This window comes from Arvicanthis niloticus, chromosome 6 (genome assembly GCF_011762505.2).
Source record: "Arvicanthis niloticus isolate mArvNil1 chromosome 6, mArvNil1.pat.X, whole genome shotgun sequence".
Taxonomy (NCBI): Eukaryota; Metazoa; Chordata; class Mammalia; order Rodentia; family Muridae; genus Arvicanthis; species Arvicanthis niloticus.
The window spans coordinates 37128573-37269788 of record NC_047663.1 but is presented as its reverse complement, the minus strand read 5'-3'; the positions used below and the strand labels follow the sequence as shown (position 1 = coordinate 37269788).

General features: G+C 45.5%; 6 protein-coding genes and 1 long non-coding RNA gene across 27 annotated transcripts; 2 read left to right on the top strand and 5 right to left on the bottom strand.

The window, feature by feature from the left end:
* Window positions 1-30499: 30499 nt before the first annotated feature.
* Window positions 30500-37280, bottom strand: Mrm1 (mitochondrial rRNA methyltransferase 1). The gene is made up of 5 exons (XM_034504522.2): window positions 36165-37280; window positions 35928-36021; window positions 32288-32420; window positions 32072-32191; window positions 30500-31930 (listed from the first exon to the last, which is right to left on the bottom strand). The coding sequence occupies exons 1-5, from the start codon at window positions 36698-36700 to the stop codon at window positions 31854-31856; spliced, it is 960 nt and encodes a 319-aa protein (XP_034360413.2). The 5' UTR covers window positions 36701-37280; the 3' UTR covers window positions 30500-31853.
* Window positions 37281-38072: 792 nt separating this feature from the next.
* Window positions 38073-46095, bottom strand: Dhrs11 (dehydrogenase/reductase 11). The gene is made up of 7 exons (XM_034507721.2): window positions 45704-46095; window positions 42613-42822; window positions 40462-40556; window positions 39721-39850; window positions 39044-39136; window positions 38784-38849; window positions 38073-38672 (listed from the first exon to the last, which is right to left on the bottom strand). The coding sequence occupies exons 1-7, from the start codon at window positions 46058-46060 to the stop codon at window positions 38631-38633; spliced, it is 993 nt and encodes a 330-aa protein (XP_034363612.1). The 5' UTR covers window positions 46061-46095; the 3' UTR covers window positions 38073-38630.
* A 3483-nt stretch (window positions 46096-49578) lies between these two features.
* Window positions 49579-79253, bottom strand: Ggnbp2 (gametogenetin binding protein 2). 6 transcript variants are annotated; one of them, XM_034505397.2, is made up of 15 exons: window positions 79147-79253; window positions 78680-78875; window positions 70784-70864; window positions 69258-69511; window positions 67371-67469; window positions 63553-63678; window positions 63352-63465; window positions 57435-57638; window positions 56247-56421; window positions 55963-56157; window positions 53943-54090; window positions 52899-53024; window positions 52669-52817; window positions 51338-51586; window positions 49579-50211 (listed from the first exon to the last, which is right to left on the bottom strand). In XM_034505397.2, exons 1-15 carry the CDS (start codon window positions 79224-79226, stop codon window positions 50008-50010), a joined length of 2400 nt encoding a protein of 799 aa, XP_034361288.1. In that variant the 5' UTR covers window positions 79227-79253; the 3' UTR covers window positions 49579-50007. The 6 variants fall into 6 exon arrangements, with proteins under 6 accessions (XP_034361288.1, XP_034361287.1, XP_034361289.1 ...); XM_034505396.2 differs by having other exon boundaries at window positions 57429-57638; window positions 79147-79244; XM_034505398.2 differs by lacking the exon at window positions 63553-63678 and having other exon boundaries at window positions 57429-57638.
* On the top strand, window positions 78762-80504 carry LOC143442718 (uncharacterized). Its single transcript, XR_013111126.1, has 2 exons — window positions 78762-78899; window positions 79962-80504. It is a non-coding gene; the product is annotated as an uncharacterized LOC143442718 (long non-coding RNA).
* Window positions 80505-84195: 3691 nt separating this feature from the next.
* Pigw (phosphatidylinositol glycan anchor biosynthesis class W) lies at window positions 84196-103400 on the bottom strand. 7 transcript variants are annotated; one of them, XM_076936116.1, is made up of 2 exons: window positions 102993-103400; window positions 84196-86903 (listed from the first exon to the last, which is right to left on the bottom strand). In XM_076936116.1, exons 1-2 carry the CDS (start codon window positions 103052-103054, stop codon window positions 85382-85384), a joined length of 1584 nt encoding a protein of 527 aa, XP_076792231.1. In that variant the 5' UTR covers window positions 103055-103400; the 3' UTR covers window positions 84196-85381. The 7 variants fall into 7 exon arrangements, with proteins under 7 accessions (XP_076792231.1, XP_034361278.1, XP_034361281.1 ...); XM_034505387.2 differs by lacking the exon at window positions 102993-103400 and adding an exon at window positions 88809-88926; XM_034505390.2 differs by lacking the exon at window positions 102993-103400 and adding an exon at window positions 88834-88904.
* Window positions 88920-119392, top strand: Myo19 (myosin XIX). 9 transcript variants are annotated; one of them, XM_076936111.1, is made up of 27 exons: window positions 88970-89121; window positions 89763-89857; window positions 90882-91011; window positions 91204-91345; window positions 93505-93643; window positions 93978-94126; window positions 96423-96536; window positions 99788-99920; window positions 101076-101145; window positions 101969-102071; window positions 102679-102775; window positions 102890-102966; window positions 104550-104640; window positions 104971-105142; window positions 106967-107040; window positions 107805-107926; window positions 108073-108186; window positions 108432-108608; window positions 108933-109085; window positions 110006-110113; window positions 110964-111034; window positions 113442-113545; window positions 115201-115367; window positions 115471-115600; window positions 116391-116476; window positions 117465-117764; window positions 118647-119392. In XM_076936111.1, exons 4-27 carry the CDS (start codon window positions 91334-91336, stop codon window positions 118773-118775), a joined length of 2892 nt encoding a protein of 963 aa, XP_076792226.1. In that variant the 5' UTR covers window positions 88970-89121; window positions 89763-89857; window positions 90882-91011; window positions 91204-91333; the 3' UTR covers window positions 118776-119392. The 9 variants fall into 9 exon arrangements, 8 of the variants coding, with proteins under 8 accessions (XP_034361274.1, XP_076792228.1, XP_076792229.1 ...); XM_034505383.2 differs by lacking the exon at window positions 90882-91011 and having other exon boundaries at window positions 88920-89121; window positions 102893-102966; XM_034505380.2 differs by lacking the exon at window positions 90882-91011 and having other exon boundaries at window positions 88982-89121.
* On the bottom strand, window positions 119215-127639 carry Znhit3 (zinc finger HIT-type containing 3). Of its 2 annotated transcripts, none has more exons than XM_076936120.1 (5): window positions 127518-127639; window positions 127350-127381; window positions 125816-125988; window positions 124782-124862; window positions 119215-119902 (listed from the first exon to the last, which is right to left on the bottom strand). In XM_076936120.1, the coding sequence occupies exons 3-5, from the start codon at window positions 125934-125936 to the stop codon at window positions 119721-119723; spliced, it is 384 nt and encodes a 127-aa protein (XP_076792235.1). In that variant the 5' UTR covers window positions 125937-125988; window positions 127350-127381; window positions 127518-127639; the 3' UTR covers window positions 119215-119720. The 2 variants fall into 2 exon arrangements, with proteins under 2 accessions (XP_076792235.1, XP_034361282.1); XM_034505391.2 differs by having other exon boundaries at window positions 125816-125890; window positions 127518-127633.
* Between the last annotated feature and the right edge of the window lie 13577 nt (window positions 127640-141216).

The following is a 141216-nucleotide window of genomic DNA, read 5'->3' as shown; positions in this document are numbered from 1 at the left end:
CACCCCCCAAGAGAAGAACTCAGATGGTTGTACAGTGGTTCTCACCTCAGGTTGCAGCAATCAGCCTTGCCCCACCCCAAGCTGTGACCCATCTGATGACTCAAAAGATCTTTCGGGTTGTCTGAGGTATCTGTCCATAGACCAAGGCTGGAGGCGCCCTGGGCGCGGCTACCCTCCCAGAACCTGGCCAGGAAGCCAGGAGTGCTCTGGGATGCTGGCAGGAGGCTGGATCCTGGGTCCAAGGGCAGAACAGCGGGTGTAAGCAGGCTCCAGGCTAAGAAGGCAAGCAAGCGTGGCCACAGGAGAAGGCAGACGCTGGGTTTCTGAAGGTAGAGAGATTCAGGAGTCATGCTGGGGAGACAGGCTCTCCAGAAGGGCAGCTTCTGATTTCATCCATTTTTACCAACTCAGCAACAGGAATCTAGAGCTGTCCTACTCCAGCGAGTGGCTTAGAACTGGGTGTGCCACCAAAGCCCTGGAGGCCTGCATGCTTTATCTGGTGGCTGTTAGAGGGGGAGACCCCCACTGAGCCCAAGTGGTCTCTGAATGTAAATTGGGCATAGGAAGCTCCACTCTTCCTGGAGACCGTGTGAAGAGTCTCTCTGCCGTGTGATTTGACCTGGAGCACACAGTATGCCCTTCTACCCTTCTAAGCATGATGACCTTAGTTCACTCCTGCCAAACCCACATAGTAGGAGAGAACTGACTCCCAAAAGTTGTTCTCTAACCTCCACATGTCTTGAATGTGCAAATGCACACTGCCAGCGCGGGTGAGTGTGCATACACACACACACACACACACACACACTAAATAAATAAATAAATAAATAAATAAATAAATAAATAAATGTTATGAAAATAGTTTAGCTGGGCAGTAGTGGTATTCGCCTTTAATCCCAGCACTTGGGAGGCAGAGGCAATTGAATTTCTGAGTTCAAGGCCAACCTAGTCTACAAAGTGAGTTCCAGGACAGCCAGGGTTACACAGAGAAACACTGTCTCAAAAAAAAAAAAAAAAAAAAAAAAAGACAAAATATTTTAAGTTAATCATGGCGGATCCCTACAGTGGAATACTATACAGCAATGCAAAGAACCCAGCAATTGATGCATCATGCACATGAATAAACCTTGAACATTGCTGAGTGCAGAAGCCAGTTTCAAGAGGATACATAAGATACGATTTAGTTTTTAATGTGTTGCATAAGCAACACATTAGGCAACTCTTCAGAGATAGAAGGTACATTAGTGTCTCCCAGGGTTAGAGAGACAGAGAATTTAGAAATGACAGGGAAGCAGGGCTTTGGGAAGAGGTAATGAAACATTCTCAAATTCGGTACTGATGGCGGTCTCACACCTGTGACTATACTAAAAGCCGCTGAATTGTGCATTTCACGCTGATGAATTGCATAGCATGCAGATGCTATCTCAATAAAGCAGGCAGCAAAACTAAACATAGAGCTAAATAAAGGATCTGATCCAAAAGACTGTCCATAAAAGGCAGATATAGAGAGGTAGTTGGTTAGTGACCTATTAGCTCACGGGTAGAGAGGATTAACCACCACAAAGAGGCAGGGGGAACTTACTGAGACCAGAGCAACGTCCTGCAGCTAGTGATGGCTGCGCACCTCAAAACACTCACCAGAAACCACTGAACACTATGCTTTAATCAGGTGAATTCTATAAGTGTGTGAACTGTATCTCAGCAAATTCTGTTTTCGAGAGGGCCTCCAAACTTGCTGTGTAACCAAGGATGACTTAGAACCTCCGGGTGCTGGGATCAGAACCTAGGGCTCCATACCTGCCAGACAAGCACTCTACCCACCGAGCTCCAGCCCCAGCCCATAAAATAGGTTTCTTTTTAAAAACATATGGTTTACCAGGCAAGCAGTGCAAACGTTTAATCCTGCCACTTGGGAGACTGAGGCAGGGGGATCATGAGATCACCAACCAACCCCAGATTGATGTGCCTTATTCTCAGATTTTCTGATTTTGTAGGTAGCTAGAGAATCTGAATTTCCTAATAAGTCCCTTGCTGCTGCTGCTGCTGCTGCTGCTGCTGCTGCTGCTGCTATAGTGATTCTCAACCTGTGGGTCATGACCCCTTTGGGGACATGAAAGGATTGCCTATTAGACATGGCACATATCACATATTTACATGATGGCTCATAACAGTTAGCAACATCACAGTTATAAGGTTGTAACAAAAATAATTTTATGGTTGTAGGTCACCACAACATGAGGCACTGTGTTAAAGAGATGCAGTGCTGGGAAGGCTGTGGGCCACTGCTCGACAAGATGGAAGACTAGAACCATGAAGAAAACAGGGGCCTGTACCAGCTCTCTGTGTCCAGGCTCCACCCATTCCTCCAGGGAGACGCAGGTAGACAGCTATGCCACGGAGGGCAGGAACCACTTACTCTCCAGTCCAGGGTTTTCCTCAGCTTCAGAGAGCAGCATAGTTAATTTCCCAGCAGCCTCTCCACCATCAACTGAAATTGGCAGGGTAAATAGGAAACGCTGTTTATTTACCACTAACCTCTGTCTTGCTCTGCTTAAATACTGAGGGAAAACCATAGCCATTAGGGTCAGGAGAAAATTACCAACATGCAGTGTCTCTGTGGGTGGGTGAAAATGATATTGGAGATGGGGGGAGCAAAAAAAAAAAAAAAAAAAGCAAATAGAGGTGAGGAGGGAGGGTGGAGAGGAGGGAAAATGCCTCCTACTAACAGAGCATGAAACACAATAAAATTAAATAAAGATCTAATGGATGGGTGGGAAACCTCAGACCCAGGAAATGAGGGTGGAGGTGGGGAGGGGAGCGTTCTGTAGGCTTTTTAAAAAATGTTCATTACATTTATTTATTTATGTGGGTGTGGGAGTACACACAATTCTTGATGTGTGCAGAGGCCAGAGGACAATTTATAGAAGTTGGTTCTCTCCTTCCGCCATATGGGTTCTGGGTATTGAACTCAGGTTGTCAAGCCTGGTGGCAATCACCTTCACCCTCTGAGCCATCTTGCCAACCCCAGAGAGTCAGCTTTAATTCTGGATCGTGTAGAACTTTCATTCTTGTTCCAGTTTTCTGAGCTGAGGGACCTGTGAAACTGCTTCTCTTTCTTTCACCAGGAAACTGCGCCAGAGAAAGTCTCAAGGGTAAAACCCACCTTCACCCCCACTTTGGGGGTATCATTCACAGCTCTGTGGTCTTGGAGTCTTGGACTGCCCCTTCCCCTGGGGGTTTGCCCCAGAGCATCCCACTTCCCCGCTGGTCCCCACCCTGGCAGGATTAATTGGAGGCAAGAGAAACGCGTTTACTGCCTCCCTCCCGCTCCACACTAAATCTTGCGGTGGTGCTTCTAAAAGTCAATAAAACGAGAAGGGAGACGCGATAAAATTAAGGTGGAAGTGTGATGAGGAGAGGAAATGGGAATCTTCTTTTTAATTTAGCTTTAATTTTAATTTTTTTGTCACCTCTCCAAGCAGCCTGCATGCTGTAGTGGTGCAGGGGGTCACCGAAGCGGGGCGTTAACCTGGCTTTTTAAGGACTAGAAGAAAAACGTCACGCTGGGCCTAGTCTTGGGGAAGACATCACTGGGAGCAGGCTTGGGGTAGGGAGCATGCCTGCCAAAATGTTGCCCATCAAGGGCCTGAGAGAGATGGAAGGGATCTCATTCTCCGTGCCCCAGCCTTGTGGTCGGCCTGAGGACTGACTGGGTCTGGTGGGACACTCTGAGCAGGAACTGAGTTTTAGTGTCTCTTTGTCCACAGAGCCTGGCTCATGGCTCAATGGCAGTGGTTACAACAGCTAATGTTCCTGAGTGTGCACCATGTTCGAGGAGATCCAGCATCCTCCAGCTCCTCTCATTCTGTTCTTCCTAAGAACACTTCCTAACACTAAGACGTAGACACCACTGCAGAGAGAAGAGGGGAATGCCAGCTGTCACTGAGCAGGTGGGTGCGACTGGTAATCATGAAGTTCACAGTGGGGGTGTCCTGTTTGGTTTCCATGTTTGGGTTTGTTTTGTTTTGAGCCTTGGTGTCCAAGCTGAGATATATGTATGTATGTATGTATGTATGTATGTATGTATAATTTTTTTTAAAACAATGTGTCTTTCTGTGATTATATATATGTGAATGTGAATGCAGGTGTCTGAGGAACCCAGAAGCACCAGATACCCCTGGATACAGGGTTATAGGTAATTGTGAGCCACCATGTAGGTGCTAAGAACCAAACTCAGGTCCTCTGCAAGAGCAGGATGCACTCTTCACCACCGAGCCATCTCTCCAGCCTCCAGTCAAGAGCTGCTGCTCCTCCTGAGTGCTGGAATTACAGTGTACACCGTCATGCCCTACTTTGATAATGGATAACTCTTATAGTGAGGAGATGAATAAATGAATGAAGGAAACTTTTTTTTTTTTTTTTTTTTTTTTTTGGGTTTCTCTGTGTAGTCCTGGCTGTCCTGGAACTCACTCTGTAGACCAGGCTGGCCTCGAACTCAGAAATCCACCTGCCTCTGCCTCCCAAGTGCTGGGATTAAAGGCATGCGCCACCACCGCCCGGCTCTGAATGAAGGAAACTTAAATACAAAATCCTAATAAAGGAAGCTGGGCATGGAGGTAAATGCCTACAATCCCAGCCCTAGGGACTATGAAGCAGGAGGAAACTACCTTTGAAAACAGTCTAGCCGGGCGGTGGTGGCGCACACCTTTAATCCCAGCACTTGGGAGGCAGAGGCAGGCGGATTTCTGAGTTCGAGAAACCCTGTCTCTAAAAACCAAAAAAAAAAAAAGAAAAAAAAAGAAAGAAAGAAAGAAAGAAAAGAAAAGAAAACAGTCTAGACTATAAATCAAGAATGCCTCAAAAAAATATCAAACAAAAACTAATAAAATGACAAGATGACAAGGACTGGGTGGGAAATGTAGCTCAGTAGTAGAATTCATGCCTGGCCAAGAGGCCCTAGGTCCAGTCTCGTGTGTGTGTGTGTGTGTGTGTGTGTGTGTGTGTGTGTGTGTGTGTCTGCCTGCCTGCCTGTCTGTTTGTACATATATATGTATATATGTGATATGTATATGTGTACATATGCATTCATATACACATGCATATATAATGCACATATAGACATATACACACATGTGTATACATATAATACACGCACATATATGTATATATACATATATGTACGTGTATATATGTGCATATGTGTGTATATGTGTATGCACACATATATAGTCTATTTTTCCAAAATTGTTCACTATGAATATATGTCTTCTGTATATGTATAAGAAATGACACACATATTTTTAGCTGCTGCTTTATTGGCCTGAAACTGTTAGAGGAAGAAAAACAGTGAAACTTCAAGACATCTGTGTAGGCAAGGACCTTCCAAATGGGATACAAGTGGCTCGGGAAATGGGGCCAATAACCAGCAAATTAAAAGGATTGTTTCTGGACAAGAAAGGAAATGGTTGCTGAGAGCAGAGACAGCTTATAGAATGGGAGAAAAAAATTACAGTTATATTTGACAGGAGGATTGATATATAGAATACACAAAGAACTAAAAAAACCAAACAAACCACAAATTAAACCCAATCAATAAACAGGTTAATGAAATGAACCGATAGTTCAGAAAGGAAGAAACACAAGAAGCAAGATGACTCAGCAGGTGAAGGCTCTTGTCACCAACCTTGACTAGCTGAACTCAATCCCCAGGACCCACGATGATGAAAGGAGCTGTCCTTTGACTCTACATGCAAGCTGGGACTTGTGTATGCACGCACATACATGCACACACACACACACACACAACCAGATCAATAAATTAAAAGTAAATAAATAACTTACACTTATTCTAAAAACGATGAAATTCAATGACCAAAACTTTATTTTAAAAATGTTTAATTTCATCAGAGAAAGGTCCATCCCTTCTTACCCAAGTCATATGTCAGCCACTACAAAACCAACAAGGGGAACTAGCAGGATGGCTCAGCAGTTAGCACTGGATTCTCTTCCAAATGACTAAGGTTCATTCCCAGCACCCACGTGGCAAACTGTAACCATTTGTAAGTCCAGTTCACCTTTTTCTCCCCTCTGAGGATATTGTATGTGCATGGCTCACAAATATTCATGCAGGTAAAACACCCACATACAGAAAAAAAAAGAATAAAATAAAATTGAAAATAACAACGAAAATGGACGGACAGAAAGAAACCCTTCTAAACTGCTGCTGAAATGCAAGCTAGGCCAGCCACTATGGAAGTCAGCAGGGAGGGGTCTCATGAGAACTGAAAATGGGTCCTATGCATGACCCACTCACTCCATTTCCAGGTGGTTGACAGAGGGCTCCAGCCAGCATGTCAGAGAGACACTTGCATATCAGTGTCCACTGAAGCACTGGAACCCATCTAAACGCCCATAAACAAAAGAATGGGAAAAGAAACTGTGACACACACAGAGAGACAGAGAGAGAGAGAGAGAGAGAGAGATTTTTCAGGCATAGAGAAGAATGAAATTATGCCTTATGTGGGAAAATAGGAACAGCAGAGATGATGATATTGTGAAGTAAGCCAGTCTCAGAAAGACAAATAGATGGTTTTTTCCCTCATTTGTGTTTCTCAGATTTTACATAGCTACATAAAATCACCATGTAAATATAAAATGGAAGTATGAGTAGAGAGGTCTGTGGGAAATGAAGGAGACAAATAAGAATGGAAGAAAGAGGAAGGAACGGAGGTGAAGGGAGTGTGCTCAATATATAACATACGCTTGTTGATTTTTAAAAAAAAAAAATTCTGCCTTGTTAAAAAGAGGGGAAAAGAAAGGAAGAAATTCTGTTTTATTAGGTTTTCATTTTTAAAATACCAATCCTTCAGCCAGACATGCCCGTTATCTCAGCAGTCAAGAGGCAGATGCAGGAGCATTACCACAAGTTTGAGGTCAACCTCGTTTATATAACAAATTCTAAGCTAGCCACAGCTACAGAGTAAGACATTGACTTGAAAAGAAAAAAGAGAGGAAAAAGAAATGTTTTCATGGTGTGCTTGCTTTGTAATCTCATAAATAACAGCCAAGAACAATTCATTTGAGAGTATACGTGTTTGTGTGCACCTGTGTTTGCATGTGTGTGCGGACATGTTTGTCCACATATGTGGTGTGTGTGTGTGTGTGTGTGTGTGTGTGTGTGTGTGTGTGTGTGTGTCTATGTTTGGGCTTCCAATTCCCCCACCCTCTTTCAGTGACTGCTGTTCATCATAACCAGGACAATTAACCATCCCCTTATTATTCACACGTCATGATTACTAATCACCCTTATTAATATCCATGCTTTGCAAAACCAGGCAGCAGTTTGGCTCAGATGTTCTGAGCTCCACAGGAATCCAATCCCCACCTCAGGCGTGTTCTTTCCACTTTGGTGCCTTCCACTCTCCTGGATCAGGAAAATCTGCCCTTTCCTACCCTCCCACAGTGGCCCACTCGCCATGGATGCCCGGCTTTGTTTATTCATAGTGGCCTCACACCCCTGGAGGGCCAGCTAAGATCCCAACTCCATCCAGCACCTGAATCACAAACCTCCCTTTGCCAGAACGGAAACAAAGGCTTCTTCCTGCAGCTGATTCCTTTTCTCAAACCACCCACTGTGCTAAGTAAGTTTTCCACCAGACAGAGCCACAAACCAGAACTTCATGGCTACACCATTCATCCATGCTCTGTCTCTGACCATGTTATTTTAGGGTGTGGGGCACACTAACAGTTCCATGTTCCGTCAATGAAAGTTAACCCTGGCTGTTTGGCTGTAATTCCCTGGCCGATGGTGTTCAGTGCAGGTGTGCACCGTAGCTCACTCTGCCCCTCCGTTTTGTGGGTGTGGCTCTAGGAAATGTCGAAGGGAGCGATGTGTCAGGCAAGCAAGAGCACACTGCCAAATATGTACACCCCGAATTTATAGTGCATCAGCATGCCAATTAGAGGAGCACTGTAACCTCTTCTGGCTGCAGGAGAGTCCAAATCTGTCACCAGAGGTGGTCCCTTCCATCTCTGCTTTGGGTCTGGAGAACAGGTACAGACCATTGCCCAGCTCTCCTCAGAGGCAGAGGCTCTGTTCCATCCTGGACCTGCTCATGAGACAGACTAGGGTGAAATGATAAAAGATATTTGAAGAAAACACACAAGGACCAAGCATGTGTTATAACAAGGAAGTAGATATGTTTCTTGTGCCTGACAACAAAGGAGTGACCAAACACTGACCCATCACCATGATGGAATGCCGTGTGACCATTCAAAGGATAAGAGAGTGGCTCCAGCACCTGAGGATGTCTGCATGAGTCTGAATCAGCTTAAAGTCAGACAGAGGAAGGAAGGAGGCACAGCGGAGAGGTATAGCCCAGGGAAAGCTGGGTTCCAATCTAAGCCCAGCCATAAACCAGCCATGACTATTCCATTTGTAAACAGGGACCCTGGTGTCAGAACTGACCAAAATGTGTTTAGAAATAAACTTCTTTGGATTTTTTTTTGGGGGGGGGGAGGGAATTAATCCATATGAGAAAAATCAGGCTTACACTATGAACACTCCCATTTTAAAAAGAAAGAGAAAGCCATGGAGCACACTCCTTCATCCCAGCACTTAGAAGGCAAAGGCAGTGATTTCTGTGAGTTTGAGACCAGCCTGGTATACATTCTAAGGCCCCCATCTCAAAAAAAATTAGGGGGGGGAGGAGAGGGAGGAGAGAGGGAGGAGACAGTGTTACTGAGTGTGTTTTTGAGAGAGGGAGAGAGAGACTGTTGTTGAAATGGAAGGACTGTCTAGCAGCAGGTAATACCCCCACCCCCATAGTCCATGTCCAGTGTCCAGAGCCTGTGACTTCACTGTGTTACAGGCTAAGGGGGGGGGGGTGGGTGGTGGTAAAGGCCACATACAGAAGGCTGCTCCCAGATGGCAGTAAAATAGGGGATGACACAGGGCCAGATGGGTGTGTCCAGTGCAGTCAGGAAGGTCCCTCAAAGATGAAGAGGGAGGCGGAAGAGCCAGAGGGCATGCTGGGATATGAGAAGGGCTCTATGCTGTGGCTGTCCTTGAAGACAGAGGACAGAGGACAGAGGCTCAGGACCACTAGCAGCCTTGAAAAAGCAAGGAACCAATATGGAGTTTGTGCCACATGCCTCTATCCCAGCATTTAAGAGCAGAGGCAGGAGAGTTTCCATCCAATTCAAGGATGGCCTGATCTATAAGTTCTAGGACAGCCAGGACAGTAAGACCTTGTCTCACACAGAAAGGAACAAGTAGAACAGATCCACAGTGCAGCACTAGAGAAAGGAAGGCAGGAGGACCAGAAGTTCCAGGGCATGGGACTAGAGAGATGTCTCTGTGGTTAAGAGCATTTGCTGCTCTGATAGAGGACCCAGGTTCAGCTCACAGCATCTACATGGTGGCTCACAACCATCTATAACTCCAGCTCTAGGGGATCTGATGTCCTCTCCTGGCCTCTGCAAGTACCAGGCATGCATGTGGTGCACAGACACATGCAGGCAAAACACCCACACTGAAGAGACTGATTCCTCCCTCAACTGCCATCACTTTCACTGTAACCCAGAGAGATCTACCCAGGCAAAGAACAACAGCTTGTATAAGCCATGGAATCTGTATTGATGTGTGGCCAAGATGTTAGCAAATGAGTTTGAAGCTACCAGAAATTGTTAAGGGGTATTCAGTCCAGGAAGTGGGCATCAGGAGAGGAATTCTTGGAGTCCAGTAAGACTCCTATCCTTTGGCATGGACCGATTTTTTTTTTCCTTTTTCGAGACAATGTCTCACCTTATAGCCCTGGCATACATCACCACACCCAGCTTTTTTTAAAAAAGCTATTTATATGTGAATTTTCATAATAAAGGTTTAAAAAATATAAAATGAACAGGAGATGTAACTGGTAGAATGTTTGCTTAGCATGAGTGGAGCCCTTGATTTGGTCCACAGCACTGCATAAACTGGGCACAGTGCTGAACTCCTTCTAGCCCTTGGGACATGAAGGCAGGGCAATCAGAGTTCAAACTGTCCACTACACAGTGAGTTTGAGAGCTATGTGAGACCCTGGGTGGAGATGGAGGGAGGGAGGGAGAGAGAGGAAGGGGGAAAGAGAGAGAGGGAGAGAGACAGAGACAGAAAAAGACACACAGAGAGAGAGACAGAGACAGACAGACAAAGACAAAAAAAAATATGAATTTATCCTCCTTCTTGCTTTTTAGCATCTGCTTCCTGGAAAGGAAGCTGGCTTAGTGAGCTTCCTCTTCTTCAGTTTTCTTGCCTGCCCCCCTCCCCCCATGGAAATCCTTTTCTTCTTTGGTTCTCCTGGGAAAGAAGCACATCTAGAGCACATCTAGAGATCTAATATAAACATGAGAGATGCAGGCAACAAGTTGTCCTCTCTCTCTCTCTCTCTCTCTCTCTCTCTCTCTCTCTCTCTCTCTCTCTGTGTGTGTGTGTGTGTGTGTGTGTGTGTGTGTGCACTCGAGTGCATGCTGCTCGCGTGTAGGCTGGCCTCAAACTTGAGCTCCCACTGCCTCGACACCACCATGCCCAGCTAAAACTGCATTAGGAAGCCGGTTTCCAGCTGTTCTTTCCCTCACTACTGAGGGTGAGGGTGAGCTATTCAGAGACAGAGCTGCTCCTCTGCCTGCCCTGCAGAACCACTTTCTTGTTGATGTACTAACATCAGGTTGTACACCTGAAGGTTACACGATGTTTTCTGCCTCCTGGTGGGACAGAGCCCAGCTGCATAACTGCTCCCTAGGTTCTTCCATAGCTCACCAGCAGGGAGTAAGATTGGCAAGGAGGAGTGGGTGGGGAAGAATGCACCCCAAAGGGGAAGAATCCCCCTATGTCTGTTAACAGTCCCAGCCAGGTCCAGCACTGAGTTGAGTAGCTGGAGGGGGGGGGGATTCTGTCTTCATCTGGAGATTTATTTCCTGACTTTCCTCATTCCTTTGGGGAGCAGTGATAATTCTCAGCTGAACCCAGCATTCCTCTCCATAGCTCTACCGGCATCTCATCCCAAGGCTCTGGCTTGCCAGGGCACCACGTGTGCACCAGCTGGTTCACCAGAACCCAGGAGGCTTGCAGGAAATATGGAGCACAAGTCTACGAGATGGCTCAGTGGGCAAAGGCACTTGCCACCAAGGCTGATGACCTGAGTTCGATCTCAGGGACCTACATGGTGGGAGCAGAGAACCAGTTCCTGCAGGTTGTCCTCTGACTTCCTCAAGCACCTCATGTCATGAATGTGTGCCGATAAAATATAATTTAATAAAAAGATGGGGCGTAGATACAGAGGCTTGATGCCAACGTGCTCCAGTCTAAAGTGGCTCATTCCCTCTGTGTAGTTTACAAAGGCCTCGTCGTGATCTGGTAGAGAGGGTAGCACAGATGTTCTGAATCCATCGGTCGAGAGGAGGAACACTAGGTTCAAGCAAGGTTAAGATCTGCTCCAGGTCACACCCTCCAGAGTTAGTGGCTACATGCTGACTAAGCTGGAAGCAGGTTCTGTTAACTGAATGCCTGGCCCTGAGCCCAGTGCCTTCTAGGAATACCATTCATGATGGTCCTATCCCAGAGACAGTATTATCCACATTTCCCAGATGGACTGGGAACTTGAAGATGGTCGAAGTTGGGGGAGTCACTTTCCCATAGCCTGACAGCATGAGACTCTCGCAGCTGGTGGGGAGACCTTGTCTATCTGGTTGCTTCACCCCCAGCTCGCATAACCACATAGGCTGAGTGTGAAGGATACTCATGAGTCTGCTCCCACAGAGACCTTGTGTTACCCCTCTAGACCCCCTCCTACTTGTCTCTCTCCTAACTGCTGGCACCTCTCCAGCCAGCCTATGAGGGCATATTCCCTGGGAGTTCAGGATAACAGTCCCTGAAGCATCTGAGAGGCTGGGGAGGTTAATCCACCACTTCATTTATTCCACGTTCTCAATCTTTAGGGTTTGTGTTTTGTCCCTGTGTGTGTGACCCTTTGTCACCATAAACAATACCCAGGAGAGTTAACACATGAAAAGGAAAGGTTGATTTTGGCTTGGGGATTTAGAGGTTCCAGTGCATAAAGCTGGTCTTAGGCTACTCCTGGAGGTGACCATGGCTAGGAACATGTGGCAGAGTAAAACTGTTCACCTCAAAGCCAGGCAAGTAAAAGAGGAAGGTGAGGGGCCAGTGTCTCTTCAAGGGAACATCCAAAGACCTCCCCTAGGCCCACCTCCCAAAGGTTTCCTGATAGTGCCAATCTAAAGGGGGAAGGCCTCCGTAAGCCATTTGAGGTCTAAATGACAGCAGTGCCCAGGGTCTCCCCTGCCTCTGTTTCTTTACTTGTACCAGATATGGGGTAGACTTCTGGAAAGAGGCCCTTGGCAAGCTTACCTTCTGCTTCCTCTCCCAAGTTGTTGCTAGGGTTCAGGTTCCCTCTGGGTCCACTGAGCCTTGAAGGACACAGGGAGACCTACAAGAGTGAAGAGCTGGCACTGTGTGGCTAGACATGGCTGCAGGCCCTTCATTTCTGTCCTTCCTTGCTGCTAGGATGAAACATTCTGACCCAAAGCAACTTGGGGAAGGAGGGATTTATTTGGTTTATACGCCAGGTCAGGAACTCAGGGCGGGAACTCAGGGCAGGAGCCTGGAGGCAGGAACTGAAACAGAGGCCATGGATGAATGCTGTTTACTGGCTTCTTCATCTTACTTTCTTACATAACCTGGGATCATCTTCCAGGGGTGACACCACACACAGTGGTGGGCCGGGACCCCCCCATCAATTATTACCCACCACCAAATGCCTCTGAAGACTCTCCCACCAGCCAGTCTGAGGGAGGTGATTTTTGTATGTGAAGTTCCCTCTTTTCAGGTGACTACAGTCTGGGCCAAGTTGACAAAAAATAAACCAGCACGATTTCTAAGCAGGGAAATGCTAAATTCTAAGGCAAAATGTTCTAGAAGATTGGACCCCACAGTGTGAGCATGCTTCGGAGGTTGCCGAGCGCCATGGAAGCTTCCACAACCTCCATCCCCAAATCCCAATTCTGAGTTACTCGGTTAACAACAGTGTTTCTGGGGACCTGCAGGCAGGAAGGGATGAAAATAAAGAACAGGGTCACAGTCTACTGAGGGTGGCTTTGTGTGACTAATCCTGTTAAAGTCTCCTCCAAACTCAGCAGCCAACTGTTATGATCCCCAAACACCAAAGACCAAAATGTCTAAATGACTCGTCCAAGGTCACGTGTCTGGGACAGCTAAATAGGACAAAACCTGCCAGACCTCCGGTGCCTACGTCTGTGTCTTGCCCCTGGAGCAAGGTTGGACCCTCTCCGGCCCATCCCCTCAGACTTCCTCAGGCACAGCCCAAGGCTCTCAGGACAAGACCAGTAAGACACCATGGGCTCACGGCAATCAGCGAGAGAATAACATCTCCACACCAGATGAGCTGCGTAGCCTGGCCCCACAAGTGTACCCCCTCTTCAGTCCTCTCCCTCTTCTCCCTCCTCCCCTTTCTCTTCCATCCTTTTCCCTCTCCCCTCCCCTCCTGCAGACTTCTGTGTCCTTCCCACTGCTGTTGCTTAAGACCTAGAAACACTGGGACTCCACAAGTCATGGATGACTGAGGCTCAGACCCCAGTCCCCAGCCTGGCATCTATGTCCAGGTACCCTTAGCACAGCTCTAGCCCTGGGTTTCAGGCCCAGTGAGACAGACCTGCCATCGTCCTAAGCTGTGCCCACCCTGCCCACTGACCACGGCGCAATCTGAGCATTGGCCAGTATCGGAGCGCCACCTAGTGCACCTGGTAGGCATCTCCAGCTCAGAACTCAGCCGGCACATTGTCTATTCAACGGGTAAGGGTGGAAGAAGAAGGGCTCCTAGATTGGGACACATCTTTACAAAGGACCAAAATGTAGGCCTGTGGCATGACATTGAGATGACAGTGCTCCTTCAGTCACGGAGCCCCCACGATCCAGTGAGCAACCCTTTCCGTTGAAAAGCTTTGTTCTGAAGTGGGTGAAATGGCTCCATAGGGAAATACACTTGTCACCAAGCCTGGTGATCTGAGTTTGATTCCTGGAACCGAGATGTCACCGACTTGCAGGAGTTGTCTTCTGACCTCCACACACAAATAAATAAATGCAATTTTTTAAATAAATAAATTGCTTTTCTCGCTTCTCTCAGCCACAATGTATCCCTGACAAAGCCCCAACTTTATCACTAAATGAAGCTTAAGATGAATTTTCTGATCTCTGATCAACAATGTGGTTTTTTGTTTATTGGTGGAAAAGTACATCTCCAAGTGGCCCTAAATTTGGCAGCCCCTTTTGGCAAGTCTTTATCTTAACAAGAGATTCAAATAACAAACACTCCAGTTGTCTCTCAGTCACTCTGACAATGTCTACTGAGCACTGAGACTAGACAGTAAGGCCAAACAAATCTGGGTTTGAAGCCTGACTCCATGTCCAGTGTGTGACTTTCAAAAACTCACTCAGTGCTTGTGAGCCTCATCATCCTCATCTGTAAAATGGGGCTGTAATGAGAGTCTTGGAAGATAAAGGATGTTGTATATTCCACCACTCAGCTTTAATATGTCAGCTACTTGTCAGAACACCAGTAATTGCCAGTCTGATCCTTCTTTATCCCTGGGGAATCTCCTTACCCAGTTGCCCCCACCTCTCCTACATTAGTGGCCACCAATGTCTAGCTATCAGAGTTCCTGCGGCAGTTTGTTTTCAGTCTCTATCTTTTGCAGGTATTTAATTCCCTCCTCCTTCCCCACCCCTGACCTCTGTAGCCCCCCCCCTTTCCCCTCTGGAAACCCTGACCAGCATCTAGGCCATGGTAGGATCTGTTTCTCTTAGAAATGGAGCGCCCTATACAGAGGGCCCAGGTTTCAAGCTCCATCAAGGAACCTTGTCACTTGGCTTTGAGTGCTGTTTGCCTGTAATCTCAGCATTTGGGAAGCCATAGAAAGAGAGTCTCGAGTTTGAGGCCATCCCCAGCTACACAGCAAGACTGTCTCTAAAGAAAAAAAGGCATGGCTGGAAACAGTTCCATTGGTAGATTGCCTAGTACACAAAACATCCTGGGCTTTATCCCCAGCACCACATAAAACAGATGCCCTGCAAGATGGACTACCAGGTACCCAGGCCTAGCACATCTTAACTAGTTATGGTGGTACATTCCTGTTATCCAGCTCTCCAAAGGCAGACGTGGGAAGATCAGATGTTCAAGGCCGTCCTCGGCTATGTAACATGTTCAAAGCTAGCCTCAGCTAATAAGACTCTGTCTCAAGGGGCAAAAATAAAGCTGTAAGGTCATATAATTCCCATATTTAATTTAGTCCACATAATGTGTCCTATTTATTGTTTGGGGCTAGGGATGTAGCTCAGTTAATAGAATGTTTACTTAGCATCCATCCTTAGCCATATGGAAAGTTTGGGGCTATCCTGGGCTACATGAAACCTGTTTTAAAGAAAAAGGAGAACTGGTGAGATGATTGAGCAGGTGGCAGAGTTTGCCACTAGAGCCCAGTGATGTGAGTTCCATCTCCAGGGTCCATGTGGTAGAAGAGAGAACTGACTCCCAAGACTGTTCCTTCCACATGCACACCATAGCATGTTGGCACATACATACACACACAAACTCGTGTGTGTGTGGGTGAGTGTGTGTGTGTGTCTCTGTGTGTGTGTGTGTGTGTGTGTGTGTGTGTGTGTGTGTGTGTGTGTAAGAGCCTCTGCATTTTGTCTGTTGGCACCTTAGTCTTCTCATTTGGGAAATAGTACTGAAGTCCCAACTCATACAGTTGGCACAAAGAATAAAGAGTCCTTTTGCAAAGGCATTCTCAAAGAACACATAGTAGGCCCTCAATAAACAGGATTTTTTAATATAATGACAGCTTTTGAGGCCTGGCTGGTATTCAGTAGCACATCTGAGGCACACGGGACGGGCGTTAGCATCTCAGCTTGGCAACTTCCACACAGATGTTGGCTAGGGAGGCAAAGGTAAGACAGGTGATGCTTTGCGCTGCTGAAAATTAAAACCCAAGCAGGATCCCGATCCACATCCCACCAAAGGATGCAGGATGCCCCAGCTGGAGGTAAGAAGGCAGGAGGAGCTGCTTTTGCCCTAGGTGGGGATGGGAAGCAGGCCAAGCAGGATAGGGAGTGAAGGACGAACAGCTTCTTTATTAACATAATTATTTTATTTGCCAAAAAGTAATCATCCTAAGTGAGGTCAATGTGGCTGGCACAGGACCGGCCCTGCAGGCAGCTGGTCCGTGTTACCATGGCAACGGAGCCCGACCACTTCCAGCAGTTGTGAATACTTGAAGCTCCTGAGGAAGGAGACCCCCCCGCCCCCCACCTCACCACCAGATCTTTCTTCCTCCCTAAGAGAAGGCTGTAGAAGACATTGGTTGTTTAGAACCCTCTCCCAGCTATCGAGGTGTAGAACAAGAATCTGGGGGTAGGGGTGCAGGTGAGGAAACAATCTAACCCCAAATCACAGGGGTTCTAGAGGAGAGGGGTCTCAGCAGCTTTCATCTCATTCCATCCCACGGAGCCCTGGCAAGAAGGGGCTAAGCACCATCACCTGACCTGCTTACAGAATATTGCTGCTCAGAGGGGCCAGGAACCCCGCCACATATGCAGGGTAACTGAAGGCTTGGGAAATGGGGTCTGAGGCCCGAGGCATCATTTTCAGTTGCCTTCAGTGTGACGATGACAATGATTAGACCAGGATCTTGAATGACTGGAAAGGCTATGATGGAAGAAAAGACACTTACACGGAAGTCAGAAAGATCTGGATTAATTTCAGCTCTCTGTCTTCGGGCCACATCTCCTTCAGCAATTTGCACTGAGCCTGTCTTTAACCAGTTCTCTCTGCATAGTTGACATACCTTCAGCCAGCCTCTGTGAAGTGCAGCTCTGACTAAGACATTTCCCCATCTGGAGTTCGAGCCAAATTAACCCTGTCCTGGGGACACCTCAGTAGCACCAGGCTGGAGGTCCAGAAGATAGCTCAGGCTAAGGATGGCTGCAGCTCATCTGGGCTCAAACTCTGCTTGTGTCTACGGAGTCTACTGCCCTCTAGCGGCGAAGTCTGACATCACACGAGGCAACTACAAAACCACTGAAAGGTCCAGGCACCAAGGGGAGTTGACACGTGCAGAATAAGGATCAGGAGGTGCTGAGTGGAGCTAAGACTTCCCGATGTGGATGTGGAAGTGAGCGTGGGAGGGAAATGCATTTTATGAGTGGAAACAGCACTAATAAAAGCCTATATACCTATGTGACTTCTCAGGAGCTGGAGGCAGGAGGATTAGGAGCCACATGAGATTCTGTCTCAAAGAAGGGAAACAGGCCTACATAAGGCTGGAGAGATGACTGACTCAGTGGTTAGAAGCACTGTTCCTTAACCAGGTTCAGTTGTCCTGGGCTCAATTCCCACATTAAACAGTTTACAACGATCTGTAACCCCAGCATCAGGCCCATGTGCTACACAGACGTACGTGCAGGGAAGACACTTAGACATATAGTTTTTTAAAAATTAAAAATATGCAAGTCATCCTGGGAAGTGAAGGTTTGGAGGGCACAAGAGGTAGACAAAGGAGCTGAGGCCCTGATGACCTCTCAGACCTTCTCCTGAAGGTGTGGTGACCCTGGATGAGACGCAATGCCTTTATTTGTCAAAAATCAAAACCAGATCTTGGCTCAATTAAGAATAGCCCCCAGAGGGCTGGAGAGGTGATTCAGTGGTTAAGAGTGCTTGCTGCTTTTCCAGAGGTCCATGGTTTGATTCCCAGCACCCACATGATGGCTCACAGCCTCTGTAACTCTGGTTCCAAGGAATTTGACCCCCCTCTTCCGGTTCCAGGGGATTCGACCCCCTCTTCTGGCACAGCCTCACATAAGTGTACATTCATACATGCCAGCAAAACATCCACACATGGAAAATAAAGTAAGGAAAATCTTTAAAACTGTAAATAGCTCCAGGCCTGATGAGACATCTGGGGAGGTGACAGCACTTGCTGTCAGGCCCAACAATCTAAGTTCAGTCTCCGGGACCCATGTGGTGAAAGGAGAGAATTCCCTCGTTTGTTCTCAAACTTCTACTTGCACAGCATGGTGCATGAGCCACCCCCAAAATAATAAACAAATAAATGTAATTAAAAAAATAATAACCCCTGACCCCAACATTCTTCAGACCCAAAGCGGAAGAGAAACTAAGGCTGCCAGGAAGCTATCCTCCTCCCCTCAGGAGGCCAAATTTTGAAGGCCCCTGTCCTCTCCTCCAACACCCCTTCCTGGCAGGTACCACAGGCTCTCGGCCTCCTGTGATGTGCTCACACAGAACTGTTTAGAGGCACCTGGTATATGGAAGACACGAAGACCAACTTCCTCCATGCTCACAAGTCTCAGCTGTGGCTGCCGGCTTATCCTTGGCCTGTGCCAGATGGCATCACAGAGTCAGGAGGTAGCAGGAGAGGGTCCACTCACAGAGCTGACAGACACATCCCTCTTCCTCAGAGGATGTCTTGGGGATCCTGGCAGTCGAGAGCACCTCCAAGGAAAGGGTAGGTGGTGGAAGAGAGGGCTCCTGGGAATTAGTCACACAGAGATCCCTGAAAGGTGGGGAAGCTCTTGAAGGGAGACCAAAGCAGCAGGACTAAGAGGACTAATCGGCCTGGGAGGAGCTGGAGGGAGACAGAGAAAGGGAGAGGTACTTTTGGCTCCACAGCTGGGCTCACAGCAGCTCCTCAGCTGGCAGCCGAGCAGGAAGCCAAGCAGGAAGCTCACCTCCTATCTAAACTTTAATCAAAGGCTCCCAGGGCAGACTCCAGCCAGCCAGATCCTGAAGCAGGTAGGGAGAGAGGTGTTGGAGCCTAGAAGCTGTGCGTGGACTCTATAGCAGGTCAGGCTGGGAGACGTTCAGTGTGCCTTCCTGCACAGGTAAGATGTGGAGAACAAGCAGGCTGAGCTGCATCTGTACAAGCGGGCAGACTCAACCTACTCGGACTCAGTGAGCCCCTAAGACTTGGCTTTGTATCCTCTGTCCTTCAGGTCCAACAAACCTCAACCAGGCATGATGGTACATGCCTATAATCCCAGCTCGTGGGAGGCAGAAGTGAGAGGAACAGGAATTTGAGGCTAGCCTCAGCTACAAGGGAGGTTTGAACTACATGAGATCTTATCTTTTTTAAAAAAAAAAAAAGGCAAAAAAAAGAAGAGAAAGAGGAAAAAGAAAAGCAGGAAGAAAAGAAAAAGGAAGAGGAGGAGGGGAAAGAAGAAAAAAGAAAGAAAAGATGAATCTCAGAAAAGAAACATCAGCACCCCGAGTTTCCCCTTAGGCCAGGCTGGCCCAAGGGATGAATGGTATGGATCACATTACCATACCAACTGGTCTAGATGAGAATGGAAAGAAGGAAGCTGCAAACCAGTATCATCTGCCCCATATAACTTATTAACATCCAGGCGAGATTAATCAAGCCCAGAAACCTCGAGCAGACCCCTAATTAGTTGCTGCTGATAACTATATTTGTCATGCTCTCCAATTATTCCACTGTAAATTTCAGAGTTTAATTGCACCTTCTTCTTCATTGAAGTGTCACTATTTGCACACGCTCCCCTAATTCTTTAGCAAATTTGACAAAATTCAGCATTAAATATAGATTATCTTTAGATTTCCATAATTAACACAACCAAACTGTCTCAGGCCTAAATATTTCTCCCAGCACCATAAATCCGGCATGTCCCTGGTACCTAGAGAGCTGCCTCCAGCTCCTGGGCAGAAGCTGTAGGGAGAACATACATGCACATCCATGAACTTGTATGACACCCCTGTGCAAAGGTGGGACAGGAGGTGGAGCAGGCCACATTTGGAGCACACTCCTGCAGACACATCCCTGAGCAGGAGGCACTGTCAAGTTGCTACTGTAGAACCTGCTTACAAATGCCTGGAGATGCAGGTAGCAGCATCCGGACACCAGAGCTAAAATGGGTGAGTTTGGAGTAGTGAGCTTCCCATCACTGGAGGAGTGCAAGGACTCAGTTGATCATGTGAGTAAGATATTGCACAGGGCCTTCAGGCTGAGTGTATGAAGGCTGGGCTTATCGCCTCTGGTCTCTTCTATTATTCTATAAGGAAAAGAGCTTTAAGAGTTCAGCCAGTGGGGTGAGCAGAAGCATGGCTGACCAGGTCCTCTGAACTGGAAGAAATCTGTTTCAGGTCTAGCCATGCAGGAGGTTCTCCTGGGTTCTTGTCAATGTGAAGTCTGAACCCAAACCCTGGAGCAGCTCCCTACGGTGACCTGGAAGAGGAGAAGAAAAATGAAGATGTGGCCCCTTCAGAGCCTGCCAGGGGCTGCTGTGGTAGAACAAAGGATACTTGGGCGTTGGAACCCGGCAGACTGCAGTTTAGGTGCTGCCTCCACCACCCACCAGCTACATGGCTTGGGGCAACGTCTTTAATGTCTCTGATTCTCGATCTCTATTGCGTGGAGAACAGCTACTGATTTAGAGGCTCCATCACTGAAGCTTGAAAAAGGCTGACGTTTCTAGGCTGTCTGAAGAACTGTCATAACAGGTTCCTGGGCCTGTCTGGTTCTCAGTAAACTACGGTGATCAGGACAAACGCACTGAACATCACCTCTCTCTTGAAGCCAGTGACCATAGAGGCTGCACATGCTCATACTCTGTGACTGCTCCCTACACCCCTCATCTTTTTCTGAGGACCAGGAATTCAGACTCCTGCATTCTGAACCAGTTTGGGCCACTGCAGACACTCAAGCCAACTCAGGTCTCTCCCCGGACGTAGATAGGAAGATGGCAGCCTGACACCCCGCCTGTCTGCTGGCCATCCGCCTCTCTGTCACTATGATGTTGATTCCTAACCCCCAGGCCCTCCCAGCTCTGCTATCAAAGATGGCCCTGCCCATCCTGGAGAAAAACATCCAATTTCAGTGAGGCCGCTGATTTTCTCCCAGATTAGCAAAGTCTATTCTGAGGTCCCTTTGCCTTTGCTTCCTCCCATCTCAGTCCTTCAACTACCAGCAGAGCTTCTAAAGGAGAGAAGGGCACCAGGGTGGCAGGTGATATGGGTGTGAGGGTAACCTAACTTGGCCCTTTAGGGCAGTAAGACCCTGACCATGTCATGGATTTATGGAGAGAGAGCACCTTATCTGGGAGTCCTTGTCTTCCTTCAGGGCTTAGGCAGAGGTTTGTACCTGTCTGTCTGTGTGTCATGGCTGTTTGCATGTGCCTCTGAGCATCTGTGAATATGTGCATACATGGAATATGGCTTAGTCTGCAGCAAACCCCAGTGATATGTGACCCTGGGCCCTTGGGTCCATCCCAAGACAAGTCTGGGGGAAAAGCTTGACTTGGGGTGGACCCAACCTGAGGCTCTTTCTCAAGGCCAAGGGGTAGGTGGGGTTACCCTGCAGTCTTCTACCCATCCCTGCCCCTATGCGTCATCTTGGAAATGGTACACACCATGGACTTTTGGGGGTATTAGAGTTTGGATTTGGGGAGCTGAGGTGGGGAAGGCATAAATACCTTCTCTGTTCCTGTCATGCATTACAAGCCCCAAGTAGGTGTGTTTGACATTGGCCGGTCTAGATGTAGCCGATAAGACTGCAGAGAATGGAATCTATATTGGCAGTGAGCTGCCTGGCATAGGGCCTGCCTGGGTCATGCCCAATATCAAGATGAGTAGTAATTGGGCAAGAAGTCACCAACAGTGGTCCTTTGTTGGGTAACTTGTGGCTTGGCTATAAACGGAGTCACTTACCTAAGCTTCCCTTCCACCCTAGACCAGTTATAGACTAAATTTGCCTTTTGAGCCCCAAGAGAATACCAAGATACCACACCCTGGAGTCCCCCTCCCTTATTTATTTATTTATTTATTTATTTATTTATTTATTTATTTATTGGATACAATGAGAAGGGACTGTGACAGGCTCTTGCTCCTGTAGTTGTTTGTTTTTTTTTTTACAACATATTACATAATCTTACATGTTTGATTTGTTTCGCTGACTTGCTTACTGCTGCAACCCCCTCCTAGCACACACAGTAGGTGCTCAGGAAGTACTTGTTAGCGTGAGCTAAGCCTTGACCTTCTGTCCTCAGAAGCCCTCTGCTTGCACTCTCACCTGGTAGAGCTTTTAAGAAGTCCCACTGTCAAGTCCCTGCAGGGGAGAGGGAGCCCCACTTCCATCCATCCCCCCATGGTCCCCAGCTCGCCACACTCTGCCCCAGCCCCAGTGCCGATTCTTTCCATCAATACTGGCCTGGGGCAGCCACACTTGGTTGCCCACCCAGATCAATAACCAGCGGCTGCCATTGATCAGCCCCTGGGGTAATGAGAGCCAGGGGAGAAAATAAAAGAGACAAGGGATAGGCAGAGAGTGAAGACATGGGCCCAGAGAGGGGGTAGCCCCAGGGAGCCCTAGTAACAGGCCAGGGCAGGCAGACAGGATGAAGATCACCAGAAACCAGAAGCAGGGTGAGATGCTGGCCAATGAATAGAGGGCCAAGTCACAGCTCTGAAGAAGGCTCTGAGAAAGAGGAAGAAGAGGAGGAGGAGGAAGAGAAAAGAAAGAAAGAAAGAAAGAAAGAAAGAAAGAAAGAAAGAAAGAAAGAAAGAAAGGAAGGAAAAGGAGGAAAGAAGAGGAAAGAAAAAAGATAAAAATGGCAGTCTGGCCCTGGGAGAAAGCTTCACTTCACAAGGAGAAAACTAGACCCTGGGGAAGGAGCACCAGGAGTATTTCCAGAATTCCCACAAATGTTTCTGTTCTCCAGGGGACTAAGACTCTTTGCAGTATCCCATAGTGGATCAACGTATAGTCACTGCAGTTCTTATAGCCTGGTGCAATCCCATGCCCAGCCCAATAGGAAGTTTTAGGGGTGGGGAGGTGTCCCACCCCTGCACTGAGATATCAGCTCAGAGCTCAGGTTTGGGGCCAGGGATGAAGGCTGACTAGGTGTAGGGGTTGCTGTAGGCTTGGCTGGCTCTCAGCAGCAGGCATCCTAAATGGTGCTAGGCTAGAGGATTCTTTCTCTGTCCCTACCCATCCCTCTGTCCCTCCCAAACCCTTTGGATTGCATAGAATGACCATGGGCAAGTGCAGTTTCCCATCTACAAGCCAAATGGAGTAACAGTCCTTCATCCAAAGTACCGTAAGAATTCAAAGTGAGCCATCTTGTGAGTACTGGAGAGCCTTAGTAAGGGTATGGGCCTCATAACCACCATCATCACCAACACCACTATCACTATACGCTCCTGCTTCTGCTCTCAAACCCACCAAGGTGAGAGTGCTCTGGATATGAGTAGTTCTCAGGGACATGCTACAGCCCCTCGCACAATGCTCAACCCTGCTGACACCTCATCTCCTGGAGGGGCTGTCTATGCTAGGCCTGGTACAGATGGTCTCAGCAGAGCCCCGGGGCCTTGGAGGCCTGTAGAATGTTCCTTTAGCCCTTCACTGACCCATCCCCTCTCCCCCCCCCAAGAATCAAAAGTACCTGCAGCTGGGGATAGCCGACCCACCTCCTCTGACTAAGTCTGAAAACGGAAGGTCAAGGCCCACGGGAAATGTGTGGTGCCTTCCAACCTGCTACGGAGATAGGAAGGGAAGATGTTAGTGTCCAGTCTCAGGATTCCTTCACTTGTTTGGTTATTTACACACCTAGGGTGTCCTGTGCCAGGGTCCAGGCTACAAAATGACTAGACTAGAGGTGTAGCTTTCTTGCCAAGCAGACACAAAGCCCCCAGCACTCTGTAAGCCAGGAATGATGGTGTGCTCCTGGACTCACAACACGACATAGTGAGCTTGAGGCTAGGCTGGTCTGAGCTACATTTGCTTGCAGCAAAAGCCTGACAGACCTGAGTCCAATACTTGGAACCCATGTAAAAGTGGGAGAGAACTGATTCCACAGTGTTCTCTGACCTCCTCATATGTGCTCACACCCACCTACACACACAATAAAATAATAATGATAATAATAAATAATGATAAGCCCAATAATTCCTGCCTGCCTATAGAGGCTGACAGAGGACCTAGAAACCACTTGCAAGAAGGGCCCAGACCTACTGTTTCCCCTTCATCTTCTTTTACTTTTTTCTTTTTTTTTTTTTTTTTTTTTTTTTTTTTTGGTTTTTTGAGACAGGGTTTCTCTGTGTAGCCCTGGCTGTCCTGGAACTCACTCTGTAGACCAGGCTGGCCTCGAACTCAGAAATCCACCTGCCTCTGCCTCCCAAGTGCTGAGATTAAAGGCGTGCGCCACCATCGCCCGGCCCCACTTTCTCTTCTTAAGAAAAATTCCCCAATGTGTGGAAAGTACCTGAGGTTGATAATAAACCACAGAGTCAACTGCTTTTCAAGGAATCTCCCTTCTGACAGTCACAGACTTCAGTAAAAACAGAGAGCCTGAGGAACAAGGAGCTAGCAAAGGAGAAAGCAGGGCAGGTTCTTCCGGTCCCCAGCAGCCAGTAAGGGTGTCCTCCAAAGTGGAATTCTGGGACAGAGAGAGCCAGTGTCCATGAAACTCCTTCTGGGGCTGCCGTGGAGAGGAGCTTTGTTTAGGAGCAGTCCTGTCGCAACTCAGTGATGTTCCCCACCCCCACCCACACCTTTCCAATCTAGAAAGAAGCAGGTAGAGCTGGAAGCCCTGGAGCTCCGGCCTTACTCCACCCTAGTCCACCAAACAAGGTTCTGCCTGCCAGAAGTTAATGCCATGGGCTATTCTTCCCAGAGCAAAACAATAGCCATCGCCAGCCATTACTAAGCCCACAATTTACAGAACACCGTGCAGCCCCCTGCAACATATGGTTTTCTCATTTTACAGAAGAAGCAAATGATAAGCAGTTTTCAGAGGCTTGTCCTTGTCAGATAAGGCAGGTGGGAATTGGACCTAAGGTGCAAGCCACATTCACACTGAGGATGCTGAAGGAAGGACCCAGGTTGCTGTCCTGGGTGGGGGTGAATGGAGTTAAGAATGGATTGACACAAACCTTTGGAAGAGAGGCTGACAGGGGAGGGTAAGGAATGGACCACCCCAAGTGCTGTGTCTCCTCACCAGACCTCCAGGACCCTTGGAAGTCGGGGACGATAGATTCCAGGTCAGCGGCCAGCCTCCCCTGGTGTGAGACCCTTCAGTGCACATCTGGAGCATAGGCCTTTAAGTGAGGACCACTAGGCTCAGGCTGGGTAGGAGGTGGTCAGAACTTTCTGGAGTGCTTCCCCCAGCAGGATGAGCCCAAAGCCCCCCAGGAAGGTGTTAATGAAACAGGGAAGCTGTGAACAGACCCAGGAGTGATTCCAATCTGACACCTCCACCCCAGCCCCCACCAGTAATGAGCTAGGGCCTGTCCTTCTCCCCAGGGAGAGGGTGAGGAGAGAGGGAGGGGTCCTTGGGCATCTTCTGGCTTCTGAAGTCCCATTTCATCATCGTTATTTTTACTGCAGGACAAAGCTCACACTTACTGGGCACCTACTATTTCCTGTGCACTGTGCACAGTCTCTTTCATCCATCTGATTATGAATCCTCCATCGAACCTATACAGGTTAAGCCTATATTGTAAGCACTGTCTGGCTTACATAAGCTACAGAAGCAAGGTAGCTAAAGCAAAGCCAACATGGAGACCTGGAACTTCTAGAGTCTGTGTTCACAGGGTAGTGCATGGTGGGACATGCCCATAATTCAAGCACTTGAGAGGCTGTGGCAGTTAGATAGTGAGTTCAAAGCCAAGCTGCTAAAGATACAGCTCAGATGGTACAGTGTTTACCCAAGATGCACTAGGCCCAGCTGGGCCCGATCTCCAACATCTCATATAACCTATCATCTAAGCACTTCAGAGATGGAGGCAGAAGAATCCAAGGGTCTAAGGCCAGCGTTGACTACAGAGTGAGCTTGAGGCAGCAAGAGATCTTTCCCACATAAAAGTAATTACATTAGAAAGTATTTGTTCTCTGTGTTTTTGATACAGTGCACCTGACATGTACCCACTGAGGACAGCACACAGGGAGGCAGGCTAGGGTGGGAAGTGCAGGTGGCATGCCCGAATGTGTTCTTGAAGTTCCAGAGGGGAAGAACAAAGGGTGGCAGGGTTCCAGCCCCACCAGTAAGGCTTCCTGTCTGTTCTCTGCTTCCCAGGTGTGCAGTGAGCACTGAAGTAAGATGCTTCACCGCCTAGAGAAAGAGGGAGAAGGTAGGAGGGGTCTGCAGAAGGGTAGGGGCATGCTGGGAAGACCCCCACATCCCAGCTGGGGGAAGGAGGGGCTGAGGTGCTGAGTCCCTGTTTGTAAACATCATTAATCAGGAATTAGCAGATGGCCATGCTAATTGCACCTGTGGAAGTGAGAGACCTCAAGGTTGATTACATTTACAAACTGTGGGGATCCCTGGTGCCTGGCCCTGCAGGTGCCATAGTGGGATCTAGTGTAGGGCCCCAGGCTTGCAGGAAGGTTTGACAGTGTAGCCTCCTGAGATATATATATATATATATATATATATATATATCCCATATATATCCCAGGGTCCCAGGGTAAATCATTGTTATTGCAGCTGAGTGGGACCTTAGACCCTCTAGGGAAACTGAGGCCAGTGTGAAAGAGTAGCACATCCCAGTGCCCCGACCCCCAGGCATATCCTTAGGTGCACTGGAGAACTGCAGTGTCCATCAGAGGTGGGTGTGGCCCTTCCTTCTCCCTCTTACAATACATTCTACACCTTACAGACCATGAAAACGGAGACCTGGGTTCTTTAAAAGATTTATTTTTATTTGTATATGTACAAACGCTTTTTCCGAAGTGTGTGTCTGCACCACGTGGGTGCCTGGTACCAGAAGAGGGCGTCAGAGCCCCTAAGACTGGAGTTATGGATGGCTGTGAGCTGTCACATTGGTGCTGGGAATTGAACCTGGAAGCACAGCCAGTTAGCTTAGCTGAACTATTTTCCCAGCCTAGTTTGCTGTCAAATATACGTCCTAGGACTACAAGTAGGTGGGGCTCTCCCACATCAATTATTCATCAAGAAAAAGCCCTCAGACTTGCCTCCAAGCTAATATGATGGAGGCATTTTCTCAGTTATGGTTCCCTCTTCCCAGATGACTCTCATTTGAATTAAGTTGACAAAAAACTAGCCAGCATAGTTTTAGACAATCTCTTAAAGACTTTAGTTCACACAGAGGGAGTCCCTCGAAGTCTGTGTGGGCACACAGAACCTGAGGTTTGGGGTACTTTCCCAGCCTTTTAATATAAACAGTCCTAACACCAGGTGTGCAGGACAGCTCAATTTTGTCACAGGCTGTGTGGGACTGTGGGTTGTGAAAGGCAGCTGGGTACCTGGTAGAGCGCAGGTCTCAAACTCCAGTGACCCTAAAGGGATTGTAGGTGTTTGGTCTTGTTCCTGGGCACTGGTTCCTTTCACTTATCCACAGCCCCTCCCAAAGAAAGGTTTGCACCATAGGTCACATAGCACAGGTAGAAGGCTTGACTACAGAGCCTCAAGAGATCTCCATATTCATGAGATACCTAAAGACCAGAGGGCGTAACCAATTAAACATTCCTTCCCAGACCCTCCTACTTACAAAAAGCTATTTAACCTCAGACCCTCCCTGAGGACATGGGGTATAGCTTCATCCACTTTCCGCCATGACAATAAACCTTTTAAAACCATGAACTTCCTCGTCTTTGGGGCTCACCATGGAGAACTGTAGAGGGGGCCTTCAACCAATGAGCCGCCACCTAATCTCCCACTGGAGGACTTCTCTACATCCCAGCGCTACGGAGGCCACCAACCAACTCAAACAAGCTAGCAGAGCCAGCTGTGACCCAGCCAAGCCAGTAGCCTCAACCAAGAGTCTCATCTACCCGGGGGGCGCGGCTCTCTCTCTCTCTCTCTCTCTCTCTCTCTCTCTCTCTCTCTCTCTCTCGCGCGCGCGCGCGCGCGTGTGTGTGTGTGTGTGTGTGTGTGTATCCCCCCCCTGGGCTGCAGGCCAGTCCAGCCCATATGCACCCCCCACCTCCATCTCAGTCCTTCTGCGGTCTCCCAGCGGCACCTGGGTACCCAAGGGCTGAGACCAGCTGGTCTCCAGCCAGCTGCCTTGGCCCAGAGACCCCCAATCCAAGAGCTCTGTCCCCACAGGACTTCAGACCAGGATCTCCCCACACCCGAGTGGGACTCAGTGGCTTCCCCTAGCCCGGTGTCTGCCTGGTACCACACCTCGTGGAGTGAACTCAGTCGAATTCCCAAGTTTCTGGCCCCCCTGAGCCGTGGCAGACACTCGGGATCCACAACTCAGCCCAACAGGACCCACGTCCACACGTGAGCTACAGACCCACAAGGCTGCACTGCAGGGAAGCCTATAATGGTATGGCCAACACTAGGTCATTCTGAGAGCCACTAAGCACCATCCAGGAAGAGGGAATAACCTCCCCCACCCTGCCCCATTTAAACAAAACAAACAAAAACAGGGCATTGCTATCTATAGTCTGATACTGGCTACGAAAAACAGGCTACTCTCTAACTCCTTAACACCCTGCTACGTCAGCCTCATGAGTGTTGGGATTACAGGCATGCACTACTATGCCCAGCAAGCCAGTGATTCCCGGACTCAGAGGCATGACACCAATGAGGGACCTTCAAAAAATACTGACCCATTGTACATGGCACAGAGACACAAAACACACATTAAAAAAAAAAGAAAAGAAAAGAAAAGAAAACTGGGCCTGGAGAGATGGCTCAGTGGTTAAGAGCACCGACAGCTCTTCCAGAGGTCCTGAGTTCAATTCCCAGCAACCACATGGTGGCTCACAACCGTCTGTAATGGGGTCTGATGTCCTCTTCTGGTGTGTCTGAAGAGAGTAATGAGATACTCATATACATAAAATAAATAAATAAATTTTTAAAAAGATGCTTTGGTGGTTAAGAGTGTATAGTGCGATTTGCAGAGCACTCGAGTTGGTTCCTAGTACCGTGGCCAGCATATTACAACCCAACTGTAGCTGGCTTCCCCTCTTCTGACTCTGAAAGCATATGGTCTCATATTCACACAGACACACACAGTAATCTTGAAAGAAAACAAGCAAGAAAGAAATGAACTGGTTCTGGTGGCTTAGGCTGGTAATCCAAGATACTCAGGAGCCTGAGGCAGGGGGATTGGAAGTCCAAGGCCTGCTTGGGCTAGAGGATAAATTCAAAACCAGCCAGAAGCCTTGTTTCCAAAAAGTGAGGAGGGTTGACAATATAGGTGAGTAGTTGTGTTTGCCTACTAAGAGTGTGGCCCTGGGTTCAATCCCCAGGACCTCCAGAAGAGAAAGTGGGCAGGTCGGGTGGCTCAGCGGGTAAAAGCACTTGTCCTTGGGCCTGGTGACTTGAGTTTGATCCCCTGAACTCACATGGTAGAAGAAAAGAACTGACTCCAGCAAGTTGTCCTCTGAGAGGGAGAGAGAGAAAGAGAGAATGAAGCAAGGAAAGGCAAGAGTGACACTGGGCTCCTTCCCTGGAGACATTTATTTATTTTTAAAGGTTTACTTATTTATGTATATGGTGTTTTACTTGCATGTACATTTGCACACCAGAAGAGGGCATCGAATCCCATTACAGATGGTTGTGAGTCATCATGTGGGTGCTGGGACTTGAACTCAGGACCTCTGGAAAAGCAGCCACTGCTCTAACCATTGAGCCACCTCTCCCAGCCCCAGGAGACTGTTAGTTAATTGATCTGGTATCTCTGGGCACTAACAGTCACTCTCTTCTCTATCCCATGGCTCCAAGGCACATGCAGTGTTAAAAATCTCTATTCGAGTTAATAAAAATGACAAAACAATACAAAAAAAAATAAAAACAACAAAAACATCTAAATCCCTGCCCTAGGCTCTTGAGAGAGGCAGCACCATTGTTGGGCTCAAGCTCAGCGGACCTTGGAGCATCTGTGGCAGCTGGGGACATGCAGCTCGAGATGAGACCGCTGGCAGGGAAGGGTGCTGACAAGAAGGTCCATTGTCTCTTTTGGGAGGAAAGCGTTATGGCAATTGTGGGCCCTGTGATGGTTCCATTGTCTGCCTGGGTTTGGAATCACTGGGGAGATAGACCTGGGAGCGTGGCTGTGAGGGTGTTCCAGGGAAGACTAAGGGATGACTCTCCCTGAGTGTGGGGAGCACCGTGCCATGGCTGGAGTCCTGGACTAAGTGAAAAGGGAGAAAGTGAGCTGAGGGCCAGCATCCTTCACCCCACTTCCTGCCCTGATGGGGCGCACTGCCTCACACCCATCCTGCTGCTATGCCTTCCCTGTTATGAGGAATTGACAGTATTTTCTCAAACTCAAACCCTTCCTTTTGGTAGGTATTTCCCAACCTTTAGGTCAGGTATTTCCCAAACAGCAACAAGACAAGTTACTACTACAGGTCCTTTGTAAACAGATTCAAATTCTGTAGTAAGTAAACATAGCTCTTAGGCTCCTACAGATCAACTCCAGGGAGGTTTCAGAGGAAAGGAGTGTTCATTTATTTATTGAGCACCTACTATATACATCTTCCAAGGATATAAAGAAGGCGCAGAGTCAACTCATCTCAACTCTCACAGCATCCAGGATTACAATTCAAGGGCTGCTGTCCTCCCATCCCACACTCAGGGCTGTCGGTCAGAGATGATCCGGCCATGTGTGAAGACAGTTTTGGTTTCATAATGCGAGATGGGGTGCAGACTTCCTGCCATCTAGTGGATACCTCTCACGATGCTCAGGACAGTTCCTACAACAAAGAGTTATCCAGCCTAGGACTCAGATGTAGCTTGGTTGGTAGAGCGAATGTCCAGCTTGCACAAAGCTCTGGGATCTATCCCCAGCAGCATTTAAATTGGGCATAGTGGGGTAAGAGGATCAAAAGTTCAAGGTAGTCCTCAGCTAAATGGCAAGTTGTAGGAAACTATAGGTATATTAAACCCCTGTCTCAAAAAAAAAAAAAAAAAAAAAATTGTACTGCCCAGGATGTTCCTGCCCTTCCCAGGAGCACACAGTAGCTGCTGTGTTGGCCTTGTTTCTTTAAAGCTTATTAGGTGTGCCAACATGCAGCCCAGAGTGAGACCAATGCTCGGCAATACCACTTCTGCTCCACCCGTGGGACCCTGGAGGAGGGGGATCAAGCCTAATGGGGTTGCGCAAGTGACCCTGACTTCACAGACTCTCAGACTCAAAGGCAACAAGGGCCTGGGGTCATAGGTTTCCTCCACTGGGCTGGACTGGCCAGTGTCTGGAAGCTGTTGGCTATTTTCCCTATCTCTAATCCCCCGTCCCCCATCCCCACAAAGAGAGGGGTCTCCCTGCAAAGGGGCTACAAAACCATGGTACAAAGAGCAAGACTGCCACCTAATGGAGAGACTGGGCATGACAGCTCAGCTGCTAAGGGTTCACAGGATCTGGCATCACTCTGAGATATGTACCTGTCCACTCAGCTTCACTCTACAAACTCACCCTCACATTCCATACATCCTGCACTGGACTGCCTGGCTCCTCCGCATGTCACGACAGGCCCCTGACTTTTAGTGGGATCCAGGACAGATACTGACTGTCCTAACCTGTCCTGGAAACTAGCAAACTACCATTTCCAACTGGATATAAAACTTTTGGTTTCTAAAGTCTCCTGACGGTAGCCAGTAATTAGGCTCTCACACGTAGAGGGCCCATTACATCCAAGCCTGAGGATGGATGTGAGACTCATTCCAGTTCCTACATGTGAGCATCTCAGTCTGTCAGCCCGCATTTGGCCTGCTTTTCTGACCACAATGGTAGTCCTGGGTACTGGGCTTCTCTGAGTCCTTCAGACGTAGCTAAGGGTTCTCAGGAGTCTTGAAGTTGTCCTTTCTCCTGTGCAGGGAAATCCTTCTTCTGGCTGCAAATGGAGTGTAGAAGAATTCCTAAAGGCAAGGGGAAGATAGGGAGGGTCACAACACAGGCAGGGCACACCTGTTTTGCACATACAAGTGAGACACAGAGGGAGAAGCTTGCTCGGGATAAATCAGTCAGAGAACGAGAGGAGAGGGAAGGTGTAGACTCACCTGCAGCCACAGACACATTCAAGGACTCAAGACCAGGAGACAGGTGCCGTCTGGGCAGAATGGTAAGGAGCAGCTGGCAGGAGGCAAAAACCTCCTGGGACAGACCAGAGCCCTCATTGCCTGCAGAACACGAGACAGTGTTAGTGAGCGCCAGCCAGATGTCCACATGCTTAGAAAAGACATCTGTAAATATAAAAGCAGGTATAGCCTACCTACCCAGCACCAGGAGAGTAGGCCGGTCCCAGACGAATTCTAAGCAGCTAGTGATGGGGACCTTGAAGGACTGGGAGACCTCAGGACCTGGGCAGCCCACTGTGCCCACCACCAGCCATCCCTGCTGGGCCTTGGCCTAGAAGAGAGAAAATACCATGTGCTGGCTCATCAAATCTTCATTAGCACCATGGTCGAGGAGGAGCCCAGCCTTGCACACACACATTCACTGAGAGATGTCTTCAATGTAGTCAGAAAGTCAGTCAGGACCTCTACCTGGCCTGGATCTGCTTTTGACCCCTGAGGATGGGGTCAAGAACACAGACTGAAATCCCAGCTGTGTGGCAGGGTAGAAGTCCCCTTTGAAGTGACGGCACAAATCAGATCTGAAGATAACTAATGAGTGTCTCATAGACAGTGGGAGAAGGTTCCAGGCAGGGAGATCTGCAAGTATGGTGGCACAAAGGCCCCACCTACCTGTCATACCTAAGGACTGTTAAGTTGGCCAGTGGCAGGACAATGGCCACATAGGGTTAGGTCCCAAGGGCCACTGGAAACATAAGGCTTTTTATTCTGATATAAAAGCTTTGAAGCATCGTTTTTTGAGATAGGAGTTCATGAGCTAGAGATGGCTCAGCAGTTAAGAGCACTGACTACTCTTGTAGAGGTCCTGAGTTCAATTCCCAGCAAACACATAGTGGCTCACAACCATCTGTAATGGGATCCAATGCTCTCTTCTGGGGTGTCTGAAGAGAGTAAAGTGTACTCATATACATAAAATAAATACATTTTTAAAAAAGATATATGAGCTCACTATGATCTCCAGGCTGGCCCTGAACCCATGGTGATCTTCCTGCCTTAAGTCTCTCAAGAACTGGGATTACAGGTATGTACCACAGACCTAGTGCTTTGAAAGTTTATGAACAAAGTGGCGCAGTCTGACTCAGGTTTCAGCAGAATCAGTGTGCCTGCCACGCTGAGACCCAGGCCTCAGCCCAGGAAGCTGGGACCTCAGACTAGCATAGCAGAGGAAACAGTGAGAAATGAGGATGGTGTGGCAGTAACTCCAAGGACAAGGATTTGGGGACATTGCTGTGGTATCAACAAGTCAGAGATAATGTCTGGGCTGAACAACTGAGCTGGGTAGGTCCTAGAAAAACAGCCGGTCGGTCCTGGAAATGGGGAGTTTGAAATTCCCACTGTGGGAGTGGAGAAGAGGAATGGAATAATCTGGAATTGGGGTATGGAAAGTCAGGAGTTTAAATTTGATGATGATGGTGGTGGTGGTGGCAGAGGCACACAACTTTAATCCCAGCACTTGGAAGGCAGAGGCTGGCAGAGCCCTGTGAGTTCAGGCCAGAATCATCTACAGGACAGCCAAGGATACACAGAGAAACCTTGTCTCAAAAAACATAAATAAGTAAATAAATGTGGGAGGTAGAAGCTGAAGCCAGAAAAGGGCTCAGTGCACACACTGGTTACCAAATCTGAGCCCACAGGGTGAGAAAAAACCAACTCCAGAGAGCTGATTATATATATATATATATATATATATATATATATATATATATATATATATAAACTTGAGAGGCTGAAACAGGAGGATCATGAATCTGAGGTTGGTTACATAGCCAATCCCTTTCCCAAAAAAGCTAAAAAAGAGATCAAGGCCTGAGACTTGGAACGTGACAGTGTTTGGAGGTCATGGGATTGAAGAGAAATCACTAGCGATGCCTACAGGAGAGTGCAGAGGCAAAGGGAAGGCCAGGGGGAGTGGGCGAGGCTGTGGCTCAGGGGCAGCATGTCTGCCTGGTGTGTAAGAAGCTGAGTTTGATCGATAGCACTGAAAAAAAAAAGTGATGGAAAAAAAAAGGGGGTGGGGGAATGACCATCTGTGCTAGATGCTGTGGACTTGTCAAGTATATGAGAACTAAGAACGGACCTTTGAAGAAACACGAAGGATCGTGTGAGTGTCGAAGGCTTTGTTTTGGTATGTAAGGATCTGACTGACATCTGACATGAGGTCAGATGAACAGAGAGAACACTCTTGGCATGCTGCAGTGGGGCTGCTTTGCTGGAGCAGTCTTTGGTAGGCAGTGAGGTGGGTACAAGGCTGGCTGCTGCCTCTAGCTCTTCCCCAGTAACAGGTAGAAACAATTCTGTGGCCCAGCTGCTGGCAGGGAGTGTTGGATGTGATGAGAGAACTCCACTTCCCATCAGTCTTGGCCAGAGTTCCTCGGAAGGCTGCTTACGAGGTGAAGCCAGACATGCTTCTAGACATGTGCTGGTCACTATGAAAATCACTGGACACACCTGACCACTTCCTAAAGATAGTAACTTTTTTTTTACATGTATGAAGGTTTAACTGCATGTAAGTATATGTACCACATGTGATCAAATGCCTAGGGAGACCAGAAGAGGGCATCAGATCCCTTGGAACTGGAGTTATAGATGGTAGTGAGCCACTACGTGGGTGCTAGGAATCAAGCATGGGTGTTCTGGGAAAGCAGTCAGTGCTCTTAACTGTTAAGCCATCTCTCCAGGCCTAGTACACGCAACTATTAAGGACTGAAATATGACTATTCCAAATTGAGATGTATTATGTATAAACATTTTAAAATGGGATTTAAGCTGGGCATGGTGACACAGACCTATAAGGAAGCTGATGCAGGAGGAGTTCTGGGGATCTGAGGCCAGCCTGGTCCACATAATACCTTGTCTCAATATTCTTCATTGATATTTAAAATGTATGTTTTAATGATATTTGTGGTATCTCGAATAAAATTGTTTCTTTTTAGTTTTCTGGTTTTGTGTTGTCTTGTCTTGTTTTGCTTTGTTAAGACTGGGTCTCATAGGCAGAGGCAGGTGGATTTCTGAGTTCGAGGCCAGCCTGGTCTACAGAGTGAGTTCCAGGACAGCCAGGGCTACACAGAGAAACCCTGTCTCGAAAAACCAAAAAAAAAAAAAAAAAAAAAAGACTGGGTCTCATGTAGCCCAGGCTGGCCTTGAAATGAACAGTCTTTCTGTCTCCACCTCCTAACAACTGGAATTACAGACATGTGTCATCATGCCTGCGTGGCTACTGGAAAATCTGAAATTAGACACGAGGCTTGAATATAAGTTTATTAGGCAGCTTTCTTCCGCCTCTTTTCAAGGTTATTTTCTCACTGAGGAACAGGGTGGGGGGTGGGGGGGGAAAAGACGACCATGGAAGGACAGAGGGACTGTCAAATGCGAGGCAATGCTGCCCCCTAGGGTCTAGCTAGGAAATACACAACTAAAGCTCGCCCCTTGCAAAGCCTTGTTTAAATCGCTTTCAAGTTGAACTTCTATTCCAGGTTCCCTTGACTCCCGTCCACCAGCTCCCTAGAGTACTCCTGAATTCCCACTGTGTCAGACACTGACTTGCTGACACAGGTGGCCAAGGTGTGTAGTAAAAAGTAAATGAGGCAAGGAAATCCCTAACTTCTGACGATGCTCTATTTTAAAGGCCCTGGGATTCTTCCCGGGGGAACTTCGAAGGTCGTAGGAATCAATGTTACCACGTCCCCTCCTCTCCCCACACCCCCAATCCACTGCTAGCTGGAAGTAGCTTTAAGAGCCCGAGCTAAACGTCGCCTCTTCTTCCCCTCTCGTCCCACTTTACCTGCAAAAAACCGGGCAGGTCGTGAGTGGCGAACACGTCCATCACCTCCATAGCCCCAGCGCTGGCCTTGCTGACTACTGGAGTAAGCGGACAGCTGCAAAGGTTCCCCACGATCCGCGTTAAACCGGGAAACTCCAGCCCCGCGCCCTACACAACCCCCAGGGCTCCCCACCAGGTGCTTAGGAACTTGGCTCCGCCTCCAGACCGGGCGCAAACGGAATTAAGGGACGTCCGTGCCTGTTTCTCCGGCTGGTGATGACCCTGTCTACTCCGAGGAAGTGAGCGGAGCGCATCACAGCCCCAAGATTGCGGGGATCCTGGAGCCCCTCGAGGACGAGCCACAGCTGCTGAGGGTCGTCGCCTGAGCTCGTGTCTGCCACCTCATCGCAAGGCCGGGGTCGCAGCGGGCTCACCTCCATGCAGACGCCCTGGTGCACCTGGTAGCCGCACCAGGCATCCAGTTTCTGACGCCTGGGCCTCAAGACAGGGATTCCCCGAGCCTCGGCCACCCGGAGCAGCTCGGCCCGCTCCCCCTGCAGCCCAGCCTTACCGGCCTGGAGCAGGAGCCGGGCCACGCGCCGGCGGGCGGCCCGCAAGGCCAGGAGGCATGGGGACAGGCCAAACAGACGTTCCAGCCGCTGGGCCGGCGCCAGGTCATCCAGAAGCAAGCGACTCAGCTCCTCCCCGCCAGGCCGCTCTCCGCGCCGAGCCACCGAGGAGAAACGGCGGGCAATCAGGCGATCAAAGCATCCGACCGCCCAGAGGAGTCGCATTGCTCCAGCAGCGCCAGGGACTCCACTGACAGCTGGGGAGGACCCGTTGGCCTCCCACACTTCGTCCGCGCTCAAAGACTGCCCACAACCTGACACTCGAGCCAAGAGAGTCGCTTCCCAGACTCCCACGTGGGTCCCCAGCTTCCGGGTTCTGGAGGCCCAGCCCCCTGTCCGATGACGCACACGCGCACTTGGCGGCAACCTTGTCTCCACGGCACCCCCTACTGTGCTGATGCTGAGCTAACCTTGGACCGCTCCGCTCCGGTGAAGGGAGAAGTTAGGAGGCTGAGATAGCCAGCCGCATTCACGTACTCATCTGCAAAGACTAACTTATGGCAACAGTTGGCCATCTGTCCAATCGTCAGTCTTGGTGCCTTCCTACATCCAGGCACAACGTCATAGTTGGGACTTTTCCCCCAGAAGCTTATCCTGTCAGACTCTCAGCACCAGCCAGCAAAACCCCAAGAATATTTCCTATCTCCTGACCATTGAAGTGAAAAGCACCAAGGAGCCTCTCAGGCGACCTATGCCCTTAGCCCGTGGTAATGCTGGGACTCCTTCGCTCACTGCCCAGACTCCTAGGAATTCTTTTCAGCCTTGTCTTTTTAAACTTTTTTTCCCTTTTCCTAATGATTCCTTTTAATTTTTTATGTGCATTGGTGTTCTGCCTGCATGTATGTCTGTGAGGGTGTTGGGTCCCCTAGAACTGAAGTTACAGACAGTTGTGTATGGCCATGTGGTTGCTGGGAATTATACCAGGGTCCTCTGGAAGAGCAGCCAGTGCTTTTAACTTTTGAGCCATTTCTCTAACCCCTTTCCATCTCCCCCCTTTTAAATCAATGTCTCACTAAGCAGGCCTCATGGATGGCCTGAAACTCATTGTGTAGTCCAGGCTGGCCTCAAATTCAGAGGGATCCCCCTGCTTCTGCTTCTCAAATGTTGGAACTAAAGGTGTGCGCCAGTACCAGTATTACACGGCTCCAACTTATTTTATTTTTCAAAATTCTTTCAGGTGTAGGGGCATATTGTCTGTCTCTCCGGCTGTGTACCACATGTGTGCCTGGTGCCCCAGGAGAAGAGAGGAGGATATAGGAATCCCTGGGACTGGAATCAACACGTGGGTTCTGAGAATCAAGCTTAGCTCCTCTAGAGCAGCCAGTGTCCATACTTACTTATTCACTTATGTATTTTGGAGACATATGTATCCTTGGCTCCTTGACTGGCCCGGAACTAACCATCTCCTGTTCCCACTCCAGAAGTAATGTTCCAAATCTATCCACCTTCCCAGTTACCTGGAAGAAGTTCTGAGACAACAATTACACTGATCGACAAGAAGGGGGGAAAAAACTGAAAGATACTTCTGAAGGCAGAGTAGGTTGCAATCTTTCTCTTTAATCGTTGTGGTGAAATGCAGTAGGAGACAGACCCTGATACTCTGTAGCCATGGTCAGAGTGCAGTGAGGACCCCAGGGTAACGGCCAAAACTTGGCTGGAGAGCTGGTGGGCAGGGGGAGGGGGGCTGGAGGGCTGGGAAGGGGAGCCTGGAGCCCTGGACAACCATACAGATAAAAGATGAGGTCTCTGCTGCTCCAACCCTAAGGGGTAGGGGTAGGGTGCAGGAGGGTAGAGCAACACCCCTTTTGGCCACATCCCTTTCCTGAGTCAAAAGGAAGAGGCACAGGAGAGCAAAGGTTAAGGAGCCCCAGGAGGGGGACTCAGGAGAAGTTAGATAAAGCAGTCTCAATTATGTCTTCTCTCCCCAGCCCATTTTTTTTTTCACATTTGTAATGGGAATAATCTGACAAACTGTCTATCCCTTAGTGGGGTGGATATAGAAAGTAAGATCCAGGGTCCAGAAATCAACACCTAAAATCCAGAGGCAGGAGGCAAGCTGTGAAGGGTAGGGGAAGTAGGAGCTCCCCACAGAACACTAGGTCACCTGCTCTGTGGGCCTCATCTGGATGTCTCCAACCTGTGGAAGGCAGAGGGTCTGAGGCAGCCACCTGCTTAGGGACTCCCTGCTGCCCACTTCTGGGCACTGTTAGGCTCTTCCCAGTGGGTAGACAGATAAGGTCACACTCACCTGAACATGTGGGGGGGTACTGAGGACATAGATGACAGCCTCGGCCACATCCTCTGGTCTGAGACACTGAGAGCAGGGGTGGGGGGTAGAAGGGTGTTAAGACAAGGATAGACCTGACCCTGATCCAAGTTCCTTCCCACCTCTGAGGGACTCTAATACATCCCCTCCCCAACCCTCCAGGGGTGACAAGCTCGGCAGAGGGTACAGTCTAAGAGGACTTAAGGACTGAGTGGCTTTCCTAGGCTCAGAAGGAGACCCACCTTTATGTGTTCATAGGTGGCAGCTGCTTCCCTAGGGTCCTTGTCATAGAGTTTGAAGGCAAACTGTGTCTCCACCAAGCCTGGAGAGATACACTGGGCCAACAGAGAGGTCCTGCTCAGCCTGAGCTTTATAGGCCTTGTGGAGGTGGAGGGGAAAAGATCGAGGCCACAGGGCTTCTGCTTCACAGTGACATCTACCATGTGTCCTTAACTGTCCTCCGCCTTCCAAAGTCACCACTGAGAGTTCCGACTGGCAAACTCTCACAAGACCCTGCACTATATATGGAGCCCTTCCTATATGGTTAATGCTTTATAAAATGGTGTTCCTTGAAGCATCCTTCCATTTCACAGATGTGAAGACTGAGGCTTAGGGAGGCTCAGTGATTTACCCAAAGTCACGTGCTTTTCTAGAGAAGAGAGCCCAGAGTGCTGGTATCCAGTCACTGTGTGTGATTTCCCTTAGTCTTGCTCCATGTTCCCTTCAAGTTTTCCCTCTCCCACTCAAAGCGTTAAGTCTGGCCCTTGGCCTTGAGGTGACAGCAGTCCCTGTAAGGAGCAGCAGCGCCCAGGACTTGTGCACTGTTGAGCCCAGAGGCTCTCAGCAGGCCTTCCTGGGCATGCGCAGGCTGGAGGGCTGGGCCCACGCCATTCCCACCAGGGCTAGCCCACAGCCTCACCGTGGCCCGGATATGGGTCTGGGCCTCCAGAAGCTCTTGCCTTAGTCCCTCTGTCAGTGCAGTGACGGCATACTTAGTCGCACTATAGAAATGGATCACAGACTGGGGTGGGACTCGGTGGCCACACATGCTGGGTGGAAGAACGGAAGGGGGAGAGAGGACACAGTAAAGTTCCACAGCCACGGGCAGTGCTCCTATTATCCTGGTCGGCCTTGTCACCCAGAGGCCGACAGGGAACCCTTGTTGGAGGAAACTCTGATGGCTACCCTACAGTCCACAGAATAAGTCTAGTCTCTGTTGTCTACACAGCTCCTGAAACCCGCTTTGCCTGGAAGCTGTCCTGCTGACTACAGACTCACTCCTGCAGCCAGACAGCCTCACAGTGTTGTCTGTGTGCTCACTGGGAGATCTCTGGGGTTGGTGCAGGCCATGCCCCCAACAGGCAGTGCGCCCTCCTATGGTAGAGCCTGTGAAGTCTCTTTGTACCTCAAGGCAGATCGGTCCCAGGGCCCGAGGAAGAGGCACAGCGGCGCTGGGTCCCAGGAGAGTTCCCAGGCATTGGCTATGGACAGCCGAGGCTGACGCCCATTCTAAACAACCAGAAGTGAGCATTCCCCTTTGTCAGATTCATGCCGTTTCACTACCAAAGAAACTGCTGTCTAGAGGTCGGACGAACTGCGACAGATAGATCCCTATCTGAAGGGGGTCCCCAAGACCCGAGCCCCAGCCGCCGGGCCTCACCTGTTGATGTTAATGATGTGCCCATCGTCGACGTTCCGCTCCTTCATGGACTGATAAGCTTCTCGAGTGCAGATGCTCAGGGCCAGCACGTTCACCTGTGGGCCAGGAAAGGCAATGGAGTATCTCCAGCTCGGGCGAAAGAGCAGCTGGTAGACCTTCTGAGCACTGGGGGGGGGGGGGGGGGGGGGGCAGGGGGGGGCTTCTGGCCGCTGGGGGTGTGTTCTCTGTGGATGACCCACCCCTCGAAGCTGCCTCCTCCAGCTGACAGTGCTCAGGGACAGTGTCCAGACCTGCTCCCTTCTAAACAGATTGAAAACTCTCTTGGAATGGCCTAAATCTTTTTCTTCATACAAAGAACCCAGCCCCTCTCTCCCTGCCCTTCTCAGCCACCCTGTTCCAGTGTAATCCCCGCCCATCATGTGTGGAGGAGGCTCACACGCTTGCCTTTAATCTATACCTTGGTGACAGGTCCAGGTGTGGGGAAATCAGAGGGTAGGGTCCCTTGCCACTCCCAGCAGAGGTGACCTCAAGTCCCCACCATTCACAGAGCAGAGGTCTGAGCTATCTGCTACGAAGTGCCTGTCTGCGTCTGCTCCACCCGTTAGCCTTGCCAGAGAGGCCAGCAGAGATAAAGTCCTCATCGGGTCCTCCTGCCTCTCTCCTCTCCAGATGAGAGGGACAGCTGGCAGATTAGCTGGTTCCCTTTATCAGGTGTCACCCAGGCATCAGGACAGAACACCCTCAGTGAAGACCTGCCTCAGCAACGCTTGGGTGTTAGGATGTAGAAAGGGCTCAGCCCTGTTTCTGGTCCTCTTAACAGGGTGGAATTGTGGGGAATATGGAAGACGAAGGAATCCCCAGGAGCATGAAGGAAGCCTCCTAGGACTAGGGCCGACTAGGAGGGGGCTAATGAACGTAGGTGATATTCAGAACAAAGGGGCCTTGGACACTTAGGAGTCGCTCATTTTACAGGTGGGCAAGTTGAGGACCAGGTTTAGATATATGCCTCTACAGGTGAGGGTTATCACTCTGATCTCCCAGAAGACACGGTAAAGAAGCGGTTCTCAGCCTTCCTAATGCTGAGGCCCTTCAACACAGCTCCTCATGTTGTGCTGACTGCCAACCATTATTTTCATCGCTACTTCATAGCTGTAATTTTGCTACTGGTATGAATCATAATGCAAACATCTCTGCTTTCTGGAGGTCTTAGACAACTCCCGTGGGAGAGTCATTTGATGCCCTTCTAAAGGGGTCATGACCCACAGATTGAGAAGTGTTGCCCAAATGCCACCCTATAATACCACCCGAAGTTGGGAACACATGCCTTCAAGGCTGTGTTTGACATGCACATGCTCTTATTACATTTACTTATTTACTCTGTGTGTGTGTGTGTGTGTGTGTGTGTGTGTGTGTGCCACACTGCTAATGTGGAGGCCAAAGGACAACTTGTAGGAGCTGACTCTTCTCCCACCATATGGTTCCTGGGTCTTAATAGTAAGCACCTTCACCCACTGACCCATCTCGCCAGCCCCGGGCCTGCACGTGCTCTGAAGCATGATATCGACTCATTTCTCTTAAATCACAGATCTGCCCAGACTGCAGTGGAACAACTAACCTGAATCTGAGCAGGGGCCACCCATTTCCAAGGCCATGTGCCCTCCCACAATATGTAGGACATGCCTGGAGACAGTGGAGTTTGTGATATTGATGATTTAGGTGTCAAACTTAATTAAGGGTACAGGTATTGTAATTACCAATTAAGTTTGACAGGACTGATGCTCAGAGGCCGTCAGGAATTTGCCTGAGGCACACAGTTACAGTGAGTTGGGTGCAAACATACCTTCTCTCATCCCTGTTCCCTTTGATCCCCTAAGGCCATGTTCCCAGGTATCCAACATGGGCAGGGGACATTCAAAAACTACACTTCTCTCCTCTGCCATCTTTCCTTCAACCCAATCGGTCTAGAGTTTACAAACTATCGAGAGCTGGAAGGATGTTTATCCACTCACTACCCTTGTGAGACAAGCAGTAAGTGGGAAATCAAAAATTGCCCAGTGGGAAACTGTCCCCAAGGTTCCTCTGTCTCATAGGCCCCTGGTTTCTATTCTCCTCTCACCACCCAGCCTCTGGCCCCACTCCTGGAACCCTTACATTGAACATGTCCTTCCATCCACTGGTGCTGCCTGAGAGCAGGGTGTCAGGCCGGGCCATGCCGGCATTGTTGATGCAGATATCCACGCCACTGTGCTGGGATCGGACAGCCGAGAACATGGAGAGGATGTCCTCCTCGTTTGACAGGTCACATCTGTAGGGGATCAAAGTCCCGGGGTAGCCTGCACTCTTACATTCAGCAGCCAGCTCCTATGAAACCCAACAGGGGTCTAACTGGGGTGTGCTGCTCACTCCCAAACCTCCTCACCCAGGGTTGGCCTTCCCTCCCAGGTCACTACCCAGAGTGCTCTAGTGACAGCAGCCACCTTTTGGCCATATGAGAGAGGCAGGGTATGCCCATCCCCAAAGCTTGGTCTGTCTAGTCAAAGTCCAAGGAGTTGGGGACACTCCCTGAAGTGAAGGAGAATAACCAAGCTGATCAAGGAGTCTCACATATACATAAAAGTCTTCAGTGCTAAGGAGAAAGGAGGAGGCAGGGGTCCTGGGACGCGGAGGAGATTTCTCTTTGGCACCTTCCCCAATACCTGGAAGTAAGTCTATATATACCTCTGGCCCCACATCATTCTTCCACTACTGCCAAGAGACCCTGAGCTGGTTACCCCACGGCCCAAATCCTCTTCTCTTTAACATCAGTCAGTCCCTCCCAGAAGGGCTCAACTCTGAACTGCCACCTTCTCTTCCCAGAAGGCAACAGAACTTAAAGATGAGCCCCAGACAAGGCTCTCAATGGAGCCCAATCTCTTCTTTCTCCCCACAAGTGGTCAGGATGTCAAGACAGACTCTAATCCCTACTGCCTCACCCCAAGTTTTCCTCACCTACTCTTAGGTACCAGCCACTAGGCACTCCCTGTGCATGTCCTCGGGACATTCTGTAGAGCCCTGAGAAAGCAGAGTCACTGAGCAGAGAACTGACATTTAGAAGTTGGAAGCAAGAAGGCTGTGGGAGGCCAGTAAGTGACTGAGCCTTATGAAGGTGACTGTGTGACTGCAGTGGGGTGTGGGGAGAAGCTTCCCTAGAGGAAGGCCAATTTGGCCAACTGCCCTGGCCTAGAGCCCCTTTCTCCTCCCCAGTGAAGCTAGAAATAAAAGGCTCAATCAGGTGACCAAATAAATTCTTTCCTTTTTTTTTTTTTTTTTTTTTTAGATGGGGGTCTATGTAGTCCTGGATGTCCTGGAACTTGATAGGTAGACCAGGGTGGCCTTGAACTCATGGAGGTCTGCCTACCTCTGCCTCCCCAGTGCTATGTCAGTCTCTTTACTGTAACTTTCTGTGAGTTAAAAAGTGGTGCCCCTCTGGAACTCAGAAGCCCCCTTCCACTTGACTTTACTGTCCATGGTTACTTCATGGAATAGGATTTCTCCCAGTAGAATTCCAGAACCCAAATGTAGTTTTAATATCAGCAAATTCATCAATGAATAAAAACAGATAGTGTGCAAGAAACCCAAGAATTCACCCCACTCCAGATTAAAAATCTCCAACAGCAAAGCTGTGTATATATATGTGTGTGTCTCCCTGTGTGTGTCTGTGTGTGTGTATCTCTGTGTGTCTGTCTATATGTGTGTGTCTATGTGTGTCTGTATGTGTGTATGCCTGTGTGACTATATGTGTGTATGTCTGTGGGTCTCTGTGTGTGTGTGTATCTATGTGTGTGTGTAACATTACTCGTCTCCCTGTCATTGTCTCTCCTTGCTTCACTTCTGCCAGCTCCATCTTCTCTCTCTCCAAAATGACCTGAAATCAGCACTGTCCCCACGCAGCAAAGAGGTTCTCCCTTAATGACATGCAGCCACCCTAGGGTTTAATGATCTGCTTGGAGATTCCCTTGGGATTCTGGGATTCTCTTTCCTGGCTAGCTTAGGGTAGAGAAGTGGAAGAGAAGACAAGCTTCAGAATTAGGGAATCAAAACTAAAACCAAAGAACTGGGGAATCCAGTTGTCCAATCCTGGCCTTAATCCTCTGGGCTCCAAAGCTAGGGCTGGGCCCTGTGCTTCTCCCGGGAAGGGGAGGGGCGAAGCGAGGCAATGGTGGAGCCAGGTGACCTTGGGATTATCTGAGAAGCTATAAAGTGTACCTTTGGCCAGTAGCTGGGGAGGGGACAGTCCTCCTTCCTGCAACACCTTCTCCCGTTGCTTCCACCCAAGGCCTCCTTACCCTTTTCTGTCAGAGGACTTTGAGCCATGGTGAAGATAGAGCCCTACAGGTAAGGACTGACCCACACACCTGATGGTGGTTCTGCCAGGACAAATAATGGGAATTTCTCTTGTCTTCTCCCAAATGGCCATCTCCTCCCCATCTTTTCTGATCTGATGCTGTTCATACCTCCGGGAACCCCCAAAAGCATGTTAAGAGAAAAACTAGGGAGTTCTGGATCTTGGTCTTCTCAAGACTCACATGTCTAAAGCTCTATTTCACCTACTCAGTCCCACCTAGGAAAGTGAATCCGAAAAAAGAGAAGAATCTATAAGTAAATATTCCAGTCACCATCTAGGCTCCTGGCATGTGAACTGAGACTCAGATATTAATTGAAAGGAGAGCTAGCTTCCACCCTAACCCCACCCTCAGTTGTGGGTCAAACACTCAGGACCTCTAGCTTCCTGTTCATTGGTTGGCCAGCACTTTACTCGGTGTGGCTTGGGTGAGGTCTGGGGACAAGAGGAAACTAACCTAGCCACTTAGGCTAGCCAGTTTTCTTTCCTTCTCCCTGACTCCCTAGCTGGCCCTTGATCTCTGGATTCCTCTTTCACCTGCCTGTATTGGGGGCACAAGTTGGCAGGGGTAAGGGAAGAGAATACCAGGGGTCAGGATTTGGTACACTGCGGCAAAGGCTATCAGGAGTGAATGGCTCTTTATAAAAATAGGACTTAGAGAGAAGGTCGGTCTTCTCGCTACTAAACGTCTATTATTCCTGCCCTCCAGGCCGTTGTAAATGGCCCTACGGTAGCAGGCTGGTAAGAGCAGGGTCCCTGGCTTCAGCCTCAGCCACTCTCCCTCCCCCCACTCAGAGCCCTACCCCATGGAAACGACGTCCCCCTCCCCCAGAGCGTCCTCGCTGCCCAGCGGAGCCTTACCTCGATGTTGCCAACGGTGCGGGCACAACCCACAACCTTCAGTCCCTGCTGGACTAATGCCCGGGCCACGGCCGCACCGATGCCTCCCGAGGCTCCGGTCACCAGTGCTAGCCGGTCGCGCCACCGCTCCATGCCAGCTCTGGTCATGATCCCGAGCCGTCTGCTCACCTCGTTCGGCGAACCAGGCACTGGGATCGCGGAGCTTCGTCTACGGTTACTGAAGCTCGGTGGCTCCCTGGTCACTGAAGGGGTAGGCGCCGGCAACTTGGAAATGTTGGAGCTACGCCTAGACCCAGCCCCGGGCGGGCCGGCCTCCGGCCGGGGCTCCGCCCTCGGGACCTCGGTATTGGGCCACATGGCGTCTGAGTGGCCACCTTTTCCGGCCACGCCCACGCCCGCGCGCGAGCCTGTCCCTCCTGCGGCAGGCGGAAACCGCACAGCCTTGAGGGTAGGGGCCCACCGCGGAAGTGGGGCCTGACAGCCTGTGGAGTTGCTTTTTGCCGTGCGCTCTTCCTTTTGTGGTGGAGAGCCTCCAGCTGAGAGGAAGAGGACGCACGCATTCAAGGCCTCCTTTGCTCAATCACCCCTACTTCCAGAGGCCTGAGGACAAGATGGGGGACCTAAAGGTTACTCCAGTGCCCTTCCAAACCACTGGTGACTGACAGTAAGGATTCAGTCCAAAAAGCTTAAGTGTCTCTACATCAAGACCAGTTGACTTGATCCTTTGCCCTTAGTAGTCATGAAGTAAATGGTTAAAATACCCAAGTATTGTACTCTACATCTAAATCTTCAACCATCCTTGACAGCACCCACTCCCAGTCTTACATGGGTGCAAATGTTATACGATGTACATCAACGTACAAGAGCTGACAATTTGAACATCACGTGGCAGGCATATCTTTAGACAACACGAATGATATACCCTTATAAGATTCAACAGAGGGCTCTACTACAATGTCTGGTGGTACAGGGGGTAAGGAGACATAGAGACAGGTTAGCTAGTTCAAGGCCATCCTTTACTACAGAGTAAATTCCAGGCCAACTGGAACATGAGACTTTTTCTCAAAAAGAAAACAGTTGACTGACTATACTGGCACATAAAGAGGTGTGATGGTGTGACCAGCAACCCAATCTTAGGACAGGAGTGTGCCCAACCGTTTTCACTTCATTCTCCATTATTGGGTTGTCAGTTTTGTTCACATCAGGCAGGACTCACTTTATTCTCTAGCCACTCAGGATTTAAAACGCCTGATGTTGGCAGGTGGTGGTGGTGGTGTATGCCTTTGATCCCTGCACTCAGGGAGCAGATCTCGAGTTTGATGCCAGCCTGGTATAGAGTGAGTTCCATGTCAACTGGAGCTACAGAGAAACCCTGTCTCAAAAAAAAACTGATGTCTGCCTTCTTCAGATAGCCATTCTTTATGATTGCTGGAGATGGATTAGCTCAAAGGTCAGGCACCTGCCTACCAGTCACATAAGCCATGTTAAGTCCTAGAAGGCTGAGGCATAATTTTAAATTTGAGGTCAGGGTGAACTAGTGAGACCCTGACTTTAAAAGAAAAAATAAATTCACTTGGGGCCAGAGATGGCTCAAGAGGCTAACAACACTGCCTGCCCTTCCAGATGACAACCTTGGTTCGGTTCCTAGCACTTACCTGGCAGCTTACAATGGTCTGTAGCTCCAGCTCTAGGGGATCCAATATCCTCACACAAAAATAATCAATCAAGGGGCTGGAGAGATGGCTCAGTGGTTAAGAGCACTGACTGCTCTTCCAGAGGTCCTGAGTTCAATTCCCAGCAACCACATGGTGGTTCACAACCATCTGTAATGAGATCTGATTCCCTCTTCTGGTGTGTCTAAAGACAGCTACAGTGTACTCACATACAAAATGAATAAATAAATAATTTTTAAAAATTAGTCAATCAAGAATACCAATGCACATTTTAAAAATAGGGCTGGAGAGATGGCTCAGTGTTTAAGAGCACTGACTGCTCTTCCAGAGGTCCTGAGTTCAACTCCCAGTAACCACATGGTGGCTTACAACCATCTGTAATGGGATCAGATTCTGTTTTCTGGTATGTCTGAAGACAGCTACAGTGTGCTCATACAAAAAAAAATAAATCTTTAAAAATAGGAATAAAAGTTTTTCACTCAATAAGCACCCATTTGGTTATCCTTCGTAATAATTAAAACTATTTAACTAATTAAGGGGTAATAATTAAAACTATTGCTTTTATGGATCTTGTGGATCTTATGTAGCCAGGAGTGTAGTTCGGCTGGCAGAGTAAATGCCTAATAAAGAAAAAAATTGCCTAGCTAAGAGTTTCTTTCCAAAGTTTTGATATGTTGATGTGATCTACAATCCATTTTAAAGACAATTCAGAAGGCTGATCACAGAAATGCCATCAACTACCTATAATGTGGTGGCTCACACCTATAAACACATCATATATTAATGAGGCTAAGAGGATCATCTTCAGTTCAAGGTCAGTCTGAGCTGCAGTGACGCCTTCTCAACAAAAGACACCAATGATGAAAACTGGACCTAGGCATCACTGTTAGCCGTTTGAAATCTAATTGACAGGAAGCCCCTACAATTCACTCCAGCCCCACTGCCCAGACATGATGTCCTACTACTTTCTCTGGGGACCAAGTGTTGTTACAGAGGCACAAATCCTTAACTATGAGTTTGTGGTGATAGTCAGCCTAGTCTTTGTGTGTTGTGTGCCAAATGCATTTATATACAAGTGCCCAAGCATGTTGTGTATGTACAAAGCAGAGTGAATTAGTATGGTTCCTCAGCAACAGCCCATCTTTCTTTTATGACATATATGGTGGCACACATATTTAATACCAGAATTTGAAAAACAGGCAGGCAGATCTCCATGAGCTCAAGAACAACAAAACCCCAAAATACATGTATATATTTATCAGTAGTAGACATGCATGCCACATGCTGTCAGGGGGACAACATTCAGGGATCAGTTCTCTCCATGTGCGTCCCAGGAACTAGACTTGGGTTTTGGGGACTGGTGGCAAATACCCTCTCCCCATTGCATCACCTTACTAACCCCATCTTGTTTGAGACAGGGTCTCTATTTAGCTCGGAGCACCAGTCCAGTAGGTCAGGAGGCCAGTAAGTCTCAGGATCTGTCTCTGATGCCCAGCACTGCGATTTTTTTTAAATCCGATTTTGTCTTTATTCTTTGACAGATTCGTACAGTGTATGTATTTAGTCCTTTTCTTTTTAACCCCCATTGTCCAGTCTTATCCCTCACGCAACCTGTACTGTGTTTTGGGGGATGGAACTCAGGTTCTTACAAGTATCTTACTAACAGTCATCTCTCCATCACCCACCTGACCTATCAAATGGCAACAAAGTACTACTCCCAAGAATCTCTTCCCTTCAGTACTCAAGACAGGTTGTGACAAGTGGTGATTGTAAAGCCATACTGAGTTCATGTTGGAAAACAAAGTACAATGTAGTCAGACCTCATGAATCCTTCCCTCCCAGTCTTAAAGGCTGATTACCAACATTCTGTTTTCTTTCTTGTATGTCAATATGAACCTCTTTTAATTTAAGGTGTTTCTGTTGACTCTTCGGCAACTTCTAGTATGGCAATTCAAGTCTCATGAGAAAGGAAGATGCTAGCCAGCGTTTAAATGCATTTATTCTTTAAAAACAAGACTAGAAACTGCTTTTCTCAGTTATCAAGTCTCATCAAGAGGAAGAATTCAGTCTTGGGCAGTCTGAATCTCTGCCCTCACTTGCTCTTCATGCTCTCTCCATCAACAATGGCCACGTACAAAGTTCATGAGTGGCAAATACTAAAGCACCACCACATTGAGTAGAAACATGTACACCACATTCTACTATGCGTATTAATAAATACTCTTTATTTTAAATTTTGCACATTGCCTTTAACATTTTGTCCAGACGCTTTGCAAGTGGATGTCTACTGTAAACCATATATCCAGCTCACTGTCATTTCTGTACAGAGGTGTAAGTACAACATTACTTTTGCCACTAAGTTGCTTTAGTAAGTCTCACAGGAAGAGAAATGTTTAATGAAGAGATGGCTTAAATCATAGGCAGGCCTGCATAGCCACGCAACTAAAACACAAGCCTGAAGAAAGAACAAATGAATGAGGTTACCTCCACCGTCTCCCAAAACAAGGAATCACATTGATTTAAGATTTAAGGTAAAATTTTGCCAGAAGTCACTAAATTAGGAGTTTTTAAAAGAGAAGGCGCAGTAGTCATCTTGAGTGTTTCATTGAAAGACAGAGCTATTTTATTTATTTAATTTGCTCCAGCCGTTGTCAGCCAGCCACTACAAATGGGCCTCTTGTGATCATTTAAGCGGCAGTATTTATTAAATTTCTCCTTCAGATGCTGTCGGTATTGTTCTCTATTGCTGTAGAAAGACTGGTTATTAGCCATAAATGACTGTATTTCATCTTGTGAGATAAAGATTTCCTCATCTGAAGTACATTCAGACTCATCCTGCAAATTAAAGCAGTAGTTAAGACCATGACAAAGAATGCAAAACACTATGCTTGGTGGGGCAACTAAAAATTAAAGCAGCCTAGCTTTTAGTTTTTACCCAGTCACACAATCTCTAACTGGAACACTTACAGAATAAGCACCATGCAACCCATCTTAGAAACTAGTGAAAATAAAACCTACCTCAGCTTGGTTTCAAACACTGAATCTATAATTACCCCCATATACCTATGAGCCTACCTTTTACCATACTTCTCTGCCTTTTAAAATGACTAATAAAAGATGGATACAAATAGTCACCAATTTTTAAATAAGCAGACTTATCTCTAGTTGATCCTATGTTGAAACTTTTATTTCTACAAATTAAGTAAAAGATAACTTTTTTAACTTAAAAAGTACGTTATAGAGAATCACCACTGAACTTTACAACATAAACAAAAATGAAACAATAAAATTCTTAATATTCCAAAAGATAGTTCCACCAGGACTTAAATAACAGCAGGGACAGCAGACTTCTCTCTTTCCTTTTCATGCTCAATCACATGCTACACAGTGAACACTGGCAATCCAGTTTAGTTCAATTGATCCTTTAGGAGGTGGTATCAATTTACAGCTCTCCTAAGGCCAGTCATACTTTTCTCCTATGTGCCACTTGAAGGAATTATCTTGGAATGCAACTTTAGTTCAAGTTATTTTTTATTGTTTTTCTTCTGGGAGGGGTAACTATAGGCAGCTTAAGACAGTCTCATCATAGGATGAGACTCTCTGTGTGGCTGAGCAGGAGTCAAACTGTTAATCTTTCTTCCTCTTCCTTTGGGGAACTGAAATTATACTTATTCAATATTCTTTCCACATCTAGAAGGGTACTATACTGCCATGTGGATATATTTTGTTTACAAATAACTCAGATACTCAGATAGATTCCTAGACATGATGCCACTTCTTACTCTTCCAAACTGCTCTAACTTTGAAACAAACAAGAATAAGACAATGTGCTCCAGAAGTCACAAAAGCCATCAGTGAAAGAATAGAAATAAAGTCATCTTTCATTTAATTTTCTCTGTTTCCTACCTGAAACGTTCAAATATATCCCCCAATACATAGTAAGTTATCATGAACTACTTACAAGAAGTTCAACTAAGCTCTTGGCACCTTTTCCAGAGTCAGGACCAAATGATATTTCTGTAGGTTCTGTGAATTGTGGTACATTTTTCCTATGCTCAAACCAAGGCAATGGTTGTCCACCCTTCTCAGTGCTGCAACAACTCTCAGGATGTGCATCTTTGGTCTTGTCACGGTGAAACACTGTGTGCATGGTGTTTCCCGAGGTCTCTCGATTACCTGGATCTGTAATACAGCCTCCAAGTTTTTGGATCTGAAACCAGGGCAAGAGATTTTCCAAGGAAAAAGGGAAACAGCAGCACTTATTATCCAAGGAAAAACAACAAACATCCTAGGTGCTCAGTGAGCTCCAGCTTAGCCTAGACAATCCAGACAAGACAGTCAAAAACAAAACAAATCTACAGTACTGGGCTTGACAAGTCACAGCACGTTAACAGCAGCCACTGATGTTTACATACACTTACACCATCACAGAGTGTGCTAACCTGCTATATAATCTTACTTCATCTTCATGGAACCTAAAACACTCTACAGAAAAACTAACAAATTTCTCAAAATTATACAGCTAATTAAAATTAAAATTAAAATTAAAAGTATTGGGTCTAGAGAGATGGCTCAGCAGCTTAGAGCACCTGCAAAGGATCCAGGTTCAATTCCCAGCACCCACATGGTGACATGAAAAGTCATCCTAACTCCAATTCCCAAGAAACCCTATACTTTCTTCTATTCTCTGCAGGCACCAAGTAGGCATGTGGTGCACAGACATACATGAAGGTAAAATATTCATACACATAAAAGAAATAAATCTCAAGAAAAAATAATTACAAAGTATTATTTAAAAGATCAGTACCCAGATTTACCATTTACCAGAACTTCTGGACAAATAAACACTCTCTCCCCATATCCATACCTACAAAATGAACAAGCAATGAAACTAAACAAAACACTAACTCTTGTTTGCTTTTTTAAGTCAGGACTTCTCTGTGTAGCCCTGGCTGTCCTGGAACTCACTCTGTAGTTAGGCTTAGCCTTGAACTCAGACATCTGCCTGCCTCTGCCTCCCAGTGGTAAGATTAAGGTATGTGTCACCACTGTCCAGTTTAAAAAAAATTTTTTTTTTTCGTTTTTCGAGACAGGGTTTCTCTGTGTAGCCCTGGCTGTCCTCAAACTCAGAAATCCGCCTGCCTCTGCCTCCCCCCCAAGTGCCGGGATTAAAGGCGTGCGCCACCACTGCCCGGCTAAAATACCCATTCTTAAAAAGCCAAATTAGCCAATTCAAGTGAAATAGGTTGTTTTCAACTTTAAAGATTTATAATTGCAAATCACCACACTTACATGTTCATCGCATTTCAACATCTTGCTTTTCTTTTTCTTCTTTTTATTTTTTCCTTTTGTGTTATTTTCTTCAGAATTTGCCCAACATTCAACACAACTATCACCATCATCTTCTTTGTCTTCACAGTGGTGAACACAGGAATCTTCACCTGTAAAAATTAATAATCCTATTTATGGTATTATACCAGCCATGTTATAGATACTAATTAGGATGCTGAACCCAAGCATACCATGTTCATCATGGTTACAAATTCCCTCGGTGCAGGCAACATCTGAACCTTCTCGAGAACCTGTTTCACTTCCTTCCATGCTAGATGAATATCCACAGTCACTACCATTACAGTGTGGAGATATACCTGAAAATAAAGCAGGTAAAAATAAAAACTCAGGATCCAGAGAAAAATATCAAATTTTATTGCTTATAGAACATAATGAAAGACACTTCCATGGTTTGTGTCTTGTAAGAAAGGAAATATTAAGTATATGATGATCATATGATACTGAAGTGATAAAACATACTTTAAAATTATAATTCTAGCAGAGCAGTGGTGGTATATGCTTTTTAGTCCCAGAACTTAATAGGCAGAGACAGACATATCTCAGAGTTTGAGATCAGCCCAGTATAAATAGTGAGTTCCAGAACAGTCATGTCTAAAAAGGAACCCTGTCTTGAGAAGCAAAAAAAATACTAGTTCCAGAGCTGGAGAGACAGCTTAGTGTTTAAGAGCACTGGCTGCTCTTCCAGAGGTCCTGAGTTCAATTCCCAGCATTCACATGGTGGCTCACAACCATCTGTAATGGGACCTGATACCGTCTTCTGATGTGTCTGAAGACACCAACAGTATATTCATAAACATAAGTAAACATAAAAATTATAAACAAACAAAAAACACCCAACTAATTCCAAAAATCTCTAAAACCACTTCTATTGAAAAGAATATATTTTAATTTGTCATGGGGGAGGTAGACTGGAGAGATAGCTTAGTGGTTAAGAGCATTGGCTGTTCTTCCAGAGGACCCAGGTTCAATTCCCAGCATCCACATGTTGGTACACAAGTGTCTGTAACTCCAGTTCCAGTGGATCCAACACATTCACACAAATATATACACAGGCAAAACACCAATACACACAGGTTAAAAAAGGATGAATTATTAAAAAAACAAAAAAAGATTGTTTTGAGACAGGGTCCCCTCTGCCTCCTAAGTGCTGGGATTCAAGGTGTGTGCTACCATGCCCAAAAAGAGTTAATTTCTAAAAACAATTCTTTACTCACCTTTCTTTATTTTAGGGGACCCCAAAAGATTGCCACTGCTAGGACAGGTACATGATGTATTTTCATTGGTAACAATTACTTCTACACAAGTATTACCAGCTTCAGTGCTGCCACAGGCTTTGCAGCTATTTTCAATGAAGTCTGTTTCCTTTGAGGATGGACATTAAGAGACAATAAAAAGATTTACTTACATAATGGCTACATTTTTAACTTCTAACTAATTAACAGCAGTTATAGGTTAAAAATTTTAGAGTATCCATATAAAAAAAAATCACTGAGACTATCCAGAGGCTCATGTCAGTAATCCCAGCATTTGAGACAAGAGAATTGCTCTAATTTTTTGAGAAAGGGTTTCTCTATGTACCCCCTAGATGCTCTAGAATGTGCTATATGATGAGGCTGGCCTCAAACAGAGTCCTTCCTGCCTCTGTCAACTAACACTGGGATCAAAGGCATGCACCACCATACTTGTCTCCTGCTCTAAATTTGAGGCCTATTTGAGCTGCATAGTAAGTTCTATGCTAGCCTGGGCTACAGAGTAAGATCTTACCTCAAATACATTAATAACAATTAAAAAAAAAAAAAAAAAAAAAGGCCGGGCAGTGGTGCCATATGCCTTTAATGCCAGCACTGGGAAGACAAACGCAGGTGGATCTCTCTGAGTTTGAGGCTAGCCTGGTGTACAGAGTGGGTTCCAGGACAGCCAGGGCTAAGCAGACAAACCCTGTCTCGAAAAACAAAACAAAACAACAACAACAAAAAAAAAAACAAACAAAAAATACAAACTAAAAAGAGAAAAACTATTAAGCAACTTCCCTATGAAGCACCAGAAAACAGAGTGCCAAAGCAGGAGGGAGAGAGAAAAGGGAAACCGAACAAACAAATAAATAGATAAATAATACTTTTTTAAAAAAGCTTAAACAGTATCAAGTATGTTAGGCTATCAATGCTCTGTATCTGCTTACCCCATACAAGTTCCCTAGAGGCAAAAATGTTTTTAATCTTAAAACTTAGAAGTTACTATGTTCCTTTTCACTATATTAAGACACTGCTAGTCCAGCTTTAGTAAGTTAAGACTAATGTACTGAAGTCACTGTATCCCCTCAGTTGTTAAACACTAAGCAAAAATATTTTGTCCCATACCCTACCTTTGGCAACTATTTAAGCTGTAAGCTGAATTAAGAACAATTTCACTTCAAAGGATGATTGAGATAAACTATGCTGATTCAAACTTGTGTATTTAGCAGGTACTTCCCCCAAACTGAAAAGTCAATTTGTCACTTCAAAATAAAAAACCAAAAAACCAAAAAACCCGCACAAACCCCACAGTATTTGTCAAAAAAAAAAAAAAAAAAAAAAAAACAAAATGCCCTACATCTTGAAACAAAAGCCAAAATATTGAAAACTTACTTTTTTCTGAGATGAGGTTTCACTATGTTGACATACTTTAAAATGGTTTTTGACTAATATAGAGTGGGCTTACAATTTTCTAAATGGTCCATGGTAGTTTAATATTTATTACAGTAAATACTACTTAAGTATAACCCATAAAAAGTTTGGGTACTTTAAGAGATAGGAGTTCTAAGGTTAAGTGATCTAGGTCAGTCACAAAGAAAATAATCCATATTTGACTTTGCTATAAAGAAACAACTATCCAGCCGGGCAGTAGTGGCACACGCCTTTAATCCCAGCACTTGGGAGGCAGAGACAGGCGGGTTTCTGAGTTCGAGGCCAGCCTGGTCCACAGAGTGAGTTCCAGGACAGCCAGGGCTATACAGAGAAACCCTGTCTCGAAAAACAAAGAAAAACAAAACAAAACAAAACCAACCAAACAAACAAACAAAAAGAAACAACTATCCAGCACACTGCCTTTATGCAACAAATGTACACATTAAACATGACTTACCCATGATTTTGGAGAAAAAGCCATATAAATGACAAGACCTTATAGCTAAAAACACAGAGTAAAAATGCGCAAACCTACAGTCTTACTTCCACCCAAAGCAAGAATAATATATACCTTCTCTTGGCTTACTGCTTTCTCATCTGCTGTGTGTAAGGAAGTAGGAATATCACACACACATTTATTTTTTCGTCTGTTCTTCCGTTTTTGGCGTTTCTTTTCTTGCTTGAGTTCTCTAACTCGTTCTTCCTCTGAAAATTCCTCACAAAGTTGTTCCAAGCGGCTAATACCCTGCACTTTTTCCACAGTCATCTATTATAAAAACGAAGTTGAATGTAAAAAATCCAAAAGATTAGGTCCATGATTAATAAACCCCAGTCAGAAGTGATCGATCCACTTACCTCAAAGCTCTTACGTAAAGCATCAACACCAAGATAAAAGAGCATCTGCCACGTTTGCTCTTCGGCCCGTAGTTTTTGCCAGATCCGATGCAGTCGTTCATAAAGATGAATCCCCAAGCAGGTCAGAACTTCTTCTTGAGCTATATCTATTGTCTTAGCATGTCTTTCTCTTCGCCTGTTCAGGACAATCAAACATTAATTCTTAGTATTTTAACTGAAATAGTAAAACCTGAAAATTCAGATTTTAAACGAAGTCTGACAATCACACATTTACACACACACACACACACACACACACACACACACACACACACACGATTTTCACCAATGAGAAATATACATGCAAGTAAAACTGAATTTTAATACTGGTAAAGTTAAGATAATTCAGAACTGGTTCTAAGGAAATGAGTCTTAGGGCCCAGAGGTACCCTAAGAACTATTTCCCTCACAGTAGATATGGTAGGCTCATTTCAACTTCCAGCAAAGTGTCAACTATTTCTTAGTTCATTGGTAAGATGTTTTGAGAAAGAATGAGAAAAAAAGGCAATTCCAAAGTGATTCAATCATAGGCAAAGGCCTAGGGCCAGTCTAGTAGAAGTAATATTCACTTTACTACATTGAATTTTTGAATTTAAAAAACTGCTAGATGAAACTAGGACTCAGAAGAGTTGACACATATAAAACTCAAAGGAAAAATGGGTTTGATGTAGTCTATGAAAAACCTAATTCTAATTTCATTTTCATAGCAAAGCCAGAGATATTAATTTAGGCTCTTCTATAATTTTAATAATTACATAATACAGTCAATGAATTACATTCACTAAAGCATTTATTTAACCCCCGTGCTGCAAAAAAACCCTTAAAACTTCTATGCAAAAATCACCATTGTGAATAAAATCTAAACATGATAAAGCAGGATGCATGGAGAAATATTCACTTCATTTTTCAAGTAAAAATGATAATCTATAATGAAAGCCTACCTCTTCTCCAAAAGTAAGAAGCAGAGGACTAAACCAAACACCAGAACACTTTTCCCATATTTTCATTCAATTAGGAAAGCAACATCTATATATAGCATACCTTAATTTGTACACTTATGTAGTGAGGCATAGGTGATAGAAATAAACTTTGAGTATAAAATGAAGCAAAGCGCTAGATAGCCCATTCTAGCAAACTACATACTCATACCCTCCTGCGAACTCTGGCTCAGCACGACCCAAGAGATGTGCAATAAAGTCTGTTTCACAGCAAACATGTATGTGTCGCTCATGTGGACAGCACCGCAAGCCTTCATAGAGGGCAGCACAGTAGCCCTTCTCTTTGCTGCAGTCAAGTTCACCAATGAGGATATTGTATGCTCGGAGGACTTTATTTTTGCAATCAGTGCAAAACCTGTTTTAGAACAATAAACAAACAGAAACATTTAAAATTAAGAATGGGGTATGACTACAGAGGTAGAGGCAGATGGATTTCTGAGAGTTCAAGGCCAGGCAGAGTTATAAAGTCTAAAAAATAATAAAAATAAAACAAAATAAAAATATCCACATTAAATGCAAATTTAAAGATCACATGAATGCAACTCTGTCAAGTAGAAATGATTTTAAACTAGAACATGGGCTTAAGGCAGGTATATGCTTGTTTCATAAAACCCACATGATCCCCTGCCTCAAGACTCCTGTGTGTTCAAACCTAAGTGTATACCACCATGACCCACAGAACCTAGTTTATTTTTGAATCCCAAGACAAGAAAGAACCTGGATAGATGAAAACTCCAGGCTTATGATATTACTAATCGGCTGTCAGCAGAGAGCTGCTGTGATGGGATGACAACAACAACAACACAACAAACTCTCCTTGACGTAAATTCATTTCTCAAGGAAACTCTGTGGTCACTGCACCCACGTGCACACATCCATGGCTTCAGCCAAGTTTAGAAGATGATTCATGACCAAGATCCTACTTTTTTTTTGTTTGTTTGTTTTGAGACAGGGTTTCTCTGTGTAGTCCTGGCTGTCCTGGAACTCACTCTGTAGACCAGGTTGGCCTCGAACTCAGAAATCCGCCTGCCTCTGCCTCCCAAGTGCTGGGATTAAAGGCATGTGCCACCACCGCCCGGCTGATCCTACTCTTCTTGCCTGAGGGCTAGACCTATAACGTAAAATAGTGAGACACTAGAGACACCTAGTAGACAACTGCTTATACTTGGTGTTCCAGAGCAACACAGTTCTCTTTGTATGTCCTCTCTGACCTCAGTTAAAAACGATCACTCAGACAAACACTTTGGTTCAACCTCAGTTAATTCCATCTTCTCCCTAGTTCTGGATTAAATATGAACCCAACTATTATAGTTGACTTTCATTATCTTTTGTAGATCCTTTTAATTCAGCATCTTCTACCCTGATTTAAGTAGCCTGAAAAAAAAATTTTTTTTAAAGTATAACATAGAAGAGAGAAGAAACGGTTTAACAACATAAAAGATGGCTTGCCAGGTGGTGGCTGTCTGCCTTTAGTCCCAGCATTCAGGAGGCAGAGGCAGGCAGATCCAGAGGCAGTGAGTTCCAGGACAGCCTGGTCTACAGAGTGAGTTCCTGGACAGCGATTCCTACAAAGAGAAACACTAACTGTGGGAGAGTGGAGAGATGGCTCTAAGCTTCAGTGCTTCTTTATCTTTCAAGAGGACCTGAATTCAGACCCAGCACCTGAGGAGCTTAAAAATGCCTGTAACTCTAGCTATAGGAGATCCAATGTTCTCTTCTGGCCTCTGTAGGTACTTGCACTCGTGCACAAACCTACACATGTAACAAAATAATCTTAAAAAGAAGAGCAAGGGAGACCTAGGAAATGAATAGTGAGTAAAGAGCTTGTTGTGTAACACGAGGACCTGAGTCTGGATCCCTAGTACCCATATAAAAAGATGAGTTTGGCAACATGTACTTGTACCCCAGAGTTGAAGGACAAGAAAGGTAAATCTCAAGGGCTTACCCACTAGTTAATCTAACCAAATACCAAGCTCCAGGTTCAGTGAGTGACCCTGCTTCCAGAGAGGGAGTTTGGGGGGAGAGGAAGAGGGAATGAGAATCGATAGAGAAAGAAACTTGATATTAACCTCTACCCCTACATGTGTCCTTATGAGAGTGTGTAACTATACACACATGCACATAGCATACACACACAGTAGGGGTGGGAAGGCTAATTACATTGCTTAGGCTGTTGTTGAATTTTTGGGCTTGTACAATCTCTCTGCCTCTGCCTCTCTAGAAGACAGAAATAGCAGCAAGTATAGGTGACACCAACCAATCTCCTATTATTTCTGTCTTACACTGCTTACTACTTTATCTTTGCCACTATCATGTGTTATTTTTACTACATCCAGGTCTTTCTGGCCCAATAGAAGGTAATTATGGGTTTTTTGTTTTGTTTTTTTTTTTTTAAGGAAACACAGAGGCTTTCTAAGCCTACAAGGTTAGGAGGCAGTAAGACTGACAAGTTAAATTAAATCACCCTATATCACTAATGCTTTGAAAAATATATGTAAAGAAATACAAAAATTTACTCTAAATAGATTAAAGATACACATATTAAAACTTAAAACTATGGGCTGGTGAGATGGCTCAGCAGTTAAGAGCACTGACTGCTCTTCAGGAGGTCATGAGTTCAAATCCCAGTAACTACGTGGTGGCTCACAACCATCTGTAATGAGATCTGATGTCCTCATATGGGTGTCTGAAGACAGCTACAGTGTACTTTGGGCTGGAATGGGCAGGGGAGAGGGGGCGCAGAGCGAGTGGGGCTAGAGAGGGAGAAGCGAAGGGAAAAAACAAACAAACAAAAACCTTAAAACTACAACTCTTAGAATATAGGAGGAAAATACCACAACATTGGACTAAAAAACAATTTCTTGGATATGGCATCATAACACAACAAAAGCAAATATACAACAAGGACTTCATTAAATTTAAAAACTTCTAAGCGAGAGATGGATCAGCAGCTGAGAATACTTGTTGCATCCCTAGAAGACTGGGTTTGGGGCTGGAGAGATGGCTCAGTGGTTAAGAGCACTGACTACTCTTCCAGAGGTCCTGAGTTCAATTCCCAGCAACCACATGGTGACTCACAATCATCTGTAATGGGATCCAATGTCATCTTCTGGTTTATCTGAAGACAGCTACGGGGTACTCATATATACATAAAATAAATAAATATTTAGAAAGCAAATGAAACAAACTACACTTCAAAAACTAAAAGGAAAACTTAAAAGTTGAGAGATAAGGCTCTGCAAACGTTCTGACATTACTATACTGTCAAATATAATCCTAAATAAACACTACTACGTTGTCAATCCTCACAATTTAATCTAATCCCATAGTAAACCCTGTTCTAATACTGTAATTATTTTTAGCTGGTTAAAGTGGCCCTCTAAGGCCAGGACTTTGGAGGCAGAGGCAAGTGGATCTCTCTGAGTTCAAGGCCAGCCTGGTCTACAGAGTAAGTTCCTGGACAACCCAGGGCTACACAGAGAAACTCTGTTTCAAAAAACCAAACCACCACCACTACCACCACTACCACCACCATCACCAACAAAAAAAAAACCAACTGTATTTTGTCTTAAAAACTGAGGCATGTTAACATTTGTTGCTCTTACAGTATACAAATTTTTTTAGCACCCACATCCAGGGAACCCAACACTCTCCTCTGGCTTCTACAAACACATGTACACACATAGTGCAGAAACATACATTCAAACCCATATACATACACATAAAATAATTTAATCTGAGATGGCTCAGTGGTAAAGGTGCTTGCCCAGCAAGTATAGTAACCTGAGTTCAAACCCAGAACTCATTTAAAGGTGAAAGGAAAGAAGTGAGTCCGCTGTTCTCTCACAACCACACAAGAGCTGTGGCATATGTATCCATGTACAAATATTAGTATATACAAACAAAACAAAAAAAAAGAAATGTCAAAGTTTTAATGGGTAAAACAAATTCTATGCAATCTCAATTTCTTGTCTACATATAAAATTACTCTTCTAATCAAATTTTCTTCTCATTCTTAGGGTATTTATAAAATACTCTATTATCACCTTATTTAAAATGAAGCCAAAATATTGGAAACTTTAAAACATTAGTTTATTATATGACCCCAGAAGGACAAACAGTCTCCTCTCTCTCAAATCCAAATCATCAATATATTGTCTACTTTTTGAAAACCAATCAAAGGGGGTTGGACAGAGATGGCTTAAAGGTTAAGAGCACCGGCCACTCTTCTAGAGGTCCTGAGTTCAATTCCCAGCAACCACATGGTGGCTCACAACCATCTGTAATGGGATCCCATGCCTTTTTCTGATGTGTCTACAGCTACAGTGTACTCAGAAATAAATAAATCTAAAACAAAACAAAACCAAACAAAAAAAAAACAAAAACAAAAACCCAGCCAGGGCTATACAGAGAAACCTTGTCTGAAAAAAAAAGGAACTGAGTATGCAGTTCATTAGCACATGACCATTTTAAAAACATGGATTTTATTAGCATGTATGTTTATAGTTTTTTTTTGTTGTTGTTGTTTTTTGTTTCTCAAGACAGGGTTTCTCTGTGTAGCCTTGGCTATCCTGGAACTTACTCTTTAAACCAGGCTGGCCTGGAACTGGCTAGCCTCAAACTCAGAGATCTGCCTGGCCCTGTCTCCCAAAAGCTGAGATTAAAAACATAGCTATAGCCAGAGAGATTATAACCAGGCTATAATTCTTGTTTTGCTAAAGTGAACCCAAAGCCAAATGTAACAAATTTGTAATAACAGACCTGTCCCAATAAGAACACACACACACACACACACACACACACACACACACACACACAAAAAAAAACAAAACAAAACAAAACAAACAAACAAAAAAAAACCATAACAGCTACATGGTTCCTTTGCCAGTTTTTCTCCTTCCTAAGGGATTCCAAATGCTGAGGGCACTTAGAAAATTCCTTTGTAATAGTATTCTACAAAGAAAAAGACAAGGTTACAAGAAACAAATATATTCTAACTCTATTTAAAGATCATGACAAATAATTACAGAAGAAATATTTCAAGTTAGAAAATAGAAGGCTTTTTGGGGTGACACATGGTCTCTTGTATCCCAGGCTGCCTGAACTCTTTATCATCCTGCCTCCACTTCCCAGGTACTGGGATTACAATCTAGTTTACCCATGCCTAATTTATGCTGGGGCTAAGGATCAGACCCAGAGCCTCATGCATGTTAGACAAGTACTTTAACAAATGAGCCACAACTCTAGGCCAAGCACCTGCTAATTTAATTTTGAAAATTTATCAAACATAATTCTATTACAAAACCCAGGAGTAGTATATTTTCTAAAGTGATTAACTATACTTCAATAGATTAAATCAACCTGTGCCTCATGAAAGAACAATCTGGAACAAATAGTAAATTAAAAAAAAAAAAAAAAGACAAAAACAAGAGAAACTGTTTCCATGGTTGAGAATAAATACAAACTACTCTTGCAGAAGATTGGAATTTGACTCCCAGCATCCATGTCAGGCAGCTCCCAACTGCCTACAACTCCAGCTCTAGGGGTCCCAACATCTCTGGTTACAAACTACACAAGCTGGTTACAAGCTACACACACACACACACACACACACACACTCTCTCTCTCTCTCTCTCTCTCTCTCTCTCTCTCTCTCTCTCACACACACACACACTCTCACAGGCACACTCTCACAGGCACACACACAGACACACAAAATTTAAAATAATAAAAACACTGGCTGTGGTGGTACATGCCTTTAATCCCAGCACTCCAAGAGGCAGAGGCAGGCATGATCTTACGTAATAAATTCCAGGACAGCAAGGGCTCATAGAAAGACCCTGTCTCAAAAACAAAAAACACAAAAGAAAAAAATCTTTAAAAGAAAGAGACAAGAAGGCTAACACTCAAAGCCACCTCATAAAACAATTGCTTACCATGACTCCTAGTGCAGATAGATGTTAACAGGACAATGGAGTACTATTACACTAAAGAAGCCAGTGACAGACTACTCGGAATGACTGACATCTAAGATACCCCCACTATATCATAATGACTTTTGCACTCACCTGTGCTTTCGAAGATACGTTTCTAGTGTTTCTAAAAGACAACTAGAGTCAATTAAAACTACTTCATCCCTGCATTCCTGGGACATGAGTTCCCAAACATCCATCCAACATCCTCTGTAAAAAGAATAGATATTAGTGAAAAGGAGGCATACATGAGGTGAAAGGTTTAAAAAGGCAGAATAAAGGATTGCTTTGTTTTACCTGGCTGTTCCCTGGAAAGGTCCATAATGGAAAATGATCCTACACTTGCTGTCCTTCCTGTGGTCTTCACTACTTCTCTTATCTGTACTTAACTTCTCTGAACTGACACTGCTACTGCTCCCTTCACTGCAGTACAGTATGGTACAAAGCTTAGTGACACTGAGATAACCTGAAGAAATAATCTCTAAGGTCTATGTTAAAATTATCAATTCTTTAACATATTAAGATATTAGTAGATAAATCTACAAATTTGAATAATGAATAATATATTTAACCATAATACATTGTTACTTTATTATTACTTACATTATTTACAGTTATAAAAATAGAAATTCATTTATAATATTAAGCATTTTACAAGCAAATATACTTCAAATGTTCTAAAGCCAAATGGCATTTAAAATGTTATAGTCTCTTCACCTATTAAACATGGATCAATCTTTAACCAATTAAAATTTATTTATTTAATGTGATTGTTAAATGGTTAAGTCACTCTTATTTACAGCTAGCTCTGGCAACAAAATTTATCTAGTTTTGATTTCCAAGTAGCCATGAAAGTCACATATTAATCTAACAAAGTATATAAGTTTATATTTAATAAAAATAGCATACTAAGATGCATACTCTAAAATAGCCTAGGTAAGTAACAAGTACTACACACATAATTTCTTTAAACTTACTGAGAACCTCCCAGACCCTCCTCCCAGACTAGTTTCAGTGACATTGGTTGTGCATTTTGCTGTGTGGCAGATGTGCATTCCTACAGAAATGTCTGTCTATATTCCATTCAAGGATAGTCTTCTAGACTTCTCACTAATTCTGAACTGGCTTCTGCCTGATCTTCTGCAGGTCTCATTACAATCCTAGAAATTCAATGTCATGCCTGCTTAAGATGGTAAAACCCAAGTAGCTAAATAAGTATTTCTCAACTCTCAGCTTAACATGTCATTGTACAATTCAGCACTTTAATCCCACTAAGGGGAAAAGGTCAAATTGAGGTTCAGTTCTACCTACTTTGACAATGAAATGTCAACTTCTGCTCTATCTTGCATGTTAAATCCTTTGTCTCAAGTCTCATATTCCTCTTTTGATAGTTAAGTTTAAACAACCTACCACTCAAATCAGAATCTAGGCCTATGCCTTGGATGACTCCTTTAAAGCATGCTTTCTGAAGAATTTCAAAGCCACTTCCTTCTTCTACTCCTGTACTTTCCATTTAAGGGTTAACACACTACAACCTTGTATTCCATTTCTATCCACTCAACTACCAAGTGTGTTCATCAACAGTGCTAGTAAACCAGTGTCTATTCTGGGGTCCTCAGTGACTAAGGAACATTCATTATGCTGAACAGATCAATCTCAAACAACCTTCTCCTCAGCCTCCTCCTACCCAGCTAGCCATACTCTTCTGATTAACTGAAACCTCCCACCATTCTCTGCTCTTGCTCTATTTTATTTCTACATGGTTTTACATTCTGTTTTCTCAAAATATCCTTAATCACTAACTTCTGGCCTATATGTTTGGCCTGGTTCTTTCTTTCAGATACCCAACTTCCACACACACACCCCCCTTCAACAAAAACAAACCAACAAAAACCCACCTAGGATTTACTTGCATAGCTAAAAAAACACTCTCAGTAAAGGTGACCCAACCACTGTTCTTTATAAAGCTGGAAGCCAGTGAGTATACTTTCCTTGGAAAAACATTTGATTAAAAACCTGAGGCTAGGGAACAGAGAAGAAACATAAAATGAAGATTTAACAGCAAACAATTGTGGAAGCCTTTCAAAGTACTATACCTACTCAGGTATCCTGACTAAACAAGACTATAATCACTGACTACCATCTACATACACTGGGGAGTAACTAAAGCTACCTTGGTTAAGTCACACTATCTAAGATCAACTAGCTCCATTTATATTAATTTCATATCCAATAAACAACCTTCAAAAAAACATTTGACTTTCCATGTAGAGGAGCTGTACTTGAAAGAGAACATGAAGTTTATAGACACTTAGTTATTTTCTAAGCTACAAGATATGAAGATGTAGCCTCATAGACAACTAACAAAAAAGCGTGTCACTGCAGAACCAGAGTAGCAGTTGGAGCAAAACAGGAAGAACTGGTCTTCACAGGAAAACTGCAGTGAGAACAGGTATGTAAGGTGCTGGGCTATCTACTTCTTTTTATTACTCTTCAATAAAGAACCACAGAAGAAGAAAGCAAAACCAAAAAGCAGACCTTTTTACTATGCCATATCACTCAGCTCATTTTCTAATGAAAAAATTATGACTGAAATGAACATTTAGAGAGGAATCTTTTAACAACACAGAGAAAAACAAGTACCAAAGACAGATGTAGTAAGTCAGTCCATGCCTCAGTACCAGAATGATACTGACAGGATCAGCTCAAGGTAATCTTCCACTATACAAACTATCCAAAAACTCAAGGCCAGCCTGGGCTACATGAGACCTTGTCTCTACAACCACAGTAACAACATCATCATTCCACAGTATATGAAGTAGCTTGAGAACTACTATAAGCTGTACAGATGTTCACTGACTTCGGAGTATTTAGATACTATGGAATACATGGGTTTTGTTCAGCTCCTACCTCAACAAACAAATGCAAAAAGATATTTTTAAGCACTGCAAGGGAATCTGAGTATTAACTGTGTGTAAGATTATTATAATTAATTCCAATAGGTGCTATACCATTGTGGGTAGGAAAAAAATATTCATCGTTTTAGAGATGCATGTAACTAGAGAATAGCAGGATGTCTTGAACTTTCTTTAAAATACTTAAGCAAAGAAAAAGGCAAACATGAATAAAACAAATGTTCATTCAACGTTTGGTAAGTGCCGAATCTGAGTAAGATACACAGGACGGCAGGAGTCCCTGCAGTGTCCACTTGTATTCAGGAGTATAAGATTGGAGGATCACTTGAGAGGAATTCCGGACTAGCTAAGTTGATCAAATAATATTTGTTGTCTCAAATAATAAAGTCTCTATTTTATGGTCTTTCTACTTCTCTGTATTTCATAACTTTCATGATTTTTTTGTTTGTTTATTTTTGAGAGACAGAGTCTCACTATATAGTCCTGACAGGCCTAGTATTATGTAGAGCAGGTTAGCCTCAACTCACAGGTATTCACCTGTTTCTGTTTGCAAGTGTGCTACACACTGAGTCCTGATAAAAAAATTTTAAAAAATGTTTTTCCTAGGCATAGGAAATCCTGGATATGTAGGTCTTTGTGTTAGAGAAAGAAAACGTCTATAAAATAGTTTCAGTGACACTGAGATATTTAACTCAGAACAGTTTTATATCCCTTTATTCTTCTCCAAACAAAGATTTATTTCCAACTCTCTGTACATCATGTTGACCCTATCCTCCCCAAGAATACTTGGAGCAAACCAGTACTGTATATCAACCAAGAAAACTGATAATTAGTTACACAAATACACATCACCATAACTGAGTAAGGCTTTTTTTTACCCTTAATAAATTAGGGAGACCTAAAAATAAGAAAGACAAAAAACAATTTAAACATAATGGTTACAAATCAAATAATACTACTTTGAAAACTTTAAAATTAGTGACATAAATTTTTCAAAATTCTTAATCTCCTGAAACATAAAGGAAAAAACTTAAAACTCAGTGACTTTATATAGTTTCAATGCAAGAACATGCTTATTTTGACATCTGTCAGAATGTAATCCAATTAACAAGACTAGCAATGTTATCCTTTTCACTAAATGGGACTAACATTAAATAAACTTAACATCGATGAAACATTTTAACATTTATTTCTACTTACCCCAAAGGTTTAGGTTTGTGTGTATCTAAAGAGTGCAACTGACACCTCTTGTTCTTCTTACTTTTTGGAATAGCATCTATCATATCATTTAGTTTGGACCTAGTAAAAAATAAACCATTAAAGGTTTGTCATTTCGCTTTCAAATTTTAAAAATTTCTATTAGCTGCTTTTTTGTATACTTAACAGTCTACAAAAGGTATACTTAAGGTATACTTAACAGTATTACAGAGACATCACCTATCCTAACTTTGTCTCCACCCAAAGCAGTCTACATTTATTTTCCCTCTCCATACCTAGCTAGTCTAGTTGGAAAAAACCTACTTTACTCAGTGCCCTCTTCCCTAGACTACAACTCTTATCCTGGGAGCTTCCAGTGTGTCTGACACTCTGGTATTTTAGACATTGCTTACATGACTTTCACCCATCTTCCTTCCTTTCCTCAAATGTTATGTAAATACATACTACCCTTAAGAGGTAAACCACAAAAATTTTATATGAATATACAATATTGGACTGGCAAGATGGCTCATGGGGAAAGAAACACATCCTACATCCAACAATTAGCGAAGCACATCAACTTTTATATAGATCTTTATATAGATCTACAATCCTATCCCTTCTATCCCTTGCCCAACCCACCAACCTCTAGTTTAGTCAACTACAATTTCCAAAATGATTCCATACTGCCACCATTGCCTTTTACATCCTAGGCTTTGCTTAGCACAATAATCCTTTTAAATCACAAATCAGACTATGTTATTCCTGTTTAAAAACTCTAAAGCTTCTTCTTCAAGCTGGAGCTATAGCTCAAGGGTGTCACACTTGCCTAATATACGAAGTCTTAAGATCAGTCTCTTGAACTTCAAAATGAATTAAAAAAAAAAAATGAAAGTCTCTACCACCTCATAACAGAAGGGTGAGTTCAAGCACATGTGGAGGTCAGAGGAGTGTTTGGGAGCTGGCTCTTTCCTTAAACCATGTGGGTCCTGGGGATCCCTTAGTCTTGACAAAAAGTACCTTGGTCTGCCTATACTACTTTATACCATAAGTCTAAAAATCATCACTAAAGCTATCCCTCCCTTATCTATCTATACAAAAATCCTATTTACTCAGTCCTCAAAATACTTCAGGATCCTATCATTTCTTGGTATCTTACTCAGTCCTCAAAATATTTCAGGATTCTATCATTTCTTGGTATCTTTATCACCTGTAATCAACGTCACGTTCCCTATTTTACATTGAACAACCTATTTCTTTATTTCTGTATCTACCCTTGTACTCTCGTCACGTATTCTCAATACAAAGGTCACTCACTGTAGGCCAAATTTCAAGTGAGACAATGTTGTTCATCTCAAAACTCTCCAAAGCTTCCTGTGTACTCAACAGTAAAAACCTCAGCATGACCTATAAGGCACTAACTACCACAACTGAATCTTTATTACTCTCCTGATCTCATCTTTTATTACTGTTCTCTTTACTCAGCTGGCTCTAGCCAACATGCTCTTGTTGTTCCTCAGACATGTCAAAAAATTCTACCCTCTGACCCTTTATGCTTGTTATTCCTCTTGGTCCTTTTCATCCAGACAGATGCAGGATCCCTCCCTTTATTCACTTCTTTATCAGAAGGGCATTGCCAGATCACACTATTCATATTAATTTAATCCACTCATTCTGTTACCCATCTTACTGTTTTCTTTGTAACTTATACTTAATATACTATTTTTTGCTTACTTTATACCTTTCTCCATATGAAAAGAGAAACAGCTACTCAATAAAACTGTTAAATTCAATCTCTGCTCTAACCAATAAGAGGTTTCCCCTCATTGAAAGGTTATTGTCATCAAGTTGTTTAAAATTAAAGCATTTTTCTTAATTAGCTATACTTACCCATGTACATAAAATAATGTATAAAGCTTTTTTGCATCAGTCATGCAGCTTCGAGTCAGAGATAGTACTCCCTTGGGCCCTACTGTCAGGGGTTCAAGGGCAGGATTTCCAGACTCTACAAGCTGAGAAAAGAGGCGTTCCACACTTCGACGACAACCAACACATGGGACAAGCTGAGAAAGTGCACTCAAGACTTCACGAGATGTTACCACCATGGCAATACTTAAATCTTGTTGCTTAAGCATACTATGTCGCTGAAAGGGAAAAGAAAAATGAAGATTCCTTAAGACATAAAACTACTCTTTTATTAATGTTGGCTTTTATCTTTGGGAAAGAACCAGGCTTGCAATGGATAACTAATAAATTAGTATACATGAATGTAATCTACTGGTTATGACAAGGAACAAAAATGAATGGAAACCACAGCAACAGAGAAATGGGCAAAACCCTGAAAAGTAATTTCTTCTACTTAAGGAAGGGAACTGTTATGTTACAACTAACACTTCCAGAAAAACAGATAAGAAAAGAAGATAATATTCAAGTATTTCTTCATTTTTACTATTAGCTTTTCAAAATGATCTTTAAAAAGTAAAAAGAATTCTTAAGTAATCTATCTTAATCATATATTTTTGAGTATTTAAAAAGTATCTTATGTCTAAATAAGTAAAAATCAAGAAATTCATACTGTAGGATTGACATTAAAAATATATATTGTATATATATTGGTGGTGTAAGAGATCAAACTCAGGACCTAACACATGCTGGGAAAATACTCTGGCACCAAGTGACATCCCCAACCCCAAACAAGTTCTTAATAAAATGTTGCATACCTTAATCTTATAAAAACTAGGAAAGATGACCTGATAAAAATTAAAGACTTTTAGACCTGTAAAATGTGAACAGAACCCAATTCTTTCATACAAGTAATCTATAAATCAGGTACATAACTATATTTACTGCAACTGTAAAAATGAAATCAACTTCAGTGTACTATTACTACCCAGGCAAACACCTAGGTTAAAAAAAAACAAACAAAAAAACAAAAAACAAACAAACAAACAAACAAAAACCAAAAAACAGCAGCAGCTAATGTGTGGTGGGACAAGCCTTTAATTCCAGCATATCTGGGGCAGAAGTAAGCAGATCTGTGAGTGCAAGGCCAGTCTACTCTACATAGAGAGTTCTAGACCAGCAAGAACTACAATGAGATTTGCTCTCAAACAAACAACAACAACAACAACAACAAAAAAAAAAAATTAGAAGTTATAGCTAAGTATCAAATGGTTTAAAGGCTGGAGAGATGGCTCAGCGGCTAAGAGTACTGACTGTTCTTCCAAAGGTCCTGAGTTCAATTCCCAGCAATCACATGGTGGCTCACAACCATCTGTAATGAGAACCGATGCCCTCTTCTGGTGTGACTGAAGACACCTACAGTGTACTCATAAAAATTTAAAAAAAAAAAAAAAAAAAAAAAAAGTTTAAAAATATACACACATGACTGAAAACAATTATTTAAAAACCATTACCTGAATAAACTGCTTTAGTTGTGCACCATTATTCTGATGCCCATCAAGATTTAAAACATTGTCAGGAAATTCCATCACCATCTTAAAAGGCAAACAGAGCAGAAATCACTCATTGGACTCTTTGTACACATTCTACAGCATACTTTTTAAAACGATTAGAAGACGGAAACATCTATAAAGCTAAATTGTCTCCTGCAAAAAGGGGTCTTGATATTCAGTGTATAAATTTTTCCATTTTAAAATTTCACAAACAAACACACGCCGCCCGTGCATGTACTGCAGTTAGAGGACAACTTGCAGGAGTCAACATTTTTATTCTACAACATAGACCCTGGGAATCAAGTTTTCCATTCTTGGTGGACAAAGTACCTTTACCTGCTAAGCTGCCTCGCTGACCAAAGGTATATACATTTCTAAAGCCAGACATAGTGTAGTCATTAGGACCAAAGGCATTAAAATCAAACACATAGTAGAAATCCAGACTCTGTCACTTAGTATCTATGTCAAGACTCTGGGCAAGTTATTTAACCCGTGTATTATCTTACTTGTAAAATAAAATTAAGTAATAATTTCTAGTATCTACTTCATAGAGCAGTTGTAAGAGTAAGTTGTACTTTCTAAAGTAGTAGTGGATAATATTTAGTTAGATAATCAATTGAGTTAGTTCCCTGTAACTGTGAAATATAAGACTTCTTTTGTTAAAATATATGTGGGGCCCAGTGAGCTGGCTCATGTGGTCATCAAAGCTCTCAAGCCTGATAATTTGAGTTTGCGCCCCAGCACCCAAATGGTGAAAGAAAAAGAATAAACTTCTGCAAATTGTCTTTTAACCTCTAGTGTTCACTGTGGGACATCTGGCCCATCCTCTACCCCAACAAAGAAATGATGTTTTTGAAAGCTAATACATATTTTGGGCTGAGATATAGCTTGGCACTAGAATACTAGCCTAGCTAGTACTAACAATCTATTAAAGGTTCTGGGTTCAACTCCACAAAAAAAATTTATTCATATAATGTAGAACTAGCATTTATGTAGCAGTATTAGCATTTAGTAAAAGTTTATGCTACATATGATGAAAAAGGAAGTACTGAGGTATTTATTCAGTTATTAAAACTACTACCAGAGGAATTTAGGAGGCTTCAGTGTGTGACAATGTAAATTAGTAGGTTCACTGATCTGTGACTTTACAGATTTTATTTTATTTTATTTTTGGTTTTTCGAGACAGGGTTTCTCTGTGTAGTCCTGGCTGTCCTGGAACTCACTTTGTAGACCAGGCTGGCCTCGAACTCAGAAATCCGCCTGCCTCTGCCTCCCAAGTGCTGGGATTAAAGGCGTGCACCACCACTGCCCGGCTGACTTTACAGATTTTAAAATCCATGAAGTGGCAGGAGGGCAAGTCCAGCTCCAAGGTGATCCAATGCTTCTGATTCTGCTGGTACTATACTCACGTGCACATATGCACCTACAGGCACACGGGCACATACACACTTACATGAGTAAGTAGATGTTTTTTCTTTTTCAATCCATAAAGTTATATATTAACCATGAAAAGAGCTTAACTGTAAGATGTAGATCACAATTTCAGAGACAAGTGAAAATGTTGCCTTGAAAACAGTAATATATGCACAAGACTGGAGAGATGGCTCAGCACTTAAGAGAACTGGTTCTCACAGAGGATCTGAATTTCATTCCAGCACCCACATGGCAGCTCACAACTGTCCACAACTCCCATTTCAGAGGAACCAACATTCTCTTCTGACCTCCAAGGGCACCAGACACACAAATTGTGCACAGATACATGTGTGTATATATACTGCATACCTGTCTTAACTAAAACAATGTAAAAAATATCAAACACACTATACAAGGACAAACTATTTCCAGGTAACAAGGGCTTCAAATTCTTATATACCCAAAGAGTCAAAATAAAGAGAGCCATTTGAGGCAAAAACAAGAATAGTAAACCCCACTTCATTGAATGTTGCCTTAAAAGATACTTCCCAGGGTGGGGGTATGAGCATGTACAGAGCTGTGTGTTCAATCTTCAACACTGCATAAATCCTCATGTGCATATATAGGTACAAGCCTATAATCTCAGCATTTAAAATAGGAAGATCTGAAGTTAAAGGTCATCCAGAGGATTTCAGTTTCACAGACCCAAAACTGCACAGACAACTTTGCGTGTATATAGCTTATCTTATAGAAAAAAAGAGTTGCCTCAAACTCCTGATCCTCCTGCCTCCACCTCCTAACTGCTGCGATTACAGTTATAAGCTACTGTGTGTGGTTTTCTTTTCCAAGTGTATTACAATACATACATACTGTTTATTATCAAGGAGCCGGTGCTCCTGCTTCCAATTCTACAATGACTTTATTACCTTGTAAGACGTGTTTCAACTTCAATAGTTTTTACTGTTTGTAGTTTCTTCTTCAATATGCTTATATAAAATGTCACAATCTTACTGCTTAAAGGCTTCAAATTTTCAAGTTCATCAATCACAATATCTTGTTTCTGCTTTTTCTTCTCTTTTCTCTTCTCTGCCTGTCTGTCTGTGTCTCTCTCGTTTTTGAAGACATGGTTTCTCTATGTAGTCTTGGCTGTCCTAGAACTCACTCTGCAGACCAGGCTGGCTTTGAAATAAAAAATGCACATGCCTCTGCCTCCTGAGTGCTGATACTAAAAGGTCATTGCTATCCAGCCAGTCTTCTCTTTACTACCTCCAATGGGTGGGGGTAACAACATTTACTGTAGCTTTAATACTTACTAAGTATGTAAGTACCTCTAAGCACTCTGATATCATCTTTACGAACACTAATAAGTAAAACTGTACGAACACTAATAAGTAAAACTGAAGTCATCCATATAATGCTGAAGCTATAAATAATCTGAGAATCACTTTAATATACAGGCAAAATATCTAATAATGTGTATTGTCCATTATATTTATTGTAGTCGAACTTATGCAAACTTAAAAGTAATAATCCTGATATTAGAAGCCTTGGTCCAAGCTAGACATGATGTTTATAATCCCAGCACACAGCAGGTTGAGGCAGGAAAATCATAGGTTTGAGGCTAGCCTGGGCTACATATAAAAAAAAAAAAAACTACCTATGCTTCTACCTCATTACCACCATCACTCCAAATTTTGGTCCTGAAAATTAAAACTAAAACTAGTTAATTTTTAATCCCACAGGCTAGACATGTGGCTCTTGTCTACTACACACAAGTCCCTAGGATTGGCCTCCAGCTCTTGGGGGGGGGGGGGAGGGAAACAAAATAAAACAAACAAACAAAAAAAATGTTCCATTAACTCACATGTTTTTCAGAATCACCTCACAGGATCTAAGAGACTAAAGAAATTTAACTGTCAAGCTGGGCTTATAGTCCAGAGTATAGCACTTGTCTAATATGAGCAGTCCTGTATTCAGGCTCCAGTGTGCAACGAAGAAAAATAAAATTAGGTAGCAGTCAGTAGCTTGAGAGGCTAAAAAACAGAGGATCAAAAATTGAGGCCAGGGCCACCAAGGTCAGCAGGTTAAAAGTGTTTGCTGATAAACCTGATGACCAGAGTTCAATCCCAGGGACCCACATGTTAAAAGGAAAGAATCAACTCCCTCAAGTTGTTCTCTGACCTCTACATATATGTGAGTGGGGGTGAGGTATACATGTTCATACACATAAACATGCATACAAATAAATAAATGCACTTGGAGGTGGGGCACGCACTGAAAAGGATGGCTCAGCAGTTAAGAGCTGCTCTTTCCAGAGACCCGAGGTGGCTCACAAACATCTATAACTCCAGTTCTGGGGATCAGTCTCCCTTTTTTGGCTGTCAAGAGCACCAGACACACTCATGGCATACAGACATACATCATGCAGGCAAAACAACCACACACATAAAAATAAAAACATTTACTCAGTAGATAATTTGCATAGTATATGAGAGATACTGGGTTCAAACACCAGTAAAACATAGACACATATGACAGGCATACAAATGAAAAAAAAATACACAGGTGTCAATACTCTTAACAACTAGCATAACTAGAAAAATCAAATCGTTCCTGAATTGGCTGATTTTTATTTTCTCTTGAACCACATACTCTGCCTTAAATAACTACCTCATCCTTGCCTTTCGAATATTTAGGATAACAGCTTTTTATTTTATTGTTCTCTAGTCAACGAGTGTATTCTAGTCAACTAGTGTATGCCATTTAATGTTTTAAGAGAACAGTAAGAAAAGGGAAAGGCAAAGGGGCTGCTAGCATTATTTTTCTCCATTCTTTCAAACCACTTCCTTGAGTTAATCTTAGGTTCTAGGTTACTTAAAGGAAGACAGGCCCTGTAAAGTCCACGAGGTGTGGTTTCACAGAGGAATCATTAGTGTTCAGCTGCATGATGAGGATGCCGATCCAGAGCCATCCAAAAATAGAACAAGTCATTGCGCAGCAATTACTGCTTTGTGAAGTTTATTGCATCCATTACTGACTTTCACTCTTAAGCATCTGCCCCATTTTTACCAGACCACAAAAAAAAAAAAAAAAAAAAGTTTCAGAACACTCCCATGAGCTCTAATCAATAAGACTGTTTGCCATTTTATCAAAATGTCACTTTAGTATTACTGTTTTGTATCATTATTCACAAAACTACTTTAACATGCATTAGGAAAGTTAAATATTCAAGAGCTAAAAGAAAACACTAAATACTAAACTTGTAGCAAATGCTAAACTCCTAATCCCCTAGAGCCACCATTTTCTGCTTTTTAGGCTCAGAGAGTTCAGAACTCCTATCAATTTCTAGTCTACTTATTATTCTTATTGGAGGGGGGCATATCCATGCCAGAGGTGCTTGTATAGGAGTCAGAGGGTAACCTGCAGGAACCATTTCTTCCTTTCTACCATTTATATCCCAAGGAATGAATGACCATCATCACACTTGGCAGCAACCACCTTTACCCACTAAGCCATTTTGTCACCAGTTTACAGTTCATTTGGATCAATTTGAATTAAAAGGGTTATCTTCTAGAAATGTTGCAATAATTCAACAACATGAACCAAGAAACTTGTAACATGTTCTTATCCTTCAGTAATTCTACTTCCAAAAGCCCAATGGGAAAAAATTGATAACTCAATGCCTTATCCATATTCTTTCAGTATTATTCAAAAATGAGAAATCAGAACCACATGGAAGGGTGATATTATGGAATATCATACAACTTGTACAACCATTAAAAACATTAAAAAATGACAAAAAGTAGTAGTATACATCTTTAGTCCTAGCATTTTAGAGGCTAAAACAGGAAGATCATTTTAGCCCAGGAATTTGACACCTCATCTTAAAAAGAGAAAAGAAGGCCAGAGAGATGGCTTAGTGAGTAAAGGTGCTTGCTGTAAAGCTTGACAACCTGTCTTCCATCCCAAAACCCACACAGTGGAAAGGGAACCAACTCCCCATCAACAGTCCTCTATCTTCCACATATATACTACAGCACACACACACATGTATGTATATACCTATATATGTACACACACACACAAACAAGTGTAAAATGTTGAGTGTATCCCAACCCTGCCTTTGTGCAGTAATAACTTAGAATGAGCTAGACTAACACTTTTCTGCAAACAAGATTTCTAAAACCATTTACTCAAAGATCACAAGGTTGTCCTTTGGGTTCCTAGGAACAAAGATCAAACCAAGTTAACTTCAGGCAAACACTGCTATCAAATATCAATGGACCACTACACAACACACACCTCTCCTTCCTCTTCCCACTTCTCTCCCAACAGGTGTTTTGTTCTACATTCTCCCTTTAACTGGGATTGAGAAGAATGATCTTGAAAGAAGCTTGTGTTCCTAAATACGGCATAGATTTACATGAATTTTCAATAATACTCATTCATTAATGGCATTCAATGTCAGTTCACAGTTTCCAAGACAAACTCACGAAATTAACTCCTTAATGACAAAAATCCATTCCTAAGCAAGGAAAAATTATACCTATTATTCGAAGTTATTTAAATAAGCTTAAATTGTCTTTGTAAAATGAGTCTGTAATAAAAACAAAATTCAGACACCCAGTACAAGGCAAAAGCAGGTGACACTAAACCATCAACAGTCCTCTATCTTTCACATATATACTATGGCATACACACATCTACATGTACACACATACACAAAATGAATATACATACATATATATTCATATTCATAAATGTAAATTTATGAAAAAAACTGGAAACTCACATCATTGTCAAGAATGCAACATACTGTTCACTTTAACGTGCTTTATGAAGTAAACACTGACTAACGTGCTACATGCACATTGAAGGTGGTTATGTGAAAGGAGAGTATGCGTTATCTTAAAATTTGTAAAAAGACAAAATTTACAATGGTTTTCTGTTTTCATATTATATAGTTAAAAAACAAAACCCAAACCTCGAGATTAAGGAAAAAATAAATGCACTCACACAAAAAAGTTAATAAACTGTGTTTTTGAAGGTTTTATGGTGAAGGGGACAAAAGGTAATATAACAAATGAACTACAACCAAGCACTGTCACACGGAGAAAGAAATCATTTAACTGGCTTCTAGCTTGGTTTTTCTAAAAACTATTTTAAATACAAGTCCATTAAAATTAAAATTCAAGAAAATAAGAAACCATAACTAATTCACACAAGTAATTTCTAACATAAATTCTACTTTATGTCAAATCATTCGACTATCTTTTTAAAGCATGCTTTCCCTTGCAAAGTCCCATCGAAGTGAACCAGTCAACAGCTCCCCTAATTCTTCAAAAGTACTGAAGCTCTTACTTGAGACTGGCAAAAAGAAAGGCTCTGACTGTCATCCCCACAATGACTTGCATTTTACATAAAATGTTAAAACCTTCAGTAGATAACTACAAAAAAATTCTTTCAGGAAGATAACCGATCTGCCTGTGAGTGGAAAAAAGTCAAAGGTTGTAAGACTTATGTATATCAGATCACAATGGGCGAGTGTAAAATCCAAGAGGGTCACCATCAAAATGAAGATTTCAAACTTGTTCGGAGAAGGTTCATTTAACTGTGGTAAGCAACTGCATTCACTTCCTGCTCAGAATCAACTCAAATTTCTGCCATTTCCTTTTAAAGGAAACAGTACTACAACACAGGGCAGAGGGTCGGCAAAGGTATACCAGCACCAGGTCTTAAAACAACCATCTTCCCACGTTTGTGATTTTATATCCACAATGATCTGATCGGTCAGCTTTCCACACTACTTTACACAGTCAGTAATTTGGTCTTGGGCTACTTGTAAACCAAATAATGCCAAAACACCCATTTTGTGAAGAGTCATGGCTTAACACAATCATTTCAGGAATTATAATGTACTAGGTATTAGGAAATCAAATCGTTTAGGTGGAATCTGCACTGTGCAAGAGAATGTCACTCTGCCCTCAGTAATTACGTTTCTGTAGTGATAGCTATAGTGTTAAAACAGAAAACACACAGGTAACAATGTAGCTGCGACATTTTCAGATAATTAGGCCTCCGGGAGGGTAAGTGGCTTCTGTAGAGGATAGGCCCTAAACGCCCCTGCTCCTTCAACCCTTCTCCCAGGCGTGTGCTTAAAAGCAGCGTCTCAAAGGAAGACATAAAGGCCAAGGGTTCTGAAAGAGACAAGACCTGAGGGGAGGACCTCAAAGTGCGTTCGGGGCGCTGGATCTGGAGCCTGCCAAGGGTACCAAGGGGCCCACTGCAAAGGCGAGTTTGTGGGGCCTGTCGAGAGAGGCGGCCTCGCCTAGGAGTTGCAACACACTCTTTCTCCAGTGCGCAGCGCTCGGCCTGGGGGGAGGGGGAGGAGGGGAAACAGCTGCCAGGGGAGCAGCGGGCCCAACCCGGCCCAGCCCGCTCACCGTGAGGGTGTCGTCTATGTAGAGGGGAATCTGCCTCCTCTCGAAGGGGAACTCCTCCTCCCCGTCCCTGCACACTGCCACCAGTCGCGCCATCGTCCCCGACGCTGCCGTTGCCACCGTCACCACCTCCTCCCAGCTGCCGCTGCTGCCGCCGCCGCCGCTGCTCCTGCCGCTGCTGCCTCCTCCCAGCTCCTGCCTGCAACAGCCAAACCCCGCGAGCGTAAGCACCCGCCACCTCGCAGCACATTCGCCACGGGGGAAAGGGGTGGGGGGGCGCGGAGCAAGAGAGGACGGGAGAGCCTCGCTGCGTTTCCCATCACCCGATTCTACACGCGCTCAGCCAATCAGCGCCCCGCAGCGCCGGGACCCGCCCCCTCGCGCCGACTGCCCTCCCCCACCTCTCCCCCCCCACCCCCCCGCCCGCCCGCTGGCCTCCAGTCAGGGTCCAAAGGAGAGGCGGAAAGGACCTGCTGGCCCCGGGACATCCCCGCCCGGCTCGGGAGTCCGGGCTCCAGGAGCCCATCCCCGCCTCGGCTCCACAGCCCATGCCCGCACCCCGCCTCTGACCCCCTACTCCCCTGTCGGAGCGCCCCGCCCAGGGTGGCCCCTAGGCTGCAGTTGCCAGGCGCCACCCCGCCCCTGGGAGGGGTCGACCCCGCCTCGGCTCTGCAGAGTTCGGGGTGGGGGCAAGCTCAGACCCAGTCCTCACCCAGGTCGGAGGAGGGCTCTCGGTTCTGACCTTCACTGACTTCGCGGACGCCTCCCTGACCCCCACCTCTGCTCCCCGTTACCGGCTGACGAGGCCCGCGTCAGGGCCGGCCTGGGCGGGAGCGCGGCTGTGAATGCCGTTTCCTCTCCAGGCTCAGTCAGCCGCTCGCGCCACGGGGAGTGTGGGAGGGAGGGCGGGGGACGTGGGGAGGGTGGGGCCGGGAGGGGCCGCGAACTCCAGGCGGGGCCTGTCTCTTCTCGCGAGACCGCGGCCGCCTCGCTCGTGTCCCGACTTTCGAAATCGGTGTGTAGGGGTGGGGGGACTCCCTGCGCTGTCGCGCGCGCGGATTTACCAAAATGAGCGTGAACTAGGGCGAGTAGGGAGGCTGAGCCTGGGTCCCCGCCCGGGACGAACTAGGATCTGCTCTCGGGAGACCGGTGGGGTGAAAAGCGCCCACTCCGGGTGGACGGCGCAGGTCCGGGCCCAGTTAAGACTTAGGTGAGCGATGAGGAGCTGAGGCGGTCGAGGTCTATGAGAGCGGACAGTGGAGAGGCCTTGGGCCTTGTTTTCCAGGTTTGACACATGCGGACTTCCACCACTGGAAGACTGGAGGAAAGGGCTCTGCTACCCCGATTGACCCAGAACCAGCCACCTTACAGGGTCTGCGTCAAGATCTCTTGACAGGATGGAAAATACGTGCAGAATCTGTTACAGTAGACAGAAAATGGAACAGTAGTCTGTGTGTAGGAGGATATGACCAAAAGAACTTCTTGAGTTAATATTAACTTAAGAGGCTCCCTTGGGCAAAGTTCTGATGGTGGCCAAAGGCCCTTCGGTCTGACCATCTTCCGAGAACCAGAGCTGCTGTAAAGACAATTCCTCTGCACCCTGACCACTGCCACGTTTTCAGGTCCTAGTAAAGCCAAACGTTTGGGAAATGTTTCGTCTTGGTGGTTTTAATGATAGATCCACTCACTGCTTGTACAAATGCCTGATCTTAGGGGCAGATCGAATATTTTCTGGTAAAATAGGCTAAAGCTGTTGTTACTGACCTTTAAAAGTATTTTGATCACATGAAGTCTTTCAAATCATAACCAAAAAAAAAAAAAAAAAACCCATAGCCATGTTGACTTATGACATTGTGTGGTCACTGTTAGAGTAGGTGACATAATAAACTGGAAGAACCATTGTGTGTTCCCAAAGGTGTGATTATCCAGTAAATATGTCTTTGGGCCATACTAAAAGCAGAACAGTGTGATCCTTAATTTAAATCCGGTTTTTCATGCACCTTCTGACAGAATACATAGTAAAAATACAGACATTTTTAGAAAATCTTGTGTTTTATGTCTACGACTACTACAATCCATGTACCTACATTGATTATTTGAATTTTAGGTTATGTTTGATAACAATATTGAGCCAATACGTATATAGCTACTAACTTTAATTTTCACTATTAAATACATACAAGATACTAGCAAAGAATCAAGCTATGAAGAAAATGGCAGTTGAAAAGCTAGAATACCTTCTGTTTTCACTACAATGGCTGTATTTGATATGATAGTAAAGTCAATGTTACTTAAATTAGTACATCTGAAAGTCTGTAAGTTGGATTTTCCTTTTCATGATCTGACAGTATGAAGTTCTATTTTATCAATTAAAAATAGAAACACAAGGCCAGTATGGTAGCACATAGCTGCAATCCTAGCACTTAGAGAAGGCTAAGGCAGCAGTTTACCATATATTAAAGACCAGATTAGACTGCACAGACCTTTTCTCAAAATAGGAATTAAGTAGACATATTAGGTTTTTTTAATAAACATAAATTAAATGTAAGCTCCTTAAGGGTAGGGATTTTGTCTCATCTGTTTGTATTTCTGGCATCTATACCTGACACATTAGCTCAGTAAATCAATTGTGATCTTTCTCTTCTGAAAAATCAGAGGGAGTTTTGCCTACTAATTCTGATTTTATGAATTTAGCTTTTCTTTAGGACATTAGGAATTGGAAGACGGGAAAACAGTGTACACTTTTTCCTTTTTAGTTAACATCTGTAATTATCAAAGATATAAACTTAGTGAGACTAGAGAAGTATAGAGGGCTGAAGATACAGTTAGTGATAGAACAGGGACTAGCAGGTTCAAAGCCCAAGGTTCAGTATCCAATACCACAAAAATAAGTAAATACCATAATATTAAACAAGAAAAGTGCCAGATATGGTGCACATCCCAACACTCCAAAGGCAGAGGCAGGTAAATATCAGTGAGATCCAAGCCAGTCTGCCCTATATGGTGATACCCCGTCTCAAAAAACCAAAAATAAAAAAATAAACCAGTTATTAACGAAAGCAACACAACAAATGAGACATGCATTAAGTCATAAGATAACTTACTTTCTCTAAATGAATGTACTAGTTAAGCCACTCTGCCTTCTGGCTGCTCCAACAGATAAACTGTGAGGTACTGGTACAGTGTGTGACACAGCAGAAAAATCAATCACCTTTCCTAGTCATGCTTAATTTACATACTAAAATCTTACTGGTTAAATTTCAAGTCTTACTTTTTAACTGAAAATAAAATCTGATGTAATTGTAGTCAGCAAATACAAAGTCATTCTAACACTAAATTAGCCATCAAGTTTAAGACTAAATTAACCACCAAGTTAAGAAATTGAAGTAAACAAAACACATTTAATAATTAGTATATTTACATTAAAAAATATATTTTGAGGGCTGGAGAGATGGCTCAGCAGTTAAGAGCACCAACTGCTCTTCCAGAGGTCCTGAGTTCAATTCCCAGCAACCACAAGGATAGCTCACAACCATCTGTAATGGGAACCGATGTCCTCTTCTGGTGTGTCTGAAAACAGCTACAGTATACTCATAAACATAAAATAAATAATTCTTTTTAAAAAATGTCAAATCTGTATCAGGAGGCTCCACCTGCTCTAAACAACACAATTTAGATTGCTAATAAATACCAAACCAAACACCCTGACCAGCAGCTATTTCTGATGTGTACTTGATATCAGAAAAGCAAGATTTTCTTGATTCTTATCCATACCCCCAACCCCCCCACACACACACACGCCTATGCTGGCCTCAAACTCACCATGGAGCTGAGACTGGCCTTTAACTCCAATCCTCCTTTCTCTGTCTTCCAAATCCTAGGATTACAGGTTTGTGTCAGGACAGCTGGCCAGTATTAGCCTGCTTTAAAAGATATACATTGGCCAAGCATGGTGCCATCCACCATTAATTCCAGCACTTGGGAGCAGATGGATCTCTATAAGTTTGAGGCCAGCCTAGACTACATAGTTCCAAACCAGCCAAGGCTACATAGACTCAAACTAAAAAAAAAAAAAAAAAAAAAAAAAAAAAAGACATCAGAATGTGAAACTAAAGTCGTGTGGTTTTTAAATCTTTAGATTTAACAGCTGGCTCAAAGATCTGCTTCAAGTTTTTAAATTATTCCAGTTCTCAGTAGACTATTAAGCCTTAATGTAGCCAGTTCTATTAGACTGCTTTCATCATTCTCATTGATTTTTTTTGATTCTCTTTCCCATGGTTGAGGCCGCCTTATCTAGTCCCTTCCTGTTTCTCTAGCTTATAGTCCACACTTTTTTCTGAGTTACCTAGTTCCCTCCCAACTTACTTTTGCTGACAAATTCATTACACATTGAATATTCTCCGCCATCTACCCATCTATCCTAATTTCCCAGACACACGTTTCATCCATCAGCCTCAAAAATGCCCATCTATGGAGAAAACTTTTGTTTCTTCCTAGATTGGTTCTCAGTTTCTCATCTGTAACAATCCATAGGTGTTTTTTCCTATGACTTAATATTTATATTACTTAATATGTTTCCCCTCACTAAACTGCAAGCTCCAACATACTTGAAATTTGCTTCATCTTTTTATTTTGAGACAGGCTTTATGTAGCCCAGGCTAGCCTTGAGCTCTAGCTCCTGTCACAGCCTCCTGAATGCTGTGCTCTATTACTGTATCCCTAGAACAGCGTAGGCAACAAGGAATCCGTCTTCAAACTTGTACAGCTGGGTTGAGGGTACACACTTAAAATCCTAGCACTTGAGAAACTAAAGCTGGATAATCATAAATTCCAGACCAGTCTGGGCTACAGGGAGAGTTTAAAGTCAGTATGGACTACATAGATCATGTATCAAAAGTTTGTCTTTGAAAAAAAAAAACTGTAAAGTGGATCAGGTACTTGAAAAAACTTGTTTTAATTATATATATAAACTACACCATCCAACTCGATCATTTATTGCATTTAACTGTTGACTGGCTTGAAATGTATCTGGTTTTAAACACTTGCTTCTTACTCCTCTACTTTATTAAAAGATGAAAGTTCAGTATAAAAGAGGTATTGAAGGAACACAGGAGAGATGGCTCCATCAGTTAAAAGCACTTGTTGCTCCTGAAGAGGACTCAGGACTGGTACTTCCATGGTTTTTTACAACCATCCACGACTCTAGTTTTCAGAGCAAATGCTTATTTAACATTTTCAGGCACCAAGCATGCCTATAGATGGAGTTCCAGGTCAGCCAGGAATATATAGTGAGATTCCCAACTAAACTCACTAAACTAAAGAAAAGGAACTGGAAAAAAAATGAATGATTAAGAGCACTTACTTGCTGGTCTTCCAGAGGACCCAGGTTCAATTCTTAACACTCACATGGCAGCTCACAATCACTTGTAATTCCAGTCTCAGGGTATTCTGATTTCTGTGGGCATTCCACACATGTGATGCACAGACATACATGCAGGCAAAATATGCATATACACATAAAAATTTTAAATGACAATTTATACCTTAAACATATATAACACAAACATTGTAATCACATGATTACATACATATAAACAATCACAAATATAGGGCCATAATGATATATATAGAAAGTAAAAATTACCACTATCCATCTTCCTGTGTCAAGATTATCACCAAGTAGGTGTGGTGGCTCATGCCTGAAATCCCGGCATTGAGCCTGAGGTGGGAGCATAGTTGTGAGCTCCAGGCAAAGCAAAATCTATGTACAAGTTCTTTAAAATACTAACGTTTCATAATTTCCAATAAGTAAAACTTTGTTTACTTCTTCCACCACCACACCCCGCCAGGGTCTCTGTACATAGCCTTGGGTGTCCTGAAACTCAACATGCATACCAGGCTGGCTTCAAACTCAGATCTGCCTGCCTTTTCCTCCCACATTCTGGGATTAAAGCTTTGTGCCACTTCTGTTGGCTTATTTTACATAATGTTGATATGTATTAAACATCCAAGTACAGGTACAGACACAAGCGTCTGTAAGGGGAAATATTTAGAAAACGGTGCCTTTTCTAAAAGGCAGCCGCCATGTTCCTGCTGCTCCTCAGCTCTGACCAGGGCTCCAGCTAGCAAGATGCACAGGCCGGGGTACCAACAAGACACCAGCGTAGGGGAAGGCTCTGCCAATCCACCACACTGTATCCACAATATCTGAACCCCAGACAATATCTGCCATCCTCACAGGACCCAGTAGAAATGAGACTCTTAAAGCTTAATGATTATCTAAAGGATTTTATATTTAGAAATGCTCAGTCAACAAGATGCCCACACAATTAGAGTTGTTACCCAGTATCTAACCTTTTGATAAAATTGCTACCCAGGACAGCTTTTTGACCCATCTATGGTTTTCTATGGCTGCTCCTTTTCTCCTCCCCTTCCTCTCTATCTCCCCTCCCCTTCCTTGCTTCTTCTCCCAGCTCTACCTCCTCTTCTATTGCTTAATCACCAACCTCCACTGAGAATACAATGTAGCAGAGTAAGTATCCTGCTGCAAGAGTCTTCTTTTTAAAAAGGTAAATTTCTGTCATAGGGGCCTGAAACTTCATAATAAAGTATGGTTAGGACTAAACTGCTAAGAACACATTTCTTCCACTCTTATTCTTCTCCACTAAAATAATGCTATTCAAATACATATTTCTTACCCACTCATCACCAAAACTTTATAGTTTTACCTTGTAAATCAAGTACGTATATAACTAAGCAGTTGGTAAACATATAAATACTGAGCACAACTAAGGTCCATAAGGTACCAGTGTGTAAGGTATCCACCGTCAGATTAATCAGACCTGTTGTTATATTTGATAGTAAGAAAAAAAACAGCTGGTTTCTGTTCAGAGCTGTGATCAAACAAAGACTGGGCTCTTTTTTTTCAGCTTCTAGGATTGGAGATTCAGAGTGCTTTTTATTTGTAGTAGGAGACTGTATAAGTTTCCAGGAACATGGAACTAGAGCCCCTTTAATTAGAAATTTGGCAAAACTCAAAATTATGGCACTCAGTAATAGGCAACTAAGCATCATCAGGCTGGAAGCAACTACCCACAGACAAAAGGCTAAATTAGCCATTCTTCGAGATACTGCTTCTATGTTTACTTGCACTGTATGAAGAGAAATGAAGAAGCCAACAGCCACTAAGAAAACCCAACAAGTAGCTTTTATCCAGTCTCTGACATGTGCTCTTCTCTTAAGCATATACAATCCTGTTTGCACACCAGCCATGTGTATTGTCACATACCCCAAAGTGGAAATTATTCCTTCTCGGTTAGCATTTAATAAGCCAACTCTTGTGCCCTTGCCATCAGTGCCATACAAAATTATTCTCTTGAGTGGAGTAAAGTCAAGAGCTAGCTGATATACCACGGTAATGCTGAGAGCCACAATCCACGACTTATTTAAAGGAAAAATAATCAAAAGCAGTGATGTTATTAATTTCACCACTATGATGGTAAAGAAAAAATTCCAGTGAACTCCATACTCAGTTAAATGTTCCTGGTAGCCTATGGATTTTATAATGACTAACCGTCCCATTCCTAACAAGACTAATGGCCAAACAGAATAAAGTGATTTTCTAAGATAATTAAATCTAGACCCTTCTATATATTTCCTTCTAACCTCTGGACAAACCATTGCAGCCCCAAAAATAAACCCACCTACTCCAAAATCCATTGCTCCTGTCCCATAAAGTTCAGTTTTCGCAAATCTTCTGGGGAAAAGAGGGAAATCCACCGCCAAAATGGCAATAGCAGTAAACACACTGTTAATGACGCGGTAACAGGTGATGGCTGGGTTGTACTCTGATTCTAGGCTGATTTTCAAGAAGTTTGCAAAGACTTTCTGGACAGGCAGTTTGGCACAGCAAGTCCTCCTGTGGTATATCTGATACAACAGCCATGCCCCACAGACAATCACAGTGAGATTTTCAAGGAGAATAAAGGAAGACAATACAGTCAGAGTGATCACTAGAGGGACTATCAAAACAACAAAGTCCGTGAGGAATCGTGTGCTCCGGGTGTGTGAGAAAGAGCACACATGCTGTGAGAAGATGATCCAAAGGCCTCTACACAGGACACAGAAGGCAGGGAAGCACAGGCCCTGGCTCACTTCCAGCACACTGGTCCCACTGAGGTCACTCACAAAAGCTTCCTTCAGCTGCTTTTGAGACATTTTTTCCTTCCTGTGAAAACAAGGAAAAAAAAAAAATATATATATATATATATAGACTTGAGCACAACACTGCTGTTAAGTCGATAGATACCTATGTACCTAACTTGAATTTATATATTTCTTGGCCTCAAAACAAAAGTTTAAGAGCTAGAGATATGACTCAGTGGTTAAGAGCACTGGCTGCTCTTCCAGAGGTCCTGAGTTCAATTCCCAGCACCCACATGGCAGCCCACACCTGTCTATAACTCTAGTTCCAAGGGATCAGACACCTTCACACAGAGACACATGTTGATAAAACAGAACTTCAAGCCCTACTGGTTTCAATTCAGGGACAGATTTGTCTTGACTCACATAGAACCTAAGCTTATAGGAAGAAGTCAACATTGACACATTAAGAGTATGAAATTTCTAGTACACAGTTTTATCTTCAATATAAGGCAAATTCAAAACAAAACTTGCTTAACTCCCAGACAACCTTGTCTTTTTTTTTTTTTTTTGACAGTGTCTCATTATGTATCCTGAAACTTAATAAGTAGATCAGTCTGGCCTTGAACTCACAGAGATGCCCTCCCCCCTTATCCCCTGCAATACTTAAAGGCATGTGTACCACATGATGTAGTCCTAGTCTTAAAACTTAGTAAAAAAGTAAATTTAGGATATGAATCCAAATGGCATCACAGTTATATTCATATTCATTCTTTCTCTCCAATATACTATTATACATATAAAAATTACATTATGATCTTTAAGATAAAAAACTTCAGGGGCTGGAGAGATAGCTCACAGGTTAAGAGCGCTGACTACCCTTCCAAAGTTCAGTTCCCAGCAACCACATGGTGCCTGACAACCATCTATAATGAGATCTGGTGCCTTCTGGCATGCAGGCAGAACATTGTGTACACAATAAATAAGTCTAACAAGTGGGGGGGCCAGGCGGTGGTGGCGCACGCCTTTGATCCCAGCACTTGGGAGGCAGAGGCAGGCAGTTTTCTGAGTTGGAAGCCAGCCTGGTCTACAGAGTGAGTTCCAGGACAGCCAGGGCCACACAGAGAAACCCTTTCTTGAAAAACCAATAAACAAAGAAACAAACAAACAAACAGGTGGGAGGAAAATTTCAGGAAGGGAGACAGAATATTTGTAAATGTATTTTAGAGTCAAGGTCCTTTCCAATACTGGGTACATAAAGAAGAATGCATGAGCCCCAGGTTGCTCTTTTCCTCTTTAATACAGAGCCATATTTCCAGATTAAGGAACAGCTGAGCAGAATGGATGCACAGTGCATGGCAGCGCTTGTGCCTTCTTTTTATGCAGCCTAAAAACCTGTCACATTTTAATTCTCAAAAGTTGCACCCTGAGAGAACACACCCGACGGTCAGACGTGAATAACGTCCCTGAAGGGGAGACCCTACATCATCAGCACCTCACCGTAAGTGGCCCTGCTCTTTTGGTCTTTAAGCCTTTTCCCCTACAGACCTCGCCACAAACGGTTACGCCCTGCCCCTCCGACTGAGGGGCTTCATCATTGACAGAACAGGCTCCCACTGCACCTGCGGGCTTCCTCCGCTTCCGCCTCGCGGGCAGCGCTTCCGGCCGTCGCGGCGCAGCCTGTTCTTCCGGGACCGCAGATTCCGCGAGCCCGCCGCTCGCGATGGCGACAGTACCCACCCCGCCGACACCCCACGCCCTTCAGTGTCTTGGGCTAGGTTGGTCCGGATCCTCTCAAGACCAAGCCGTGCCGCGGGTCCGTGGGAGGGGCGTCTCACCTCCGGCCCAGGGCGAGGCGGGTCAGGTAGAGGGTCCGAGGAGCCCGCGTCAGCCTGGGCCACGGCGACCTGCAGCAGACCACCCCAAGGGCTCTCGGGAGCCGCACTTTCCCACCCAGAACTCGGGAGGCCACAGAAACGTCACACCTTACCCCACAGTCAAAAGACCTCACTCACGAGTAGCCCGCTAGCCAGAGCCTGCGGCCTGGGACCGGCCGGACACGTGCGTCCCGCGCCGCGTGTGCGCGCCCCGCCCCTGGGGAGGAGCCGGCGGGCTCCCGGCCATCTAGCTTCGGCCGCTGCGGTCCGCCGGCGGCCCGGAGGTCCCGGCTTTCTTTCCTGGCGGCTCCCGCTCTTACTGCTCTCTTTCCTCCACGGACTCTTCCAGCCTCCTCACCCTGCCCACCCGCCCTTCCAGTTGGCCTGGGCCGGGACTACATGCTGGGCGCCCGGGCCGTGGGACCGGTGAGTGTCACTCTCCGCCTAGATCCAAAACCCCTCACCCCCAGACGGGGTAGGGAGGTTTGTGTCGCTCAGAGGTAAAATACAAGGAGGCGTCTCACTTTCTAATTCAGCATTTCTCTTTTTACCCTCTTATGAACAAGGAGGAGGTAGGTAGCACACGGCTCGTGGCTTTTGCCCAGGACAAGGACCTTCACGGTCACTTTTCAGCTTGCCAGCAGGGGGCCACAAAGTGGGTGTTTCTGGCTGACCAAGGCTAGACGTCTGTCTCTTTCCTTGTCCTACCCAGAGACGGCGGGAGAGACATAAGGAAACTGCGCCCTTGACTAGGGTCATATCCACCTTCTCAGGAAGGACATATTCTCTCAGTACCAGGTGCTTCCGGAGTGGTATCGCAGCCCTGGGCACCTTGGGCACGCTGCCAGTGCTGGATCCCGCCAGGAATCTGGAGCAGAGCAGGCTGAGCGCCCCCCCACCCCCAGGACCCTTGTCCAGCTCTTTTCTTTGTAGTCCTCCTGCTGTACTTCTTACAAAAAGAAAACTGAAGCAGAGGCGGAGGGGGTGGCAGTCTGGTTACTTGCCTTGACTTAGTCTTTCACATATTCATTACTCTCTTCTGTCTACTGTGGTCACACCCTTTCCAGAAATTCTTGGTGGTAACCGCGAGAAGAGGGAGCAGGAGAACTGGAGAAAACTGCTCTGATCTGATTTGACTTCAACCAGGAGCTGACACTGCTAAGTAATAACAAGCATTTACTAAGCTCTCTCGCAAGGACTCCCCCATACGAGCCATAATTTTGCGCTTCGTGGTATGGTATTATATCATTGACAGTTGTATAAAAAGGAGGCTTAGATATCTCCTGTGATATATTCTAAGAGAGTTGTGAACTTTAGATTCTAACTTATGCTCTTTTGTGGTCTCCTGATTGGCCTGCCTCTCAAGCTCAGCTTCCAGCTGAGTCTCTCCAGAGACCCTCGGGTGATGGGGTACAGTGTACAGAGTGATATTGTCTAGCGAAGGCCTGATACCCTTTTCTTCTTGAATTTTCCTTCTCCATGTTTCATGGAAGTCCCTGGTCCTGGTTCTGTCAGAGCCTCAAAAAGTCTGTATCGGGAATAACTCCTCAGTCCATTTTAGAAGTCCCTCATCCTCACCCCTCATTGTGAGGCAGGGATGGGTGCCTGGGACACTCCAAGTCTGACTGAGACTCACCATTTCTCAGATAGTGTTCTCATGCCAGGTACTCGCAAATAGATCTCTCTTGGTCTCACCTTGTTTGTTTGAGACAAGGTCTTAACTTACAGTGTAACCCAGACAGGCAGGCCTCAAACTCTGAGCTCTCCTGCCTCAGCCTCTTGTGTGTTGAGATTGCAAGCACATGCCACCAGTCTCAATCTTGTCTGTTGGACAGTGGGCATTCCCTATCTGTTTGGTGTTGGTGTCTCCAAATGGATCATCAACTCCATGCATAATACTAATGTTCCTGCACAGTGATATATTCAGATGTGTACTGTGCTTTCAAACCTTGACCTCATTGGCGTTCATAACCTCTCTATGTAAGGTAGATTTAACTATCCCTATTTTCAAGGTGAGAATTTGGGGCAGCAGGGTTGCCCTGGGGTCACATGCCCATCCAGTGACTGAACTATGATTCCCTTCTCACACGACCGATTCCCAGGGACATCAGTAGTCGACTCCAGGCCCATTCTCCATCAGCTGCTGGCTGCCTTATTTAGGGTATTTCTGTCTTTGCTGATGACAGGGCCAAGGCTTTCTCTTCATTCTCCATGGCATACTGACCCAGAAGATTTTGCAACCCCAGCCCATCACTTACTTCCCTTAAAACTGCCCCTGGCCTTTTGCTGTAAGCGAAACATCAGAAAGTATCCCAGGTAGTCTCTGGAGGCTCTCAGCAAAGGTTCCTTACTCCCTAATTGGCAAGGGGACGCGCAGACTCTCCCTCTCTGCCCAGGCCTGTCTGGCTCTCATTTGGGATCCTCCTGCTTGGTGGGAGGAGCAGGACTGAGTCATCCCAGAGAGGCCCTCACCTGTGTGTGGCCCTTGTCTTCTGTCTCATGCTACAGGTTTCAAGATGACTCGTCTGCAATTCCCACACACCTGAGTCTTCTGCTGGAGTGATGGCCTTATGACCAGGTTGATAGACAGTGCTGCCTGTGTCTGTGACACAGCTCTGGCTGGCCACACTGAAGCACAATGCTCCAGCAGGTAATCCCTCAAGCCGACATAACCTAGCGCCACCAGGCACTTCCCTGCTTGCCTGTCTGAATAAAGACCGTAGTGCTTCTAGTGAAGGACAGGAAAGACCCTTTTCTCTCTTCAGATAGCTATCCCAGTAATCTTCCTTGAATGACTCCGTTTCTGTGGTTTTGTGGCTCTTTTCCGTGGAATGAATAAGGGGAGATAGGTAAAGAAATCCAAATCACGTTGATGACCTAAAATGGGGGCACATCCTGACAGCAGTCCCCGACAGGCTGTTTTGTTGCGTCACTTTGGAAGTTTGGGGCTTCCAAGAGTGTTCACTGAGTCTGATCCTTTAAGAATAATCAAGAGGCCCAGCAGCAGTTGTGGCACAGGCCTTAAGTCCCAGCACTTAGGAGGCAGAGACAGGCAGATATCTGAGTTTGAAGCCAGTCTGGTTCACAAAATGAGTTCCAGGACATCCAGAGCCACACAGAAGGAACCTTGCCTTGGGGAGGAGGCCAGGGGAAGAGGAGGAAGAGGAGAAGAAGAAGAAAATGAATGAGTGAACTATCCAAACAAGCTGAGAGAGAGAGAGAGAGAGAGAGAGAGAGAGAGAGAGAGAGACTGAGAGAGAGAGAGAGACTGAGAGACTGCACCCTTCACTGTGCAGCTCTGTCTCAGACACATAGCATCCTTTCTTTATGAGTAGATCAGATCCAGAGAACACAATGGTGTATATTTGCTGAAATTTTATCTTACTAAATTTTGTGCCATCCTAAGGGCTCAGGGAGTTTGTGCTCTAGTGAGCCCCAGCAGAATAACCAAGGTAGGACTTGTCAGGCTCAAGAAAGCTGTGGTAGATGCTGCTGGACTGAAGGCTAAGAAAAGTAGGCTAGACAATTATCTGCTCTGGGCTGTTGTATTTTCTTTTTTCCTTATTCCAGAAGTAATCACCTTTACCACAGCCACACTAGTGACTGCCCTGTGCTTGGTCCTTGTTAGTAGGAGGCACTCAGCTTGAGTATGTTGTCTCAGTGAAAAAATATACTAGTGTGACCTACACAGTGTTCTTATGTCCCCGTTCTGGAGAGAAGGCTCAGACAGGTGAAGTGACTGCCTCAAGGTCACATTCATTATCAGGAATGTGGAAAATCAAAGGAAGGCAGTCGAGAAGGACGTTAAAGATTACCTCATCATAGTGTCCAAACACAACACTGAAGAACAGTTAGACTTTTTGTTTGCTTTTTGAGACAAGGTTTCTCTGTGTAGCCCTGGCTGTCCTGGAACTCAATCTGTAGACCAGGCTGGCCTGAACTCAGAGATCCACCTCTGAACTCAGAGATCCGCCTGCCTCTGCCTCCCAAATGCTGGGATCAAAGGCGTGCGCTACCACCCAGCACAACCTAGCTTTCTAATCCGAGCTCTTGATCACCATGCCCAACTCCCAGTTGAATCAAAACTGTTCCTAAATTGTAGCTTTTTTTTTTTTTTAAGTAGGCCCTTTCTCCTCCTTCCTCTCCCCTCCTCTCCCCTTCCCTTCTCTCTCCTTTCTTTCTTCTGTCCTCACCCTTCCAAAGATTCAGTTGTGCTGGCTGCAGCAGTTACCCTAGATAACAAGAGCATACTTTGTATATTGTGATGTGTTTAAGCCTCACAGTCTTAAAAGAAACTCATCACAGTGCTGCTCAAATGATACAAGCTACCTGGGCTTGTTCCTGAGGGGCTAAGCATTTAGAGTTCATCAGTCTTGGTGGAAACACCCATCATACCAAGACTTTAGCCTCCCTAAGCTGATTCCAGCCAGGCTTCCCTTTCCACTCCATCTTCACTGTAGGACAGACAGCAGCTCTGGAAGGCTGGTAGCCTGTAGCTCATAGCAGAGGAGACAGGACGGCACTGATTATTGATATGTGCTGTCAAGGCCTGGACTACATGCTCCGTGTGTCTCTTTTGCCCCATAACCTGGTAGTTGAGTTTATCTTCCTTTGTTTATGGGGGAGGTGAGGAACGTGGCTCTTAGAGATGAATTACCCAGACTCTCATGCTAATAAGTAGCAGAGCTGAAATTCGAGCCACCTGGATCTTGTAGAAACCTGTTCTTTCTCCTCTGCAGGCTCCACCCATATTACCTGCCAACCTGTCTGAGACCCAGGTCTCATGGTGCTTGTGTTGTTCCTCTCCAGGTGAACGGCCACAGTTTAGGCTCTAATGTCCAAGGTCGGACATCCCTCAAGGGAGACCTAAGGGAGTTCCTGGGTGGGGAGGTCCCACTACACCAGCTGGATGACCTCACCAAGGTGAACCCTGTGACACTAGAAACAGGTACGGGCCTTCCTCTTCTCCAGACTGTTGCTCCAAAAGAATAGGGGTGCAGCAAGGGTCTTCAGCACCGTTTCCTCAGTTCAAACTGACTAAGAATTGAGACTCCTGACCTGGCCTCTGCCCCAGGGAGCCTGGCACTGCACCTGGGCTCCCCAGGGCAGGCTTTGCTCTAGGTTTGGGACTCGTCTTAATTAGATCTTATGTCTGTTCACTGGGGAGCTACAGGGTTCTAATGGCATTTAGCTAATTATAGAGGGAAGGCTGCTTAACAGATGTGTGTCTGGGGTTCTGTCTGTATTTGAGCCAGACTTTGCTAACAGCATCTTTGCTTTAGTCCTGAGGTGCCTGCAGGCCCGGTACACAGAAGACATATTTTATACCAATGCTGGCTGTACCTTGGTAGCTCTGAACCCCTTTAAGCACATCCCTCAACTCTACACACCGGAGCTGATGCAAGAGTACCATGCTGCACCTCAGCCTCAGGTAAGGCTCCCAGGCTTCTGTCTAAGCCTCCCTGCAACACTGATACAATCATTCAGATCCTACTGATGCTGTCCTAGCCCAACAAGAACTCTCAGAAATTTGGATACATAACTAAGATACAATGTGGAAGACAAATAGTTAATCAGGACTGAAACCTAAAATAGAAACATAAAACAAAGGAAAACAAAACAAAGGATTTAGTAGTAGTAGTATTATCATTACTATTATTATTATCATTGCTATTATTATGAAGGATCTTCCGGTCTAATTGTGTCCTTAGCTATCTTTTTAGAAAAGAATAAAAGCGTATATAAAAGGGATTGTCTTTGAACAGTCAGCACATGTTCTTCTATACTGAGAATAAATTATTTGAGGGATGGGAGGCAGTGGTGGAGGCTGTGAATGGACATGTATTCAGGAAGAGGCAAGAACAAGCCGGCTGGCTGGAGAAAGCCTGGGTTGAGAGGTGATTGGTTTAAAAAAGGGTTGAAGATGACTTCACTGGACAGAACTCCCACAGCAAGCAGAATTTACTCCATGTGGAGGTGGGCCTTTGGACAAAGTCTGCCAGAGGAATGATAAAAGTGAAAGAAACAGAGAGAACACTTGAGGCCTCTTACCAGTCCAGTTACTAGGCAGCTGCAGCAAGGTCAGTTAGAGAAAGACAGCTCTCAGGAAGCTGTAAGTGATGATTGCTGGCTAGGCTGGTGAGGCATGGTACAGACGGCACTGTCCTCCAGTTTACATATGAAGTATCCAAGTGGAGTGCCGAGAAGTCGATCCTGAGAGCCCACCGGTCTGACACTATCTGACCACTCCTCAAATGTCAGGTCATGGTCCCCGATTGTCCACATTGCCCAACTGGATGTCAGCATGTTGAGGGCAGTATTTGTTGAAAGAAAACTGGCTTTGGAATTCAAACCCCACAGATGTCCTTAGGTGCTGAGGTCTGTGGCAGGCTACTGTTAATGTCTCTGAGCCTCACGTAGCTCATCTTTAAGGTTGGCCTGCCAATTCTTAGGTAGTCTGCTGTCTAACATGTCAGCCTGGCACAAGCAGCTGGGGTCACCTCAGAGGTGGGAACCTCAACAGAGAAAATGCCTCCACAAGACTGTACTGTGGGCAGACAGGTACGGCATTTTCTTAATTAGTGATTGATGTGGGAGAGCCCTGCCCACTGTGGTCCTGGATGGCCCTGGATGCTATAAAAAGCAGCATGAGCAAGCACTCCTTTACGGCCTCTGCAAGAACCCTGAGCTTTTTTTCCCTCCTTGAGTTCCTGCTCTGACTGCCTTCAAAGATGAACTCTGATATAGAACTGTAAGCATAATAAACCTTTCACCCCAAGTTGCTTTGGTCACGATGTTTCCTCACAGTGATAGAAACCCTAACTAATACAGGCAATAAGTTAAAAGATTTTTTTTTCCAAATTATAAAATAAATAAGCAGCAGAATCAGACTATTAAAGAAAAATGTAGAGTTAGCTCTGTTGGTTTTGCTCACCTAGCATACACAGAGATCTGAGTTCTAGTCCCAGGACTGTATAACCAGGTATAGTGGCACTTGGGGGGTGGAAGCATTAGGATCAGAAGTTCATTATCCTCAGCTACAAAGCAAGTTTTAGACCATCTGGACTCAAGAGAGCCTGTCCATCCTTAGTGAGGAGGGGACAGCTAGAGAGATAAGAGCACTGACTGCTCTTCCAGAGGTCCTGAGTTCAGTTCCCAGCAACCACATGGTGGCTCACAACCATCTGTAATGGAATCTGATACCTTTTCTGGTGTGTCTGAAGACAACTACAGTGTATTCATATAAATAAAATAAATAAATCTTAAAAAAAATAAATCTTAAAAAATAACAAAAGCACTTTCTGCCCTCCCAGAGAACTAGGATCTAATTCCTAACACCAACATGTTGGTTCACAGCTATCTTTAACTCCAGTCCCAGGGAATCTGACATCCAATTCTGGCCTCCAAGGGCACTGTATATATGTGGTACAGACATATGTACAACAAAACACCCATACACATGAGATAATTTTTTTTTAATTTAAGAAATAAAATCAGATGAGACATAAGGTCACAGAGCGCTGGAAGCTAGCTGCATCCATGCTGAGAGAACCTCGGTGGATGAGTCAGCCATAGGTGTTCTGCAGTTGGGCCTAACTTCATGGCGTCTGGGCAAGTATTTTTGGAGGAAGCATGCTAGCACTACTCCTGGTAGCCCCCCAGTCTAGGCTGTCATTGAATCACCCACTCTTGAAAACCAGTACTCACATGACTATTTCATATTCCAGAAATTGAAACCCCACATCTTCACAGTGGGTGAACAGACCTATAGGAATGTCAAGAGCCTGATTGAGCCGATCAACCAATCCATTGTGGTCAGTGGAGAGAGTGGAGCTGGAAAGGTAAGAGTGCCAGTTTTTTATCCAGTCCTTCATACCTAGCTAGGTGAGCAGAAAGGCAAGGGCCTGTGGCATCATTGGCTGCCTAGTCACCCACAAATAGGCTGCCTGAACCTGGGAGTCTGTGCTGTGGTCAGCAGGCACCACACCAGAAGTCAGAAGACAGGGCTCCAGGGCAGCCTCCACTATAGCTCTGCTGCCACCCTGGTGGGACACTTTCCCCATGCAACTTTACTTTGGCTCTAAAATCTCTAGAAACAGCAGTCAGGGACCAGCATAGTGGTACAACAGATAGAGTACCTCAGAAAGGCTAGTAACATCGAAGGCCTCAGTCATTTCACTTGTGAAATGGAAAGGAATAGAGGGCCAGCACCAGTATGGGACTTCTGTGTGAGCATGAAGGAGCCTCTGTCGTTTGACACGATGACACACACCTGTAATGCCAGGATTTAGGGGGTGAGGTAGGATCACACATCAGCCTGGAGTTGGTAGTGAGACAGTTTATCTTGTTACACTTAGAGGATCAGGTTCAGTTCCCAGCAACTGTGTGGTGGTTTAATAAGCTTCTGGAACTCCCTTCTGACCTCTGTGGACACTGCACAGAGGTGTTGCAGACATACACATTCGGCAAACAACCATACACATAGAATAAAAAGCAATAATAGCTATTAAAAAAAAACTTTTTTAAAAACCCTGCCAGGGTTGTTGGTGATGTCAAGGGCAGTGTGTGAGAAGCTCCTGGTATGGCCAGAGGGCCTTATAGATAGAAGAACCTCAGCTATCGAGACAGGTGTTGCATAAACAAGGATTTCTGCAGCTAGTGAGAGGCCTCACCCAGCTGCTCTCCCTTCCCACAGCACTTTATGAGGGATTCTTTGGACTATAATCCCCTTTACCTACACTGATGTCAGAGTACTCTAGGACTGGGGAGAACCTGGCCAAAGACCAATACAAGCAGGAACTCAATAACCCTTCACTGAGTAGCCATTATGACCACGGGCTGGGCCTGCTTTCTGTTTTTATTTTTTTAACATTTAATTAGTTGCAGGTGGGGTGGTCCTTGTGAATGGCACGTGTGTGGAGGTCGGAGGACAACTCATGGGAGTCAGTTCTCTCCTCCACCATGTGAATCCAATGGCTAGAGCTCAGGTCATCAGGCTTGGCATTGAGACCCATGACCACTTGAGCAATCTTGTTGGCCCGTTTTTTGTATTTTTGCTGTACAGGAGATTAAACCCAGGGGCCGGAATATGCTATGCAGGCATGCTACCAAAGAACTAGGATACCTCCTCAGACCTTACTTTATTTTTCAATTTTGAGACAAGGTCTCAGTAAGTTGACCAGAATGGCCCTAAACTCACTTACATAGTCTAGCCCTCTTCTGACCTCTGTGGGCACCAGACATACCTGCAACCAAAACACCTGTAAACACAATAAAATAAAATTAAAATCTAAAATATAACTTTAAAAAAACCTACTTCCAGGTATAGTCAGAATGGGGAATAGGGTCCCTCTACTATTCGCATATTAATTGGAGGCAATATTTCAGTAACAGTGCACTTTAAACAAAAGGGAAAAACCAGTTGCCTGCATTCAGCCCCAAACACAGAAACACTGCAGAACTCAGCTTGCTTGCATAGTGGGCTAGGGACACAGATTAATTGGCATTCACAAGGTCTTGAGTTCATTTCTTACCACCACCAAAGTTAAATACTAATCAAACTCAAAGTCAGCAGAAGAAAGACAGTAAAAAATAATAAGCTAGAAAATAAAAACAATATAGAAAACAAATAAATTGCAAGGATTTTGTTTTGCAGTGTGAGTTTTGAGTTACAGACTATATACATGCAATGTAAATGCTCTACCACCGAGCCACATTCCACAGCAAACACAGCCTTTAAAAAAGATGGATAAAGTCTGTACTTGCATGATGAACACACATATACATAGACACATAAAATTAAATAAACTACGTTTTTCTTTAAAAAAAAAAAAAAGGTTAAAATTGATATTATTCTTGCAAAGAAACTGCCAGCCCCAGATAGCTTCACTTATGAATTCTGCCAAGCATTAAAAGAAGAAATGCTACAAGCCCTCAAAGTCTGACACAAAATAGAAAAAGTGAATACCTCCAACCTAAAGAATTTGTTAAGACGTGGGGTGGGGTGCTAGGAGCTCACGTCCAGCCTGAACTGTAAGACCTTGTCTCAAAAAAAAAAAAAAAAAAAAAAAAAATCGGGGTAAGTTGTAGAGTAATTTATCAAGGTGATAGGACACAAAGTCAACATGGAGAAAAGTCAACATGGAAAGATACAACTCTTTTAATGTTCTGGTGTACATTTATAATCTTTAAGGAGACTAAGGGACAAAGTATTGGATATTTAAGTAACTATATCTCATTTTGGCTGATTAAAACCAAGGAGTATAAATTTTATTAGATTGACTTTAAAATAGAGCACTGTCATTTAATAGGTTGTTGATTTGTTGTTTTGGTTTTTGGTTGGTTGGTTGGTGGTTTTTTGTTTGTTTGTTTTGTTTTGTTTTGTTTTGTTTTTTGAGACAGAGTCTCTGTATAGTCCTGGCTGACCTGGAATTCACTATATAGACTAGGCTGGCCCTCACAGAGGTCCACCTGCCTTTGCTTCTGGGTGATTGGGATTAAATTCATATGCCACATGCTCAGCCAATAGTAGGTTCTGTGAAAATGAAGATTAAAAGGTCAAGGTTTGGCTTTTTTGTATCATGTTTCCATTTCATTTCATCAGTTAAAAAATAGATATAGCGAGGCAGACATGGTGGTGCACGCCTTTAATCCCAGCACTTGGTAGGCAGAGGCAGGTGGATTTCTGAGTTCGAGGCCAGCCTGGTCTACAGAGTGAGTTCCAGGATAGCCAGGGCTACACAGAGAAACCCTGTCTCGGAAAAAAAAAAAAAAAAGAATCAGTAAAAGCTGTGAGGCCTCAGAGATGGTGAGTGCAGCCTTCCAGGTCCAGGCTTGTGGTGTGTGAAGGGTATCCCTCACACACTCCAGCCTCTTCCCTTAGAACATCTTCTGAGCTGAGAGAAGCAGAGGTGCACCCCCACTTTCACAGATAGGAAGTGCATTGCCCAAGGCACCACTGAATTCAGCATCCATGCATTTTTGCAGGCAGCAACATTTGATGCATAGAACACTCTAGTGGGTATCTCTCTTGGGTCCTGTAGTGGGAGGGCATAAGAATGAGGACTCTACCTCAGGGCTGTTTTTTCTACAGACATGGACATCCCGATGCCTGATGAAGTTCTATGCTGTGGTAGCTGCCTCACCTACTTCCTGTGAGAACCACAAGATTGCAGAGAGGATTGAACAGCGGATCCTGAACTCCAACCCTGTCATGGAAGCTTTTGGTAAGCTCAGTGTCCTCTGCACTGCACCACAGTCCCATTTCCTCTGGGATTCGCCCCTTCCAGGAGAGGTAGTACTGGAAGACCGCTCTCCTGCCTGGAGAATGACTCTTCACTACCTAGGCTCCAACCTCTTCCCAGATTCCCTCAGCTTCTGTCTATTAAAGGTGCTACCATACAGGGATACAGCTTAGTGCCAGAGCCTAGCATCTGCGAGACCCCTTTCTGGATAGAGCTGGTGCCATCTGGCACATCTAAAACAGTTGGATAGCAAGAGCCTTGGCTCATCTAGTCTAAATCTTACCTTTCTGTTAAGTATCCTAATGTTGCAAAAGAAGGAAATTTATCAAAAATGGCATAGCTTTTGTGGGGTGTTTGGGAGATATTTTGCTTTTTTGGTTCTTTGTTTTGTTTTTTGTTGTTGTTGTTGTTTTGTGGGAGAAGGGAGTTGTTTTGGTTTGTTTGTTTTTTTTCCTGAGACAGTTCCCACTATCTAACTCTGGCTATCCCAGAACTCACGAAGACCAGGCTGTCCTCACACTTACAGATGTCTGCTAGCCTCTGGCTCTGATTAAAAGAGTGTGCAATTACACCTGGCTTATGGTGCCATACCTTTTAGTGTCCATGTTGGGCCTGGAGTCCACTTGCTGTGTCTGTGTAAAACCTGTAATAACCACTTGCTTTCATCTCTTCCTTGACTGGGACTGGAGAGAGAACTCAGTGGCTAAGAGCATTGATTGCTCTTGCAGAGGACCTGAGTTCAGTTCCCAGCATCCACATGATGACTCAAACCATCCCATAACTCCAGTTCCAAGGGATTAACCACCTCTTCTGACCTCTTGCAGGCACCGGGCACATATGTGGTACACATACATGAATGCTGACAACACACTCATACACATGATAAAAAAAAAAAACCACTCATACACGTAAAAAGAAAAAAAATGCAGCCCTGACCACCTAGGCTTGTTCATTCCTGTTCCTGGTCCAGAACCTGTTTGTCAAAGCCATGTGCCCATTTCTTAATCCTGACCCCCATGACATAGAACAATCAGCAAAGGGGCCTTCAGTGGCAGGGCTTTTAGAGAGAGGGACACAGCCGCAGCAGCTTGTGAAAATTCTGCAAGCCTGGGGGATAAACACAGGTGTGATCTCTAGGGAACGCGTGCACACTGAGGAATAACAACAGCAGTCGCTTTGGGAAGTTCATCCAGCTCCAGCTGAACAGGTAATAGCTACTGCCATTCAGCAAATGGGACAGCAGAAAATGGGGATTGGAAGCAGCTGGGTAGTCACCAACCTGGGTCACCCCCGTGAGCAAAGCCCTCCTCAAAGCTTATCTGTTGTATCTATAGGTTTCTTGATCTCAGTGAATTCTGGAGGTGTCCTGTTTTCAACCTAGAAAATCACAGCTACTGTGACCTTGAACTAATGTTCTCATGGGCTGTATGCTCATGATGGCTTCTTGTGCTCATAAATGTCTTGGATTTTTTGGGTTTTGCTTTTTTGGTTTTTTTGGGTTTTTTTTTGTTTTTTTTTGTTTTTTTTTTTTTTTTTTTTTTTTTTTTTTTTTTTTTGAGACGGTTTCTCTGTGTAGCCCTGGCTGTCCTGGAACTCACTCTGTAGACCAGGCTGGCCTTGAACTCAGAAATCCACCTGCCTCTGCCTCCCAAGTGCTGGGATTAAAGGCGTGCGCCACCACATAAATGTCTTGTTAAATGCCTCTTTGGAATAGAACCTTGAACCTGAAGCTCAGGCATTGGCTCACAGAGGTGATTGTCATGCCTACCTGAGCTACATGCAAGAGAATGTCCCAGAACACTCAAAGACATTTGAGTTTTGTTGTTTGAGACAGTCTCATATAGCCCAGGTTAACCTTGAACTCCTGCTCTTCCTGGCCACTACACCTGGCTTCCCAAGGACTCTAAATGTTCCCTACCCAAGAAAGCTTGGAAGGGATTTTCTAGGTGGCAGTCTGGTGTATGACTATCGCTAGTAAACGGCTGTGTGATGAAGGGATAATAATACTGGGCTCTGCTTCTATGTGCCAGAGCCCAGCAGATGACAGGTGCTGCAGTCCAGACCTACCTCCTAGAAAAAACCCGTGTGGCCTGTCAGGCCTCCAGTGAGAGGAACTTCCACATCTTCTACCAGGTCTGTGTCACACGAAATGCATGGTGCCACATATGAGGCTGGGTGGCTGGCTCGTCCCTCTATCCCTAGCATGCTCTATATATGGCCCCTTGGCTTGCTTTCAAGCAGAGCTGTTCACCAGGCAGGCACAGTTTGGGCCCAGAGGTATGTTTTGCTGCCTCTTTCAGATCAGAAGGTCCTTGAGCAGGGCTCTGTCTTCTAAATAGAAATTATATTACCCACACTAGACTGAGGACACTTTAGAATAGACACTTTCCCATAACAGAGGGCTGCTCTGGAATTGTTCCTTCCCTGAACTGGGCTTTTCCAGTGCATTGGTAGGGCTCCTTGCACCCAGAAGAAGCTTCTTATGGCAAGGAGATACCTCTCTAATCAAGATGAGGACTCCCCTGCAAGAGTCATGTATTCTGCATCAGGCCACCAGCTTTCCGGGAAATTTTTTTTTTTTTAAATGAGGCTGGGACATCCCAGACAGAGATGTTCCTTTTACCCCATGCTCTCCGCTCAGCCTTTCAGTGTTGCTGCCATTTCTTGCTCCTCATTCTAACCCCAGACTTGCAGGGCCTCCCACCCTCCAGCTCAGCTTCCTGTACACCCCTTCTCACAGATTTGCAAAGGAGCCACCAAGGATGAAAGGCTCCAGTGGTACCTCCCTGAGGGAACTGCCTTCTCCTGGCTACCCAATCCAGAAAGCAGTTTGGAAGGTAGGAGGAGCCTCCCCAGACTGCCCCCAAAGCCCTACCCATTCTGCCCATGGCCTGTCTCCTTTCCCCCACTGACCCTGCTGACCACTGGGCTGTGACATGGATTCTTTTCAGAAGATTGTTTCGAGGTGACCAGAGAGGCCATGCTCCATCTGGGCATCGACACCCCCACCCAGAACAACATCTTTAAGGTCAGAAGAAAAGCCATGCTACTTACATGTAGAGGTGAATGGTGGCCCTTTTCATGGATTGTCCCTGGACTTGGGACTCTTTTTCCATGAGTGTCTAGGACTTCAGGCCGTATTGTACCATATCCAAGGAGCTGGCTGCCACTCTGTGAAGAGCCTGGAGACAGGTGCTGGACTGGACTGGGCCATTGGGTCAGTGACATGTCATGTAGTCCTTGAGTAATGAACTGGTGCAGTGACCTGCAAGCCCAGAACACAAGCACCTTGGGACAGGTTTTATTACCATGACAAGAATAGAGAAATCATCTTTTCCTGCTTGCCTGACACTTGAAAGCTTAGAAATTATATTCACACCTCTGAGCTCACTTGGTTTTATCAACAGTCTTTTGCACATAAAGATTATTTCCATTTTATACTTGAAAAAAATCTAAGGTAGAGAAACCCAAGATACCACTAAGTGACAAAGTTGGTTTCAGGAGTTGTCATTCCAGATGCCTACCTCTTCTTCTTCCCCCATCCGTGTCCTCTGCCTCCCTGTCCCTCTGGGAACCCAGAGAGCTAGCCTTATCTGCCTCACTTCCTCATCCCCTAGAGCAACAAGGTGTCATGTATAGGGTAGGCTGGGAACAGGGACAGGAAGACAGGGATAGTGAAGGCCTCCACATGGTGTTTAGGAAGCTAAGGTGCCTCACCTAGTATGAACACTGTGAGATAAGCATTTGTGCAGAATGGCAGTACATGGAGACAGGCCAGAGGAAGTGGACAACACTAGGAGTGTGCATGAGTGGTGGTTTGAAGGTGTTATGACATACATGGCACTATGATCAGGAAGGTATTTTCCCACTGCAAGGCTCGTCCATTCCACTGAAGGTGTTATGACACTGTGCCACAGCCAGACTGCTCTGGTAGTTTGGGACCAAAAGACCAGTAGCATGTAGAGATGATCTGTCTTGGGACCAGACAGCAATGGCAGGAGAGGCTCTGTTCTCTTAGTATGAGGTCCAGGGCTTCCCAGGTTACTGGATCTTCCAAGGGTTCTTGCTGCCATCATGGCTTCTTGAAGTTGCCTATATAGGTCAGTGAAGGCATAGGCAGAAGGGTAGCACCTACTGCAGAGACCAGGATCGCAGTTCCTCCCCTAGGCTGGACTATCACAGCCCAGTAATGCTGAGAAAGGGCCCAGGAAACCATGGCTAAGCCCCACCAGGCAGAAATGCCCCTGGCCCGTAACAAACAGGAGCAGTACTCCCGTGCAGACTGTTCTGAAGTGAGCAGCGGGACAGAGGATAGGTGGAGGCAGGCCCTGCTGGTTGCTCTGGAAGGTATCTGAAGTCCTGCTGCCTAGAAGCTAATCTCACCTCTCTCCTAGGCTGGACATTAACCTCCTATCTCTGTTATGGGCATCCTCATGGCACGTGCCTCACAGAACGTTGAAGAGATTGTGTTGAGATCTCTACCATATGAAATCATGCCTGACAGAGATAGGCAGTCATCGGGAGCTCCCTTATGTTGTGACATCAGCATGAGGACTCGTCTTCTTGGTCAGGTCAAGCCTCTGCTTCCTGACCATCCCTTCTGCCCTTCAGGTCCTAGCTGGACTACTGCACCTTGGCAATGTCCACTTTGTTGACTCAGAGGATGAAGCCCAGCCCTGCCAACTGATGGATGGTACCAAGGGTGAGCGAAGATGGGAGAATGCACCTGGCAGAAATGACAAGTGTTAGTGGAATGCGGTGGGAAATTGAAGGGTGAACTTTTCAATCTAGCACCCTTGACTAAACCATCTGCTGTAGGGCCCACCATGGATAATTTACTCCTCAGCCTCTGAGGAAGCCAACAGTGTTGTCTGCAGCAATCAGAGTTGGGTGGCTTGGAAAGTGATTTGTCCAATTGTAACACTGTGACTTCAAGTCCTGCCTCTGCCACGTAAGGAGGCCTTGGGCAAGCCTCTCTATCCACTCAGTTCCAGTGGAGGGTGCTTGCCTAAGGAGGAATCTCCTCTCCCAGTCTGTGTCAGGACCTCAGCCTTGCTGCTGCAGCTCCCAGAGAACATGCTGCTGGAGAGTATGCGGATTCGAACCATCAAGGCAGGCAAGCAGCAGCATGTGTTCCAGAAGCCCTGCTCCCGAGCTGAGTGTGACACACGTAGAGACTGTCTAGCCAAATTCATCTATGCACGGTGAGTGATTTACTCTGGGCCTTCACTTCCCCATAGGTTCTTAGCCTGTCTAAGGTTGGACCAAACATTGTCAGGCAATAGATATAGGTCCAAGACGGTGCAGGCTGGAGAAAGCAGACCAGTTGCTGGGCTCCCAGGAGATGCAGGGCCTGGCCCCCAGGTTTGCCCTAAACACTGCCTTTGGCCTCTATGCCTCTATTGAATGGAGAAGTTGCTCCAAAGGTGATCTCCACCTTTACAGTTCCAAGTTCAGACTGTTAGGTAGTAGATAGGCCCCTCTGTCACCTCCACCCTGATACCTTAGGTCATTCATCTGCAGAGTTAGAGAGATGGCAGTGGAGCCAGAAGCTCAGCTCACAGTCAGTGCCACCAGAATACACAACAGGCAGGAGCCCAGCATGGCAGGGAAGGTGGGTCCTCACCTTTCTTGGGACATGACATAGGCACCTCCATCCTCTGGCCATGTTCTCTTATCTTGAGTTTTGAGAACCTTCAGAGTACCTTGTAAAGGCTATCAGGGGCTCAGACTCCCCTGAGATTATTATGGCCAGTATTTATACAGGAGTATGTAAGATCTTTGACAACCCTATTCAGAGCCAAGAATCTGAGGTCCTCCTAAGCCCATGTCAACTAGAGATAGGTACTTCTGTCTCAGAGCAGGTTTTAGGTCAGAAGTTGTGGAATTTTTGTACTTCAGGTTATTTTAAGACGGGGTCGCCAGGCAGTGGTGGCGCACGCCTTTAATCCCAGCACTTGGGAGGCAGAGGCAGGTGAATTTCTGAGTTCGAGGCCAGCCTGGTCTACAGAGTGAGTTCCAGGACAGCCAGGGCTACACAGAGAAACCCTGTCTCGAAAAACCAAAAAAAAAAAAAAAAAAAAAAAAAAAAGACAGGGTCTTACTGTGTGACTCTGGCTGGCCTGCAACTCATTGTCAGACAGTACTGTAATTAAAGATGTATGCAACTACACCCAGCAGCCAAAAGATTTTTAAGATTTTTAAGTAACTCTACAAGTTACTGTACAATGGAAAGTTACAAGTAGAGCAAGCTTCTAGCTAAAGACATTTTACACATGGAAGCAGTCATGTTACAATAGTCCACTCATTTTAGTATCTTGCATGCATATTTGAACCCCTGTTGCCAAAAAAAAAAAAAAAAAATCTACTGAATTAAACCAGTTGGAGTGTAATTACTTAAAGAGAAACTAAGGCATAGTGGCCACCTCTAAGCCCAGCACATTTTACGCTGAAGTAGAGGTTGCTAGTTCCATAAGAGTCCATATGTAGGCCCTGTTTCCAAAATGGGGGTAGGGGAGGCAATGTGTAGGAAAGAAGCCTGTTGAACAGTTTTGTGCTTGGTGCCACTTTGTATAGAAGTTTCATTTTCTTGGGACTAGCGACGGTTGCAGAGTTGGGAATGCCATTATCTTGTGATTTGGCCCACCTTGAGCAGGCTTGAGCAGGATGTGGCAGCTCCTTAAGCATTCTTCGGGGAATTCAGTGTACTCAGCTTATTACAAACACAACTGGGACTGCCAGTATCTTCTAGTCATGGCCTTAGCTGGTGATGGGTCATGTGACTCATGTAGCCCCATACCCTGCCTGACCCAGGAGCCTAGCTGTCCTGCCTTGTTAGAACAGGTCAGATCTGTGTATACCTGGCAATGTATGTCCAGAGCCTGCCTCTGCAGTAAGTCAGATTGCATACCCCAGAAACAAGAGGATTTAGCCTTTGGCCTAGTGGGTTCAGAACTCAGAACCTTTTAGTATGTGGCGCCCTTCCTGGGAGAGCGGTTTCACCACACCCTACTCCTTCCCACCAACAGGCTCTTTGACTGGCTGGTATCTGTGATCAACAGCAGCATCTGTGCAGACTCCAGCTCATGGACTGCCTTCATAGGTAACAGGGCTCACCCTGCTGGGAACCCTCCAGAAAATAAGCCATTGGACCATGGGTGAAGGAAGGGTCCCTGGGTCTAATGGGTGCCTGTGAGCAGTTCCTTCCCTCTCTATGCTAGTGTCCCCATCCATCCATCCATCCATCCATCCACCCATCCTTCCATCCGTCCATCCAGGAGTTTGGTGTTATTTCTATGTTTGATTGCCCATACATGACACGTCTGTGACTCTTAGATCAGTTTATGCCTTACCCCTAATGGTCCTTTTATTCCTAGTCCCAGGAAGGTAGTCAGAGACACGGTTGAGGGCAGCATTGTTGTAACTTTGGGTTGGGTGAGTCAAATAGGGAGAAATTAAAGCCTAGAGATGGCAACACAGTTCACATAAAGAGGAGCATCAGGCTGGTGAGATAAGGTCCTCTGAACAAGGTCGATACAGAGAACATTCCCTGGGATCACACAAAAAGCAGGACCCAGTATCCTCAAGGGGGAACCTGTTGGGGCCAGAGGATTTAGACTTGAAAGTGGGCTAATGCCTGGGCTGCCCTTCATTCAGATTTTTGGCTTTCTGCTTGCTCTGATGTGTTATAGGGCAAGGGAAGAGGTCTTAGGACCTACATAAGTGGGTTTTGGGAACAGGAGACTCATCACTCAGCCTCATCCCAGGACTGATCGAGGCCTCAGCAAGGGTCCAGCCACTTGTGCTCCTGTGGTTGTCATCTCTCCCACCATGTGGTAGCCCCACGGTTCTCTGCTCTCTTCTCAGGTCTGCTAGATGTGTATGGGTTTGAGTCATTTCCTAACAACAGCCTGGAACAGTTGTGCATCAACTATGCCAATGAGAAGCTACAGCAGCACTTCGTGGCTCACTACCTCAGGGCCCAGCAGGTGAGGAATAGGGCAAGGCATCCTTCTGGAGGCACCTTTGTTCCTTGTTTTATTAATTAATAAATAACTGTATGTACGAAACTGTTTTAATATTCTTGTTCCTTAATGCCATTCTGGAACTTGCTTTCTCCCACCCCTGCTCCTAGGAGGAATATGAAGTTGAGGGCCTAGAGTGGTCATTTGTCAACTACCAGGACAACCAGACCTGTTTAGATCTCCTCGAAGGGAGCCCCATCAGCATCTGTTCCCTCATAAATGAGGTAAGGAGGTTAAGCAGTGAGCCGGGCAGCAGAGCTGGTCTCTGGGCTTTTCTGATGCCTTGGTGATTATTTTGTGTGCTCTTTTGTCCATCTCTCCCCCATCTACAAATAAGTGTGCTAATCCCTGTGCTTTCCCCTGGAGCTGCTATAATGCTCTTGACAATTCTACTACCATGGGTCCAGACACTGAGGATGGGACAGGTGTGGGAAGACCTCGTCACTGTCATGACTGCCCACTCCCACAGGAATGCCGCCTTAATCGGCCGAGCAGTGCAGCACAACTACAGACTCGGATCGAGAGCACGCTGGCAGGCAGGCCCTGCCTGGGCCATAACAAGCTCAGCCGGGAGCCCAGCTTTGTGGTTGTGCATTTCGCAGGACCTGTACGGTACCACACAGCGGGCCTGGTGGAAAAGAACAAGGTGAGCCTGGGCCATAGCATATAGCTCCCAGGTAAGAAAGCTGAGTCACTGCCGCATGTACAGAGTATTTCCTGTAGGGCATCCTCTTTCTCCGTAGTGTCCTCTCCTCAAAATCTAGACTCACTCTTTTGAGCCCTGCCTAGGATCTTGCTAGTCCATCTGACCTGCCTTGAAGTGGTCCGTGTTACACATGGCTCTTCTTGGCCAGCAGACCCAATCTTCTTGGGATTCCAGCCTGCCCTCCCAAGAAGCCCTGTACTTGGGAAGGAGTGGCCAGCACTAGGAAGCAGCTCACCTGTATGCCACCCTTGCCCTTTCCAATAGGACCCTGTTCCCCCTGAGCTGACTGGGCTCCTGCAACAATCCCAAGACCCCCTGCTCATGATGCTGTTTCCTGCCAACCCTGAAGAGAAGACCCAGGAGGAGCTGTCTGGCCAGAGCAGGGCTCCTGCATTGACTGTGGTGTCCAAGTTCAAGGTGGGTCTAGTGGTGCTGACATGAAGTGTTCAGTTTAGTCTTACAATTGTCTATTGAGTGCTCCTCAAAACTGGGGCTGTTTCCGGGGGAGCAGTGATGTGCCATGCAGAAATGGTCCCTGTCTCATCAAGTTCATGCTTCAGTGTAAAAGACAGGAAACATCACTGAGAATAGGCATAAGGTGGGGACTCTCAGCCTCTGCTGATGGGGTGGTCATAGGAGGGGAGCTGTTCAAATCCTGCACTTGGCTGGACCAGACTACCACTTCCCTTGGTATTATCTGGTCATGTGATAATATGTGAAACTTGTACGAGCTGCTCGCCTTCCTGGGGTCTCTTGACCACTGCCTTCCAACAGCTCTTTCACCTGCCCTGTCCCTTTTTAAAATTTGTTCCTGTTCAAATGTCAGCCCATACTTTACTATCATCTCCTTATGCAGGCACCCTGGGAAACCCATGTCTTTTGTCCAATGAGCAAGCTACAGCCAGAGCCTCAGACACTACTGACTACCTGCACAGCATGTGTGTCATTAGGCTGAGCTGTGACATAAGCAATGTCTGAGTCACATTACTCTGGCACATAGGGCGGGCTTAATAATGGAACAGCATGGGTGGTATAAAGTTGTTTTGTAGGAAAATGATCCTGGGGAAGAGAGGAAAGGGAAAAGCCCCAGACCAGAGGCTCAGTCAGTAAGAGCCACTGGTCCAGAAGCATTTCTGGAGAAAGGGTGTGAAGTAAGAGGTGGTTACCATGTGCTTTGCGAGTGTTCTTTAAAAGCATCCAGTAGTGCCCAGGGTATATGTGAGCCTGATCTCAAGGCTGGGAGGGCCTCCAAAGATACAACATACTTACAACCAACATCCAGCTTATGCCCCTGAGCTGCCGCAGTCCTGCCTAACCCCAGACTTCTGTGTCTTCAGGCCTCACTGGAACAGCTCCTGCAGGTCCTACATAACACAACACCCCACTACATTCGCTGTATCAAGCCCAACAGCCAGAGTCAGCCGCAGACTTTCCTCCAGGAAGAGGTAACTAACCCTGAGCTACAGCTGCCTAGCACCAAGAATAAAGAGGAGAGCGTCTCCAGATGAAGTGGTCACTGGTCGTCTCCTGGGCTGGGCCTGACATTAAGGAGGGCTTATTTCCCTCCTCTGGCAGGGCAGTCATGAGTGGCTGTGTGTTCTGTACACTCCACCAAAGCCTGACCAAGGTGGCACTTGCTCCCTGCTCACCTAGTCTATCCCTGACAAGAGACTCGAAACTGCTCAGGGCAATGGGTGTTTTGTGATTTGTTCAGCATCTGTATAGTCCATGAAGTATGGGTGTCTCTGACTGTCAATCTCACTTTCCAGTCTACATAAAATCATTCCTCAGGGTTTCAGGCTCTGAGGGAATACAGATGATACGTGAGTTCTGGACAGCACTGCAGAATGTCCCACAGTCACCTGCTTAACGTGACTGTGTAGCCAACGATAACTGGGCTGTGTGGTAAAGTTTGGGTTCAAATCACATAAGAATCTTCACAACACAACTTTCTTTACTTTGCAACTCTGATGCAGGAAGAGAATAGGCATTGTATTCATTCACTGTATTGTGAATGGGTGTCAGCCCTGGGGAGGTGAGAGACAGAGCCAGGCCTGTATGTTTCTGTGGGCCTTTGCTATATGAGGAGCCAGGTACCAGACAAGACCTTTGCAGCTCCACCAGGACCTCTTCTAGCAGGGAGATTGTCAGGCCCTCTTGGTTTCTCGTGATCCCACAGAGACAGGCATCTCCATCAGCCAATTCTGCCTGTTATTAAAGGTCAGGAGCAGAGATACACAGAAGAAACGACATTTCTAGCCTGTAGGTACTTGCTTTCTCTCCCCAACCTTATAGGTCCTGAACCAGTTAGAGGCCTGTGGCCTTGTGGAGACCATTCACATCAGTGCTGCTGGCTTCCCAGTCCGGTAAGTAAGCCACACTGCTGTAGGGCCCAAAGCCTGGTGGCACTCAGAGCTTGGGCCAAACAGAGGGAGGTGGGGATTAGGAGAACGGCAGGTCTGTGGCGGTCCACCTGGAAGGCCAAGGACAGCACCTTTACATTTACTCAGTTACTCAGTGTGTAATCAGTGGTAGGGCCTACATTCCTATGGAAACAAGAAAATTAAGTATGAGCCAGACATGGTAGCACACACCTATGATCCCAGCACTTGAGACAGTGAGACAGGAAGATCAACATTAAGGTGAGCCTGGGCTCTGTAGTGAGTTTGAGGCCAGGCTGAGCTAGAGTGAAACCCTAGAGAATCACCTAAGAATGATTCAAAAATCAACAAAAGGGCTGTGTGGGTGCTAGAGAGATTGATGGGTGCTCTTGCAGAGAGTTCAGTTCCCTGCAGCCACACAGGACAGATCACAACTACCTGTAAGTCCAACTCCTGGATGATCCAACCCCTCAGGCCTTCATGGGTGCCTGCCCTTACAGGCACATACCCACCCACCCACACCCACCCTCTCACTCAACACACACACACATAATTATTTGGGGTTTTTTGTTGTTTTTTGCTTTTTGTTTTTCGAGACAGGGTTTCTCTGTGTAGCTCTGGCTGTCCTTGGAACTCACTCTGTAGACCAGGCTGGCCTCGAATTCAGAAATTCGCCTGCCTCTGCCTCTCAAGTGCTGGGATTAAAGGCATGTGCCACCACCGCCCGGCTATACATAATTAAATAGAATAAAAATAAACCCTTTTTTTAAGAGTCTGGGGCTAGAGAGATGGTTCAGGGTTAAGCGCACTAGCTGCTCTCCAGAAAGACTAGAGTTCAATTCCCAGCAAGCACATAGCAGCTAACAACCATCTATTAATTCCAATTCCAGGGCATCTGAAGCCTTCCTGTGGCCTCTAGAGTCACCAGGCATGCACATGGTACACAGACATATGCAGGCAAAACTCATATACATATTTTTTTAATTTACAAAGTAATCTTTTTAAAAAATCAATAAACAAAAATAAATTTTAAAAGGGTCTATGGAAATGGCTCAGTGGGTAAAGAGCTTGCTGGGGACCTGAATTTGGATCTCCAGTGTCCATGTTAGTTAACAGCTAGGTATTGTAATAAGCATCATAATCTTGGCGCTGGGAGATGGACACAGAATTTCATGGGTCCACTGGCCAGCCAGTCTAACAGTCAGTGAGCTCCAGGTCCAATAAGAAACTCTATCAGAGAGGGGGGGGAGGGGAGAGGGAGAGGGAGAGGGCTTTCCACTGTCAAATTAAAGCCTCCACATGTGCAAGCACACACACACAAGTGTAACATGCACACACATAGCACACACACAAGTACAACTAGTGCTGGGAAAGAAACAGAATTTGTTTCTGACATGCAGGAAAACCCATGAGCTAGTTCAGTACAGGCCCAGAGAAAAGGAAAAGGCCAGCCTAGGGGACTTGGAACAGAGAACAGCCATAATGCTGACAGGAAGTGAGCTACCAAGGGACTAGGCCACACAGAAGCAGCAGCAGGGCATGTAAGAGAACAGGAACAAAGGCCATGTGAAGCCATGACAGTTGCCCTGGGTGCACTGGGGGCTGCTGGTGCGGGAAGGAGTGGCAGTATCTCGTATTCTCAGAGAATCCTTGTCTGTTCACTGGCGGTTCAGTGCAGGGTTAGGATAAATGGGAGATGAGTGGGGAGGCTGTTGCTGGTAGCTAGGATGCAGGATTAGCTGTGAAAACTGGGAGCAATGGGGCAGACTAGGATATAGTTGACAGTAAAGAGACTGGATGGTTCTTCAGACTGGTGTGAGGGCTCAGGGAGTAGTGGGCTTCCAGGTTGTAGAAAGAACTTGCTGTTTTCTAGGGCAGATGGTCAAATCAGGACAGTTTACCAAAATGGATTAGTCTGGAGGAAGCCTGAGTTGGAGTGTGAAAGAAAAAGGAAGTGAGGATCAGGAATTCTCCTGTGGCTTTGTCAGATTTGAGAAGTTTCAGAGACAAGCCTCAGTGGACTTTTAAGAACTGTGCAGGTACAAGCTGTCCATCCTCCGTGGGTATGAACACTGCCAGCAGGGAGGCATGCCACACCACATGGAAGTCAGAGGACCACTCAGCACAGTTCTCTCTTCCACTCTATGGGTCTTCAGGATGGAACTCAGGTTGTCAGGCTTGGCAACAGGCATTTTATCTGCCAAGCCGTCTTGCCAGCCACAAACTCAATTTTAAATGGTATCTGCAGGCTTCCAACTGAGTGAACCTAGGCATCTCTAGAACATTCCCTCCTCCATTCATCCAGGGGTGATAGTCAGGGCAGCGCTGGCTTTGAGTCCCAGCTAGGGACCCGATTGACAAAGTCATTCTTTTTGCCTGCTTTGGCTTCTAGGGTCTCTCACCAGAACTTCATGGAAAGATATAAACTGCTGAGAAGGCTCCGACCTCGCACAGTCTCTGACCTCAGGGGCCTGTGTCCTACCAAAGGGTCCTCTGGTGAGTGGGGCCCGCTTTTTGTTATTTGTTCACCCTTAAGTTACTGGGGATTTACCTATGTGTCCTTGAGGATGAGGGTTCAGAGACTAATGGTTGCTGGAATAATATGGGCAATAAACCCCAGCTAACAATAGCATAGACAGGCAGAGAGCTTCCTCAGGTGCCATGGAGAGGTGGACATGGAGAGCGTTTTGGAGAAGGTGGAATGAGGGAATAGGCTGGATTAGCCACGTGCAACCACTGCACATGACAAAGGTAATCTGAAGAAAAGCTTCCAGGCATAAGACAGACCAGAAGATATGAGCAGCTCCACACAGTAGTGGTTAAGTAAGGCTGGGGTGCCAGGTGGGCCCTAGTCAAAAAACATGGACTTAGAAGCCAGGCAGTGGTGGCACATACCTTTAATCCTGACACTTGGGAGGCAGAGGCAGGCTGATACCTAAGAGATGAAGGCCAGTATGGTCTACAGAGGGGGTTCCAAGATAGCCAGGGCCACATGGAGAGACCCTGTCTTGGAAAACAAAACAAACATGGACTTTATTTTCCACCTGTCCTTAACCCTTCAGGGGAGAGAGCCAATGTTCTGCCCGCCTTGTGCTTTCATCTACTCTAGGGGCCTTGTGGAAGGTCCTGGAGTGAGGCTGGAGAAGCCAGAGCTATGGGCAGCTGAGTAACAAGTGGACAAAACTGGTCAGTGTTGGTAGACATGATTCCATACAGATACAGACATAGACAAAACGGAGGTGAGCCAGCCTCATCAGTGGGAAGGACAGAAGGGAATCTTAGGAATCTGGCCTGAATCTTAGGAATACATGGCCTGAGCTCCAGGTCCCAGGAGGCATCAAGGGGAGATATGTTCAAATCACTTTGGCAAGTCTAGCCTGTGACTATGACTGAGAAGTTGTCTGGCACAGTGTAGCTGTCCATAACTAGAAATGTGGAAATGTTAAGGACAGGTGGAGGGATAGACACAAGGACAAATCTCAGCCAACCTCAGCTGGCCCCCAACTACCCATGCTCTCTGGACCCCATCAGCGAATTCTCTTCCTCTTGGGAATTGTGTCACGTTCTCTTTCCTTCCCTTTTTCTCTCCTCTCTCCATGGTTTGCTCTCCTGTCTCTCTTCCAAGCCCCTCTGGGCGCTGGTCCATTTTGTGGATGTCTCTCATCTCCAGCATCTGCTTTGGTGGCCTCTGTCTCCAGAGAGGCACTGGGCAGCTAACTGTGGTCAGAGCCCTCAGGTAAATCCTCCCACACAGGAGGCAGCCCTGCAAGTCTGGGAGGGCTATCGCATAGCTGGGTGTGTTCTCTCTTTTCTACACAAGACTGGCTGGAAGGGGTAAGGGATGGGGCTCAGGGAGTGACCTAGCAGCCTGGGATACCCTTTACCAGGCTTCCAGCTCCCCTTACCAGCCTGTCCAAGGAGGCTTCAGGACATTCCCAAACAGCCAGGACTTCAGAGGACACAAGGGCTACTTCTATCCACAAAAGGGGGCTACTTCTATCTACAAAAGGAGGGGGAAAGAAAGGGCTAACTAGATCTAGAACTGCAAGAAAAAGAGGCTTAAAGAGCTCTATAGAGTCCACAGTCAGTTTCTTCAGGCTACAGAGCATACAGGAAAGCAGGGACTGATGAAACCTTTCTCCTTCCCCCAGAGCAGCCTCTGTGTGCCAAGGGGGCCACACTGCAACCTCTACTACAGGACATTCTCCATGCTCTGCCAGCTTTTATTCAGACAGCAACTACTCACAGTGACCCAGCTAAGACCACACAAATCCCACTGTACTGTGGCAAGACAAAGATCTTCATGACTGATTCCATGGTAAACTAGCTGGGGATGAATTACAGGTGCCAGCTGCAAGTGGAGGCCCTCCTCAGGGGGAAGTGGAGAGGGCTAGCACCTCAACAGATTCCCCTTCTCTCAGCTAGAGCTTCTGGAGTGTGGGCGTGCACAGATGCTGGAGCAGTGTGCCCGATGCATCCAGTGTGGCTGGAGGCGACACCGTCTCCAAAAGCAGGAGAAACAGAGGCGGGCTGCTGTGCTCATTCAAGCAGGTAGGTGGGGCTGATTCCATACGATGGGTGTGACCAACACAGTCCTGACAGGCTTATTTTGAAAAATGAAAATCTCATAAAGGCCAAGTGTAGTATCCACACCTGTGAGCCCAGCATTGGGAGACTGAGATAGAAGGCTCTCAAGTTTGATGCCAGCCTGGGCTATGTATGTAGAGTCCTTGTCTCCAGGGGGAAAAAAAAGTAAGTAATTTGTCGTTTTGCAATGCCATGAGTCAAACATAGGGCTTCAATCAAGCTAGGCAAGTGCTATACCACAGAGCTACAAATCCACACAAACAAAAAGTTTTAATGGCACAGATAAGTCAGATCCCTCTTCTTCCTTGGGCACTGCTGAGGACTGAGTCTGAGATGGGTCCTTGGCAGTTAGAGCTCCCAATGGCCCTTCAATGTGTGGGTATCTGCAAGATTGTGGGCAGTGTTACAATTTTTAAGATTTTGTGTGTGTGTGTGTGTGTGTGTGTGTGTGTGTATGTGTGTTACCATATGCATGCAGGTGCCTTTGGAGGCCAAAAGAGGGAATCAGATCTCTTGGAACTGGAATGAGAAGAGATTGTAAACCACCATGTGGGTGTTGGGAAACAAATCTGGGTACTCTGCAAGAACAGTAAGAGTTCTTAACCACTGAGCGAGCCGTCTTTCCTGCCTCAGGAGTGACTTCGTATTGACAAAAGTCTATCACTGGAAGAACAGAGTTCATACTTTCACTCTGGGGGTGGCCACATGACTAATAGTTCTAACGATGGTTTTGATGTCTCTGCTGGTTCCTTAGCTTTTCGGTCCTGGTTAACTCGGAAACACATCAGAAGGCTACACAGAGCTGCCACAGTCATCAAGCATGCATGGCATAAGTGGAGAGTAAGTATGACTGGAAGACTAGGCTCCTGACAGGCCCGAGAGGGAATGTCTCTGCAGCTGTGGTGTGGGCGTCCTGGCAGGCCACAGAGCCTCTCAACCTCGTGTCCTCTGTATGACGGGATGGGCTGAGCGCATATGCAACTCCAGGAACAGACTGCCAAAGGAGCTGCATTTTATGTTCTGCCACATGAGCCAGTCTAGTTCAGGGTATTTTCTATCTGCTAGAAAAATCTAGTAAGATGGCTCAGCCGGTAAAGGTGCTTGCTGCCAAGCCCATTCCACCTGTGTTTAATCCCAGGGGCCCTCGTGGTAGGCAACACACTCCCAAAGCCGTCTTCTGACCTTCACAAGTGTCCACGGCATACTCACACCCAGACACATACATACACTCAAAAAAATGTCATGTTTTGTTTTGCTTAGATCTGGCTGTCCTGGAATGTAACAGGCTAGGCTCGAACTCACAGAGATCTGCCTGCTCCTGTCTCCTGGGTGCTGGGATTAAAGGTGTGTGCCACCATGCCCAGCTATTTTATTTTTTTTTAAAGAGAGCTAAATCTGCCAGGCAGTGGTGACACATGCCTGTAATCCCAGCACTTGGGAGGCAGAGGCAGGTGGATTTCTGAGTTCGAGGCCAGCCTGGTCTACAGAGGGAGTTCCAGGACAGCCAGGACTAGACAGAGAAACCCTGTCTCAAAAAACCAAAAGAGAGAGAAAGGGAGGGAAGGAGGGAGGGAGGGAGGGAGGGAGGGAGAGAGAAGAGAAGAGAAGAGAAGAGAAGAGAAGAGAAGAGAAGAGAAGAGAAGAGAAGAGAGAGATCCTAACCACCCAAGTTTAATCCCCAGGACACACAAGTGGTCCTCTGATTTCTACATGTCCACTGCCCACTGCAGCATGCCTCTATGTCAAATAAATGGATGCAAAAGTAAATTCTCTTAGGAAGAGGAGGGCTGGACAACCTAAAGCTATAAAGGAATGTTTTCTCTTTAAGATCAGAATGGCCTGTCTTGCCTCTGAAGAACTGGATGGTATAGAGGAGAAACCCATGCCTCGAGCCCCCAGTACCCTGCATTCCTCACTGTCCCCAGCACACACTAGGTTCCTGGGAGCAATAATCCACCTCTGGCCCCTGGGACTGGTGCTAGCCAACTCAGCTGATGGTGTACGCGGCTTTCAGAGGAAACTGGTGGCCCATGCCTGCCTTCGGCTTCCCTCAGGCAGCCCCAGCAACAAAGTCCAGACACCACAACAAGATCAGGCTGGTATTACATCCATCAGAGCACTGCCCCAGGTATGTTCTCATTCTGTGATATCATGGTAGTCCTTCCCACAGTTCCAAGCTGTTCATTGCGAAAGGCAGGGAACAAAGCTTGGAGCAGTACAAGACTCCCTAACCCTGCTGGGTAAGCCAAAAACTACAGGTGCGGATTACTGCCATTGTTTCAAATAATGACCAGGAGTCTTGAGCCCTTCAGTTTTAAACCACTTCCAAATCGTTCGCCTTTGGAGGTTTGGCTCTGCCCCACAATATGAGCTCCTCAGTGAGACATGTAGCTCAGCCCTGTGTCCTAGCAGATGGACACAAGCAGCGCCCTGCAGGGTAGGTGTAAAGATTAGAGTGCGTAGTTAACCTAGGTAGGACATAATGAGTCCCGCTTGGAAGAAATGGGTGTGGCTATAATTTGTCACCTTAAATGACACTGCATTTGGCAGTTTCTTGTGGTTCCTGGTTGTCACTCTCTCCAAGAAAAATAGCAAATGTATGGCCCAGTCCTTTGTCTTTTGGAGCCTGTTCCACTAGAAAGCAGACCCTCACAGCCTGGCCTCAGCTCAGCCCCTTCCCTGGATAACCTCAGTGATGGCACATCATCTCAGAACTTCCATTTTCTCCTCTGTGAACCTGGGTTAATACTTAGCCTAGTACAAGGGACCAGAGAAAAGAAATGCAATCAACAAAATGCTATATAACATGTATAGACTCTCCCTGAAATTGACAAGGGGTAAACAGAAGTGTTCTGATCTTCCAGGTGTAACTAGTTGCAAGATGACAGCCAATACCCTTAGAGTAATAGACTCCTTCCTAGTATTTGTCATAAAATGAATGGATGTGAGATTTTTATTCCTATATTTATCTGAGCCCTGCCATTCATAGGATGCATCTCTTTCTCCCTAGGGCTCGGTAAAGTTCCACTGCAGGAAGTCTCCACTTCAGTATGCTGACATCTGCCCTGACCCTTCAGCCTCTAGTGTTACTGGTTTTAATCAGATTCTGCTAGAAAGACACAGGCCAGTCCAAGTGTGACTCTTCTACCCCCACCGGCCTGAGTGATGTTTAGTGCCTTGTTTCCACAAGGCCTTTTCCTGCCAGCTGCCTTGCCAAAGACATCTGATCCCACATGCAAGTGCCAAGCTATTCCCACAGCGACTCCAACTGCACGTGCAAGCAAGTTCCAGCCTGAGCCAGGGCTTCATGGCCAGACTGCCAGCCTTCCAGGGCTGTGGCCTCAGCACTGATAGAATCTGGGACTGCTGGGTACCAAGCCAGGATGAGGGCCACACCATCCCAGCTTACTGTCCTCAGGCTCATCAGATGTAACTATCCGTCCAGAATGTTGTCACTACAGCAAGATGGATGCTGGGCCTTCCACAAGCACTTTAAAAGGGCCAAGTCACCCTAAAACTGGCTCTAGAATTTTGACTGGGGGAAAACTTGCATATAGTTCATTAAGGGAACAATAATATTTAATAAACTGATTTATTTAATGTTACCAAGAACAATAAACAAAACAGGGTCAAGAGAACCACACCTTAAATTTAGTAACACTATCAGTTTTTAATTCAAATGAGTACACTTGGTATTTATGATGTAACTCTGAACTGTACAAGAAATAAAATTTAGAACCACCATCTAAATATAAATAGCCAACTTTTTGTTTTTTAGTATTTTATGTATTATAGTTTTCCCTGTACACATGTATACAGTACCTGTAGAGGCCAGAAGAGGGCGTCAGATCTGCTGAAACTGTAATTACAGTTATAAGTAGTCAAGTGGTGCTGAAAACTGGGGTCCTCTGGAAAAGCAGTCAATGCTCTTAACTGCTGATCCATCACTCCAGGGCTACAAGTTCCCTCTTCATGAGGCTCTGCAGCAAGCCATGTGATGGAGGAAGACCCACAGGTGCTGCGACAGCCTTGAAAACAACCTCTGAGCAGCAGCGGGCAGCTTGAGCAAAGAGCACATCCAGTTTTAAGAATCCCTGTTCTGGGATGGTTCCACGATTCTTAAACAGCAGTCTGCAAACTCTACGAACAAGGGCTCCTGCATGCAGGCTCTCATCAGCTTTGCTTTGTTGTCGCCCTGGTCGAGGCCAATCATCAGCTGCCTCAGGTGTGGGTTGAGCAGTAAGCTTCTTAAAGTTTCCGATTCACCTTAAAGATCAATACCAGCTTTAAGTTCAAGGGGGATCTGTGGCAGTGGCTGAAAGCCAGGTGTTTGCAGTGTAATCAACTAGGAAGGGCTTGTATCTCCACCATTATGCTATCACCCCCATATCCTAAGATTGCACATCCAACCACACATCAAAACCTAATGCACACCTTTAATATCAGCACTCAGGAAGCAGAAGCAGATGGATCTTTGAGTTCAAGGCCAGCCTGATCTACAGATCCAGTTCCAGGACAGCCAGGGCTACACAGAGAAATCCTGTCTCAAAAAAAAAAAAACAAACCCAAAAAACAAAAACAAAACAAAAAAAGATAAACATCATCTGTACCAAATGTGAGATTTCTTTCCTTATCATAACTACATGTAAGTATTTGCATCCAATTAGGCTAGATGATTTAAAGTGTACCAGTTATATGCATTATGCCATTTTGAGAAACGGGTCCTAAAATCAAGCTGCCTTGGACATCAGAAAGATTACTGTATTCACAAATTAAACTTCAGTATACCTGTGAACAAAGGAGATAGGAGCTGGAGAGAAGATACAGTGGTTAAGAGTACTTGCTGTGCAAAGGACAAGGCCCAGTGTTCTTATGTCAGCACCCACTTGAAGGCTAAGCATGGCTCTATGCATACCTATAATTCCAGCACTGAGCAAGGCAGAGACAAGTGGGTCACAGGGTTTTGCAAACTGCTAGCCTAGTCAAGGTATGAGCTCTAGGTCTGATGAGAGTCCACCTCAAAAGATAAGGTGGAGAATGATAGGGGACACTCAATGCTTCCTCTGGCCTGTGCACATACAGACACAGTAAGATTAGCACCAATAACAGAATGCTTATCTGAGGAGCCATCTAGGAAAGGTGAGCTAGCAGATGACCTTCCTAGAGGTGGCCCACCATCTTTGCATGGCTTGTGATCGGTGAGCTCAGAGAATCAAGGCCCCAAGAGACTTCACCTCAGGATTGCTTCCTGCATCTGATAAGCCTTTCCTACCACTATTACATAGTCTAAGGATTCCCAGGCATCAGCCCACCCTGTCAAGCACACTTCCTGCAGACCAACATAAAGATGAGCTTTCATGAATTAATGCTATTTAGATGACTTAATGATTTTATAGAATTTTTTATTTCATTCAAATAATTTTAGGTGGAAAGTTTTAAAAGATGGTTTGAGTTTTTCTAGAAAGATGTAATAAAGTCAGAATCAAGAATACAATGTGCCCGCTCATAATAGTAAGTAAAGGCTGAATAATAAATATAATAAGCCTTCATAATTACACTGAAGAGATTGAGAGGCTTGGGACAAATTTGTTCTCAAAGAAAAACATTCAGGTCCAAGGATAAGGCCACAGGTGTGTATGTACACCTATGAGGAGGCAAGGCCATATAAAAACTGTTGCTCTGGACTTCACAGTGTTATGAGACACTGCTTTGAACTATTAGCATGGATATTTGAACTATTGATATTCTTCTGTAACTCCCCTTTAACATTTTATCTATGAGGTAATTCTTACATAGAGAACTTTTTAAGCTATAAAAAGGCTGAAAGCAATGAAGGAAGGTGGTGTTGCCATTTTCCACTTCACCCAGTGTGTGTGGTCCATGTGAGTGACTCCTCTCCTCTCTTCTCTCTCTGGTTCAAAGAGTTAAAATCTGAGCCTCTCCCCGGCCAGCAAGGGGCTCCTCACCAGAGAAAGAAGGTCTAGCAATAAGCCCTTTCACTTAATTACCCACCACTAAACAGCATGTGCTAATTCACCAGAATTTAGCACTTAAGCACAGACAGTAATAAAGAGTTAAGTTTTCAGCACAGTACAGGAATAGAGTTAAGTTTTTAGCAAAATACAGTAAGAAAGAGTTAAGTCTCTAGCATTTAATAAAGCACAAAGAGATAAAGAGAAAAGTTGCCAGCAATTTTCAGCCAAAGAATAAGCAAGAGAGTGTTAAGTCTCCAGAAGCCCTCAGCTGCTAGGATCTAATACAGTTAGAGTTACAAAGCCAGAGATCATCAGTACACTGTACCCCACCTCAGCTCTGAACCCTAAAAGGCCAGGGCAACACCCCAGCATTCTTACAAGGACCAAAGCAGCAGTGCTACAAAAATGTGCATGCATCACTAGGCTGGAAAGAGCGCTCAACAGTCAAGAACTTGTACCAGCCTACAACCACCTATTCTCCAGCTCCAGGAGGAGCTGACAAGTCTCTTTCCTGTGGCACCAGCACTCATGTGCACGTAATACACACAAACACCCATGCACATAATTAAAATGTGGGTGAACACCATAGCTCCTCTGGTGATTACCCAGTTGTTTTTTATGACTGGACTGTAAACTGAACCTTGAAGATAATACAGGCCTCTGTCCCACAGACTACTATAAATCCAGCAAGTTAACTATTCTCAAATGTGACTATAGTACTAAAATACCAGTAAATCTAAGGGACTAAGGAAAGCTAGAAAAGTGCCTATCTGAGGCTAAAGGAGAAAGGTAAGCAAAGAAAATGACCTATATTTTTAAGAGCAGAATTATGCCAACCAGAATTATACTGCAAAATCAGTAGGATTCCAACATAACATCTGGCATGTACACGATGGGAGATTTGAAACCAGTATGCTGACAGAATCCTGTGGCTACACAAGACTCTGCATGCCACACTGTATAGTAACCTTAGAAACACATAAGCCCCTAATCCTAGCACTCAGAGGCAGAGGTAGGCAAACTCTTGAGTTTGAGGCCAGCTTGGTCTACTCAGCACATTCCCAGCCAGAACTACATGATGAGGCTGTCTCAAATAAATCCCATTTGTGTAACACGGAGGCCAGAGGTCCACACTGGGTTTCTTCCTGTTTCTTCCTCAGTCGCAACTATTCTCTACATTTTTTTTTTTTTTTTTTTTTTTTTTTTTGAGACAGGGTCTCTCACTGTGTAGCCCTGGCTGGGAGCTGGGAGTGCTGGGATAAAGGTTCATGCCATCACACTCTGCTCCCACCTTATTTGTACGGGGCTGGGGGAGGAGGGACAGAGTCTCTCACCAATTTAGATAGACTGACTGCCAACAAGGTACTGGGATCCTCCTATGTCTACCTCCCTAATGCTAAGATCACGGCACCTAGCTTTTTTTCTTGTTTTTAAATAAACAGAGAAACTAGAGATTAAAGGCAAGTCATAAAGCTTGCACTGTCAATTAAGCACTCTCCCTCTAGCTCCTTAAGAAAGAAAATCCCATTTTAAAAAGAAAAAAAGAAAAACTGGCAAAATGGCTCAGGGGTGCTTACAGCCAAGCCTTGATGACCAGAGATCAATACCTGAGACAAAAGTTGTCCTCTGACTTGTACGTGTGCCCACCAATGTGAGATGCGCTGACAGAGAGATGCCTCAGGTTATGCACACTCACTGATCTTGTGGAAGACCGTGTCAGTTCCTACACGCATTGTGAGTGGCTCACAACCACCTGTAACTACAGCTCCAGGGAACCCCATCCCCTTCTGGCCTCTACCAGCCCTGAACTCAGATGCACAGAATTTAAAAGTAATAAAAAGGGGCAGGCTGGAGAGATGGCTCAGCAGTTAAGAGCACTAACTGCTCTTCCAGAGGTCCTGAGTTCAATTCCCAGCAACCACACCGTGTCTCACAACCATCTGATGCCTTCCTCTGGTATGTCTGAAGACAGCTACAGTGTACTCACATACATAAAATAAGTAATCTTTATAAAAATATAAATAAATAAAAAGGGGCAAGTGAGGTGATTCAGCAGGTAAAGGCATCTGCTTATACAAGCCTGATGGATCAGGTTTGATCCAGAACCCAGAGTCAGAGGACAGAAATGACTCCTGAGAGAGAAGCTGTGCTCAGAACTGCACTCAAACCCACACTCACACACAGTACACAACAGCAATTCTTCTGAGGACATAGAAACAGCAGAGGACATAGAGACAGGAGGATGGCATCAAGTCTGAGGCCAATGTGATTTTCAGTGAGTTCTAGGCCAGCCAGGACTATACAATAAGATTCTGGAGAGAGAAAGAGAGAGAGAGAGAGAGAGAGACAGAGACAGAGAGAGAGAGAGAGAGAGAGAGAGAGAGGAGAGAGAAGAGAGAGAGGGAGAGGGAGAGAGAGAGAGAGAGAGAGAGAGACAGAGAGAGACAGAGAGAGACAGAGAGAGACAGAGAGAGAAAATGAATATGAATGAGAATGAATATGAATGTTATCACCCTGAGCAGAGGACTTGCCCCAGCAGTCCTGAGGTATATCTGAGCTTCCTGCCAAAACAACTCAAGAGACCCAACCACATTCTATGCAAAGGAAATGGTGTCAGATACCGTCCAAGAAAAGTCATACCGAGGGGATTCTCAGTACTTGTGATTAAACTCCCAAGAAACAAGAACTTTTTTTTTGTTTTGTTTTGTTTTTTTTCGAGACAGGGTTTCTCTGTGTAGCCCTGGCTGTCCTGGAACTCACTCTGTAGACCAGGCTGGCCTCGAACTCAGAAATCCACCTGCCTCTGCCTCCTCCCAAGTGCTGGGATTAAAGGCGTGCACCACCACCGCCCGGCGAAACAAGAACTTTTATGACCTCAGTTTCTTCAATAACACAGATTTTTTTTTTCTTGGAATGTGCTTTCATGCCCCTCCCAGGTGTAGCCAGCCAATAGGAGTTTACATCATTCATTACAACTGGCTATTGTTATTTCTTTATATGCCTCTATGGAAAAACATGTTTCTGCCAGGTGACTCTTACCCAAGGGTATAAATCGACTGATGCTGTAAATAAAGTTGGCTGCTGCATGAGACTTAGTCCGTGCTCCACTCTCACAGCCTTTAGAACATAAACAAAATGGCTAACAGTTAACAAGCCCAGCACAGACTTACCTAGATTCTTTAAATTCTGCAGAGACACTCTGTCTTCTTCCTCATCACTATTGAGGAAATCAGCTACAGAGGAGTCGTCATCTGAGGAGTGTACAGCACAAACAACTGATCAGACATCAGAAAGCCAGGGCAGCCATGTCAACAGCCTATGTGCAGGTGTGCCACACCAGTAGTCACGTTCAAATAAAATGACAGCTTGCTTCTCTGGTTTCACAATTAAACGAAAGGGAAGGTAGCAGAATGGTGACTGGGCTTAACAAGCGCATGCTGGTGCTTCATGCTTCCTATGGTCTGAAGGCAGAGTCTGGTCTGCAGACAGCATCGTACCTGGCCTCGTCATGATCCAGGGCTATGACTGTGTGAACTAGGCCCTATAAAACCCTGACAAGGATAATGCCCACACTTTCAGCAAAGGCAGATATGCCCAAGCCCATACTAGACACATGGACACATGGCCCAGCTCTTTCTGTGTCTCTTAAAAACCTCTTTGAGGCACAAAAGGGGCTGTGTGCAGATCCACAACACCCAGGAGGCATTATGGACAGATGAATTCATGGATGCATGAAATAGGAGTGGAGGACAGCCTGTTACTGCTCTAAATCTAAGGAGACTCCAGCAGCAAGAAAGTGACCCAATTTAAAGGAAGCCTCCCACATGGGCCTAACCCCAGGCCCCAGGGCACCCTCCCCAGAGCCATGCTTCAGGATGCTGGCAGCACCACCTGTGACTAGTCGTGCTCCACCCTGAGGCTAGGGCTGCTGAGGCTGCTGCTGCCGAAAGCATCCTGCATCCCACCCACTTACCCCCCCCCCCCTTCCCTTTTACTATCTCTGAAACCCCTCGAAGAGTGCTTGTTTAAAATCAACTACCACGATAGGTAGTGGTGGAGCACGCCTTTAATCCCAGCACTCGAGAGGCAGAAGCAGAGGCAGAGGCAGAGAGCTCTCCTTCAGGGCCAGCCTAGTCTACAGAATGACTTCCAGGACTACACAGAGAAACCCTGTATAAAAAAACAAAAAACCCAACCACCTCACCTCTGTTCTCCTCAGACCTTGCAGGAGCCACTGTTCTTTTCTTCTCAACAGGACGGGCTTCAGAGTTGCACTGCTCTGAGATAGACATAAATTTCAGGCATCCCAAACACAGCCCCTCCATGCCAGCCAACAAGGCCACAGGTCCCCATTAAGCCCAGTGTACTGAATGTGTACTAGGTAGAGATATAGAGAGAGAGACAAGTCAAACCAACCGATTGGCCAAAGAGAGCCATGAGTAATTCTGATTCTGGCGGAAGGGCTCATGAACTGAACGAGCAGGTGATCATGTGCCCCACCCCACCTTCAGAGGACTTTCCCCAGGATTAATGGCAGTGACTTCTATAAGCATAACACGATCTCTCAACAGTTTCAGATACTGCATGTACATACCATGAACCATGGGGAATAAATACAGAAGTGCAAGTCATCACTCCTAGGTCAGAGGGGTTTTGTAGTCGTGGAAAACATGGATAAGGTAAGAGAAGTCTGGTCTTAGTCTACCTGAGGAAGCCCAGAGACTTAGAAGAGAGAGCTTTGGCAGGCAGGAAAAAAAAGCATTTTGGCAGGGATAGGTCTGTGCCTGAGATGGGAGAAAGCAGCAGAGGTGGACAGAATATGCTACATGTGTGCAGTGCTTACAGAGACCAGAAGAGGACGTCAGAGACCCTGGGAATGGACCTAATTGCTTACAGTAGGCAGGTGCTGAGACCCAAACTCAGAACCTCTGGAAAAGCAAGAAGCTCTTAACAGCAGAGCCATCTCTCCTGCTCCAGTTTTTCCTCAATAGGTCCGGAATTTATTTTAGCCAGTTCTGGTGGCATATGTCTGTACTCCTATAATCCTAGCATTTGGGGATGAAAAAGCAGGATCGTGATAGATAGGCCAGCCTTAACTACATAAAAAAGAATCGGTCTCATCTGGGCAGTGGTGGCTTACACCTTTAATCCCAGCACCTGGGAAGCTGAGGCATGGGGACTGTGAGTCTAGGAATAGTGTGGGATAAATAGTGAATTTAAAATACTCTTGTCTCAGCACAAAACAAAACAGCACTTGGGAGGCAAAGGCAGGCGGATCTCTACGAATTTGAAGCCAGCCTGATCTACAGAGCCAGTTCGAGGGCTCCCAGCGCTGCAGAGAAATTCTTTGTTGGAAAAACAAACAGAAGAAAAAGGAGAAAGAAAAAAAGAAGGAAAAGAACCTGTCTCAAAAATACCACACGCAGTAAAAGAAAACTCCTATTGTAAACAATAAACAACCATTATTTTAAGAACAATCACTTCTGGCTAATTCATGTCAGCCAAGGCAGCTTCTGCAACAGTGAGAGGGGCTGCACTAGAATATCAAGACGAATAAATAACTAAGACTTTTCCCAAGAAAGCAGTTGACCTGCTTTGCATTGTTTGAGACAGGATCTCTAGTCTGTAGCCAGGCCAGCCTTGAACTCGCGGGAATCCTCCTGCTTCGGGTTCCTGGGGCACGGGCCTTGTACAATACAAAGATAGAGCAGGGGCTGCGACGGTGGTCCGGGTCTTACCTTTGTGCTTCTGGAAACAGGTGACCGAGCAGCTGTAACAAGAAAGACAGGCTCAGGTCAGCACGAGCGGCCGCAGCACGCACCCCTGGCCCGCAGCCACCGGCTGCAGTAGGAGCCTCCCGCCCGCAGCTCGGCCTCCCTCCGAACCCAGTACCCGCTCCGGCTCACTAAGGCACGCGGCAAGCCGGGCAGCGGTATTTCGGCTTCTCCAAACAGATCACACAGACCGCAGTCCTGCAATTGAGCGACGCCATGACTTCCCAGAAGACCAAGCGCTCACCCTTTTACCTAAACGAGAGCCAATCACAGCGGTTCATACTTCTTGGCAGTCAGAAACAATGGATTGATCCTGTTTTCTGTTCCAGGCCTCATATGTAGAGTGTCGATACAGTCGATATGTACTTAGAGCCGCTGCGCCAGGGTTTTTTTCTCAGATTAGATCAGGCTATGGAACTCAGGATTCTTCTGCCTCTGAATCCCTAACACTGACATCATAAGTGTGCATCACCATGCCTAGTTAAAGACATTTTTAAAAAATTATTTGTGCACATGTGCGCCTGTTTCGGGATAAGTGATACCCCTGCCCTGAGAGACCAGAAAAAGATGTCAGATCCCCAGGAGCTAGAGATAGGCGGGTTTGAGCTTACTGTGAATGTTTGGAAGCGATCTTCTGTAACAGCAGCTAGCGCTCCTTACCACTAGGCCATTTCTCCCAGCCCAAAAGACATTTTTTTTTTTTTTTTTTTTTTTGAGGTTGAGCCGCTGACAAATGCTTAATGAACTCTGTGAGTTCTACAATATCCAGACACTAGGGATGGTTAGAAGATGGTCTCTTCCTAGGAGCATATGGCTTGAAGTGAAAGCAGAATGAGGGAAGGACTAAGGAAGAGACTGAAATTTTTGTGTCAAGCCGTGCATTTGCATGACTCTGAAAACGAACATCTTTTAACTATTGTCCCTGGGTTCTCTTGTGCTTCACGGCACTACCAGCCATGGCGGAGTGGACTGACCACAGAGCAGATCAGTGGCTAGGTTAAAGGGATCTAGGCTAATGAGTCAGAGTAGATATGAGTAGCCTTGAAGGCCGTTATAGACTTTAGTTATAGAGTCATGGTTGGTTGGTTTTTTTGAGACAGGGTGATGGCTGGCCTTGAACTTGTACACAGATCAGGCTTGCATTGAACTCACAGAGATCTGTCTATCGGTCTTTTCCAACCAAGTGCTGAGATTAAAGGTGTTGTTGTAGAATATTCACCAGAGAAGACAGCTCAGACATGGGTTAAACCAAAAGAAAGTCTATATTTGCTGGTCAGAACGACACTGGGTGTTTGAGATCCTAGTGTAGAACTGAACCTGTGCTGGGCAGTGGTGGCGCAGGCCTTTAATCCCAGCACTTGGGAGGCAGAGGCAGGCAGATTTCTGAGTTCGAGGCCTGCCTGGTCTACAGAGTGAGTTCCAGGACAGCCAGGGCTACACAGAGAAACCCTGTCTTGAAAAACCAAAAAAAAAAAAAACTGAACCCGTTCTCAGGGTGAGTTTTTGAACAAAAAATACCACGTCCGGGTTTACCTAAATTCTTGAGCTATTGAAAGACAAATGGAAATCATACATAATTTTTCCCTGAAGCTGTAGCTGGCAAAGGGGTTATTTCCCTAATACTCAGAAGGACTCTAATCTCCTGGATCTCTGCTATTGACTCCATCAGTATAGGCTGCTAAGTGACGGGCCTTAGCCCTTAGCTCAAGATAGCCCAGTACAATTCCATCTGCCTCAGTAGGGAGGATGGGAAATGAGTAAGAGTCCTTCTTTGGTATCACGGGACAGCTGAAAGGCTGTCCAGGCCCTAAGCGCCGTCCTTCCGCTAAAGCAGAAGGCCCCTTTGGCTCTTGGCTTCTGTCAGCCCTTCAAGAGCTTGTTTAGAATCCAATACAAATCCACAGTGACCCAGTAACCCTTTGCGTTCCTAGTCTTCAGCAGAAGTATCACCTTTGGTTTGAACCCAAAGCTTCCCAGAAGGTCCAAATTAAAGTGGGACAACCAGAGAAGGCCAGCAACTCATCCATGATCACATTTGAATCTGTGTCCTGTATAGGAAGGGTATAAATTGTCACAGCCCACTCCGGATTAGTATTGTGTGTTTGTATGTAAAGGCTGAAACTAGGAATCTCTCCCACACGCACTTCCTGTGGTGGAGATGCTGCTCCCTCTATTCTGGATGTCCCTAGCTTCAGGGATCACTGTCAGTCTTTCTTCAATGTCCAGGACAGGAAAGAAAGTGTGATAGGGACCAGGTTGGGGAATACGGAGGACGCTGTGATTCCAGACTCATTATCTAGTTGTCCACACTTGAGGTCCCAATGGGAGCATCCTGGCTTTCTATGAACTCCTATTAATCCCATTTTAGATGCCGCGAAGCCCTCAGCAAGGGCCTGAAGATCAGTGAAACCCCTTGGAGAGAAGCGAGACATCAAAGAAAGGTTTCAGAACTCAGGTACCTAGCCGGCACTGGCAGCCAGAGACTCTCGCAGTGTTGCACGCCAGCAACGGCACCGCCAGAGGGCGCTGCAGGCCGCCTCTGGATTGATGTAGACTATTTAGAGCCCAGCACACACACTGCTTTATGCAGTAGATTAAGCTGGCAGCTTAGAAAAGACTTAGAGCTTGAACTAAACCGTGAGGCGATGAAAAAAGTGTCTCCTGGGGGAAAAGCAGGACAGGCGCCAACCTCGAGCTCTAAATGCTAAAGGCTGTCCAGGTCCAGTTCTCAATGCCTCTTAGCTACGAGCTCATTTAAACTACAGCATAGTGGCAGTCCATCTGGAAGCTGGCCACCTATGTTAGCCTAATGAGAATCTATCTCTGGGAACTTAGAGTTACTAACTAGAGCAGGGTTTCTCAACCTGAGGTGTCGTGACCCTTTCACAGGGGTTGCCTAAGACCGTCAGAAAACAGATATTGACCTTACAATTCGTAACAGTAGCAAAATTATGGTTAATAAGTAGCAACTGAAATAATTTTCTGGTTGGGGGTCGCCACAACATAAAGAACTGTATTAAAGGGTCCCAGCATTAGGAAGGCTGAGAACCTCTGAACTAAGGCATGAGTCAGAATCTTTATCTGTTCTTGTGGGTTGGGGATGTAGAGTCCTTGGCTAAACATGCAAGAGGTCCTGGGTTCGAGCCTCAGCAATACACAAGTCTAACATGGTGATGCATGCCTATAATCCCAGAGTTGGAGGTGGAGGCAGGAGGATCAGGAATTCAAGGCTACATGGAAAGTTTACCTGGGATACTCTATCTCAGCGTATACTCTCCTCACATGCACCGCCTGTACTCTTACTAGAGGCCTAGGGTTAATAAAGTTTGGAGACCTGTAGGATGGCTCAGTGGTTAAGAGGTCCTGAATTCAATTCCCAGCAACCACATGGTGGCTCATGACCATCTATAAAAAGATCTGATGCCCTCTTCTGGCACGCAGGTATATGCAGACAGCACTCGTTTACATAAATAAATTAACCTAAAACAAACAAACAAACAAAAAAACAAGTTTGTGCTTTGGTCCATCCCAGGTCCATTCTGCTACACTCTAAAATATCCATCCTATGTCCATGCTGAACGGCACTGGAAAACAGCTACCATTTGGTCACAGGAGACTATTCCACCATCTCACCTGTTCTCATTCATTTCTATCCTACATAGGGAAGGGTAGGCTCCAGAAATGGCTCAGCAGGTATAGGTGCCAAGCCTGAAGATCCCAACCTGGTAGGAGAGAACTGACTCTGTCCAGTTATCCCCTGAGTCCCACACATATGCCCACCTCCACACACAATAAGCAAAGAGACAACTGTTCACCTGCTGAGGGAGGATGCCCCCTCCCAAGGTGTGTGTGTGTGGGGGGTGTTTGTTTAAAATAGGGTCTCATAGAATCCAAGATAGCCTCAAACTCACTAGCCGAGGGTAGTCTTGAACTTCTGATCCTCCTGCCCCAACATCCTGAATGCTGGGATCATAGGCACGTGCTACCACATCAGGGTTGTCTATTGTAAGTAGCTCCTGTGGTCCTGAAAATTCACAGCAAAGGGGATGGACCGTTGTACTTTGAGAAGTGTCCAAAGTGGGTTTAGGCTGGTACTGTCTGTCCTTGCTTAAAGCACAGAAATTCCGTTTGGCAACCTTTTTACAGAACTAAATCCACTGACTCATCCACAAGGCTGGAAACTAACATGGGAATGGGTAAGAGGGAACCTGGTAAAAACCAGGCTGCAATCCCAAGGGCGAGTGGAAACACATAGTGTTCAAACTCTAATCATCAAATAACCACCATTTCCTTTTCCATTCCCCCGGAAAAGTAGTTGATAGATTCAGGGTTTCTCCACAACCAGTCACTAGGTGCTGTCCAAACTATGACTCATCCTTTTGCAGTGCTCAGAACCAAACTCAAGCTGTGTTAGTGCTTGCCCAATAAGCTAACCCTGTGATAAGGCTATCAAACACCATGGCCAGTCACGCTGACCTCCTCCTCCTGAGCACTCAGCTTTCCAGGCAAGTGCTCCTGCTCGTGCCAGGCTTTCACCTCTTCCTTTCCTGCCCTCTACTCATCTTCCTGGAATTCTTTATTTCCTCATTGGGGCAGTATTTTTCTGCCCCTCCTGTAACTCCCAGTAAATGTTTCCTATCTTCGGAGAAATGTTTTCTGTCAGGCAGTAGTAAGCACACGTAGTCATATCCCACAAGCTTGCTAATCCACATTGCTCTGAATTTATAGTAATTTGCACCTGCCTCCTACTAGCCAAGCCCCGACCCTTTATACATCCAACGTCCCTGGTATTCATCTCAGCTGAGATGTGTCAGTAGGGCCCTTGATACTTTTTAAAGGAAGACCGGTCTTTCGGTTTAAGGTTAAGGTCTTTTTCTCCTGTTAACTTTGCTTTGTTTTTTGACGGTCATGCTATGTGATCTTGAACTCATGGTCCTCTGTGTCCTGGAAATTCCAGCCCAGCCAGAATTATACAGAGAGAGCCTATTTCCAACAAAACCCTGTCTCCAAGTACTGAGATTATAAGTACGTGCCACCACACCCAGGTTTGAAATGAATGCTAATACTGCTTAACCCATTTATAGTTCATTTGGCAACAGTGCTATGTTGCAAGTACTCAGTGGGCTGAGGTAGTTTACAAAAATAAACTTGATTTCTGTGGAAATGAAACAGCTCGTAAAAATGAGCATGATATCATGGAAACAGACCGCTTTCCCCTGGGTCCTGGCAGTGGTTGCTCACAGATGGGAGTGAGCATCAAGCTGTAAGAAGTACAGTAGCTTAAAAAATGTAGTGAGCGGGGCTGGAGATGTGGCACAGTGGTTAAGAGCACTTGATGCTCTTCCAAGATTTCCCAGGTCTGGAACCCAGCACCCACACGGCAGCTCACAATCATCGGTAACCCCAGTTCCAAAAGATCTGATATCCTCTCTGACTTCCCTGAGCACCAGGCATGCACATATTTACATACATGTAACATACATGTAAGCAAAACAATCATACACATAAAAATTAAATAAATGAAATCTTTTTTGAAGTAAGAATATGTGTAGTGAGGAGTAACCCTACCTGGAAGCCCTTTCCACTCGGTCTCAGATTCTTTGGTTCGATTTCCCTCAGTATATCTGCAGTTTTACCAGGTGTAATGTCTCGTGTTTTTAATTCAAGCACTGGGGATAGAGTCTGTACAAATACTGTTGTTCGTCCGCTGTTACCAACTCTGCCTGAGGCAGAATCTCTCACTAAACCTGGCCACTAAGCCCCAGCACCCTCCTGTCCCCACCTCCAGCATTCAGATCACAGGCACCTGCCACCATGCCTTTCTCTCCTGAACAGACTGATCACAATGAAGTTCTCTATAAAGTGACCTGGGGCCTTGGTGACAAAAGCCTGATCATCAGGGGTTTGAGACAAGAAGACATGAACTTGAGGTCAGCCGGGGGCACACAGTTCTAGGTACTGCTTGGCTGTACATTATCCGATTATTATGAAAGACCAACAGGACAAAGGCCCAGACAAAACAACTATGATTCTTTCTAACTTGGTACCTTTCTAACTTTCTCCCTTGGTAAGGGGTTGTCATGCAAATGGAAGATTGCACTCTGGCCATTCAATGAGTGGCTAAATTCTGGAGCATCCGTTGTTTTACAGAGTAGTAGGTAGGGTTGAATCCCCATGCCAGGCTGCTACTAGACCGGCATGGGATGTCAACATGCCCTCCTGTGCACCACCTCTGACATGCTGTCCTGTTTCCGGATCAAAATGTTCTCATTATCTATTCTAAGAATGCCCCAGTAATGTCAGTGGGGTCAGAGGTCAGCTTAGCTGCTCGATGGGTTAGAACAGATGGTCTACTCCACACACTCGCTCATCTCACTGGCCACCATGACAGCCCAGACGAAGTCCTTGTTAATGTGTGCACAAGACTCCAACATGGATGAACTGCTCACATGTTCTTCAAATGCTGCTCCAAGGTCGCCTCCATCCGGCCCTGGGACCACATCTGGTCTTTTATGTCAACACTAGGGATTTTATTTTATTTTTTTAAGATTTATTTTATTTATATGAGTACACTGTTGCTGTCTTCAGACACACCAGAAGAGGACATCAAATCCCATTCCAGATGGTTGTGAGCCATCATGTGGTTGCTGGGAGTTGAACTCAGGACCTCTGGAAGAGCAGTCAGTGCTCTTAACCATTGAGCCATCTCTCCAGCCCAACACTAGGGATTTTAACTTAAGTTTTCATACTTGCACGGATAATGCTTTCTCCCCAGCCCCTGAAAGACTTTTATTTAGTCTATACAGAAAGAAAATTCAGTGCCAACAACTGAATGCCTTTTGTTCCCGCTTTATTTATAAGTTCTGAATGCAATTAAATGTTCATCCCCAGGTACAATGGCAGGCAGACACTGTAATTCCAGTGGAATGAACTGCATTTGTTGTGGAAGTCACCTTAGGCTGACAATGCCTTCTGCTGACAGGTGAATGTCAAATGTGTAAGGCTCAGTATTCCTGAAAACTGTTTACATGTTAAAGAAAAAACAGTGCCTTTCACCCAGCTCTCCCACTCCCGTGTTAATTCAGAGTGTTTTTTTTTTTCCACCACCACTGTTGCATAGAGACATCTGTGCCAGGCATGGTGGCGCACATCTTTAATCCCAGCATACAGGAGGCAGAGGCAGGTGGACTCTGTGAGACTGAGGTCAACCTGGTCACATAGCAAGGTCCAGGATAGCCAGGACTACATAGAGAGACCCTGTCTCAACTGCCCCCCCCCAAAAAAAAAAAAAGAGGAGGCATCTACAGGACTGAAAAGTTTATGGTTCAGGGTATACCACTAGATGATCAGTCTCCAGCTGGTGAGAGCACAGACCTGAGGAAGGCCTTTGCAAGGATGGTTTGTCTGCAGGGTGTAGACAGGCTGACAGAAAGACACTGTGTTTCAGACCCCAGTAGTAAACATCTTCTAGAAAGAAAACAAGACTTACCTACTGCCTAATGGTTGTAAATGTTTTGTTTTTAGATGTCATTAAGGAAGAAGACATCGGGGCTGGAGAGATGGCTCAGTGCTTAAGAACACTTGTCCTCTGCAGAGGGCCTGGGTTCAGTTCCCAGCACTTACATGGTGGCTCACAACCATCTGTGACCCTAGGAACTCTAGAGGATCCAACCCAATCACTATCCTCCAAGGACAGTAGTTCCTCAGATTGTACACATATTCACATAAAAAGAAATAAACTGCATTTTAGAAAGGAAAAAAGGAAGACACTAATAAGCTAGACATGGTGGTACACACTTGTAATCTCAGCACTCAGGAGGCTGAGGCAGGAGGGTGACGAATTAGAGGTGAGACTTTTGTCTTGAAAAGAGGGAGAGATGCAAAATGGCTCAGCCGGTGAAGGCACTTGCCACCAGCTCAACGACCTGACTTCAATCCCTGGCACCCACATGATGGAAGGAAAAAACTGACTCCAGAAGGTTGTACTTTACCTTCTACACATGGGTCATGCTGAGTATACACACACACACACACACACACACACACACACTCACACAGAGAGAGAGACAGACAGAGACTCACACAGACACACTAAGAGACACATGGACACACAGACACACACAGAGACAAGACCAAGCCAGAAAACTCCTCTCTCTGTCTTTACTTTCTTTCTTTGTTTTGTTCTGACAGAGTCTCATCATGTATTTCTGGCTACCCTGGAACTGTATAGACCAGGCTGGCCTCTAACTCACAGAGTGCTGGGACTAATGGTGTACACCGCCACACCTGGCAAAAAGAAACTCTGAAATTAGCAAATTTTTTTAGCTCCTTTTTCTTGCCTTCTTCTTTTTCTGCTATTATAATTCAAAACACAGCTCTCACTCGGAGATAATACATTTTGGAGCCAAATATGAGTGACAGAACATACAAACACAGATTCTGGTTACTCTGTTCCAATAGACTCATAGTTCCATGAAGTTTTTATATTTACAGAACAAAAGAAAACTTTACAGTAAAACAGCTTTTCAGAACCATTGCTGGGAAAACAGATAGGCAGGTCACAGCAGGTAGGGCCGTCTCTGCTACAGGACTCAGATGCAACCTGTTACGGTAGCTAGCCTTGGACTTGACATTGGGAGCTAGTGGTTATTAAATTAATACAATCCATAGGTTTCATGTGATGGTAACAAGGGTGTCAAGTCAAACAGGGAGTGGACAACCACAAGGGATAAAAGAGAGCCCAAATCATTTGTATCTGCAACATTCCAACTCTCCGTAATCAATCAATCAGGCTTACAGAGTCTTATAGGAGGTGTGGCTTCTTCCAGAACCTGAGTTGACACTGCCTGTAAAGCCAGCTCAGGTAACTGGGGCAACTTTTCTTTAGACATGGATCATTATTAAAAATCCAACTAAAGGGATGGAGAGATGGCTCAGTGGTTAAGAGCACTGGCTGCTCTTCCAGAGGTCCTGAGTTCAATTCTAGCAACCACATGGTGGCTCACAACCATCTGTATTGAGATCTGATGCCCTCTTCTGGTGTGTCTGAAGACAGCTACAGTATATATATATATATATATATATATATATATATATATATATATCTTAAATCTTAAAAATTTAAAAAAAAAAAGCCAACTAAAAGCTGAGCATGGTGGTACAGGCCTTTAATCCCAGCCTTTGGAAGGCAGAGTGAGTTTGTACCCAGCCTGAAATAGTAGGAAGACCTTGTTCCAAAACCCAAACAACTAGGTCTTTAAACAAAATGCGTGGTGACTCTGGTTTGGTGGTTTTAACAACCCTGAGATTGCATGGAGGGTCTGGTATAGCCTCTCTAGGCCTGTAACTACCTGTACTTGATTCACTGAGGCAGAAAGGTCCAGTTCTGTTGCTGGACACTGGCACCAAACCTGAGGCATTTCTCCTGCCTCAGCCTTCCAAATGCTTTCACAACAGGAAACTGCAGTCAAAGGATTTGACTAGGTCAAAGGATTTGTGACTACAGCCTGTTCCCACACAGGAATGGTCCTTTGGTCCTGCTTGCCAACTGTGACCATCCTTGCTGAGGAAAATTATACTATGAAAACTATGGAGCCTGCTTTAACTAACTACAGCACTGAACAGGACCTGGGACCTCTGGGTGGGGCTTGGGACACTAAGGATGCAGACCTGCCTTCATTCAGTAAAGCATGAGACTTAATCTCACTGTCATGGGCTCACGCCCCATGTTGGGAGCCAAACTGTAGTACAACCATTTTAACCTTATCCCTGACTAGCTTTCTAATAAATGAAACTCAGACTATGGTTATTTTATTTGATTTTGACAATCACTGGGGGGTAACCCTTAATCTACTCTTCTAACTGCTGGCCCGCCCACCTCCTCGTAGTGTACCCCAGACCCTTGATGATTCTCCTGGCCATGTGTTCATGGTCCACCTCCTTGCCCGGTGGCTTCCTCCTCCCTCTCATTCTTCCTCTTTCTCCACCTGGTCTCTCTTCTCTCCTTTCTCTTTTCTCCCCAAATCAGGTAACTCAAAACCCACCTACCTCTAATTCCTCCAGTAATTGGCTATAGCCAATTTTATTTTACCAATAGTTTCAGATCAAAGAACAAGGTTTGCACAACAAAAGCTTGTAAGCATGATGAGTCACTCATAGGCCTAGACTTTCCAGTATAGAACTTAGCACTGCGATACATAGCAGTAGACCACACCGCAACTGCCTACCTTTGCACCAGACATCCGCTACAACACACAAACACTGCTGGTCCCTCCCAGGAGGTTTGCTGCCCTAGAACCTTAAGACAGGGACTGCCCACAGATGAGACCAGGTCTGTGGAGTATATCTGGTCAAGGCAGTCCAGGTTCAGGAGCTGGGAGATTTATACACGGTGTGAATCTCTAACAAGAACCATGCACCCCAGGCCCATGCTGATGCTTCCCAGGCCTTCCAGGACCACAGAGCACTCTGATCTCCAAATCCCTCCTCTTGTCCAGCCTAGGGGCAACTCAGACAAAGGCATCTATCAATTCCCTCTGCCATCTCATGGTTCTCCTCCCCACACCCTCTATGTGAGAAGTTTTGGCTATGGAGTGAGCACAGCTGGTCCCCTCCACAGGGAGAACCACAAGCTGCCCGAGGGTGCTGTCCAGGCCAAGGTGCTGAAGTGTTCTGGACTCGCCTGGAAAGACCAGAGAAATGGCCCTGCCTTCAGCCATCATTCTGAAGTCAGACTACTCCAGGCCACTACCACACAGATTGGTCATCCTCAGAGATGATCTGCCCACCCCCACACACACCCATATTTAAAACCAAACTGGCCTTGGAAATTCTAGAAAAAGTTAGGGAGGGAAATGCTGGTCCAGAGGGCAGGCAACTTGGAAGGTAGACAGACTGTGTTTGTACCTGACCTGGAAGTCTCAGGCATTTGACACTGGGCCTCCCATCCCAGGACTGCCCGATGAATTCTGTAGGAAAACAAACCCCAGAGGAAAATCCTATGATCCTCCCAAGATCTTGTCTTCCTTCTAGCTGGCAAACCTAGCAGGTACTGCCATCTAGGAAAGTCATGATGCACACTGCCCCATGTACACACAGGCAGTGAGACGGTCTGTCTCTGTCTGTCTGTCTGTCTGTCTGTCTGTCTGTCTGTCTCCCCATACCCTCCCATCTCCAGATAAGACCTAATCAGCTTCTATACTTGCCCACAGCCCTTCCCTTCACTGTAAGGCCAAACAGAAACAACAGGATTCCTTAGCAAAGGGATTTGCAACTTGAGGTCCGGACTCCTGCCCTTGAATTGGAGTTAGACATCTTGGAGCCACCATATAAGTGCTGAGGATTAAACCCAGGTCCCCCAGAGCAGCTCATCTCCCAAGTGTCTGAGCCGTCTCCCCAGCCTCTGGCCCCATTGTCTCTCACGTCACCACACTGGGTATAAGCCTCCAACACACAGCTCGTTAGGGGACAATATACATCCAACCACATATGGACCTTTAGCATAAGCTAGGGTGGGGTGGTGAGGTCCCTGCAGTCCACAGAACACGAATCCAAGTCCTCTGGCATCTGGGGGCTCTGGATAGGTGGTAGGATTGTTTCCAGACCCCTATGACCCAGGAGTAGGAGTTGTAGAACTAGATTATGCAAAATTTCCATGTGCTTTTCCTAGGCCCTGGTTTTTTTGTTTTGTTTTGGCAGGGGGTAGGTGGGGAGGTGGAGGGTTGAGTGTTTTTTTGGTTTTTTTGGGTTTTTTCTCCCCCCAACAGGGTTTTTCTGTGCAGCATGGCTGTTTTGGCACTGTAGACCAGGCTGGCCTCAAACTCAGAGATCCAACTGCCTGTGTTTCCCAAGCACTGGGATTAAAGGCCTGTGCCACCACACCTGACTGCTAGGCTCAGTCTAGACAGAGGTTAGAAACACAAGTTAGCCTGGCGGTGGTGGCGCACGCCTTTAAACCCTGTCTCGAAAAACCAAAAAATAAAAAAAATAAAAAGAAACACAAGGTAGCTACATCCTGACATTCACAGCTCAGAGAAAGGTCTAACAGTCACTCCCAAAACACAAACCCAGTGTGGCTTACCGTCAGAGGTAGAGGGTGGCAGGAGAACGTGGGTTTCTCGAAACAGTTGGGGGGGGGGATGGTAAGGAGAGAGAAAGGGAGAGGGAGGAGTCTCAAGACCTATGGGTAATACTGTCTTGAGCACCTGTGTTACTTACAGTACAGGGATAAGTGCCTTCACTTTCCTCAGTGTCACCAGCAGGAAAAACGAGGTGAACACAGGACCTCCTTCAGGGCTGTGGTTAACTCAGTTCCATTGGCCTCAGGCCATCAGGGGTTGGGAATCAAAACCATTGGGTCTTTGTGATGGAGATCTCCTTCAGAGAACCTAGAGATGCCCCTCAAAGGGAAGGACTGGGGAAAGGGTGGGTGTAGATAAAAGTTGAATGAGGGTCTTATCTATCTATCTATCTATCTATCTATCTATCTATCTATCTATCTATCATCTAGCTAGCTAGCTATGGTTTTTAATGACAGGGATTCACTGTGTAACCCTGGCTGTCCTGAAACTCACTCTGTAGACCAGGCTGGCCTCGAACTCAGAAATCCGCCTGCCTCTGCCTCCCAAGTGCTGGGATTAAAGTCACACACAACCACCACCCAGTTGGAGGCTCTTTTTTAATAGACAAAAGAACCCCCCCCCAAAAAAAAAAAACCAAACCAATCAAACAGACAAAAACAAAACAAAGAACAGGGTTGCACCTAAAGGGTTGACCTGAACTGCACCAGTGTTCTCCTTGGGTGAGAACTGGATAAATGCTGTTGTATTTGAAAAACCCTCCTGGGGAGCAACTCACCTGCCAGGGATTTGAACCTGCTTGTCTGGGTCAAAGCAGCTTGGACACTCGGACACTCCGGACACTCGGGGTACCTCATTCTTCCTGGAGTAAGCTCAAACAGCAGAACCTCTGATTCCCTACATAAGAGTCTATAAGAAAGCAGCTCAAGTGGGTGTGGCACTTCCTAGCATCATTTGACTTTAGAGAAGCACAGCTTCCTGCTGCTTGTCATCCCAGTCACAGCAAATTTGTTCTTTGGAGTCTGACCTGAGGCTTTAGTCTTTATCCTCTACATTTGAAGAGATGAGGTTATCTGAAGGCTTGGTCCAGGGGCCCGCAGCTGAGAGGAAGGGCTCAATAAACATCAACTTTGATAGATAACTAGCTTAAACTATCAACTCTCCTATTTGACAGCATCATGGCTAGGCGATACAGAAGCCCAGAGGGCAGTGCATGGGCCATTGGGGAAGGTTGGCTGAGCTGAGTTTACAAGGAGTTCACTAGACACAGTGATTCCAGCTTAGGAAGTAGAGTGAGAGGCAGGGAGCAGGCGTGTAAAGACAGTGGATTCATTGACAGGTGATGAGGGAAGAGGGGCAGTGCAATGAGCCTGGACCTTTTGGTCCTTCATACTTGAGTATCAGGACCCTGATTTCATGAAGGACACAGTCCCTACATGCAGCACCCCAGTGACAGAACTCAGCTGTCTCTGAGCTATAGGCTGGAAAGCTGAGTCCCAGACAGGACAAGTGCCTACCTAGATAGCTACGTATGGCAGGACAGGGATAGGACTCCAAATCTGATCTACTTCACTCCAGTGCTCCTTCAAGGCCATTCATCTGCCTCCAACCAACTCTGTTATATTTTGTCTTTAGGACTTGCCTAGCGTTTTCTGATTATAGAAGTGATGTCAGGTGCCCTCAGTACCTACTGAGAGAAGGCTTGGTTAACCTTGAGTCTTACAATGGAGAGAAGAGCCAGACAAATTTCCCAC

What these genes read in the sequence shown, in the direction of transcription:
- Myo19 (XM_076936111.1), top strand. An exon ending in GCCAAATTCATCTATGCACG is followed by an intron (nt 105,143 to 106,966) that starts GTGAGTGATTTA and finishes TCCCACCAACAG; the next exon opens with GCTCTTTGACTGGCTGGTAT. An exon ending in GCCTGGTGGAAAAGAACAAG is followed by an intron (nt 108,609 to 108,932) that starts GTGAGCCTGGGC and finishes CCTTTCCAATAG; the next exon opens with GACCCTGTTCCCCCTGAGCT.
- Pigw (XM_076936116.1), bottom strand. Translation starts at nt 103,054, where the DNA reads ATGGAAAAAGAGTCCCAAGTCCAGGGACAATCCATGAAAAGGGCCACC. An exon ending in GCCACCATTCACCTCTACAT is followed by an intron (nt 86,904 to 102,992) that starts GTAAGTAGCATG and finishes TTGTTTTCACAG; the next exon opens with GAAGGAAAAAATGTCTCAAA.
- Ggnbp2 (XM_034505396.2), bottom strand. Translation starts at nt 79,226, where the DNA reads ATGGGCTGTGGAGCCGAGGCGGGGATGGGCTCCTGGAGCCCGGACTCC. An exon ending in ACGTATCTTCGAAAGCACAG is followed by an intron (nt 57,639 to 63,351) that starts GTGAGTGCAAAA and finishes GTTCTAAAACAG; the next exon opens with GTTTTGCACTGATTGCAAAA. An exon ending in AAGCAGTAAGCCAAGAGAAG is followed by an intron (nt 54,091 to 55,962) that starts GTATATATTATT and finishes CCATCCTCAAAG; the next exon opens with GAAACAGACTTCATTGAAAA.
- Dhrs11 (XM_034507721.2), bottom strand. Translation starts at nt 46,060, where the DNA reads ATGTGGCCCAATACCGAGGTCCCGAGGGCGGAGCCCCGGCCGGAGGCC. An exon ending in GCACCGTTGGCAACATCGAG is followed by an intron (nt 42,823 to 45,703) that starts GTAAGGCTCCGC and finishes TGGGTTTCATAG; the next exon opens with GAGCTGGCTGCTGAATGTAA. An exon ending in CACATCATTAACATCAACAG is followed by an intron (nt 39,851 to 40,461) that starts GTGAGGCCCGGC and finishes TCTTCCACCCAG; the next exon opens with CATGTGTGGCCACCGAGTCC.
- Mrm1 (XM_034504522.2), bottom strand. Translation starts at nt 36,700, where the DNA reads ATGCGACTCCTCTGGGCGGTCGGATGCTTTGATCGCCTGATTGCCCGC. An exon ending in ATCACCAGCCGGAGAAACAG is followed by an intron (nt 36,022 to 36,164) that starts GCACGGACGTCC and finishes GAACCTTTGCAG; the next exon opens with CTGTCCGCTTACTCCAGTAG. An exon ending in ACCTGCCCGGTTTTTTGCAG is followed by an intron (nt 32,421 to 35,927) that starts GTAAAGTGGGAC and finishes TCTCTCTTCTAG; the next exon opens with GCCAAGGCCCAGCAGGGATG.
- Znhit3 (XM_034505391.2), bottom strand. Translation starts at nt 127,603, where the DNA reads ATGGCGTCGCTCAATTGCAGGACTGCGGTCTGTGTGATCTGTTTGGAG. An exon ending in CTGTTTCCAGAAGCACAAAG is followed by an intron (nt 125,891 to 127,349) that starts GTAAGACCCGGA and finishes TGTCTATCTCAG; the next exon opens with AGCAGTGCAACTCTGAAGCC. An exon ending in AAGGTCTGAGGAGAACAGAG is followed by an intron (nt 124,863 to 125,815) that starts GTGAGGTGGTTG and finishes TACACTCCTCAG; the next exon opens with ATGACGACTCCTCTGTAGCT.